The 143,507-nt window shown below is 49.0% G+C and overlaps 1 protein-coding gene across 5 annotated transcripts; it reads left to right on the top strand.

Moving 5' to 3' along the window:
• The first annotated feature begins 25,150 nt into the window (after window positions 1-25,150).
• Window positions 25,151-125,300, top strand: OGDH (oxoglutarate dehydrogenase). 5 transcript variants are annotated; one of them, XM_030551756.1, is made up of 24 exons: window positions 25,151-25,239; window positions 34,156-34,404; window positions 66,701-66,889; window positions 74,032-74,134; window positions 83,133-83,177; window positions 95,344-95,459; window positions 97,907-98,061; window positions 101,728-101,874; window positions 102,775-102,865; window positions 105,670-105,849; window positions 110,237-110,365; window positions 112,128-112,307; window positions 112,955-113,107; window positions 114,665-114,767; window positions 115,114-115,242; window positions 116,861-117,011; window positions 117,370-117,497; window positions 117,620-117,798; window positions 118,405-118,476; window positions 119,679-119,801; window positions 121,546-121,618; window positions 122,791-122,954; window positions 123,606-123,760; window positions 125,072-125,300. In XM_030551756.1, exons 2-24 carry the CDS (start codon window positions 34,183-34,185, stop codon window positions 125,190-125,192), a joined length of 3,108 nt encoding a protein of 1,035 aa, XP_030407616.1. In that variant the 5' UTR covers window positions 25,151-25,239; window positions 34,156-34,182; the 3' UTR covers window positions 125,193-125,300. The 5 variants fall into 5 exon arrangements, with proteins under 5 accessions (XP_030407616.1, XP_030407618.1, XP_030407619.1 ...); XM_030551758.1 differs by lacking the exon at window positions 74,032-74,134 and adding an exon at window positions 73,820-73,910; XM_030551757.1 differs by having other exon boundaries at window positions 25,167-25,259.
• Window positions 125,301-143,507: the final 18,207 nt, after the last annotated feature.

The following is a 143,507-nucleotide window of genomic DNA, read 5'->3' as shown; positions in this document are numbered from 1 at the left end:
GGGTTGCCAGATCAGATTCATCGCCAGCTGCAGGTGAGTGACACAAGCCTCATGGAGGCAAACGCAGAGCAAATGAGGGCTGATCTCAGATGAGGTTGTCAGTTCTTCAGGGCAGGGGCTGTGGTTTTGTCCTGGGTTTGTACGGAGCTGGCACAATGGGGTCCTGGTCCAGGACAGGGGCTGCTGGTCAGTCCAGCACTCCAGGTAATCAATAAGAGGTAGAGTTATGCCTGTGCAAATTAAGAAGCATTTAGTGTTACTGACACCAATTCAGCATCGTCCCTCACCGGGGGTGCTGGAACAATGTGCATAGTGGGGGTGCTGAGAGCCATTGAACCAAACTGCAAACTCTGGATATAGTGGAAACCACTTCAGGCCAGGGGGTGGTGCTGCACCCCTAGTTCCAGCACCTCTGCCCCGCACTAAGCCATCTCCCAGCTGGCCGGCAGGAGCTGCTGAGTGTGCAGACCAATAGCTCTGTGCCGGAGGTGCATGCTCAATCTACTTCCCCTTCAAAGTGTTGCCTCATTGGCTTTCCCTTTTTTATTTACTGAATCCCCTCACTAGTCAGTTTCAAGTGTGCTGGTATAAATCACAGAAATACTAGGCTGGAAGGGCCCTCAACAGAACATCTAGTCCAGTCCCCTGCACTCAGGCAGGAGCAAGTAAACCAAGACTAGCCCTGACAGGGGTTTGTCCAACCTGTTCTTAAAAACCTCCAATGACGGGGATTCCACAACCTCCTCTGGGAGTCTAGTCCAGAGCTTAACTACCCTTAGAGACAGAAAGTTTTTCCTGCTATCTAACCTAAATCTCCCTTACTGCAGATTAAGCTCATTGCTTCTTGTTCTGCCTTCAGTGGACGTGGAGAACAGTTGATCACAGTCCTCTTTCTAACAGCCCTTAACATGATTGAAGACTGTTATCAGGTCTCCCCTCAGTCTGCTTTTCTCAAGACTAAATGTGCCCAGTTTTTTAACCCTTCCTTACAGGTCAGGTTTTCTAAACTTTGACCATTTCTGTTGCTCTCATCGCTACGCTCTCCAGTTTGTCCCCATCTTTGCTAAAGTGCGGTGCCCAGAACTGGACACAGAATCCAGCTGAGACCTCACCAGCGCCAAGTAGAGTAGGACAGTTACCTCCAGTGTCTTACATACAATGCTCCTGTTCATACACCCCAGAATGGTATTAGTCTTTTTTACAACTGCATCACAGTGTTGGCTCATATTCAATTTATGATCCGCTACGACCCCCAGATCCTTTGCAGCAGTACTACTGTCTAGCCAGTTATTCCCCATTTTGTAGTTGTGCATTTGATTTTTTTCCTTCCTACATGCAGTCTTTATTCAATTTCATATAATTGATTTCAGACCAATTCTCCAATTTGTCAAGGTCATTTTGAATTCTAATCCTGTCTTCCAAAGTGCTTGCAATCCGTCCCAGCTTGGTGCCATCTGCAAATTTTATAAGCCTACTTCCCACTCCATTAATGAAAATGTTGACTAGTATCAGACTGGGATTGACCCCTGTGGGGCCCCACTAGATGCATCCCCCCAATTTAATAGTAAACCATTGATAACTACTCTTTAAGTAGGATCTTTCAACCAACTTTGCATCCCCCTTGTAGTAATTTCATCTAGACCACATGTCCCTAGTTTGCTTATGAGAATCAAATGGAACTGTGTCAAAAGCCTTACAAAAATCAAGCTGTTAATCACATCTGTAGCTCACCCTCCCCATCCACTAGGCCAGTAACCCTGTCAAAGACGGAGATTAAGTTGGTTTGGCATGATTTGTTCTTGACTAATTGATGTTGGCTATTCCTTATAAGCCTGTTATCCTCTAGGTGCTTACGAACTGATTACTTAATAATTTTTTTCCTGTACCTTTCCAGGTATTGAAGTTAGATTGACTGGTCTATAATTCCTTGAGTCCTCATTTGCCCACATTTTTAAAGATAGGTGCTATGTTTGCCCTTCTCCAGTACTCTGGGACCTCGCTCATCCTCCATGAGTTCTCAAAGGTAACTGCTAATGGTTCAGACATTGTTGCAGCTAGTTCTTTAAACAGTTACAGAGCTTTTCATCAGGCCCTCCTGAACTGAATATATCTAACTTATCTAAATAGACTTGAACCTTCTCTTTCCCTGTTTGGACTTGTGTTTCTTCCCCTTTGTTAACATTAATTGTGTTAAATATCTGGTCACAATCAACCTTTCTAGTGAAGACTGGAGCAAAGAAGGCATTAAACATCTCTGCCTTTTTGATGTCATCTGTTATTAGCTCACCTTTTCTGCTAAGTAGTGAACCTACACTTCCCGTGTCTTTCTTTTGCTCCTAATGTATTTAAAGAACCTCTTCTTATTGCCTTTCATGTCCCTGGCCAGGTGCCTTAGCCTTTCTGATTTCATCCCTACATGCTTGTACTGGTCTTTTGCACTCCTCCTTAGCAATTTGTCCCGATTTTCACTTTCACTTTTCTGTAGGGATACTTTTTGATTTTCAGGTCATCAAAGAGCTCCTGATGGAGCCAAATCGACCTCTTGCTATTCATCCTAGCTTTCCTTCACAGCAAGCCCCACTGATCTAACACGGGCCGTTTCTGAGACATGACTCAGCCAACACCTGTTAACCTAGCAGGGCCAGTCCTGCTCCCCCTGTACCTCAATGGGAATTTTGCTATTGACCTCAACAGGAGCAGGACTGAGCTCACCTTCTCCAAGTCCCAAGATCTCAGACCGATGCACCTCACTCTTTCCCTCCAGCTGCAGAACACAGGTGCATTGTGGCAAGAGCCAGGGAACATTCTGAAGGAACTTGGGGCTGGTCTGTGTTGAGGAACCCCTGATATAGTGTGACGTACTTCCCCAGGGTACAGTCTGGAACTAGGGTATCACTGAGTCCTCTGTCTCACCAGCCTGAGTTCCCTCTCACACTGTGATAACGTGACAAGCTGCAAACCTCTCCAGGAACTGTACTTAACGCAGACATTCATAGGCAAGGACACACCTAGCTGCGTTACATGAATGCTTTTGCCAGCCACTCATGCACCAACACTAGGGAGGCTCCAGCCAATTCCCCACAGCTCCCCAGTCTAGGACCCCAGAATTGTACCATCCTGCCATGGTCAAAAGCCTGATCAGTTTATAAGTTTATAACTCATTCTGCCCCTCCCTCTAAGTGGAGAGGACATGCACAGGTTTTTGTTAACTGAGCTAAGATTTTTTTCATGCACTTCACTCAAACCACACTGCTTTTAGGTAAAATATACAGCAGATTTATTAAATACAGAAAGATTTTAATTGATTATAAGTAATAAGTATAAAACAGATCAAAGTTGATTACCTAAAAAATAAAGCAAATTCACAATCTGAGTTCTATTAACTAGACAGGATTTAAATTAAGCAGTGTCTCACCCTGATGGTATGAACAGTTCACCAATCTTACACACACAGGCTGGGGTTCCTCCTTTCCATCCTGGGACCCCCCTCCCCAATCAAAGTCTTTGTCCTCTAGCCATGTTTCCAAGGGGGAGGGGAGTGAGCCCAATGACAATGTCACTTCCCCCTTTTAGAGTTTCTTTCATGGGGAGGGAACATCATTATTCCAAGGAGAGTTCCCAGCCCAGCTGTGGAAAAGTACAGGCAGAAGATGGAGTCCACTATCACATGATCTAGTCACATGTCCTTGCATGCTTTGATGAGTCATGGCAGTCATGATCCATATACTAGCTCAAGCATTCACAGGAAGGCCCGGGGGTGGGGATGAGCTCCCACTAAGGCCCATTGTGTTACCTGATGGGCCATCAACTTTGAATAGACCATTCACAATGTGCTGCCTAGACTGGATGTAAACTAGCTTGTGGGTGTCACCCCAGGAGCAAACACATTTGAAATACTGACAGTCAATATTCATAATTTCAGATACAATGACAGCTCATACAATCCAACAGGATAGTAATGTGCAACAGATCAAGAATTTTAGGCTAATACCTCACAAGGCCTGCATTGTACTAAACATATCATAATCCTATCTCAATAGTAAATATGGGGGTGCCAGGATGAACCAGTGTAAAATGAGGCTTGTGCTGGTGCATCTGACTGGGCCAGCACATCTGCACTGGTGGATTGCATCAGTGGTGCTGCACTGGGGTAAAAAAAAAAACCCAGTTTAGAAGGGGCCTTAGGGGGGAGGGTGGAAGCACATGGGAACCTTACTGTGTCGAGACCTCCATCCTTCTCAACAAAGGGGTGAGAGCACCTTTATCTCAGCAGAGGAAAAGGAGCTATTTGATTTTCTCTCTGCCTATACAAAGTGGCGATCCGGGCAGTATCCGGGCATAGATTCCTTCCCAGGGTTCTGATGGGGAGTTTTGCAGGGGAAAAGAGGGGAAGTTGTAGCTGTGGTCACACTGTGATTTCAGTTGCAGAAGAACAGGAAAGTGCTCGCAGGCTATAATGGGTTGCTGGTTTGCAGCTCGCATGCAGGTCAGGAAGTAGGAGGCTGGGGTATTTTTTTATTTGCAGAAAGTGTCTGTTCTGGAACCCCAAGCTGGGCCTAAAGCCGTGACGCATGGGAACCCAGCGGCCCCGGTCACTCTGAGTTCAGGAGACGTATCCAACATTCTCTGTGACTCACAAGAGGAAACCGATGGTGTAAGTGTCCTGTCCTAGTTAGCAATAGCAAAGGAGCCCAGCAGAGCCATGTCCGCACTGCAGGTCAAGCTATGTTGGACGGTTCCAAGTGACCCAGTTATATTGGCTGTTCTAACCCCTGAGTGTTGGGTCAGATCCTTTTCCAGTTGGGGACCTGCTCCCCATCACACTCTGCCAGGTCCTTGTTCTTCACATAGACCCTGCATCCAATGCTGCACTCCCTGACCGGCAAACCCTTCTCTCTGCCATGTTGTCTAAGAGTCTATGATACAGAGCTTGTGTAATTTCACAATGAAGCCTGGTCTCTATGCTGAAAAGTTTTGCTGCTAGATCTGTGTTGGCCTGGGGGCGGGGGGTTGGGGGAGTTTCCTCTGACATAGCTATGCCGGCAAAAGCCCTAATGGAGACACGGTTATAGCATCAGTAATGGGCTCTTCAACCTAGCAGAGAAAGGTCTAACTTGACACAACAGCTGGAAGTTGAAGCTAGAAATTCAGACTAGAAATAAGGCACTAATTTTTAGCAGGGAGGGTAATTAGCCATTGGGACAATGGACCATTGAATCCAAGGGCCATTGTGGATTCTCCATCATGGACCATTTTTAAATCAAGCTTGGATGGTTTTCTAAAAGATCTGCTCTAGGAATTATTTTGAGGAAGGTCTCTGGCCAGTGTGATACAAGAGCTCAGATCAGCCGATCACAATGGTTCCTTCTGGCCCTGGAATCTATGAATCTAGATCAGGGGTTGGCAACCTTTCAGAAGTGCTGTGCCAAGTCTTCATTTATTCACTCTGATTTAAGGTTCTGTGTGCCGGTAATACATTTTAATGTTTTTAGAAGGTCTCTTTCTCTAAGTCTATAATATAGAACTAAACTATTGTTGTATGTAAAGTAAATAAGGTTTTTAAAATGTTTAAGAAGCTTCATTTAAAATTAAATTAAAATGCAGAGCCCCCCCTAGACCGGTGGCCAGGACCCAGGAAGTGTGAGTGCCACTGAAAATCAGTTCGCATGCCGCCTTCGGCACCCGTGCCATAGGTTGCCTACCCCTGATCTAGATTAAAGCTAGCTCTGGTTTGTCTACTCAAGCAGCAATTACACCTCATGATTGCAGTATAGACATAATGTAAGATACTTATCTATCATCACCATAGTATCTGAGCGACTCATCACACCTCTGCAAGGCAGGGCAGTGCTATTATCCCAGATGTAAGCCAGGGTCTGAATGAGCACTCTCCTGCCAGCTATTAACGAACTGAGGGAAGAGACCACAGGAGCAGGTCTCATTTGCATAGACACACCTACTTTGCCAAGCTGATAAGCAGTCAGATTTGCTTTGCCAAAGTGATCAGTTCTGGCTGTTTTGGGTTAGAGTTCACTTAAGTCTTGGACGAATTGATGGTAATGAAATGTTTTTCTTATTGTCTGACTAATGGGCAGCAGATCTGTACTCAGAGCTGGTCAAACTCAGCTGAGGCCTCTTATAGCTGTTTGGTGATCACTAGAGCTGAAATCGCCAATAAGCTAGGACCTGGTGTGGGGATGAAATGCAGCAGTGAGGTTCTCCCCGCCCAGTGAAATCACTAAGAACTGGGATAGATGGGGGAACCTCAGAATACAGAGGCTGCATTACTCGCCTACTCCCACCTGGAGTCTGGGATTTCACTGGCTGAAAGATTTGCCAAAGGTCACACAGGGTAGAGCTGGTATTAGAACCCAGGTCTCCTAAGTCCTAGGTGTGCACCCTAACCATTAGGCTATCCTGCTTCGCTAGGCCCAGTAACTTCAATGGCACTGCACTGAGTTCCCCCGCGGATGCTATGGCTGACAGTTCTAAAGCGATGCTGGGCAGAAGGATGTGGTGTGTGGATGGGTAGTTCCCTGCCCGTTCTCCTGCCACAGTGTGAATTCCCCAGTGGCAGAGAAATGCCCACATTGCTCTTTGGCAAGATTGCGCAAGCGAAGGCACTTCCATCGCAGTCTCACTTCCCTCCCAGAGGGGATTTTCAGTCTCTTCCTCACCGGGTGTGTATCACTTTAGGGCAGTTCCGGGTTTTCCACAGCAGGAAAGATGGCAAATAAAGGATGCTCCTTGGGGTGGCTCCTGCTTCACCCATCCATCCACCCACCCTCAGCCTTCTCAGCAGCCAGAGAGGTGGTCATGCTGCTACAGGCATTGCTGGGTTTCCAGCCCCCTCTTATTTGCACCTGGATATTTCCTTTGGCCCATTATAAATCAAGGTCATTTGGATTTGGGATTTTGAATGCTCACAGCATTCAGGGGGAGGGAGGGCAGCTTGGATCAGGGTCCCTGTTTCTCAGCAGAGATTTCCACGGCAAAGAGAGGGCTGGAGTGATCTACGGTCACACGTGCATCAGTTTAATTACACTCGTTATTAGTAGATTACATTCTCTTCGCAAGGGACATGACAGGCGATTTACGACCAGGCTGTGGAGCAGGAAGAATCCAAACTGACCCGTTCTTGGGAACAAGCCTGCGACACAGAGGCTGTGGGAGCCAGGTTCCCCAAGAAGTTCATCAAATGTTGTTCCCTTGCTATTCTCAGCCACAGCTGTCAGCAATAGCCCGCAGCAAACCTCCCAGCCTCTAGTAGAGATCAGCAAGGATTTCTGGCAGCTGTGGCCCCAAAGGGCCAGTCTGTGCCTGGCTGTGTGAAGGTAGGAAGAGACCCCAGCCTGCCTCATGAACAGGGCCAGATTAGGGTTATGAGGGGCCTAAGGCTAATGGGAGGGAAGGGCCTAAGTATGAATTACATATTGCAAAAAAAATTATGAAGTCATCAAACTTGTGTCTACATACATATTTACATATTTCTTTATGTAAAATTAACAAGTTTATTCTACTCTCATGACACTCAGATCTTCAAACAAACCATTTTCCCCCACTAGCTTTAGCTGTGGCAAAGTCATGAATGATGTCATCATAATTCAAAGACCTGATGATTTCATTCCCAGTGCTCAAGAGAGGCAAAGCACCAAGATGCACTTGAGTCATGGTGGATCGAGGACACTTTTTACACTTGTTAGAAGAGAGCAGGAACGTTCTCCACCACAGCTAGTGATCATTAATGACAAATGCAGCCATAAGGCAGTTTCAACATTTGGGAAACATTCAATCACATGAATGTTCAGTGACTTGGTACATGCGAATACATTTGCTTTTGTCATCTTTTCTCTCGTTATCTGAGGGTGATGTGAATTCAACAAATTGAAGAAATTCTTTAGTAAAATCTACTGGGAGATCGTCTGGGTACTTCTGACACAGACATTTGATACCTTCACTGACTTCAGAACTTGAAATGTTAGGGAAAAAAAGTTTGTCAGTACACTAAAGGTTTTCTTAATATTTTCATAAGCCTCGATCTGATCTTCTAATGAACTCTTCAGTTGGTTGATGATTGTGATGAAGGTATTAACTCTGGAGGCCTCCTTGTCACTGAATGAGTGGTCAGTTGCATCATTGCATGTCTTTTGCCACGTTTGGCTGCCTTGTACTCATGGTTAGCAGTCCTTACAGCCCCCTGAATGTCATACTCATCAAAACTATCCTGCATTTGTTGAAGAACAGTTCCAAGACTCCTTGTTAGGTTTACAGCAGTGGAAAGGTCAATCTGAGCACTTTGCAAGCTTAGACTGCACCTGCTGAATGGCTGAAGTACATCATTCCAGACCTCACACAAAATACCAGTTTCCAAAGTGCGCATTGCGTCACTCAGGTTCTTTGCATCTTTTCTTGTTGCTGATTTTTTAGATTCATTATTCTTGATGCTCTCTAGCGCTTCAAGGATGTTGGGGTATCTCAGAACAACTGCATTCATAAGTTCAGCTAACTGACAATGTATGCTGCTCACTCATTGCATGATTGGTAATATATACAGTATTCTTCCAATCATTGAAGCCTTCACAGAACATGCCCCACTTTTTGGTATCAGAAAACAGGTGGCAATAAAAACAGTACACTTTCTTCTTAGAAGGCAAATAGATGAACAATTCTCGTGTGCCAATCTGTTTGTTAGGCTTTACATAGTCAAACATTGATTTGATCAGATAACGATTCTGATTGGTGTACTCTTGCTTTGTCAATGAAAAGTCAGAATCTAGATTCTGGCATTTCTGTGGGCCCTTCTCAGTCCAATATCCAGTGAAGTCTTGAGAAGTCATGTCCGATTCGCCTGGATCATTGGAGGAGGAGATTTTTGTATTACTATCACTGGGTAAGTCTTCAGAAGAGTGGGGTCAGACTGCAGCTAGAGAAGTCACAGGAGGCTGCTCCTTTTCATCAGGTGCAGGTGCAGCATATTCATTTGGGCAGGTATTTGCCTGGATTTCCTCACAACCAGATTTAGTAGGAGGGAAAAACGTTAGGGGAGAAGTTCCTTCCAGCACTGCATCTTGTCTTTGCCATCTTTCTTTGGCCTCCTTCAATTTCTACCATCCTCTTTTCTTTGAGATGGTTTCTATTGCCCAGTGTAGGCCTACTGTGTATGAAGTTCAGCATTGCTTGGGCCCACAAACACTTCCTGAGCCCACAAAGACAAAATCACAACCACCATCAACTGAATTCACCATCTTGATGGATTAATTTGTACAAAGCAATATCTAATGAGACAAAAAAAATTAAATGGCCATGCTACCGTCGCTCAGCTGTTACTTCAGTATGGAACAGAGGGCCTACAATGGGGCCTAAAAATAGGAGGGCCTAAGGCTATAGCTTTATCAGCCTATGGATTAATCCCCTGCTCATGAAGAAGCAGAAGAGGGCCCAGGCCCCTTTTCTCTTCCCCCCTGTGCAGGGCTCGGGGGACAATCACATGGCCTGCAGCCCCGTCTGCATTCCTCCTGCTCGGCTGGATTCTCATGCAAACGTCAGGGGAGGCTCCAGGCATTTGCCTGCACTTGCACCTTTTCACTGCTAGGGGATGCTCTTGTGCCTACGGAGCAGGGTGCCTGCTTGGCACCTCCCGTCCCTGCGTGAGCAGGACAGGAAGGAGCAACCGGGGGGCAGTGGTGGCTGGAGGAGAAGGCAGCTAAGGAGGCAGCCTGATGAGGGGCTAGATGCTGGCTCCAGACTGTCTCACCTGTGCCTCCCAGAGTCTCAGCACCCACCCAGAACCTCAAATCCTGCCAGGCATCCACCCGCACTCAGACTCTTGCACCTAGGCACCCATGAGCACCCATCTATCCATGCAGTGCCAGGTCCTGCACCCAGTTAGCCCCAGTGCTGTATTGCAGTTATATCATAGACCCTCCGTACATGCCCCACTGGGAAGTGGCTTCTTTTCCAAACAGTCAAACAAGGCACCTCCCGACCCCCTCCACTGCATCCAGTCACACGGTACATGCGACTCAAGCTATGGGACACATTTGAGCACCTAACTTTTACCCAGCTACCACTCTGTTGGCAACGCGACAGGGGCCTGAGCCACAGGTTTAATATTTAATATTTAATATGGTACGAACAGTTCACCACAGGTTTAATATTAATCCACTAGAACAGATTGCAACCGTCCTCAGGGGAATCCTGCAGAGATGGTGGGTGTCAGCCTGCCGTGGTCTGCCTGGCTCCATGTAGCCAGGTCTGAGGGCCAGGGCAGAGGTGAGACCCTGAGAGTCATGCAAGCTGTCTGTGGCAGAACAGCTAACTGATCCTGGGGTTCCTGAGTCCCAGGGTAGTATCCTAACCACTGGACCATCCTGCCTTTGTGCTCCCCTTGGATCTGCACACACCTGTGTGTGCTGCATGCACACAAGGCTGAGTTACAGCCACCACAGGACCCAGAAGCATGGCACCTGTGCACCGCTGCACGGCATCCCCTGACAATGGTGCCCTGGGCGGTTGCCCAGGTGGCCCAGCCCTAAGACCAGCCCTGGCACTCTCCGACTCCTGGGCAGTGAAAAACTCAGTCTTAGGGGGGCTCAGCAGGGAGATCTGGTTGGGGAAAAGGAAACTATGGAAAATTATATAATGTGATCCATTCAGGCACTGCCTGAGACTTTACTTTCCCAAGTATCTGCAATACTGAGAGGGAGGTGCAATACCAAGAGGGGCAAGGGGTGCTGCAATACTGACAGGAGGGGCTCTCTGGCAGGAAGAAAGAGCTTCAGATGGCACTGACAGGGCGGGTATAAAGTGAGATACCAAACTGCTGTCAGATCTCATCGAGCTGTAGGCTTCAAGGTCAGAAGGGCCCATTGTGACCATTGAGTTGACATCATGCAACACTCAGAGAACCCAGAGAACCTTAGCCGGCGATTCCTGCATCCAGCCCATATCAGGTGGTTGAGCTAGAAGGGATCTTATAGATAGAGACATCCAGTCTTGATGTAGACTCTCCAAGCAATGGAGAATCCACCATCTCCCTAGGCCAGCTGCTCCCTGGTTAACTAGCTGCCCTGGTTACACTGCCTTGTTTCCAGTGGGAGGGGCGATGGTGTCCTGGAGAGACTCTACCCCTCAGCCCAGCCTTTCTGGTGGAGGAGAGGGAAAGCAGGCCATGGAGCCACTGACACCAGCCCCCTACACACTCCTCTCCCCATCCCCTGCCCCTCCTCAGCAGAGGGGAGCCGAGGCCTAGCGCTGAGTGCTGCATCGCACCTTCAGCGCACTTACATACATGCCTGCAGAGTGACATGCAGCCTTTAGGGGGAAATGGGGGAATGGCTTTATTGCCACTGGAAGCTCACACAGCCCAGAGCTGAGGGAGGGGGAGAGGGTGTCTGGGTTACAGCTGTAGCTAACACTTAGGAGCTGGAGACAGTAGAGTCTAGTGGTTAGAGCCAGGTCCCGGCTTCTGCTCTCTGCTCTGCCATGGTGTGAAGCTATTGCCTCTTTCTGTGCCTCAGTTTCCCCATCTGCAGGGTGAATGCACGGGTGCTGGAACAATGTGCATAGTGGGGGTGCTGAGAGCCATTGAACCAAACTGTAAACCCTGTATATGATGGAAACCATTTCAAGCCAGGGAGTGAAACTGCACCCCCAGCAGCCCAAGCTCCAGCACCTATGGGCAGATGGCAGGAGCTGCGACCAGGCACAGCAAGGCTGGGATGAGGATGGCAGCGAAGCTGGGGAATGTTAGCTTCTAGCTCCCCCTAGTGGGGCAGCAGCAATGGCACTGCCTCCATGGGTTGATGAGCCCTGCACAGATACAAAATTTGTATTTGCCTCTGACCAGCGATCCACAAACACGGCCCGCGGATATCTGCAGATTTGTAGGGCTCTATGGATCAACCCCTTCTGCAGGGACTTAAGCAATGAGCTCCCGATTCGGCACATGCTTAACTTTAAGCCCAAGCTATGTGTGGCATGAATGGCACTGGGCCAGCTCCACCCCAGTGCAAACAAGGGCATCATCTGCTGTGGGGCAAGTGGGGCAGTTGGCCCCTCCCAGATCTTGATTCCCCCACACGCACGTACACACTTTTTCCATTACGTATCCCATGCTGCCCCTTCCCCAGGCTTTGCAGGATATAATAGAATTGCATGTAACGCTCTGTATGCTGCCACATCTCCGTCCTCTGAAATTTTTCTGAAAGCAGGCCCCTGACGGCAGGGACATTCAGGGGCTGCCCCCAGTGCAGGATAGGGCAGTTCTCACTTGTGTCCCTGCTACAATAGCCCCTGTAGACCATTGCAGGGGTGCAGGTCTGCCCCATCCACAACCTCTCCTGCCACAGCACAGGGACTTGGTTGTGACAGCTTCTTCTCCAGCAGCTTGGCGAGTCTGAGCAGCGCCTGCTGGCCCACCTGATACAGCAACTGCCTGGCAGACACAATGGTCTCTGCTCCATCAACAGCCATATTGAATGTGGTGCCACTGAGAAAGCTGTGGGGAGAGTAGTGGTATATTCCTGGGTATTTCTAACACCCACTCAAGCCCTACCTTAGCAGGACCAGGACAGGGCAAGAGGAAAGCTCAGCAGCTCAGATCTGCGCACAAACTCACCCTCCGCGGGCAGGAATCCTGCAGCTGAGCAAAATGCTCTGGCTAAATGTGCTTTCCCTGCTGCTTGAATGCTGCAAGCTCAAGAAGTATAAACCATGCAGGGACGGGATTGTATCATATCTCATATCATGGCTTGCCATGCCCTACAGCAGCACAAGACCCTCCTCCGTCTCCCTTCTAGGAGGAACACACCTGTCTTTTGAGGCTTTCAATCTGAATTTAACAAGCTCCTGGCAGGCAGGCAGTGCCCCCCTGTGCCACCTCTCCCCTCCCTGGCATCGCTCCTCTTCTTCCATCATTCATCTCCTTAGTCCTTCTCAACCCTCATAGCAACCTTGGGGCTGGCAGAATAGATCAGCCCAGGGGCCTGTGTCACCCAGGGTCCCACCTCTGACAGGGCTCGGTCCCAGCTGCATCAGAGGATGGTGCAAGGAGCCCCCAGCCTTGACAGAGTGACCTCCCCCTTAGGAAAGGCCCCTCATGAATTCAAGACTGGCTTGTGCCCTAAAGAAAGAGTGACAGTTCCCATTCTTCACATCAACCTCTGATCCCTTGGCCTCACAGAGTTCTTGTGGCAGTCAGTTCCACAGGTCCTTTTGCCTTATGTGACATCTATCATCCTCACATTCACTCACTCCTCCCTGTTCCTTGATGGTTCTCCTTTCCTGCAGGGTACTAACTGGGCAGAAGCTGGTCTCCTGTTTGGGACTCTTCCACACACTCGTTACCCATAGGGCCCATCGATAGCCCCTTTCTTCCTGTGAGACCGTCCTCCACACATACCCTGTATGGCCCATCTGCAGCCCCCATTATCCACTGTAGGGCTCATATACACCCTCCTGGGGCCCATCCACAGCTCCCCTGCTTTCCATAGGCCCATCCACACACACGCACACACACACCAATAAGACCAATCCACATCCCTCCTTAGGGCCCCTGGGTTTATTTGTCTAGCATGGCTAGACATCCATGTTCTAACCCAGGGATTGGCAACCCTTTCAGCAGTGGTGTGCTGAGTCTTCACGTATACACTCTAATTTAAGGCTTTGCGTGTCGGTAATACATTTTACCGTTTTTTAGAAGGTCTCTCTACAAGTCTATAATATATAACCAAGCTACTGTTATATGTAAAGTAAAAAAGGTTTTCAAAATGTTTCAGAAGCTTTATTTAAAATTAAATTAAAATGCAGATCTTATTAGTTTAGTGTGATCTTTGCCCTGGCTTTTCCTTGCTGAGTTTTCCAATGTCTGGTGGCACATATTTGGATACTTTAAGCTGCATGCAGGCTTTTGAGTTATTAGTTGATAACTGGCTGGCAGGAGGTCAGCGGCTGGAACCCCAGATCGGCTAGCAGGGCTGAGCAGGGCTGGAAGCCTGGACCGTGTCTGGCAGGGGGCCTGCGCTGAGAGCAAGGTGAGTGGGGCTGCGGGGACTCTGGCTTGCAAGGGGCCAGCAGCCAGAACCCCAGAGCAGGGGTGGGCTAAGCAGGTCAGCCTGTCCAGCTCTGAGGTTTCAGGGGTGGGCTGAGCGTCTCCACCAGCCCCCCTCTGGGGTTTCAGCCACCAGCTTCTGCCAGCCTGGGGTCCCAGCCCACTACCAGCCTGGGGTCCCTTCACCCAGGCCAGCAGCGGGCGCTGAGTGGGGCCAGCAGCAGGACCCTGGCTGGCAAGGGGCCAGCAGTGGGAACCCCAGAGCAGTGGCGGGCTGAGTGGCTCAGTGTGATGCAGTAGGGACTGTCTGTGCGGGGGATGGGAGAGCCGGGGATGACTTTAGGTGAGGCACAGGACCTAAGCCTGAAACCTGAGCCAGGTAGGTGGGGAGGGGGTCAGCACCTTTGCCCAGGAAGCCGGACAAAGGAAGGGGCCGGCTGGAGGGAGTTAGTTCAGTTTCGGTTTTGGGCTGGGTGGTTGGAATTCAGGGAATCCCAAGCTGGGGACTAAGCTTCCTGAACCTCAGAAGGACTCGATTGAGGGGTCCTGGTTGTGCCTAAAAGCTCTGCTGTATCCTTCATTCCTGTTGTCCAATAAACCTTCTGTTTTACTGGCTGGCTAAGAGTCACTGTGAGTCCCAGGAAGAGGGGTGTGGGCCGGACTCCCTCACACTCCGTTACAACTTCCCCCCCCTTCGAGACTGAACTGAGTGAGGTCACTCTGCCCAGTGACCTGGGGAAGTTCAGGTCCCCCTCTCCAGGACAACACGTCCGCTATCAGGTTGGCGCTTCCCTTCACATGGACCACGTCCATGTCATAATCCTGCAGGAGCAGGCTCCACCTCAGGAGCTTGGCGTTGGCTCCTTTCATCTGGTGCAGCCAGGTCAGGGGAGAGTGGTCAGTGTACACGGTGAAGTGTCACCCAAAGAGATATGGCTCTAATTTCTTAAGGGCCCACACCATGGCCAGGCATTCCTTCTCGATGGCCGCGTAGTTCTGCTCCCGGGGTAGCAACTTCTTGCTCAGGTACATGATGGGGTGTCTCTCCCCCTTTTCACCCTCCTGCATTAACACCACCCCCAGTTTCATGTCTGAGGTGTCGGTGAACACCATAAAGGACTTGTCAAAGTCTGGGTTTGCCAGAACTGGGTCACTAACCAGAGCCTCCTTCAGTGCTCGGAGAGCCTGCTGGCACTGCTCGGTCCAGACCACCTTATCTGGCTTCCCCTTCTTGCACAGCTCAGTGATGGGGGCAGCTATGGTGCTAAAGTGGGGCACACACCTTCAATAGTACCCCACCAGCCCAAGGTCTGGGGAGTGGGCCAGTATCTGATCACCTCCACCTTGGCTGGTTCTGGCTTTAGGCTCCCCACCCAATGGCCCAGATAAGATACTTCAGCCATCCCCACCTTGCACTTCTCAGCCTTTACGGTCAGCCCAGCCTCCCGGAGTCAGTCCAGCAATTGTTTAACCTGGGACACGTGGTCATCCCAGATCTGGCTAAAGACACAGATGTTGTCAATATACGCCACAACAAAACTCTCCATCCCCCGCAGTAGCTGATCCACCAGGCGCTGGAAGGTGGCCGGCGCTCCCTTGAGGCCGAAGGGCAGGGTCAGAAACTCATAGAGCCCCAGAGGGGTGATAAAGGCTGATTTCAGCCTGGCATCTGCGTCCAGTGGCACTTGCCAGTAGCCCTTTGTAAGATCCATGGTGGTGAGATACCGAGTGCCTCCCAGCTTGTCTAGGAGCTCCTCGGGCCTGGGCATGGGGTAGGCATCAGATACGGTGATGGCATTGAGCTTTCGATAGTCCACACAGAATTGGATCAACCCATCCCTTTTGGGGACCAGCATCACTGGTGAGGCCCAAGGACTGGAAGATGGCTGGATCATCCCCAAAGCCAGCATGTCCCTGACCTCTCTTTCTAGGTTCTGGGCAGTTTTCCCGGTGACCCGAAAAGGGGAGCATCTTATAGGAGGATGTGACCCGGTCTCCACCCAGTGGACAGTCAAATTAGTGCATCCAGGCTGGTTGGAAAACAGCTGTTGGTATAGATGCAGCAACCCTCTGATCTGTGTGCTGGGCCAGGGTCAGCTGATCAGAGAGGGGAATTGCCTCCAGGGGGGGAACCAGCTTTTGTCCCAGGGAATAGATCCACTAAATGGTCATCTCCCTGCTCCTCCCAATGTCCAACAACGGCCAACACCACATTCCCCCTGTCATAGTATGGCTTCATCATATTCACATGGTACACCCGGCGGTGGTGTGCCCAGTTCGATAGCTCCACCACATAGTTTACCTCATTTCGTTGCTTGACAACCTTGAAGGGCCCTTCCCAGGTGGCCTGGAGTTTGTTCTTTCTCAAGGGGATGAGAACCATCACCTGATTCCCGGTGGCAAAGGTGTGAGCCTGCACCGTGCGGTCATACCAGACCTTCTGCTTCCTCTGGGCTCGGGCCAGATTCTCCCTGGCCAGGCCCATGAGCTCGGCAAGTCTTTCCCGGAAGGTCAGGACATACTCCACCACTGACTCTCCATCATGAGTGGCCTTCCCCTCCCATTCGTCTCTCATCAGGTCCGGGGGCCCCCTTACCCGCCTCCCATATAACAGTTCGAAAGGCGAAAACCCGGTAGATTCCTGGGGTACCTCCCTGTATGCAAACAGTAGGTGAAGTAAGTAATTGTCCCAGTCCTGCGGGTGCTGGTTCATACATGTTTTTAGCATCATCTTTAGCATCCCGTTAAACCTTTCCGCCAGCCCGTTGGACAGGGGGTGATACGCTGAGGCCCAGTTGTGCCGGACCCTACATTTCTCCCACAAGCACAGGAGCAGGGCCAACATGAAGTTGGACCCCTGGTCCATTAAGACTTCCTTGGGGAACCCCACCCAGCTGAAAATGGTCAGCAGCGCATCTGCCATGGTGTCTGCTTCAATAGAGGACAAGGCCACCGCCTCGGGGTAGTGAGTGGCGAAATCTACCACCACCACAATGTATTTCTTGCCCGACTGGGTCGTCTTGCTGAGAGGTCCCACTATGTCCATGGCCACATTCTGGAAAGGTTCTTCTATGATGGGTAAAGGCCTCAAAGCCGCTTTCCCCTTGTCCCGGGTCTTTCCCACCCTCTGGCAGGGGTCACAGGATTGGCAGTACTGTCAGACATGGGTAAAGACCCCAGGCCAGTAAAAGTTCTGTAGCAGCCTCTGCCTGGTGCGCCGGATTCCCTGGTGCCCTGCGAGAGGGATGTCATGGGCCAAGTACAGTAGCTTGTGGCGAAACTTCTGGGGAACCTCCATCTGACTCCTGATCCCCCATGACTCTACTTCCCCTGGGGGAGCCCATTCTCGGTACAGGAACCTCTTCTCCCACAGGAACCTCTCCTTGCAACCTCTCCTCATGGTCTGTACTGCACTGAGGTTAGCCCGGTCCCTGGGCTTCTGCAAGGAGGGATCTTTCTGCAACTCGGCTTGGAACTCAGCAGCTGGGAAAGGGATGGGGACCTGCTTTCTCTCACTGGCTGGGTCTGAGGTCGCAGCCTCTCTGAGCCATGTCCCTGGGTGTTCTCTCCCCACCAGGTTAGGGTCCTGCACCTCGGGCAGAGTACCTTCCCCATTGTCGGGACGCAGTGCCGACTCTGACTACGGGTCACAACCAGGGCACCCCGGGCATTGCTTGTCCAGACCTCTAGGTCCCTCCCCATTAACACCTCCATGGGCAAATGTGGGTATACCCCCATGTCCTTGGGGCCCTCCTTGGCCCCCTATTTCAGGTGTACCCTCGTCACGGGTACCTTGAATGGGGTCCCACCCACGCCCATCAGGGTCAGGTAGGTGTCGGGCACCATCCGACCTGAGGCCACCACCTCGGGCCGGGCCAGCGTCACCTCTGCACTCGTGTCCCAGTACCCAGTGACTTTCCTCCCATCTACCTCCAGGGGATCAAGGCACTCTCTCCGGAGGGGCAGCCCCACGCCCACGCTCTAAACCAAAAACCCGGAGCCTGGAACATCCAACCCCCTAGAGGAGCTGCCCTGGGCCCCTCCTCCCTCCTTCGCAGGTGGTACGCTGCCAGCCCCACTTTCCTGGGAATGCTGCCCCTTGTCCAGCTGGGTCTCTACCAAGCTAACCTGGTGTGGGGTTGGTCTGCTCAGTCTGTCCTTGAGCCTGGGGCACTGGGACCGTATGTGGCCCCTCTGGCCAGAGTGATAGCAGCTCATGTCCCGTTGGTCCCCTTGAACCGGTCGGTTGTCCCTGACACTGGGCGTTCCCCTTGGGAGGGGGTTCTCCCTATTCCCCCTTTGGGAGGTCCCAGGATGAGACTCTCTCTGCATCGTGGCGGGCCTGTTCCTTTGGGACTCCTCCCTGCCACCCACCGACTGGCTCTTCACAAACTCATCAGCCAGCCGCCCTGCATGTCGCGAGTTCTCTGGCTTTTGGTCCCTCAATCACAGCCTGAGGTCGGATGGGCACCGCTCATACAGTTGCTCTAGTACCAGCAGTTTAACCAGGTCCCCCTTCGTCTGGGCCCCATCTGCCCACTTGCTGGCATATCCCTCCATGCGGATGGCTAGTTGCAGATATGAGACCTCAGGGGTTTTATACTGACTCCGGAACCTCTCCCGGTACATCCCAGGAGTCAGCCCAAACTCGTGTAGCAGGGCCTGCTTGAATAGTTAATAGTTCCCTTTCTCCTCCTCTCCCAGTTGGCAGTACAGTGCCACGGCTTTGGGGTACAGTAAGGGGATGAGAATCCAGAGCCTGTCCGCTGGATCTATCTGCTGCAGCTCACAGGCCGTCTCAAAGGCATCCAGGAAGTCATCCATGTCCTCCCGCTCGTTACGCTGGGCCAGGATGCACTTGTCAAAGCTCCATGCAGTCCTGGGCCCCGCCTCACTCATGGCAGCCAGGGGCCCGCTGCCCCTCAGCCTCGCCAGTTCCAGCTCATGATGACGCTGTCTCTCTTTCTCCTCCAGTTCCCGCTGTCTTTGTCTCTCCTCAAGTTCCCTCTGTCTCTCACAATCCTCCAGCTCTCTCAGTTTTAGCTCTCTCTCCTATTCCAGCCACTTCCGCTCCACGGATGCCGAGCATCGCCGGGACGATCCCCTGCTGGCGGGTGAGCTTTGCCGGGAGGATCCTCTGCTGGCCGGGGGGTCACGGTGCCCTCGGTAGTCGCTGGGCTCCTCCCCGCCCTTCCCCTAGGCATAGGAAGGGGGGTTCTCGGGAAGCCCTCAGCCGCCAGCTGACCACTCCCAGCAGGGACAGACACGGGTGTCTGTGCTGCATCTGCCAAGCTGCTTCCCTCAGAGTCAAGGATCAATTCATTCAAGCGATCTCCCTCCTCCAGCTGGGCAATCAGCTGGTCTTTGGTGAGCCTCCCTCTGCGCAGCCCCCTCTGCTTGCACAGCTCCATCAGGTCGCACTTAAGCCGTTTGGCATACATCTTTCTGCTGGCCACTCACAGGCTGAGGTGCTCGCCGCTCCCCATAGTTTCCAGAGAGACCCCTAGTGCACTAGCCCTTCTTGAGGTCACCACCTCTCTGCCAGGGTCGAGCTGCAGACTCCTCCGCCCCTGGGACCGCTCGCTACAATCCCCTGGGGGACCCTGTTACTGCAAAGTCCTTCTCTCTGATCACACACTCCCAGGGGTTAATCACCCCTAAAATCGTCCCTTCGTTTTACTTCTCCCCAGTCTCTTACTGCAGGAAGTGCCATCCATGGGGTGCAGTAGATCCCACCTCTGCCACCAGTTGTCATGGAGTGTGGGGCAGTCTGGCCCGGCACCCCTCTTCCTGGGACTCACAGTGACTCTCACTCAGCCAGCAAAACAGAAGGTTTATTGGACAACAGGAACGAAGGATACAGCAGAGCTTTTAGGCACAACCAGGACCCCTCAATCAAGTCCTTCTGAGGTTCAGGAAGCTTAGTCCCCAGCTTGGGATTCCCTAAATTCCAAACACCCAGCCCAAAACTGAAATTGAACTGAACTCCCTCCAGCCGGCCCCTTCCTTTGTCCGGCTTCCTGGGCAAAGGTGCTGACACACCTCCCCCCTCCCTGGCTCAGGTTACAGGCTTAGGTCCTGTCCCTCACCTAAAGACATCCCCGGCTCTCCCATCCCCCACACAGACAGTCCCTACTGCATCACACTCAGCCCGCCCCGCTCTGAGGTTTCGGCCACTGGCTCCTGCCAGCTGGGATCTCAGCCCGCTGCCAGCCTGGGGTTCCTTCCCCCAGGCCTGTAGCGGGTGCTGAGTGGGACCGGCGGAGGGACCCCAGCTGGAAGGGGCCAGCAGCAGGAACCCCCAGCCTGGTGGCGGGCTGAGTGGCTCAGTCTGCTCCACGTGCCATCAAAAATCAGCTTATGTGTCACCTTTGGCATGTGTGCCGTACATTGTCGACCCCTATTCTAACCCTTTCGTTCTGTGTAAGGGTATGGCTATACTTGAAATTTCGGAGCGCTGCCGTGGCAGCGCTTTGAAGTGTGAGTGTGGTCAGCGCGCCGGCGCTGGTAGAGAGCTCTCCCAGCGCTGCACATAAACCACATCCTCTACGGGTGTAGCTTGCAGCGCTGGGAGCCGTGCTCCCAACGCTGCAGCACTGTTTACACTGAGGCTTTACAGCGCTGTATCTTGCAGCGCTCAGGGGGGTGTTTTTTCACACCCGAGCGCAAAAGTTGTAGCGCTGTAAAGTGCCAGAGTAGCCAAGGCCTGACCGGCGGGCTGGAACAATTTGTACAGTGGGGGTTCTGAAAGCCACTGAACCAAACTGTAAACCCTGTATATGATGGAAACCACTTTGAGTCAGGGGGTGAGGCAGCACCCCTAGTTCCATCATCTATGTTTCTGACCTAGCTCCACCACCCATACCATGTCCCAAACTGGCATCAGACGCCCCAGCCTGGCTGGCAGCGTGATATGGGGATGCCATATTTGAGGAAGGGGCCTGGGAGTTGGGAACCTGAGTGTTGGAGACAAGAACACTTCTTAAGCTGTTTTCAGTTAAGCCTGAAGCTTTTGGGGAACGTGGTTCAGAGCTGCGTCTGTTTGTAGCAGGCTAGCATGTCTGGCTCAAACCAGGCAGGGCACTGAAGTCTCAAGCTGCCAGGGAAAACGGGTTCAGAGGCAGTCTCTGCACATCAGCTGGCGGTTCCCAAAGGGGTTTCTATGACCTAACCTGTCACAGCAGGTACATTTGGAATCAATTGGTTAAAAAAAAGCCAGCTGTGTTAGTAAATGTCTCGCTCTCCTGGGAACGGCACATTGAACGTATGGCGTTTTAGGCAGTCGTTTAAGATATCCTGCAAACTGGGCCTCTTGTATCTATCTCCCCCATTAGCGCAATTCTGCCTGCCCCAGGCAGATACTTTGGAGAGCACTTCCCTGGTACCTTTCCAGGGCCACAGGGTAATTGAAACTGACTTGAATGAAGAGTTCGAAAAAGGGTGTGCGCGTGAGGCCAAGGTTTGTCTCAGGGGTAGGTTTTGCAGCTGGGTGACTGGGTCCTCTTCCTTGTTTCTCTTCTTCTCACCCTTTCAGCTGATCAGCAGCAATCTGGTTAACATGCATAGGAGGAGACAATACCAAGCTCCTTGGGGAGTCACACTCTTCATTGGCATTATCTGTCTTTGGACACTGCTAAGCTTTATGTTCTCACGATGGCTTCTGGGTCTACATGTGTCCCAATCAACTCTGAGCCCTGCTCTCTACCAGGTGACATCCAGATGGCAAACTGCAGCTGCAAGGTGTACTCGGCCCATCAGTTCCACTCCCCTGGGACTTACTCTACCTCGGAGGTGGTCATTTCCGCACCTAGTTACATACATGAAGTGACAACTAATATGAGAGGGAGCTTGTTTGGGCTCCCTTTGTGCACCCATGCCCCCTGATTTCTCCTGGCCAGAGAAGACACTTATCGGAGGGTTTAATGGCAGAGGGATGGATTAGCCCATCTACTCAACAGGATCTCTAAAGAGAAAGACCAACAGCTGCTCTGGAGCCAGCAAGGGCCCTGCACCTCCTGGAGGCTTTCTTGTGATTTTAGCTGCTGATATTGCTGACTGGGGCAATGCCCTAGCATAGACATGCTGGATTAGTGCATACATGACTTGCTCTAGCACATTAGGGTAGCTACTTCAGTGCCCAGCACTGGGTGTGTAGGCAGGGGCAGGAGAGCCCATGCAGAAAAGGTTCATTGTGTTGGAAGTAAGGCAGGGCCGGTTTTAGGAAGTGCGGGGCCCAATTCGAACATTTTAGGCGAGGCCCTGGCAGGGATGACTTTAAACAAAAAAGTGGAAAAAAAGCCTTTCATTTCTTTCATGTATTATTTACTTTCCATAACTATATGAATAATAAAATTATATATTATATACATTGCATCATATATGCTGTTGATTGGCTATTAATGACCGCCATTTCACATGTGTGGGTCCCCGCCACACCCTGGGGGTGTGCACGTGTCGGTTCCAGCTGCTCCGTGCTCCCCTCATTGAAGCAGGTGTGCAGGGTTACTGCCCTGGAAACTGCAGGGCAGCAGTGGACATGGGGCTGGCTGGAGGCAGGGCAGGGGCTGACTGGAGGTAGGGTCTGGCTGCAGGCAGGGCAAGGGGTGTGGGGCTGGTTGGAGACAGGGGGTGTGGGGCGGGCTGGCTTCAGGCAGGGCCGCAGGGGGGTGCAGCAGGGGTTTGCAGGTCTGGAGACAGCGGAGTGTGGAACTGGCTGGCTTCGGGCAGTGGGGTGCAGCAGGGGTTGACTGGAGACAGGGCGGAGGGAGCGGGACCATGGAAGACCCCGGAGCAGACCGCAGCCGGGGACCGGGGTAAGTTTAAAAAAAAAATTAAAAAGCTGCCTAAGGCGCGGGGCCCTCTTAGGCGCGGGGCCCGATTCCCTGGAATCGGTCGAATCGGCCTAAAGCCGGCCCTGAAGTAAGGAGACCTTTTTCCCATAATGCCCTGCACACAACAAATTGAATAAATGAAAGACCTTTCCCTCGTCTCTGGCCTGCACTGTTTGCAGGCACAGTAGCTGCTTTAACCCCAGTTTATCTTCACAGGTCAGCACAGCTTAAAATGCGTTCAATCTTCCCCTGAAGAGAGCTTATGGTTCTGTACGAGTCTGCACACAGCATCCCTGGCACAATTTTAAATAGGACCTGGCTCGAAGCCTCTTTCTCAGCTCATAAACTTGTTAATGAGCCCTTAGTTCCATACTGATAAACAATAACATGCCAAACAGTAATGAAGCCTGGGCAGGCTGGTGGCATGGATAATTATTACCCTCTCCATTTTACAGCTGCACAGAGAGAAGAGACTTGTCTGAGCTACACAGCCAAACACAGAGCCCTGGTTCAGTGCTCTAAACACTAGGCAACATGCCCCCTCACTCAAGAACAAAACTCAGGAGCTCTGGTTCCCAGTTCCACGTCAGCTAATGCTGACAAGGTGCTGGCAACTGCAGGTGCTTTTATCACAGGTTGTAAAGCCCTGCAATCAACATGAGCAAACTTCAAGGTGATCTCCGCATTTGTTCAGGGCAGCACTGGCATCATCCTTGAGGGTTGGCAGGTGCTTTGGATCTCCCCAGCTAGGCTGTGAAGGTGCCCCACAGCCACCCTGCGGAACCTGGTGTGACAAAGTGGGGGGTTTTCTTGGTTGTTCTGTGTTTTCCAGTGAGTTGCATGCAGAGGAGGGGGACTAAGTGTCCCCAGCTGTTACTGGTTTAATGAGGTGAGGGGAGAGGGAATTTGTTGTTACAGAGGACAAGAGAGGGAACGTGGGACCCCGGCCACGGGTCTGGAAGATGGAGACCCCAGCGATCAGTGACCTGGTGACCTAGAGACCCACCTCAGGAGTCACAGCCGGTTCTGGCCAGTGGGAGGACAATGGGCTGCGAAGAGTGGACCAGCCGCTTCCAGCCAGAGGGGGCCAGAGGAGAGCTGAGAGGAGAGCAGACCCAGGCAATCCTGTTTACGACCCTGTTTACCTGGGGAGAAGACAATGGACAGAGGCGGGGCTTGGGGCCAAGGATATCGGAGGCCCAGCTGGGAAGCAGGGAACGCGCGGGGGGGGGGGGGGGCAGGCTCTGGACTGGAGAGGGGGAGCAGGCAGGGCCCACCTGGATGCAGGGGGACTGGGATGTGCTGTGCTGAGGGAAGCCAAGCCTGAGGCCCTGAGAGTTTCCTGTGCTGTGTCCAACTCTCAATAAACCCTCCTGTTTTATGCTAGCTGACAGTCACTCTGATCTAGAGAACAGGGTTGCATCAACCCCTTCGGGGGTGAGGAGGCCCAGGGGGGTCCAGAGAACATGGACTCCCTGAGGGGGACCCACGGTGAGAGACAGACGTGCTAAGGCTCAGAAATGTGCGGCTTCAGAAGGTGGAGGGGCCTGACTCCAAGATAGAGTGGACCCCCGAGAAGGGCTGTCGCACTGAAAGGGGCACCCCCCTCCATGGGGCCAAGAGTGGGCACGATCTGTGAGTCTATGACACCCGATTCAGACATACAGGCAGCAGTGCATGGAGCTGGCCCGGCCAGCCAAAGAGCCTTCCTGATGTGGGTGAATGGACACCGGCAAAACTGTCCCAATCCTCTATGCCTAGAATCATCACTCAGGCTTGACTGATGCCTCCACCACATGCCCTCCAGTGACTGGCACCCATGTCCCACCAACTACACCCCCAGCAGTGCCTGGCACTCCCTCCCACTTATGTCTCTCCCCTTGTCCTGCACCCACCCCATCACCACCTACCCTGCCCCCCAACACCAAGCACCTCCAGTGCCCCACGCCATCTCCTCCACCGCCCATTATCCCCAACGTCCTGCACCCAGCCCCCATCTACCTCACCCTTCAGTGCCCTGCACCCAGCCCACACCCTAGTCCTGCATCTATCTCCCAACACCTCCCTCCCCCAATGCCCATTCGCCATCCTCCACCAACCACACGCCCACCACTGCCTTGCTCCCGCCCCCCCCCCCGCTATTGGTCACGTGGTGGTGAGACGGGGCCGCACACACGGGGGGATCCCAGCGCACCGCCACCGAGCGGGTCAAGGGCGAATCCCCGACACGTGACCCGGGAGTGGGTGGGGAAGCGCGGTGACGCAGCACGTAGGGGGCGGGGCGGTGGTACTTGGCGCGCAGAGCGGCGGCCTCTGTCAGAGCAGAGCCGCGCGCGGGCGGGACGGACGCGCCAGCAGGTACCGCGTGGCCTGCGGAGGTGGGAGCGCTGGCCCAGCCTAGGGATCCGGTCCGCGGGGAGCAGGGCGCTGCCTCGTGCCCCTGCGCCCGGAGTGTCCTTGGTGCCACCGCCCGGGCGCCTCAGCCGAGGGGCGGGTGAGGTCACGGGGAGTGATGGCGGCAGCGGCCAGTAAGGAGGCGGCGCCCTGCCATCGCCGCTGTGATAGGTCGGGCTATCGAGGGGCGGGTGTGCGCTGAGGCGGGGCCGCTCGCTGATTGGATGGTGGGGGGCGGGGCCGCAAGCGTGAGTGGGCCAGACCCCCACCCCGCTGACTGCGGGAGCGCGCGGCCCCACGTGGAGGGAGCTGGGGTCGGGGAGTTCCCCCCTCCCCGGCGGGGCGGGAGCCAGCAGTGTCACCCCTCTCGCGCAGGCGGGGAAACTGAGGCACAGAGGGAGTCAGGGGCCCATCCAGGGCTACTTTGCCCAGCCATATCGGAGCTTGGCACTGAGCACAGCGCTGTCCTCTCCCCCCCCCCCGTGGCGCTGTGACTTGGCTACCTCAGAGGCAGGCACGGGGCTGGTTCCTGGAGTGACAGTGTTTTCGCCCCCCCGCCCCCCCAATAATGCTGCGGCCTAGTAGTGGAGAGTCCGTATCTCTCCCCTCCCCGGGAGTCTTTGTGCCTGGAGGCGGGAGTGGCCCTTTCCCTTAGCGGTCAGATGGTGGCAAGAACAGCTTCCATGACATGAACTACCTCCTAGCCAGAGGTCAATTTAAAAGTTCATCTGCAGTCAGAATCATGCTGAGAAGCCCAGAGTCCTTTTGCTTCTCACCCCTTGGGGATGGGTGCCAACCTGCTCCCTCGAGCCTTTCCCAAGGAGCATACTTGTGGGTACTCTACTCACCTTCATGTTGACCTATGTTTGGTGGATTTTGCCTTGTTAGAAGGTATCTAGCACACTTGCCTAGGCTATGACCTCCATTCCCCCTTTTGCATGACTTCTTTCATGTAAACAAATGTCAACCTCTGGGAATGTGTCATGCTTTTCTGCTTGGCACCTCCCAGCAGGAATTGGAAACATTGTTAGCGCAAAAAGGAAGCTGTTGGTCCAGGCACAACCCTTCTGGCAGTGCTTGTCTTCACGTGCAGCTGCTTTGTTGTCTTGCTGCATGTGAAGATGCTACTGCATGGTGGAGAAGCGGTGTAATTAATCCATCTCCGTGAGAGGTAGCTGTGTTGGGAGGAGAAACTCTTCCGTTTACGTAGCGCTGGGTACACTGGGCCTTAGGTCAGTATAATTGCGTTGCTCAGTGATGTGGTTTTTTCACATCCCTAAGTGACGTAGTTATACCAATATATATGTCTGTAGTATAGACTTAGCCTCAATCATAGTCACAGTCCTCAGTGAATGCTGTTAAATGTCCCTTCATGCCCACTTGGCCTGTTTGAAAAAGGGAATTCTAATAGTGAAATTCAGCAGGTTTAATTGGCTCAAGTCAGGGAAATGTAGGGTTGGTATGAAAAGTATTCTTACTGCTTGAATTACTGCTCGATGCCATGATTGTTTCGATTTAAAAATCGGATAGGGAGTTGAGTGTAAGAAACTCGTTATACACAGAAGGTATGTCCTCACTGCAGTTAATGCAGATCTGGGAACCCAGATTGGCCAAAGTTGAGTGTGGTTTCTCAGGGTGGATACTCACACCCAGGTCATACTGGTGAGCTGCATCTTCTCTGATGCTTCGGTAACCTGGATTAAGTGGTAGGATTTATGGTATCCCATGGTTCTTAGCACTGTAGTGCTCTATGATGTGAACCTCTAGCCAGTTAACAGCATGCTGGAATGAGGGTGACATCACTTTATTCAAGTGCTTGTAGCTGTGTGGTGGGCTGTGTGGAGTGGGTTTAAGTGTCAAACTGGTGTATATAAGTGCTGAGTGCTGGTGCAGAAGGAGGGAGTGGGTAGAAGGATAGGAAAATACACCACTGAGGGAATTGTCGGATGGTATTGGAGGACTGTCAGAACTTAGTTAACTAACTTGGATTACAGCTAGATCCATACTACCAAATGAACAGGTTACAGTCTGAATTAAAGCAGAACCAGGGTTCTGACCTGTACCCTTAGCCAGGTAAGGTAATGCAGGCCCAAAGAACCTCCAGACCTGGGTCAAAAGTTTTTGCGTGTGGGTAGTAGGGGGGCTTGGACTAAAACCCATGTGAGAGCCTGTGTTAACTTTGTAGGGAAGACATATCCAAAGACAAACGATCAGAAATATCTTGCAAAAAGAGATTGAAATATGCTGACAGGGGAGGAATGCAAGTGCCAGTTCTATACACAGAATAGAATATGCTTGCTTTGCCTTTTAATAACGTTGGAAAGCTTTTTTTATTTTCATACTGATAAATTCATTATTGGTTTATATCCTGTTGACTTCAAGGGAGTTATACCTCAGATGAATGTGCACCATTCACTTTATAATAATAGTAAACAGCTCAGCGATCATAGCTTTTTGCCCTCAAGATATAACCTGCATAGATTCCTGTAGGATAAATGTGATCAGGAATCTCATTTAGACAGAATGTCCTGCAGAAAACTCTTCAATATTTTGAAGGGAAGTGGTCAAGATTTTGGGGCCATTTTTACTTTGTAATTTACCTTGTTATTAGTCCTAGTTGTGAGAGCTAATTGTCCGGAATCTTTCTTTTCTCAGTAGGCACTACTGAATAGTTTAAGATTAAACAAACTGATAGCATGTGTTCTGTAGTTTGTTTAGAAACTACTGTCCCATCACGTCTGGATCAGTTTGTTTAATGGGGTTGCACTAAATATGTGTGTCAGGGTTTTAGTTATTGGGAACATGACTGGACTGACTTTCTTAGTGCATCTTTTTTTTTAAACTCCAAATGAATTTTCAGCCCTAGCTGAGTGGAGGAAAAACTCACTTCATTTCCTCTGTTTTGATAGTACTATACTTAATTGTCATAGCTCCTGACTGAACAGTTATAAGGACTTATCTTGTTCGAGGTGACCTTGGATAAGTACATACCATCTTTAAAAATAAAATGACACTCTACAGCAGTAGTTAATGCTAAACATACTCAGACATGCTAGGCCCCATTCAACAAAAAAGTGCAAACTAATAATTTTTACCAATTTAAAAAAAACAACCATCATTTGGTCACCTAGTAAGGAACCTGTGTTTTAAAACTAATAACTACACTTAGCAGTCTCAAAACATTTAACAAATGTTAGCAAAACTCAGACACTTCAAGATTTTTGTTTTCCTGTTACTCTGATGCTTATATACATTTTGTTCATTGCACTTACTTAGCAACCTGATTTTCCTTTAATCAAACATTAATTCTATCTTAATCCTCTGTTTGTTTGGCTTGGTTCTGGTTTAAGCAAAAACAGTTCCTAAGTATCTGTCTTCAGTGGCATCTTTCATTGACTCTTCTGGGTGCTTTGAGGCCAAATTTAATAGCTTAATCTACCTTGTTTAATAGTATACCCTTTCATAGTTTGAATACTAGGTTTATTCTGAATATTCTCATTCATTGATCTTTCAGTGAAAACACTAAAAACAGAATTGGGGAATTTTTGAGTTCAAATCCAGCTTTAACGCTAAAAGCCTTGTCCTCACAGAACGTTGTACGTGTGATACGTTGTAAGTTTTAATACTGTTTTAGTTAAACTGTTGCAGCTTTGTGTCTAAACTCTTATCAGTTTATCTTGTATCAGTAAATGTACAGGCACAAGCTAAACTATCGTATCTCATTTTAAACTGATATGAATCCCCACAGACAGAAGTTCTTATGATGTAACTAAAATGATTCAAGTTAAACCTGTGCAGCTTCTGTGTATAGACACACTCAAGCGCTCTGTTTGGAGTTGGGCCAATGGATACTTCAGTTATTAGGAGCCTAATAAGGGCTTAGGAACACAGAGCTGTTCCTAAATAACTCCATGTGTAGACACTCTTATTTTGGACAAAAGTGTCCTGTCCCTATTTTAAAGTGGGTTAAGCTAAACAGGAGACAGACACTTTTGTTCAAAAATAAGTGTGTCTACACTTAGAGTTAATAAGAATAGCTATTGCTTGTTTCTGCTTTCTTCAGGGAGAGTCTCAGAATCCCCATCAATCGAAGATATGAAATCAACAAACTTGTGTCTCAAAAGGCTGCATTTTTGTTTTGGCAAAACTATTGGGAATCTGGCAAGAGAGTTGGCAAGCTGTTGGCATATGAATAAGCAAAAGGCTAACAGAAATAAGATTGCTACATCACAAATAGCAGCAATAAATTATATACAACTGTCAAATATTAAACAATTTCAACAGTTTTATTCAAAACTATAGCCAAAGGGGGAATCAGTAAAGATGCCCTAGTGGACTTTTTTTTTTTTTTTTTTTTTTTTTTTTTTTTTTTTTTTTTTTTTTTTAGTGGATTGTCTGTCACACTTCTGACTCTCAGAAAGAACTTTCTGATGCTCCTCTGGAAACTGCAGTAATTACTCAGGCTATGAAGGAAATGAAAGTTGGAAAGACTCCTGGAGCAGATGGATTCACAATTGAATTTTACAAAAAGTTTTCTGAAACTTTAACTCCTAGATTGTTGAATATGTTCGGTGAGGCCAAGAATGAACAAACTCTCTCACCTACTCTAACAGAAGCTGTTGTTTCAGTTATTCCTAAACCTGGGAAAGAACTTGCACTATGTAGTAATTACAGGCCAGTTTCTTTAATCAGTTGTGATGCTACGATTTTAACCAAAGCTTTTGCTATGCAATTGTACAAAGATCTCTCACACAAGACAAGCTTGTCACATTAGACAAGTTCTAACTGGAATGCTTAGACCTGGCTTTCAGAGATGTTGAGCTCTCACAGCAGTGATTGAAAACTGTCAGTGCTCAACATCTTTTGAAAGTCAGATCCAAAATGTCTTAGGTTGGGCTCCTAAATTAAATGAAAACTTGGTCCATAAGCCTCTCAGCATGAGGTAACTACCATGAGGTAAAATCCAAGTGAAGACAAGGCAGTTTATAGTTTTTCATACAAGTTAGCAAGCCAACTTAAAGGCTATGTTTTCACTGCCAAAAGGGGTGTGGGGAAGTGGGTTAGAGTGAATTATCTTGCTGTAAAATGCCACTCCTTTCTGGCAGAGAGTGAGAAGGAGCTTAGGGTTTATACTGATGTGCTAAGTCGTGAAAAACTGCAGCCTACCGTATTTTCATGAGGATTTTACCACCCGTTAGCTAAATAACTCAGATTAAGAACATAAATTTTTTCCTAGTGAAGATACACCATAGGGTTGTGGCCTTTCAAGTTCTTGGTCCCTGTTCTGAGCCCTCTAATAAAAGAACCTGTTGCAAGGAGTCTTTGATGTGAACACCTGCCTCCTAGGAGCAGAACTGAGGCCCTAACTCATTTCACAGGTGTCATTTCCTAATGTGACCAACTGTTCTGTTTCCTGAGGCATTCAGTTCTATGATCTGTGTTCTTTGTCTTCATGAGCTCCCTTTTTAATAGTGCTGTGATGGGTGCATGGGAAGAAAGGTACTATACTTTTCAACTAGAACTCGATTGAATTTGGGCCGAAAGCACAATGATTGCTGAGTGAGCAATGCAGCAAAATTGTACTTGGGGGGGAGGGGAGTGCTGTTCCAGTTAACCAGTTTAACTCTCAGCCAGTGCCTGCCAAATAGAAATGGGGATAATGGAAAATGTTTCTAAGCTGCGTTCATGTAACTGAAGCTGTTTTCTTGTGGCTTTGGCTGTGATGGAGAGCTGTGCACTGTTTGAGTACATCATCTTCACATTAGATTGGAAATGAGAACGTGACATTAAGCACTAAAATCCAGCTGCCAGACAAACCCTGCCAATGCTCAGCTAGGGATAGATTTGTTTTGATGTCCATTTAATGGTCATTCAGTGAACACACTTGTTAGGTTTTTTTATGTGAATGATTTGTAAACCAAAAGCTTAACTATAATCTCCTCCCAATCTTCCTCCAAACATTTTCTCAAACTTGCAAGCCAGTATACTAATTCTCTGGAAGGAAGTTCCAGCTCCTGTGTCACTGTCCTAGGAAGGTCACTTAGGGCAGGCCTACACTATGGCAGGTATCAACGCTCTGAGATCAATTCACTGGCAGTCAATTTAGCGTGTCTAGTAAAGACCCACCAAATTGACTGCAGATCACTCTCCAGTCGATCTCTGTACTCTACCCCTGATGAGAAGAGTAAGGTAAGTCAATGGGAGATTTTTCTCCCGTCGACCTCATAACTGGAGTTGCATAGCGTAGGTCGACTTCCTGTGGTAGTGTAGACATAGCCTGAGTGGTCACTGCCTTTCCTCTCCTTTTTAAAAAAAAAAAAAAAGGCTGCTTGGTATTCTATGGCCTAATGATGGCTGCTCTGCTGACAGAACGATCCTGAAATATTCAGTTGTTTTATCTGTGCAACTAGATGCCGTCATAACTTTTGCACGGCCTTTCTTTTTTAAAGGGAGTGAGTGTTTATCTCAAGCACTTGATTTGAAATGTTAACAGGAATAGCTGGCGAGGTGAACAAAGGCGTAAGGGCCAGATTTTTCAAATGTGTTCCACTCCCATTAAAAAAAATTCAATTTTTTAAATAGGAAAAGGCAACTGTAAAAGGAATTGTCAAAAGGACCAGAAATTATTTGAAGCTTTTTTGAAATTGACTTGATAATTTACAGTACCTTCTCGCTGAATTAATATGCTTTAGGCATAAAATAACTTAGGAGTCTGGCTAACTAAGGCTGTCTTCGCTGCAAAAAAAAACAACTGCATTTTTTTTAAATATAGAAATTGCTGTCTTGATGTAAAATCCTAGTGGAGAAAAAGCACAAGTAGTTTTTACATCAAGGTGGCTACTTGTGGTCAACCCTATAATCTCTCCTCTCCACCTGGAGTTTATCTCCATGTAGCTACACAGAGGCAAGAAATATTTTTATCTTGTCTCTGCTAAGGGTACATCCAGACTACCCACCATATCGGCTGGTAGCGATCGATTTATCGGGGATCAATATATCGCGTCTCATCCAGATGTGATATATCGATCCCCGAATGCTCTCCTCGTCGACTCCAGAACTCCACCGGAGCGAGCGGCGGTAGTGGAGTCGACGGGGGAGCTGCAGATGCCGATCTCGCGCCGTGAGAACGGGAGGTAAGTCGGAATAAGATACTTTGACTTCAGCTATGGTATTCCCGTAGCTGAAGTTGCGTATCTTACATCGACACCCGTCCCATTGTAGACCAGACCTAAGATTTTGCTTTGAGATGTTAAAATGGAACCTTTTATTTTTTTTTCAGAGAAGACATAACCTCTGAATTCCAGTCCTCCACTCTTAAAAAGTGGAAATATGGGTTTCCAGCTCTCAGCATTCTTAGTTGGACAGCAAATCCATTAAGACTTTGTCCTTTTATACTTCTCACATGTAACTTCTTTAATTTTGCATAATAGCTGATAATTTTTACTCTGAAGGATCTCTTCCTAGTGCAAGTAGGGAACAATGGAGCACATGCTGTGAAATGCCATGCAGGCACTGTGCTGCAAGGAAGGGCTGCTTTTTCCCTGTTTCAGAAGTGTGGGAATGTGCAATATGGACACTAAGGGCAAAGAGGTGAAGAGAACTGCAGAGAGATGGGAATGGGAATACAGTTCAGCAGAAGTGTGGCTGTCTGAGTGGCAGTCTTATCAGCATGAAATAACCACTTTCCTGCCATTGCTTCCCATTAGTTATAATTACATTCTCTGTTGGGGTGCCTGCTCCTGTCAATAAATTCCTTTTTTTCCCACTATCCCCTTTGTTTATAGTCATCCTTATCTATTCTCTAACCTTACTTCTGACGGTCTTAGTCAGGAACCTAATGACCAGTTTTCTCTGATAAAATTTACAGCCACGCCTTCTCTCCTCCGTTCCTGTGCCCCGACAAGTATAAATGATGAGATCTTTCTCTTATCAGCTGTCATCAGAAAAAATAGAACATCTATTCACAATGTAATAGTACTGGATAAATGTGAAACTTCAAAGTTAAGATATTAAAATCAGTTGCACATAATATAAACTGAAAACAAAATAGGAGAGAAAAAACATTGATGCTAGGTTTGGTTGGCAAATGTAGATGTTTGGTTCAAAGCCATAAGTGATAACTTATTCTTCCCCCCCCCCCCCAAATCTGTTCCATTTCCTGCTTAAATTCCCTTCCCTTAATGACTGGCTGGAGTGGTAACCCAAAGGGATACTAGTTCATATCTTAAATTAATGGTTATGCAATGCTAATACCTGTATTAAACTATTGGTTTCAAGTAACCAAATTAGAAATCAGATTATATAGGGAAGGCAGTGTGGCCTCATGGATGGAGCATTGCACTAGGACAGGGGTTGGCAACCTTTCAGAAATGGTGTGCCGAGTCTTCATTTATTCATTCTGATTTAAGGTTTCACGTGCCAGTAATACTTTTTAATGTTTTTAGAAGGTCTTTCTATAAGTCTATAATATATAATGAAACTATTGTTGTATGTAAAGTAAATAAGGTTTTTAAAATGTTTAAGAAGCTTCATTTAAAATTAAATTAAAATGCAGAGCCCCTGGACTGGTGACCAGGACCCAGGCAGCATGAGTGCTGCTGAAAATCAGCTTGTGTGCTGCCTTCGGCACCTGTGCCATAGGTTGCCTACCCCTGTGCTAGGACATGGGAGACCTGTTAGTGGCTCTGCTACTGGTCTGCTGTGTGACCTCTCTGTGCCTTCACTTCCCCATCTGTAAAATGGAGCTTGAGACTGATCTTTGAGATCAATGGATGAAAAATGCTAAATAACAGCAACGTGGTTATTAGGTTGATTTCTTTTTGTATACTGTGCATTGTTCTGCTGTAATGTCTAAAATGCTTCTTATTCCTATACCAACAGGAGCTTGTGAGTGGCTACAGGACAAAAATGTTTCACTTAAGGACTTGTGCTGCTAAATTGAGGCCATTGACGGCCTCACAGACTGTTAAGACAATTTCCCAACACAAGCCGGCAGCACCACGGACGTTTCAACAAATCAGGAGCTACAGTGCACCTGTTGCTGCTGAGCCTTTTTTGAGTGGGACTAGTTCGAACTATGTGGAGGAAATGTACTATGCTTGGCTGGAAAATCCCAAAAGTGTCCATAAGGTAAGGAGGAGCAACTGCCCCAGGATATTGTTGCTTCATCTCCTCTGCGTGTGTGTGTGTGAGAGAGAGAGAGAGAGAGAGAGAGCGCCAAATGGCATGTTCAGGTAAGTGCAAATATCAAGAGGGAATTTGGCATGAAGAGCCTGTGAATCATGGATCATCAGTTCCACATCTGCTTTTGCGAAAAGAATCAACAGCATTTAGCTGAGCAGTAGTGAAACAATCTGATTCTTCTTTGTTCTGGATTGAATCCAACAAGCCCCGAGCATTCCGTCAATACTGGATATTCCTCTTCGGGACTCAAACATGGATACGAAGAGGAGGAGTTGGCTTTCTTGGGAATCCCCCCTTTTGCTGAGCTGCTGCTTTTCCTTTATGATGAAATGTTGGGAGAACAGAGAGAGGGAATTGAGTTCAAATTCTGATCTTTGTCCATTTCGCTATTAATGTATAATACAAGTTGTACTCGATGCTGCTGTATTTGCTCTATGTTTAAGTACACTGACTCTGCTTTAGAGTTGTTCTTATAACACCATTTGGATGGCAGAAAAGCGGCTATAAAATTCAGCCTGCCACTACAGCTTGGTGGTGGAACTGGTTCAAATCCCCCATTGTGGTGAGCAGTGATCTTTCTACCAGCCATTTCTTAACTTTCCCTCAAGCAACTCACTTAAGATAACTGTTATAAGGTTTAAAGATACAGAACTGTAGTGGGCATTAGTCTACCCAGAGTTAGTATCAGGAAGCATGCCACCTCAAAATCTGTCACTAACATACACATAGCTTTGGGATAATGGCCATCGGAGTACAATCAAACTTTGGCCACGCTCCTGTGGTAAATTACTATACACTGAAACTTGTAGCCCTATTAGAAGGCCATATTCAACCACATATAAATGTGTGCAACTCTATTTGACATAAATGTCACTTAAATCCCTCTTCAGCAGGGCTGAATTTGGACTGCAGAATGTTGTCAGTTGGATGGTAATTGCCAGGAGCCATTACCAAGAGAAGTATCTCTGGGAAGTCTGAGGAATAACTGTGAGAAGCTAATAATAGGCATGGGACTAAGGCTGCCGTTGCTGTACACTTTGTAGTCTTACAGTTGTGAAATAAAAAACACTGCCACTAGGAAGGAATGGTTGGTGGGGCTAGGAGGTAATCTTCAGCCTCATGTCTAAGGAGAGTCTGCTTTGTCTTCTCATCTCTGGCCAAAGCTTTGGAGAGGCTGTTAACTGAGACCTAGCAGTGGATGTAGGGACCTGGAGTTCTGAAAGCCTATTGCATGTCCCTCTTATTCTGGCATGTGCAAAGAGATTTCTCTTCTATGTAATTCAGATTTTCCAATACCATGGGGATTTATAAAGATTGCATTGTGAGATCTACATGTCCCTTGAGATACAAAGCAACAGAGCAGTATTTCAGTTCCTGTTCAGTGAACTGTAATGAACACCAGAACAAACATCCCACAAACCAGAACTCACTGACTTATTCTCCTTTATTCTGCCCTCAACAGACATACAGGTCAATATTAAATACCTGTGAAATTTCAGTAGTGGTCTCATACAGCTAGAGAATACACAGTCCTATATCTCTGGGATGATACTTGGCCGAAAGGTTTTCTAATGGGAGGAAAGCCAAATTTTGGTCTCCCTCTTAAATAAACATGTTTTTTGTTTTTGTTTTTAAACATTGGGTGTTTTTCCTAAAATTGTGGAGGTGGGGCACCAAAATACAGACCTGCTCCCAGTCAAGGCTTTGTGTTTAATTATTGACTCGGAGCACTGAACTCTGAAAGAACAAAACTACATAATTTTGGATTATGTGCCATTTGGCGCAGCAGTAATTTAAGAAGAAAATTGTGTATTTTCATGCAGATTTTCTGTTATGTGGAATAATTTTATTTTAAAAGGTGGTATATAGAACTTCTAAACTGATACACATGCATCTTAGGGTATGGCTACACTTGAAAGCTACACTTGTAGTCGGAGCGCCAGCGCTGGGAGAGAGCTCTCCCAGCGCTGCACGTAAACCACATCCCTTACGAGTGTAACTTGCAGCGCTGGGAGCCGCGCTCCCAGCACTGCGGCACTGATTACACTGAGGCTTTACAGCGCTGTATCTTGCAGCGCTCGGGTGTTTTTTCACACCCCTGAGCATGAAAGTTGCAGCGCTGTAAAGTGCCAGTGTAGCCATGGCCTCAGTCTTATGACACCTACTCACTTTACCGTAAATTAGATTATAACACTCATCCTCTTGATACATATAACTACACCTCTTACAGAGTTCCACAACAGACTTCTTTAAAAGGTGATTGTTTTGCCAGTCCACAGACCCTACTTAACACATCCTTCAAGGGATGTTCAAGGCAAAACACTGATCTGGTAATAAACTGAGAGCAATCTGTTAAAGGTGTCCTGTGAGTAACTTCAGGGCGTGTTAGGCTTTTCAAAAATCCCACCCCACCCCTGACTTTTTTTTTTTTTTTTTTTTTAACTAAGGCAGGTTGCATGCTGGCTGTGACCCTAAAATAAGAGGGTTGCATTTTTCTTTATATAGACAACATTGATAGATCTTAAGGCAGATGAGACCATTAGATCCTCTAGTCTCACCTCCTGCATGCTACATGGCATGGAATTTCATCGCAATTTCTTGTGAGTAGGCCTCAGTGTAAGTCAGAACACTATCCAAGGTGTATTGTTCTTGTTAGCCTAAGCAAAACCCCTTAACCCTGAGAAATGCAGGTGTCTGGCACTAGATACTTCTTGGAAAATGTTTCTGGACTGTATTTGTAAAGTGTAAGAATATTTAATACTCTCTGAATTTCCAACTCTCTTGTGCGTTGTTTGATGTTTCACATGCCGCAGGAGCAGAAGGCTTCTAAAATCAGTAGCTGACTTTTAAAAGCGCGCACACACGCGCGCGCACACGCGCACACACACACGCACACACCCAGCCCTCCTAGAGCTTTGTAATCTGCCAACAGCTGAAATGTACACAAGTTCTTGCTCTCTTGTCATCTTGTTCCAGGAGCAAGCCTTGTGTGCAAGGTTAGGGCTTTTGGGCAGTAATTAAAAACCTGGTGCCTCTTTTCTACAGATACAACAGTTGAGCCACAAATGGTAGAAGACTGGAAGTCAGCAGCTGAATTGTGCCTGCTGTTAGCCATAGAAATAGAAGTCAGGTCAGCTGAAAATAACTTTCATATCCTGCTTTTCTAAACAACTTCATATTTATGTAATTCCCTCCTGCCCCTGTTTCCATGGCTAGGCTGCTGGTACTGGCAAGCAGCCATACCTAAGAGAGAACTTGCTTGTACGGGGTCGGCAACCTTTCAGAAGTGGTGTGCCGAGTCTTCATTTATTCACTCTAATTTAAGGTTTTGCGTGCCAGTAATATATTTTAATGTTTTTTAGAAGGCCTCTTTCTATGTCTATAATATATAACTAAACTATTGTTGTACATAAAATAAATGTTTTTTAAAATGTTTAGGAAATTTCATTTAAAATTAAATTAAAATGCAGAGCCCCTGGACTGATGGCCAGGACCCGGACAGTGTGAGTGCCATTGAAAATCAGCTCGTATGCCGCAGGTTGCGTACCCCTGTGCTTGTAGATGTCCGCTGCCAACTCTTAATGTAATCTCCATATTGATACTCAAAAACCAACTATGGATTTTAGGAGCCTTTTGGTAACATAAATCTGTGGTCCTCAAATCAGAGAAATTGATCAAGATTTTATTTGGATGGGCAAACTGGTTACATAGCTGCACGGCTTCGTTAACTGTGCGATTAAATCTTTGCTAGCCAGCCAGGCAGCTGTTTTTTATAGTAATTGCCTTCTATCGGTCTTGAGGGATGAGTACAAGAGTTGGGAGTCTGCAGTCCTAGGTTCTAATCCAGTGCTACAACTGATTTGCAGTGTGGTGTTGGACAACTCACTTTTCCCTCTGTGACAGGTTTCAGTGGTAGCCATATTAGTCTGTTTCAGAAAAAAAGGAGTCCTTGTGGCACTTCAGACACTAACAAATTTATTTGGGCATAAGCTTTCGTGGGCTAGAACCCACTTCATCAGACGTATGAAGTAAAAAATACAGGAGCAGGTATAAATACATGAAAGGATAGGGGTGCTTTACCAAGTTTTAGGTCAGTCTAAGGAGATAAATCAATTAACAGCAGGATACCAAGGGAGGAAAAATCTCTTTTGAAGTGGTAAAAGAGAGGCCCATTACAGACAGTTGACAAGAAGGTGTGAATAACAGTAGGGATAAATTAGTATTGGGGAGATTAAGTTTAGGTTTTGTAATGACCTAACCACTCCCAGTCTTTATTCTGGCCTAATCTGATGGTATCTAGTTGGCAAATTAATTCCAGTTCTGCAGCTTCACCTTGGAGTCTGTTTTTGAAGTTTTTGTTAAAGAATTGCCACTTTGAGGTCAGTTACTGAGTGACCAGAGAGACCGAAATGTTCTCCTACTGGTTTTGAATGTTAGGATTTCTGATGTCAGATTTGTGTCCATTTATTCTTTTGCATAGAGACTGTCCCCGGTGCCTGCTCTGGGACACCATCATAGGACCTAACCACATCAGCCACACCATCCAGGGCTCGTTCACCTGCACATCTACCAATGTGATATATGCCAGCAATGCCCTTCTGCCATGTATATTGGCCAAACCAGACAGTCTCTTCCAGTTCTGACACTAACACTTATAATGCAACACCACCAATGTCATGTTGGTGGTTATTTAGTTGAGGGCCAGATGGCCATAAATCCAAGATGCCATTTATCAGTGGCTTAGAAATCCCTCCCCCACCAGCATCCCTAAATAGCCTCTTAAAATAAAAATATGCTAACAAGCACGAAGTACCCTTAGTCCAGTCCCAAGTGCTGGTGGGGGTAATGTATACTGTCAGCAGTATCTTAATTAGACCAAAAAAGAACAGGATGTGAAATTGTCTCTTATGGGCCTGTTAACCATCACATTCTTGCCTGCCCTCTGTGTGACCATAATATCACTTTCTGTTTCTGTACCTTTCCTGTGCAGCATTAGCTTAAGTAAACACTTGACAGGATGGATTTTTCACTAGCTTTCTTACACTCCCCTTCAAACATCTTGTTTTTCTGCTCTCTTCCTCTGATCTTGTTCTCACAAGTCTGACAGCAAGCTTCCTTTTGACTCTAGCAACAAGGAGTTAGCTTCCTTATCTGGCTTTCACTGCGTGCTGACACACCCAGTTATTGCAGTAATTAGTGTAGTGCATTTATTGTTCCACAGTAGTACAGATTGTTCTTCTAGCTTCTCTGTGAGCAAACAGGGCACTCATCCCTGTGTGCATTGAGTGCACTAGTGTTATGCCTGTCCGTGGTGAATTCATTCAGTAGGGTCACAACTTGATATCATAGAATCTTGGTGGGGAAGGGGAAACTATGATTGAGGGAGCTCCAGACCTGTCCCCACAGGAGCAATGGACAGCAGTGAAGCCTCTCCAGAATTAGCATTGCTCAGAGTGGGTGTTTTACCTTACTGAAAACAAGCCTGCGCTCTTTTTTCATAGTATTTTTGTTGTATATTACTTTAAGCAACCTAATGGATAAAGCAAGGCACTGGGACTCAGAAGGATATGGGGACTGGATTCAACTCCTTGCTCTGCCCCAGTTGCTTATATAACCTTGGGCAAGTTATGTCCCCTCTGCCTCAGTTTCTCTGCGTGTAAAATAATGACAGCACTCTGAGATCTCCTGATGAAAACAAGTAAGCTAGATCACCATTTAAGTAGAGGCTGCCATCTCAAGTAAACAGCACCAGACCGGAAACAGAGGTTTCAGACTAGTCAATGTACCACTCCCTCCTGCTCTCCAGATTATCTTTCTGCTTCTCAAGTGGCTGTGATAGTGGAACTAATGTCTGAGGCTTTATTGCACTCTGTACTTGGATAACTGTCTTCAATGCCTGCTGATTTTAGTGGGCACAGTTTTTTGACCCATCATGTCCAAGTTAGTGTCATTCTCTTGTCCTCTTCTCTAGCCTTGAGAAATCCCATCTTGCCTTGCTCATATTCATTCACAATGCTGCTGTAAACATATCTTTCTGGCCTGTCTCTCTAACCACGTCACCTGCCCCCCCTTTCTCCATCCCATCAAACATAGGCTACTTATCGTCACTTCCAAAGCCCTTTGCAGCATATCCCTTTCCTACCTGTCATCTCAGGTGCTAGCGAGGTGTTGGCAGAGCAGAGGCAGCTGTCAATCATGGCAACCTTCATCGTCCACTTGCTATCCTTTCAGATCAGCTCCTTTGTGCTTTGCCTCGTGCCTGAGATGAAACTCCCCACAAACATTGGCCGAGCCACCTCATTGTCCTCCTTTAGAGCTCTTAGCCATGGTGCCTGCAAAAAGCTTGGCAGTGGTTAGGCATGTGCTGTGCGAAGAGCATTGCCAATGGTCCAGGGTAATGCCATCCTGTGTGCATACGTTTGAATGGTCTTGGCATCAGATACAAGCTTGCTCTGTCAGGTGATGTCTTGGGAACACTGAATGTGCTCTGTGTGGTCTCTGTGACTGTAGCGCTTTATTTTCCCATTGTGATTGTTGCTGTTTAGGTGTACTTGTATAGTGCCATTCAGTTTGAAGGCTTCCAAAGTGATTTAGGGACTATGGGTTTATCCTTGGAATACTTTATTTAGTCTCTCCTGTGCTGGTTGTAGTATCTGAGCACTTACACCTCCTTACCAGCTGGATATGTGAACTCAGCTGGCTCTTATATATCTACTAGTTTATAATAAGCCTTTTCTTGGTCCTACATTTCTTATACACAGTGTGTAACATGATGGTCCAATGCTAATCACACGATCTCAGTTTTAGCACAAAGAAAAAACTTTCACAGAATTTCCCCCAGGAGTTATAACTTGTGAAAACTGGTCCACAAAATGTACTCTAGTCATTTTGTTGACTAAAGTTAATGCTGATTGGTTTTTTTTATTCCACCATACATACAATCGCTCAGACTCTAACCTCTGAGTCATCTTATAATTCATTTAACTCACAAACTTGAAACTAACCTTTGTGGGGAGGGTTTAAGCTAGTGTAGGTATTGATCTTCTGAGGCCTTTTCTAAATGGCTTTTGCACTGGGGTGTCCGAATTGTGTATCTCACATGCACAGGTACACTCTATCCCCAATACAGTTAAAGCAGTTCATCCCCAAACGTGGAACCAGTTATGCTCATATAGCTTATTTCCTTTTCTGTATGATGACAACTATACCAGTATAAGCGTCCTGATACCAGTAGAAGTGCATCCATGTTGTGCAGGTTATATACTGGTATAGTTAAAGCAATACAGTTTTCTAGTATAGAGAAGGCTTTCATACCAATGCATGATCTGAACCTCCTCTCCTTCTGTGTTTCTTTGAAAAGATGGTTTATCCAGCTGTTCAGAGCCTGCTAACATAGTCCTGGGGTATTGGTTTAATACTTATTCCCCAGAGGCATGCTCCTCTGCAACGTTGTGGGTTTCCTTAGTGAACTCCCATCAAAGTCCTGAGCTGGGCTGACCCTGAATAGCTTCACATTAAACAAAACCACAGCTGCAGTGTAACTAATTCTTCACATGTAAACTGTAGCAAACCTGTGACATGGTCACACATACCACTATAGAAAGAGTCCTGCAAATCTTGTATAAATCCTGTTGCATATGTGTGCAAAAGGTGCATCTCTAATGCAGTGTTCTGGTAATGCTCCAGTGCCTCCCTCATGCTCCCAGAGCAGACTTGTTTCACTTAACCTTGTTCTCAGTGACCAGGCAAAAAACATGTGTATCTATGTCTAACACATTGAATAGAATCTGCGACAGCCTTGCACTGTACAATTTAACTTCTTAAGCCTAAAAAGGTCAAACTAGTACAATTTAAGTGCAAATCTAACCTTGACACCACTCTGTGTAAGCCTTGTTATCTCCCCTCTCTGCTCTTATTCATATCCCGTACCCCTTGTCACTTTTCCCTGTTGCATCTAATGTAGGCCTAGTTTGTGGAGTTGCCATGAGCTCCAAGTGAGGGATGGCATAGAGACCAGGCCAGGAACTGTACTGTAACTGAAGTCCTTGCTCAAGGGAGAGGTAAGCTGTGCCAGTCCTATACCTAGTTCTGTTTACTCCCATCCCCCTTTTGAGCTGACTCAGCTGCGCTGGCTAGCGTGTTGCAGTGAGCAAAGCAGTGCTCCCAACCCACTCTACCTACAGCCCAGCCATGTGAGCAATCTGCATAGGGAAGGGAGGAGGTGTTTTTATGTATCTTACTCCTGAGCATGGGTGTGGAGAGAGCTAGGGTACGTAGAAGGTCTTCAGTCTTTTTAGCTGCCTATAGCTTCAGTCTTGACACGGTTAGTAACAAACACTTGTTTCTCCATCTAGGGCCCAGTTATGTAATCTTTATTGCTGTAAGGGTTGCAGGATTGGTCCCTTAATGTATAGTGTGATGTAAGAGGCCTGGTGGCGCCTTGCTTGATCCTTGTTAGCAAGGTTACACTAATACTTCTCAGGCAGGAGATGGAGGGATTGGCTAGTGCTAGCTGCAGCAAACTACAACTCTTCCTTTATATATTACTATTAGTTATAGCTGGGATACACCTGTTCTGAGCCTTGATTAATAAGTTTCACTTTAACAGTGCCACACTGAAATGAAGTATCTGCTTGATCCCATGTTTCCATCAATCCAGTACTGTTCATGAGTAGGGCAAGCTCCATGTGAGAGAACTGCACTGCTGTGAGATGACCAAATCTGTGGACTCATCATCCTTGGGTATAACTGAAGTTGCCTGGCATATTATCATGCAGTGTATCCCTAGGGCCACTTGAAACTATTGACTATGGCACAGCAAGATGATAATAACTGAGTCTTGTAAAACCATGTGGTATTAAATAAATATTTCCTTGCAATAGGATCTCTGAGTCTTCAGAAAGATGAAAGGAAAACAAAAGCTAGGTGGTTCTTTTCAGGTTAATGTACAATGGCATGCAAAGAAGTACGGCTCTGACTGCTTAGTTTGGAGCCAGCTGGTGCAGCATCATTGGGCAGAGAAGGCTGGCTGGCTCCTTGACTTTTGAAGAGAGGGCTGGAGAGTTCTGTATGAGTGGTCTGTATAATCTGTTACGACTCAGCAGAGATTGGTGTGGGGGGAGATGTTCTTGAAGGAAAACTTAAAAAAAACAAACTGGTGTTGTAATATGTATAATTTTAAAACATGAGACTAGCCTTGAACTTTGGCTTAGTATTAAGAGGAAGATGCCGTATCATGTTTGCTCCTCCTGTCCCATGCAGTGAGTGTGCTCAGCAAATGACAGACAAGATATACCTGTGGGATCCCTAAGGCCTGGTCTAAACTTTCAAGTTTCACCCTCAACTATGTATGGGGTCTGACTTTTTTTCCTCCTGATATAGTTATACCTTACAAGCCCTATTGTAGACAGCTATACAAGTACATCTCTACCTCGATATAAAGCTGTCCTTGGGAGCTAAAAAATCTTACCGGTTATATCGAACTTGTTTTGATCTACCAGAGTGCGCAGCGCCCCCTCCCCCGCCCTGCGGTCCCAGAGCATTGCTTTACTGTGTTTATATCGGGTCGTGTTATATCGGGGTGGAGGTGTATAAAGACAGTTATCCCAGTATAGCTTATTCCCCTTCCAATATAAGCTATACTGTTATAAGCACTTATGTCAGTACAATAGTATCCACACTATTAGAAGGGAGTTAGTACCATTTTAACTATAACTTTTATGTGCAGACATGCCAGACAAGACTTGTAGTTGAGTTTGCTGTAGCATGGGCACTTCATCTTAATCCTCTTGAGTTCCTATTACGAATTGGTGTAATTACACACTGATAGAATAATTGGGATGACTGTATACAATGAAGCTTTTAAAGTCAGTTTAATCTTAGCAAAGAGGGGAGAAGGTTGAATAATGCTTCTCTGTGCTCCCTGTCTTTTAAAAGATGTGCCCAAACTGTCTGGCTATCTTGCAAACCTTGTATTGTAAACATCTGGCAGTTGCTCAACACAGCCTGATATGTCTGGTCTCTTGTTTGCCTGCTGAACATAATGGGTCATATTTATGCCCCCAGTGTACACTACAGACTTCACTGCAGTTCTACTAGCGAGTGACCTTTTTACTGAGGTATATTAGCTGCCCTGTCTGTGTGAGCACTGGGGTTGCTTTACCCCCATGCATGAAGGTTGGAAAAAGCAATTAGGCTGCTGTGATACCTGCAGGGTGAGAGCTATGGAAAGAGCTACTATAACAGTAGTGCAGGAATTTCTGCATTCTTTGGGGGAGGGAGGAAATGGCGGCGGGGGTGTGTGTCAATTCCTTCCAGAAAAACACTTTTAGTTTGAAATAGGCCATCAAGCAGGAATTCATGCTTTCTCCTCCCCAGACAGGAAATTGCTCTGTCTTCCTGGGAACTGTTTGCAGCAGTACTGGCTCTCAGACAGCATCTCTGCCTTTCCTCTAGAGCGGAAAGGGACCCAGGAGTACAGCTGTCCCTCTGGGACCTCAGGAGGAGGGCTAGAGGAGGTGGAAGATCTGAAGACCCATGGAGCTAAAAATGAATGCCTCTAAAGCCAGGCCACTAAAAGTCATCACATGATCCAGCTTCTTAAACACAACTTGCTTCGATGTTAAAGCCTCAGCTCTTTACTTTGTGAGGGTGACTTTAAAACAAGTATGCGATCCAGTCACAATGTAATGACTCATCTTCTTTCAAACCATTTTCCAGTATTATAACAGTTAATTCTGGGACCAAGAGAAACAGAAAATTAGATTCCATTCTCTGCTTCCCCACAAAAAAAGCAGGAACAATTATTTAAACTATCTCTAGAGGCTAGTTTGTTTCCTTCAGTAATCTTCTCCTGGGCAGCAAGTCTGAAGTGTAGGTATTTGCAGTCCTGTCTGGGTTCATGGGCATCCATCCTTTTGTTCAGCAACACTATCAGGCAAGTATAAATGCAAAGATTATTACCTTAAGCTAAATACTGAACTAGACATAAGTTCAGTATAGACCCCAGCTGAGTGTTCCAGCTATGGGAGAGTGTTGTGAAAAATCAATGGATGTGTGTGCCTGGCTTCTCTGCTGGGAATGGGAACTTGGGTGTCAAGGCAAAAGAGCTGAGATTGTCAGTAGTAGATTATGTAGAGCTTCTGGGGTAGCATCCACACTTCAAACGTATCTAGTTGTTTATAGTCCAAAGTACAGCGCACACATTTGGATAAACTGAGGTGATAAATGATTCCCTTCAAGGTCATGTTGAAGACAGGTTTTGTTGCAATATGTTTTGCAGAATTCACAAGGTCTGTCTATACAAAGTCTCATCTCAGAAGTTTTTCTGGCATGACTCAAACAGGCTTGTTTGGCTGACATTGCCCTTTACAATCAAATGAAGTTGTGATGATGAAAGCTAAGGATCCCAGCTTTCCAATGTAGTGGACCGTTTAATGCCTGATCTCCTAAATGATCAGACCAAGACAGTAGATGGCCATCGAGGTCTCTAGGTGGTCATTGGTTCCTAAGTCTACCGGTGCATGTTTTGCTCCAATGAGAGACAGTTGGATCAGAGTAACTTTCAGATCTTACTTGTTTTTTGTCTGGCTCCTCTTGAACAAGACGTGACTGACTAGCAATCACTTAATTCCTGACAGTGGTGATAATACAAGGTCTATGTTTCTCTGTAGATCAGGTAAGAGAGCAGTCAGCCATGGACAGCTGGGAATCAAATTATTGAGGAGACCATCTGAAAGAAAACAGAGGTCAGTAAAGTGGCCTTGACTGACTGTAGTAAGGCAAGATGCATTTTCCTTTACATATTACACACATGCTGTTAGAGACAGATCCAACTCTGTGTGCTTCAGTGGTTCCTAATCACCAATCTAGATTTTAATACTGTGTCCATTTTGTGGTATCCAGGGAATGATACCTGGCCTAGTACTGATCATGCCCCAGTAACTGGCACTGACATTCTCCTATGTTTCAGTGAGCCTCTGTATAGGGCTTGTGCACTGCCAGCCTGCTGCGTTCCATAGGCACCGAAACCCACAGTGGAGTGTGAGATCTTTCCAACCAGAGCTCTCACTCATCGGGAGAGTGTGTGGAGTTGTCTGGATGCTATTTGGTGAGATGTTGCTGAGCAACTGGGCTAGTAAGGGATCTGCTTATGAAATTGTACTTGTGCTGTGAGTCTAGTTCAAACTATTGACAACCACAAAATGGCACATTATTCTCGTTATGAGAACATTCATAGAATCATAGACTTTAAGGTCAGAAGGGACCATTGTAAAATCATCTAGTCTGACCTCCTGCACAATGCAGGCCACAGAATCTCACCCACTCTCTCCTGTATCAAACCCCTAATCTATGTCTGAGCTATTGAAGTTCTCAAATTGTGGTGTAAAGACTTCACGGTGCAGAGAATCCTCCAGCAAGTGACCCATGCCCCACACTGCAGAGGAAGGCCAAAAAAAAAACTCCAGGGCCTCTGCCACTCTGCCCTGGAGGAAAATTTCTTCCCAACCCCAAATATTGCAATCAGCTAAACCCAGAGCATGTGGGCAAGACTCACCAGCCAGACACCCAGGAAAGAATTCTCTCTGTAACTCAGATCCCACCCCATCTAACATCCCATCACAGGCTGTTAGGCATATTTACCACTAATAGTTCAACTAATTGCCAATTACCATCTCCTTCATAGACTTAACAAGCTTAGTCCTGAAGCCAGACATATCTTTTGCCCCCACTATTCCCTTTTGGAAGGTTGTTCCAGAACTTCACTCCTTTGATGGTTAGAAATCTTTGTCTAATTTCAAGTTTAAACTTCCTGATGACCTGTTTATATCCATTTGTTCTTGTGTCCACATTGGTACTGAGCTTAAATAATTCCTCTCTTCCTGGTATTTATCCCTCTGATACATTTATAGAGAGCAATCATATCTCCCCTCAGCCTTCTTTTGATTAGGCTAAACAAGCCAGGCTCTTTGAATCTCCTTTCATAAGACAGGTTTTCCATTCCTCGGGTCATCCTAGTAGCCCTTCTCTGTACCTGTTCCAGTTTTAATTCATCCTTCTTAAACATGGGAGACCAGAACTGCACACTGTGCTCTAGATGAGGTCTCACCAGTGCCTTTGTAACTTTACTAACACCTCCTATCTCTACTGGAAATACCTCGCCTGATGCATCCCAAGATAGCATTAGCTTTTTTTCACGGTCATATCACATTGGCGGCTCAACCAATACTCTGAGGTCCTTCTCCTCTTCTGTCACTTCCAACTGATGCGTCCTCATTTTGTAACAAAAATTCTTGTTAATCCCTAAATGCATTCCTTGGGGACCTGCTCCATGATTTTTTCAGGGACTGAGGTGAGGCTGACTGGCCTGTAGTTCCCTGGATCCTCCTCCTTCCCCCTTTTTTTTTTTTTTTTTTTTTTAAGATGGGCACTACATTAGCCCTTTCCCAGTCAACCAGGATCTCCCCTGATCGCCATGAGTTTTCAAAGATAATGGCCAATGGCTCAGTAATCACATCCGCCAACTCCTTTAGCTCCTTTGGATGCAGTGCATCTGGCCCCATGGACTTGTGCTGGTCCAGTTTTTCTAAATAGTCCTGAACCACTTCTTTCTCCACAGAGGGCTGGTCACCTCCTCCCCGTACTGTGCTGCCCAGTGCAGTAGTCTGAGAGCTGACTTAGCCCAGGGCACTGTGGCCCCTAAAGCCCCTGCGTTCTGGGTGGACCTGCCTGCTGGTGGGGGGGGCGGCTCCCAAAATTGCAGCCATGAGGGTGGTGCCATGCTTTGCAGAGCCACCTGCACGCTTCTTGCACCAAACGGGAGCTGCCCCAGGTAAGTACTCTGCAGCTTCTGCCTGCCGCAGCCCTGAGCCTCCTTCTGCACCCTAACTCCCTCCCAGACCCTGCACCCCTAGCCCTAAGCCCCAGGGGTAAGCCAGGGGCACCTCCCCACCACAGTACTGTACTGTACAGTATATAATGCCTTTTGTCTGCCCCCAAAAAACTTTCTTGGAACCAACCCCCCCCCCCGCATTTACATTAAATCTTATGGGGAAAATTGGATTCATTTAATGTCATTTCACTTGAAGTTTCATTTTTCAGGAACATAACTGCGATGTTAAGTGAGGAGTTACTGTAAATTCAAATCTATATGCCCACTCTTGCAGAAAATCCTACTGATGGCTTTTTTGACTCTCTCTTGCTTACATCCTTGCCCCCACCCTATGGAAATGACTAGGCAGAACTTCCCAAGTTGTGTTAGATACAATTGGGCTGTGTCCCATTGTTGCTTTTGTGTCTAATGGACACTACTTATGCACTCAGCAGGATTAAACCCAAGGATAAAATCCTTGCCTCACTGAGATCTGTGATGGTGGGGGGGGGGGAGTGGGGGCAGCATTTCATGCACATGTTATAATGGAGGAAAGGTAAGCATGTATATATGAACTACTGTAGAAATATCAAACTGTTTCTGGCTCCATGGAGCTGGAGTGCCAGGCAAATTTGATTAGCCTTTTGGACAGAATCACAGAAGCGGTAGATGTCACTTTGAGTTTTAGCCCAAGCAATTTGATACAACATCTCAGTCTTAATTGCAATATTAATTCAAATTGGCTTAAATATAGAAGTGCCACGTGTCATCGAAACTGGCCAAAGGACCATAAACATAAGGGACTGAGCAGGAAAGCATTTAGAGATACTGAACTGGACGGTGTCACAAATTCCGGTGAAGACAAAGAGGAATACAGGCACCTAAGCAGAAAAATGTATTTGTATTTTTTCCCTAATATTTGCATCTGAACTACTGATTCCAGTGGAGGGAGAAATTTAATCAGTAATAGCTGAAAGAATCCTATGGGCGACAATATCTGTGCACTGCAGGAGCAATAAAAAGTGAATTCAGTTTTGGCTGGCATACATAGAGGTATTTTCCCACAGATGATAGTTCCTTTTTGTGCTGTTCTAGTGTGACAGCATGTGAAGGACTGAACTGAGATCTGCACAGACTTCTGTAGTGCAGATCAGCTCTTAGTTCCACACAGCACTGTTAAAGTCTGGATAGTCTGAGGATATTTGAGAAGCAGTCGGTAAACTGCTAACACAAATGTGTTCACTTATAATTTCAACTGGTTTCTGTACTGTGACACTGAATGATAGGTAGTATTGTACTTGCCACTTAAAAATGCGTGCCAAGAGTCACTCTGGGAATTAGATCTTCAGTATTGGGTAAATGAACTGAAACAATCTTAAAACCCACCTTAGGTGCACATATGATGGGGTCATGCCAGCATGACTTTTTTGTAAAGAATGACTCTTTTCTATTCCATTTGAATTTTGTGGAGCCAGCAAACTAATGGAGTAGAGGAGACCAAACTCTGAAAAAGCCTCTGATAAAGACCTGGTGGTGGTGGTAGTTTTTCACCCAATGACTAGCTACTAAGATCTCTAATGCCTTACAAACTGGATCAGAAAGGAGATAATTTTTCAACATGGGAAGAGGCTGATAGCAGAGTGCTGCATTGATGCATGGCAAGAACAGGGGTGTCAGTACATACATATTGATCTGTAAAAGCAAAACTTGCCGATGATGCAATTTATTACTTACCTAATTTCTTCAGGAGGACTTAACATGGGCACCATGGTAGCTGTTGAGATACTGTGCAGGCAAGTGCAAAGTCATTAAACGACTCATACCCAGATGATGGGTTCCAAACTAACTATAACCATTCAGAGTAGTAACGTGTTAGTCTGTATCCGCAAAAAGAACAGAAGTACTTGTGGCACCTTAGAGACTAACATTTATTTGAACATAAGCTTTCATGGGCTACAGCCCACTTCATCAGATGCATAGAATGGAACACACACTCGCACTCACACTCTTCCCCCCCCCCCCGAAACTCCACCCACCCACCCCATGAAAAGGTGGAAGTTAACATACCAACTCAAGAGGCTAATTATTTAAGATGAGCTATTATCAGTAGGAGAGGAAAAAAAACTTTTGTAGAGATAATCAAGATGCCCCATTTCAGACAGTTGACAAAAAGGTTTGAGTATACTTAACATGGGGATATAGATTGAATTTGTGTAATGACCCAGCCACTTCCAGTCTCTATTCAAGCCAAAGTTAATGGTATCTAGTTTACATATTAATTCAAGTTCAGCAGTTTCTCGTTGGAGTCTGTTTTTGAAGCTTTTCTGTTGTAAAATTGCCACCTTTAAGTCTGTTACTGAGTGATCAGAGAAGTTGAAGTGTTCTCCTACTGGTTTTTGAATGTTATGATTCCTAATGTCAGATTTGTATCCATTTATTCTTTTGCACAGAGACTGTCCGATTTGACCAATGTACATGGCAGAGGGCATTGCTGGCACATGATGGCGCATATCACGTTGGTAGATGTGCAGGTGAACACGCCCCTGATGGTTTGGCTGATGTGATTAGGTCCTGTGATGGTGTCACTTGAATAGATATGTGGACAGAGTTGGCAACTGGCTTTGTTGCAAGGGTAGGTTCCTGGGTTAGTGTTTTTGTTGTGTAGTATGTGGTTGCTGGTGAGTATTTGCTTCAGGCTGGGGGACTGTCTGAAAGCGAGGACTGGTCTGTCTCCCAAGATCTGTGAGAGTGAGGGATCGTCTTTCAAGGTAGGCTGTAGATCTTTGATAGTGTGCTGGAGAGGTTTTAGTTGGGGGCTGAAGGTGATGACTAGTGGTGTTCTGTTTTCTTGTTGGGCCAGTCCTGTAGTAGGTGACTTCTGGATACTCTTCTGGCTCTGTCAGTCTTTCCTCACTTTGTTTGTTTTGACATGTGATGTTGACCATTTGTGTTTTAATAATTATGAAGCTTTAATTTTTTGCATCTCGATTTCACTGTCATTAAGTAATGTATTTTCTGACTCTCCCCCTCCCAAACCACTTTTTGGCCCAACTGAAAATTTAATGGATAATAATTTAAAAATAATTATCCATTGAAATTATTTTAAAAAAATCAAATTATGCCAAGCAAATTTATAGATGTCTATTTTCATCCTATATGGTTTAGTTACCCCCCACCCCTACCATCAAGTAAGTGTGTGTGTGTTATGCCAGCATAGGTGCAGGGAGCAGAAGCTGGGTTGGAACAAGAGTTGCATCCTGGGAGGGTAGAATGACCAGTGGGAAACCGGAGGCTAGATTGACTGGGTGAGCCTCGTGGCCTGGGGGTGATAGTGCAATGTAGGGAATTGATAGGTATGTGGGGTACTGCTAGCAGTGAGGTAAGGGAAATATGTGATACAGGTCTGGTTACTGATAGAGTGAGTGAAAGAGAGAGAGAAATGCAGCTATAGGGTTTCTAGTAGGTAAATGTTCGTGAGGGATCTTTAAAGTGGAGGTCTTGGTTCTCTTCTGCAAAGCAGATCATGTGTATTTGTGGGTCCCATAGCTAATGAAAGGGGTGCATGCTGATGACTACTCTTATGGCTTGCTCCTATTAAAAGGTGCCCTTTTTTTCCTGCAGCTGACTGGTAAGCACTTGCCAACTAACTTGTTTGGCAGGAGGTTGCCAGTGATTAGTGATAGAATCCGCGTACTGGGCGTGTTCACAGCACTCCTGCTCTCTGTATGACCTTGGCAAGTCACTCACATCTCTTCTTTTTCCACTGGTAAAAGAGCTTCGTGATTCTGTGGATGAAAAAGCATTATACGAGTGCTGGTCTAAATGCACAGATTGTACCACTTTAATGATACCCTTCCATTGCTGCAGGAAGTGTCTTTACGGTGTTGTGATGCTATAGCTGCAGAGCCATTGTTGTACCACAGCAGCACCTGTACCCTAGGTATAGCCTCTGTAAAAACTCGTATACCCCAATAGAAATAATAACAATACAAAAGCCTCTTGTAGGCCGTGTTATACAATAGTGCCTTGAAGTCTCTATAAGGGTTGGGTCCCCATTGTGCAAGGTGCTGTGTAAGCCATGTTTGTGCCCTGAAGAGGTTGCATCCCAAATATTAGTATGGAATAATCAAATACAGCTGCTTTGTACACTTAGGATGGAGATTTAAAACTGGTGACAGTAGCATACCATGGCTGACATCCTAGCTACATTAAGGTTGATGGCAGAACTCCCATTCAGTGGAGCCAGGATACTGCCTTCCAACTCAGCAAGCCTTTCTTTACCTATCCAAAGCTAATACAGAAACAGAAGATATTTGTCCCTGTGTAGTTCTTCACAAGCATATATGAACCACAAAAGATCAGGGGCCTGCTGAAGTCAATTTTGCCACTGACTTGAATGGAGCAGGATTTCACTCCAGATTTCAAAATAGGATAAACTTTGAAGCTATATCTACTCTTGAAACAGTACAGTGGCACAGCTGCAACATTGCAGCTGCACTGCTATAGCACTGCAGTGTAGACACTACCTATACTGATGGGAGGGTATCTCCAGTTGGTGGAGGTAATTTACCTCCCCAAGAGGCGGTAGCTAGATAGATGGAAGAATTCTTATTTGACCTGCTACTGCCTAAATTGGGAGTTAAATCAGCTTAATTTACTCAGGATGTGGATTTTTGTGCACCCCTGAGTGATGTAGCTGGGTCAACCTAACTTTTTAATGTGGACCAGGGGTTCCCAAACTTAGTTCATGGCTTGTTCAGGGTAAGCCCCTGGCAGGCCACGAGATGCTGTGTTTACCTGAGCATCCACAGGTACTGCTGCTCGCAGCTCCCAGCAGCTGCGGTTCATTGTTCCTGGCCAATGGGAGCCACGGGAAGCAGTGGCCTGGCCCTTGCCACTTCCTGCAGCTCCTATTGGTCCAGAATGCGAACTGCAGCCATTGGGAGCTGTGAACGTTCATACCTGCGGACGCTCAGGTAAACAAAGCATCTCGTGGCCCGCCAGGGGCTTACCCTGAACAAGCCGCGAAGCAGGTATGGGAACCCCTGGTATAGACCAGGCCTTAATTGTACGTACTCGTATTACTCAGAACAAGCTTGTAGTGGAGAAAGCTTTCATAGCCATACTAATGAGAACTGACAGCTACTCCACAAGTCAAAGGTCATCTGTTGTAAATTGGATGCGCGCTACTGTAGTTGCTGTGGTTCACTAATGAACAATAGCAGTCCCAAAGCTCTGAACTTGCCATTGTTTCGTGTGCAGAGTACAAAGCTAGCTTTTATTAAGCAGTAAGCACTGCCTGGTTTGAAGTCTATAATGAGCGCTTCTTGAGGGTGCTTGCATTCTTTTAGGAGTCAATCCAATTATAAGCGTAATAGTTGCACAGGGAAGGGAACAGCCACAGCTAGTTAGTGCTGGGGGCCTTCAATTATCTTGGCAGAGACCCCGTCTCCCTTTGTACAGATCCTAGCACAGGAGGACCTCAGTCCTGATCAAGGTTTCTGGGCACTATTGTAATTATCACAAATCCCCCTTGTGATACACACAATCCAACCAGCAAGTGGCCATACGGATGTAAAAATGGGGTCCTGACTTCACTGATGGAAATAGAAGTCTCTAGGGACAGAATGGCATATCCTAATGGGCACCAGAGTAAGCTTCTCACTAAAACCAATCAAAATCTGATCCAGTAGTTACTGAAAGGGAAAGATGACATTCTGTGTGCACACGGTGGAAGTGTCTAATGACTCCTTAGTTAATGTTGTGCTGTGACTTGCTTTCCAAGCAGAACTGACATCCCTCTCTTGGACCAATAGTTTAAGTTAGTTCAGTGAGTGCCATCCACAGCCTCAGAAACCACCCTGACATTATCATCAAAGAGGCTGATAAAGGAGGTGCCGTTGTCATCATGAACAGGTCTGACTATCAAAAGGAAGCAGCCAGACAACTCTCCAATACCAAATTCTACAGGCCACTTCCCTCAGATCCCACTGAAGAATACAGTAAGAAACTACAGCATCTGCTCAGGACACTCCCTACACTAACACCAGAAGAAATCAACATACCCCTAGAGCCCCGACCAGGGTTATTCTATCTACTACCCAAGATCCACAAACCCGGAAATCCTGGACGCCCCATCATCTCGGGCATTGGCACTCTCACTGAAGGACTGTCTGGATATATGGACTCTCTACTCAGACCCTATGCCACCAGCACCCCCAGCTATCTCCGCGACACCACTGATTTCCTGAGGAAACTACAATGCATTGGTGACCTCCCAGAAAACACCATCCTAGCCACCATGGACGTAGAGGCTCTCTACACAAACATCCCACACACAGATGGAATACAAGCTGCCAGGAACACTATCCCTGATTATGCCACAGCACAACTGGCTGCTGAGCTCTGTGCCTTTATACTTACACACAACTATTTCAAATTTGATGACAATATATATCTCCAGATCAGTGGCACTGCTATGGGCACCCGCATGGCCCCACAATATGCCAATATCTTCATGGCCGACCTGGAACAACGCTTCCTCAGCTCTCGTCCACTCACACCCCTTCTCTATCTACGCTACATTGATGACATCTTCATCATCTGGACCCATGGGAAGGAGACTCTGGAAAAATTCCACCATGATTTCAACAGCTTCCACCCCACCATCAACCTCAGCCTGGACCAATCTACACGGGAGGTCCACTTTCTTGACACCACGGTGCAAATAAGTGATGGTCACATTAACACCACCCTATATCGAAAACCCACCGACCGCTATGCCTACCTTCATGCCTCCAGCTTCCATCCCGGGCACATCACACGATCCATTGTCTACAGCCAAGCACTGAGGTACAACCGCATCTGCTCTAACCCCTCAGACAGAGACCAACACCTACAAAATCTCCACCAAGCATTCTCAAAACTACAATACCCGCATGAGGAAATAAGGAAACAGATCAACAGAGCCAGACGTGTACCCAGAAGCCTCCTACTGCAAGACAAACCCAAGAGAGAAACCAACAGGACTCCACTGGCCATCACATACAGCCCCCAGCTAAAACCCCTCCAACGCATCATCAAGGATCTACAACCCATCCTGGACAGTGATCCCACACTTTCACAGGCCTTGGGTGGCAGGCCAATCCTTGCCCACAGACAACCTGCCAACCTGAAACACATTCTCACCAGTAACTGCACACCACACCATAATAACTCTAGCTCAGGAACCAATCCATGCAACAAACCTCGATGCCAACTCTGCCCACATATCTACACCAGCGACCCCATCACGGGACCTAACCAGATCAGCCATACCATCACTGGTTCATTCACCTGCACATCCACCAATGTAATATACGCCATCATATGCCAGCAATGCCCCTCTGCTATGTACATCGGCCAAACTGGACAGTCTCTACGGAAAAGGATAAATGGACACAAATCAGACATTAGGAATGGCAATATACAAAAACCTGTAGGAGAGCACTTCAACCTCCCTGGCCACACTATAGCAGACCTTAAGGTGACCATCCTGCAGCAAAAAAACTTCAGGACCAGACTTCAAAGAGAAACTGCTGAGCTTCAGTTCATCTGCAAATTTGACACCATCAGCTCAGGATTGAACAAAGACTGTGAATGGCTTGCCAATTACAGAACCAGTTTCTCCTCTCTTGGTTTTCACACCTCAACTGCTAGAACAGGGCCTCATCCTCCCTGATTGAACTGACCTCGTTATCTCTAGCTTGCTTGCTAGCACACATATATATACCTGCCTCTGGATATTTCCATTACATGCATCTGAGGAAGTGGGTATTCACCCATGAAAGCTCATGCTCCAAAACGTCTGTTAGTCTATAAGGTGCCACAGGATTCTTTGCTGCTTTTACAGATCCAGACTAACACGGCTACCCTCTGATAGTTTAAGTTAGTTTCCAAGCTTGACACTATAACCCTGTGAAGGGCAACTGAAACTTTCCATAATGGTTTGCCAAGATATTAGCATATAAAGCGTGTCCTAACAATGCTGTTCTTGTCCTCTGAGCACAGACTCAGAGGTGCCTAGTTCAGCAATTGGCAACCTTTCAGAAATGGTGTGTCAAGTCTTCATTTATTCATTTCGTGCGCCAGTAATACATTTTAACGTTTTTAGGTCTTTCTGTAATTCTATAACATATAAACTCATATTGCATGTAAATTAAATAAGGGTTTTAAAATGTTTAAGAAGCTTTAAATTAAAGTTAAATTAAAATGCAGAGCCCCCCGGACCAGTGGCCAGGACTCGGGCACTGTGAGCGCCACTGAAAATCAGCTCGCGTGCCGCCTTTGGCATGCGTACCATAGGTTGCCTACCCGGCCTAGCTACTCAAATGCCAGTGCCTGGGTGCAGGCACCTTAGTTCCCCTACACTGAAACTTTGACTCTGACATGTCAGGCAACAGCAGTGCCTGTGGAGTATCTCAGCATTGGCTGCCACTGCTCCCTGGCTCACAAAGCCAGTGAAGCCCTTAGGGCACAGTGTCAGGAGAGTCCTTTAAGCATGATGCAGAGAAACTGAGCTCTTCCATAGCCCCTGTCCATACCCAAAATCTCTTCTCCACCACCTCCTACCACACAGCTATTTCCCCTAACATTCCTGCTTACCACCACCCTGTTATGTTTCCGCTGGCACAGTATGCAGAAGCTTTCTCAAGAGCCAAGACGGGTGAGCAGCTGTATACATGGAGTAGTTTTTTGTGAGGGGAAATCTAGGGGAAGGGGGGGGCATTTGGCTATAGGGAATCAGTGGTGTGAGGAGAAGATGATCAAGGATATGCGGAAGAGGTATGGAGGAACAGGGCTATGTAGGGCGAGCACTGCGAAAAGATGGGCTTTCAGCTGCAAGGAAAGAAGTGAAAGGGAGAGGAGGTATGTTTTCATATGCTTAGTAAGGTATCCTCAAAGGGTTCCACTCTCTCTGGAGGGTCCTGGTTATTAGGAAGACTATTGGGGAGGTCTGTTTCTGACATTTTTGAGAGTAATTAACTCTGCTGTGCTTCTAAAGTATGAGAAGCAAAAACTGAAATAGACTAATTCAGGTAAAATAAAAATGTCCAGGCTTCCAAATGTTTAGATGTATAATGTTCTCTTGACATGTGGTAGCTACATTTAACTTACCCTTAATGCTCCATATTAAGGGGCCTGGTGGTGTTATGAATAAACAAGCTCTCAAACCTGGAAATGGACAAAGGAAGATGTATTTGGAGGGAATACAGTACCTACTAGTAGCTTTGTCTGTAATTCCAGTACAGCAAGTGTGTATCAGAATTGCTCCAGGCTCAGTTTGCCAAAACTCCTTGTTCTTTCCCTCCTGCTCTTACTTGTTTCAGCTATGATCTTCTGTTTGCCAAGGTGGGTGCTGCTCAAAAAGCTAGAGCACTCATGCAAACCAGTTCTTCCCACTAGTCTCTTGTAGTAGCAAGCTTTAGAATTGCATTTATCTTCACTCATTTGAGCAATGCTTAAAACACGTCATGAGTACAAAGGAAGGTCAGAGGAGGGAAACCTGATTAGACTAATTACATGCTGCAATTGACCTTCAGCATTTGCTGAAGTAAAAGTCAAATTACATTGTCCTATGATAAGCAAAGATAACACTTGGGAGGAGGATATTTAGTCATTTTCAAAAATATCTGTGCAGTATAAAGGTTTCCAAAGGACAGAACAAATGCAGCCCCCAGACTCCATTAATCCTCAGTGTTCCATGTTCTCAAATCTCCTGGTTTTGCTGGCTTTGCCAAAGTTGTCATCAACTTCTATAACTTTGCTTATAACCCCAACTTCAAATACATCAGATTAGCAGTCCTTAGTGAGGGCAAAGCCTGTAGTAGGTTTGAAATGTTTGGGAATTATCCAGTGCGATAAAGTACCTGGAAAAACATATCTGAGCCTGAGTGTGTGCCACAGTTTGGAAATGGCTGAATGAAATATTGTCTAATTTACTTTACTTTCAGCCTAATGGGTAACTTGAAGGCTCAGGCACCAGGGGCTAGTGATCATGGGCGCCAGCTTCTGCTCCCGCTGGTGGGTGCTCAACCCTCTTCTGCCCCAGCTCTGCTCCCATTCCACTCCCTTCCCCAAGTCCCTGCCCCTACCCTGCCTCTTTTCCACCTCTTCCTTGAGCATGCTGTGCCCCCGCTCCACACCCTCCCTCCCAGAGCGCTGCCAAACAGCTGTTTGGCGGCAAGCAGAAGTGCTGGGGGAGAGGGGGAGGAGCAGGAATGCAGCGTGCCCAAGGGAGGAGGCAGGGGGAGCTTGGTTGCTGGAGCACCCACGCAGTCAGTGCTTATGCTAGTGATAACCATAACTGTGGTGGTGTCATGTGAGCTAGGCTATATGTAGGGCTCTTTGTTTTCAGTTTCTATTTAATTTTTTCCAAGAAATTCATCAGTGTTTGTTACCGCAACAACAAAAACAGGTGAAAATCCATGCAAAAAGCTATCTTTTTCTGGGTAAATATCTGGGTTTATTTTGGTAGATGGAAAGACAAGGGAAAAATGTATTCAGCAGATTAATGCTTTGAATTCCATTCATCAATGTGGTTTGCTGCATAACTAAAATGGAACTCAAAGCACAGTGCTACATCTGAGTTTAAGAAAACAATACATCTCTAATCACCAAATAAAACTTTTCATTTGAATAAACAGTTGACTGTTGTAGACTCAGAACTATTAGTCTGTAAGTATGTGCATACACTCAACTTCATCCTTTTCTCCTGTTTTTGTGTTTTAAAACTTTCAAATATTTTCTTGTTCTGAAACACATTCTGATACAGATTTTCATTTTCTTCCTATTGTAATGTATCAAATCTTTAAACCGTTATCTGCTAATAGCTTGAAATGTGTATGTGGTGGGTGTGAGATTCATCAGTACTTCAGAGCTTGCATGTGTACCTGTTTGTTGTGTATATCTTCAGGACTAACAAATAGCCTTTCTTCAACAGGCAGCCCACAGACTAATGTATTTTCCTAATAAAACAAGTTATTTGAATGATACAAAAGTTGGGTGAATATCAGAAAAAAATGAGTAATTTTTTGTAAAACCTAGGAATCTTTCAATTAAAAATCAGTTTAAACTGAGAACGAAGAGCCTTAGCTATAAGTAAAGCTACAGTTTTGTCACAGAGATCACAGAAGTCACAGAATCAGTGACTTCCAAAGACCTCTGACTTCAGCCAGTGGTGGCTGGGAGCTGCGGGGTACCCTACCTGCCCACAGCAGAGCCCCCAAGCTCTGTGCTGCTGTGGGGGAACCCTGGACTTCAGCCCCACATATGATGGGGAGGCCCCTGGAGCTCCCCAGCTGGCTCTCTCAGCAGTTCTCCATTTTGTCATTAATATTTTTAGTAAAAGTCAGGGACAGGTCACTGGCTTCTGTGAATTTTTTTATTGTCCCTGGCCTTAGCTATAAGTGACCATTGATGAACTTGTCAAGTGAAGAAGTGTGATGGAGGAGAATCAATCAGCATGTTTCAGGATGCGTACTGACACCAACACAGGATAGCATAGCTTTTTTTCTTCCCCAACCCCAAAAGCCTGTAACACTGTGTGTGTTTAGGTGAGTTGCATTGATTTGACTGTCTTCTGACTCATCAGGTGCTAGAAACTGGATGAGAGAGACTGGGGGGAGGGATAGCTCAGTGGTTTGAGCATTGGCCTCCTAAACCCAGGGTTGAGAGTTCAGTCCTTGATGGGGCCATTTAGGGGTCTGGGAATTGGTTCTGCTCTGAGCAGGGGGTTGGACTAAATACCTCCTGAGGTCCCTTCCTACTCTCTTTCTAAGAAACAGGATGGCACTGTTGCTGAAATGGGTCCCTTGTTAGTACTTCTGATTGTCATTCAGCTTTAGCCCATCAAGAGGTATTTGTGGCTTATAAGTTTTGATGGTAAGTATAACTCCTTGTTGCAGGATTTATCTAAAAGACTGTTTTGGCGCTGAAAGACCTGTATGAGATGGAGAGAGTGTTATAGTTGAACAAAAAGATTCCTCATGCGGATAAGTGAAGAACTGAAATTCAGTGTGATCTCTGGAGGCTTATCATTTTTGTTTATCATACCTCTAGCATTTGTTTGAACACAGTAATTTGTGGTGGTCTGTCACTGAAGACCTGTTGCTCAGTTAGGCAAGGAAAAGAACAGGTGGACAGGCTGGAGCGCTGCTGGGCATTTGGTCCTGCATATGATACATGGGGAGCAAAAGTTACTTTCTACATTTCCTTGAGGAAGAAGCTTCTGCTTTTGTGTGTTTAAATGTTATAACCCTTGTTTTGCCTAGTGGATAAAGCGATGGACTGAGACATGGATTTCCTATTCGCTACTGGGTGATCTTAGGCGAGTCATATGAACTCTGTGCCTCAGTTCCCCCTTCTGTAAAATAGGGATAATGATGCTGACCTCCTTTTGAGGTGCTTTAAGATCTATGATGAAAAAGCAATATCTAAGAGCTAATAATGTTAGAATGCCAGATTGGGGGGTGGGGGTGTTTAAGTTGCTCGTGTCCACCTATGTGGTGGTTCTCCTAACCTCTGAGCCCCTGAATGGGAAGATCAATTTGACATCCCATGGCTGAGACCCAGCAGTTGGAAACTCCTCCTTAAACCTGACAAAAGCCAGAGCCACCAGAGTAGTCTTCCTGCTCAGAGTCCCACATTTAAATCTGTCTTGAGAAATCTGGCAGCAGCACAGGATACTGTCAACTGAGGAGGAAATCTCTCTGGTGCAGTCTCCCCATTTCTCAGTCCCCTTCCCAGACCTTTCTTTGGTCTCGAAATTCAGGCTTTTCTAATCTGTAGGAAACCAAAGCACAGAGACAAACTCCCTCCTATCACAAGCATCATTAGTTATCTCTTCAGATTCTTAAACCATACCCACAATTATAATGTCTGAGCCATTGTGGTGTCTAAGAGTCCTGCAGCTTTCCACAGCACTGCTAAACGTGCTTGCTTTGTTTCAGAATGTCAGACCAGAGTGATGCTTATCAGGATAGGTATGGAGAAAAGACATAAGTATTAGACTGCTAGAGATCATCAGATTTGTACAGCACCATGGTTTTTAAATGCAAAGAAAATAAATGGGTAGGGTATATGTTTCTGCTTAGTCAGCATTGCAGACTCAGGCTAGTGTGTGGCTAATTTGGTATTGTTCCAAATTAGTTACTAAAGAGTCAGAATGGGCTCCGTGACAAAGGGTCCCTTTTTTGTGCCCTGGCTAGTCTGATGCCTGATGAACATGATTAAAATAAAGAGAGAACTTTGGCACCAGGATCAATAAGTGAATTTTTAAAAACCACAGCTTATTTTCCTGCATTATGACCTCTTTCTAAATTTATCACCTTGTGGAGGCATGTGAATGGTAGTCTGTAAATCAGAACTGCTGGAAATAGCTTCCCATTACCATGTGATCAGAGCAGAGCTGCTGCAGTATTGGCAGAGCACCAGTCCCTGGAAAACACCTGCTAGCAGAGAAGAGCGTATTCTGCTTTCTGCAGAGCCTGTGTGTGTGTGTGTGTGTTCTGGCTTTCAATAGTACTCGCTATTTCCTGACACCTGTAAACTCAGTTTTTTTGACACTTGAGCAGAAAAGACACTGAAATGGATCTGAAGGCCGTCCTAGTCTTAGCCAAATTATGTTCAATACTTTAAGTGCTGCAGTGGATGTACCCTATAAAAGCTACTGCATGTTGTAGCAAGATCTGCGTGGTAGTATTTCACATCTCCTTTTCGAACCTGACCTTTCGCATTGCCCTCTTTTCTCTTGTTTCATTTTGAGGATTAATTCCAAAGCTCTTCACAAAGGCCCCCTGTTCAGGGAGATACTATGTATGTTTCAGAGATGAAGAGAGGAAATCACAGAGAAGGGAAGTGACTAGCCAGTGGTGACACTACACTGACGTGCTGTGTTAGCAAAGGGGCTCAGAACTCATGACTGCCACACTGTAACCATGAGACTGTGTTTTCTAAGAATAGCAAGAGCTGACATTACAGAACTATTTCTTAGTTATCAGAGGGGTAGCCGTGTTAGTCTGAGTCTGTAAAAAGCAACAGAGTCCTGTGGCACCTTATAGACTAACAGACGTATTGGAGCATAAGCTTTTGCGGGTGAATACCCACTTCGTCAGACACATGCATTTTTTAGTTCTTCCTTTTTGTCTTCAGGAGTTTCTCCTTCCCACTGTTGTTAATACTAGTTCATAGACTTCAAGGCCAGAAGGGACCATTATGCATATGTAATCTGTTCAGTTTTAGTGCTCCCAGTGTTGCTAACACCAGTTAACGTGGACAGGCCACCAGTTGCTGCACGTAGTTTAACAGTGTGTCGTGGCTAATCAATATGATGCTCAAAATGCTGGGAGCAGCCTGTCTACATTGCAGTGAAGTGGGCTGTGTTGGCACTGAATAGGGCCATGTACAATTTGGGACAGCTGAATGGTAGGAATTTGAGCTTATGTGTAAACCAACAAAGGGCCATCCCTTAAGACAAGCTTTTGGTCACTCCTCTGTAAAATACAGATGCTTGCAATAACATTGTGATACAGTCGCCCTCAGCCATTAGTTTGACTTTCTTTCTAGCATAGGGTGTGAGGGCTAGCATTTGAAAATGCTGTTCGTTTTTAAAAGTAACAAAACCATTTGAACAGAAACTTGACAGTCTGAGTGGGGCGGAAAGCTCCCAGTAGAGGATGGGACCTCCTCTGACTTCTAGGTCACTGGTTCAAAGCACAGTAGTGACCAAAGCCCTCATGAATGGATGGCTTTGTTGGCTGTTGTAAAACAAATTGACTTTCCTTCCATGCAACTGTCCCAAATTGTACATGGCCTTATAGCTAGATACCTATGTGGCTTACTTCCCAGCAGTATCTGAGTGCATCATTAGCAGCCTCCAAAGAGAGAACTAGGATTAGATGAGTCATGCAGGCCCATCTATCCCTTCACTCTTAGAGGTGCCCCACCAGGTCAAGATCGAGATACCTTCGCAAAGCAGCCTGTGTGAGGCAGCTTGGATGACTGCTGCTTGCAGTGCATCTGCATAGGGTTGGGAGCTGTGAACTCCAGAGTTCTTCTCCCATTCCTGCCTCTGAATTGCTGTTTGGCCGTGGCCAAGTGGTGTGGGGACCTGCTTTCTTGAGGTGCTCTGCGCTCAAAAAATCAGACAGTTACCCTCAGGACTCCGATTTCTCATCTGTAAAATGGGGGCAGTGCTTATCTGCCTTCTTCACTGGAGCAGGATTGAGGATCATTGAGTTGTCTGCAGTGGTGGTGTAGATGTGTCAATTCCAGGATACTAGAGAGACAAGGTGGGTGAAGTAAAATCTTTTCTTGGAGCAACTTCTGTTGGTGAAAAAGACAAGCTTTTGAGCTATAGAGTTCTTCAAAAACTTGTCTCTTTCACCAACAGAAGTTGCTCCAAGAAAAATTTTTACCTCACTAACTTTGTGGTTAGTACTGTCACTCCACCACACTCCTACATCCACAGCTTTTAGGGGGGTTGGGAAGCTGAAGTTGGGGACGACTTAAAATTCCTTCCTCCTGCCAGGTTTTGAACCTTAAATCCATAAAGAATGGGTTAAATATAGTAAACTTCATTCCAATCTCTACCCTGTGCATGGAAATATCCCCCGACTGCTTTGGCTCTACCATTCATTCCTCCTATATGCCTGCTACTTCCATGTTACTCAAAGTGAATCGTCCTATTGAAAATATTTATATGTGCAAATAGTTTATATGCTCATACCAGAGTATAGTAATTGTGTAACCTTATTACTGTAACCCTTCTCATTTCCCTTGCTAATTCTATCTGGTATGTTGTATGGTCTCTCATTTTGTTACAGATCTTAAGTACTCTTGGGGCAGGGGCCTTGTCAATGCCATCTCTTGCCCTCTCCACTTTCTCTGAATTGTACACATTATTACCTTATGTTGTGGAGGTGGGATTTGTCCCAGTTATGCAATGTGTGCCATTCATGTGGAGCTGTGTTGGAAAAAAATCTGTGAATTCATTAATTGCTAAATGTTAGCAAGTCTGTATTAATGTTTAAAATCTTAAATTGTGTGCCTGGCCTCTAGGGTGGGGCATGGTCATGAGGCAACTGTGTCTTTCCCCAATGCCTTAAAATTCATCACTGTTGGCTGCCACGAAGGTGGCAAGAGTGTAGGCTAGTCTCTAGAGTAAAGAGGTTCTGTTATCTCTGTGTTTGGCTCTGGTGTGACTGCCTCTGGAATACTGTGTCCAGTTCTGGTGTTAAAATTCAAGGATGTTGATCAATTGGAGAGGGTTTGGAGAAGAGCCATGAGAATGATTTAAAGGATTGGAAAATCTGCCTTAGACTGAAAGAATCAAAGAACTCAATCTCTTTAGTTTAACAGAGAAGGTTAAGAGGTGACTTGAGTGGTCTGTTAAGTACTTGCGTGGGGAACAGAAATTTGGTAATAGAGGTGTGATGGGTTGGACACCCCTGGGATGTCACCTGGTGTGCTGAGCTGACTATTTGGCCAGCCTGGGCCCCCTTTTTACCTGGTCTTGCTAGGCTAGGCTCCCCAGCCTTTTCCAGCCAAGCACAAAGGCAGGACCACACCCAGCTGCACAGAGAGGCCGAGATCTGCTCTGGGAAGGCTCAGCTTAAGGAGCTTGCCACAGAACCCAGATGTCCACCACCCCTTGGAGTACAAACTCTAAATAATATGAAATTCGCCTCTTCTCTCAAAGTGAAGGAGGGTATGCACAACTTCTCCTCCTCCCCTCCCTCCGTGCCCCAGTTAGAAATCACATAAATTGGGTTATATTGTAAACTAGACATACATTTATTAACTATAACAGGTATATTTTAAGTAGTTAAGGAGGCAGCAGACAGAACAAGGCAGATTATGAAGAAAATAAACCAGAGCATGCAAACTAAGCTTAATACACTAAAGAAACTGGTTACATGTAAGTTCTGATTCTAATAATCTTCACAGGCCAGATGCCCTTCCAGCCTGGGGTCCAGTTCTTTCCCCCCAGTTCAGTCTTAGTTGTTTCCTGCATTCATCTTGGGTAGGGTAGCAGGGTAGAACTCATAACCTGGATTACCTTGGTCCCCATGTCTTTTGTTTCCTAGTGTGACCTCTGCCCCCCAGCTTCTCGTGGAAAAGTACAGCATTCGAGATGGGTTCCAGAACGAGATGACATAGTCACATGCCTCTGTAGGGCCCCTGTAGCCATTCTTCACAGGCTGACCCACACAGTCACAGGAAGACTAAGCTCTTTTACAGTCCATTGTCTCTTGCTGATAGGCCATCACGGGCTTTTTCATTGTTGTACCTGAAGCGTTAGCAGGGGGCGTCACCCAAAGTAACACAGTTGAAATATAGATACATAGTCAATATTCCTAATTTCAGATACAGACGTGATACGTGCATACAATAGGATAATCATATTCAGTAAATCACCTAGCCAGTGATACCTTACAAGGCCCATCTTGCTTAAAGTACATCTTAGTTATGTTATGAAAATATGCTTGCAATAGGAATAAAGAATATGGAGTATAATATCATGAGGGCTCTTCAGTGTGGCAGGGATAAAGTATAACAGAATCCAATGGCTGAAAGTTGAAGCTAGACAAATTCTAACTGGAAATAAGGCACATATTTTTAACAATCAGGGTAACTGATGGTTGGAGCAACTTGCCAACAATTGTGGTGGATTCTGCGTCAATGGAAAACTTGTAAATCAAGTTTGGATGTCTTTCTAAAAGATATGCTATAGTTCGTGCACAGCAATTGGACTTTCAGCAGGAATTAATTCAGGGCAGTCATGTGGTCTTTCTTATGCAGGGGCTCAGACTATGCTACCACAATGGTGCCTTCTGGCTGTCGGATCTGACTCTCTCCAGCTGCTGTCAGTGTGTTTAGCTGTGTGAAATGGCAACTGTGAATAAGTGGGAGATTTTAGGCTACTGGGAGCCTGTCTACACTTGAAACACTACAGTGGCACAGCTGTAGCTGTGCTGCTATAGCTCTTCAGTGTAGACACTACCCATGGCAGCAGGAGGGGGTTCTCCTGTTGATGTAGTTAGGGCACCCCTTCCCTCTCCCCTGACCCCCCCAAGAGGGAGAAGCTAAGTTGATAGAAGAATTTTTCCAGAAACTTAGCCCTGTCTACACTAGAGGTTAAGTTGGCTTAACTAATCATTAAAGGGGATGTGGATTTTTCACACCCCTGAGCGATGTAGCTGGGTCGACCTAACTTTTGAATGTAGATCAGTCCTATTGCTAGTGCAGACAAGGTCTGGGATGGAGTTTTTAATGCTTTTGAATTTTTGTGCAATGGATCTATCACTCTGCTTTTTCCTTTTGTCTCCTTAGTCATGGGACATATTCTTTCGCAATGCCAATGCTGGAGCTGCTCCAGGTACTGCTTACCAAAGCCCCCCTCCACTGAGCACCAACCTGTCTGCACTGACGCAAGCACAGTCCCTGGTTCAAGCACAGCCGAATGTAGATAAACTAGTGGATGACCATCTTGCAGTGCAATCTCTTATCAGGGCATATCAGGTAAGAACACTTCTGTGTGGTGATGGTGAATGGAAGCCAGTCTTCAGTTCAAGATTTGCTCCTTTTTAAAGACACGGGGCCTGATTCTTGACTGCCTGCAGCTTGTATAGTCATTGCCACTTGCCTTGCACTGGTGTCAGTGCCTCCTAGACCAAGGGCAGCGTAATGAAGAATCAGCCCTGTTACTATTCAGGTTGTTGCCTGAAGTCACATGCAGAATTTTGGTGACTGGGTAAGCAAACTGCATGCTGTGTCGCTTTTCTGAACTACTGGTGGAACTAAACCTGTTACCCTTGGGTGCTGGAAAAGGCTTCCATGGTTCTGGCTGTTCTGTGTTGCATTTACATGGTAAGTATAGCTTAAGAATGTTTCCTTGCTGTTCTGTGTGTAAAATCCTACCTAATTTTAACTGCAAGCCACTGATCTTTTGGGAGGATGCATTAGCTGACACTTCCTAGATAATAGGAGAGCCAAAAGCATTGTTTTTACCCAAATAAAGTGATTATTACAGCTAAGCTAGTTATTAACCCCATCCCATCAGCTGCAAAACAAGAGACGTATCTTTGCCCACCCCGACTGGTTGATAATTAGTTTCTAGAATTAACTTATTAACAATAATTCCTCTCCCACTTCATTCCTAGCTTAAAACATGCTGCTATGCAACAACTGTCTCCAGTGTTCAACATACTTCTAGGATTAATCCCTGATATCCTAAAACAAAAATGCAGGATCCATTTCTCATCTGCAGTTAGGAAGAGGCCATGCTGTCGCTGGCTACTTAAATATGTTTAAATATGCTGGCCGAAACATTTGGATCAATACAAAGCTTGATGTCAAAAATCAACCTGTCAAGGGGAGCAGGCGTCCTCTCTTGGAGAGAACATCTATAAACCATGGAATCTTCGCTGCTTTTGATTTCCTTGCAGAGGCTGGTTTTTCTCAAGATGCTCTTAAATTTACCCTTTCTTGTGGTTTAATGGTTTCCTATGCTGCTGCTGAGGGTGGTTCATATATTTTTAATTGCTCTCCACTTTGTCAAGCCTGTGATCTTTATTGTGGACAAGTCTCTCACGATTTATACACTTCAAAAAGAAAGTAATCTCATCTGATCATCCTCTCAACTCCACACATGTTGTGCCATCCCCTTTATTAGCAGTCCCTGTAGCAGGTTTGCAAAACTGCTACTTACCATTCAGAACTCTTTATTTTTAACTCATGTCTCACCATCTCCCAGCTGCTGTCTGGCGCTACCGTTAGGGAAGAGCTCCCATGAGAATTTGGGATCACTCCAGGCATTGTAGGAGTGTTATCACATTTGGAACTGTTGCCTAGGAAACTGGGTCACGCCTATACTTTCATAAAGGCTAGGTTTGTTTTCCTAGCCCCTGAATGCAAACCTTGTTACCTGTACTGTCTCCCCACTGGGAGAGGTGAAATGAGCTCAGTTAATACAGCTGTTGTTCCAGCAGGATCACTGTTGAGCGACATTGTGGTGCCTCTGCTTCTACCCTTCCTGCTGCAGAGCTGTCTCTCCTCTGCAGAACTCTAAGCCTTGCATGCTCATGGAACAAGAGGTTAAGTTTGCAGTATTTGGCTCAGACCCTGCTTGGTAATGCATAGACACTGGTTCTAGGCCAAAAGTCAGGCCATTGCTCAAGGTCAGGTTGAAATCTGCTGTAGATGATCTTGGATCTCATCCCTGATTGTATGGCAGAATCTTCCACTTCACTCTACTTCCCTCAGTACCAATGCTAATTCATGTTAGCAGCTAAACCCAATGTCTGCCCATTCTTGGTTTGTAGAATAAGCAGGCAAACCAAAAAGAAAAATACTTGGATTTTAGTTGCATATACATAATCCAGCCTGAGGTTATTGTGGATTTTGTTTTTTAAATCCAATTACTGGTGAATATCAAATCCCCGATTGTTCCTTTTCTTTCCCTGCCACAGCCTTTGAAATGGCAGAATGAGTGTCCACACAGTGAGTTATACTGGTATAACTATTCTAGTAAAGTAGTGCCAGGATATCTTTCCCATGTAGAGAAGCCTTTAAAGAAAGGACTACAGAGCCTGGCAGATAAAGCGGATGTTTGTGACATATGGCCTCTTTAAAAGCATGAGGCAATTACCATCTTAAAAACTGGATTGAACTGGAATATCTCCAAATTAATTATAGAGGAAGAAGAAACTGCTGAGTTTCGTAATGGCAGGAATGGTGGTTTCTTCTTCGAGTGATTTGCTCATGTGTATTCCACAGTAGGTGGGCATACTCGGCACATGCACCAGTGCCAGAAGTTTTTCCCCTAGCAGTACCTGTGGGGGCGGGGAGTGCCCCCAGCAACCCCTGGAGTGGCGCCTCTCCCCACCCTCAGTTCCTTCTTGCCTCCAGTGAAGGTACGTTGGAACTGCTTAGCTCCAGCCTTGCTGCAGCTTGTCCCCAGAACTGTTCGTTCAGCAGTACCTGTAGTCAGTTTAGTTAGTTAGTGAGCCCAGGCCAGGGCATGCCCCGGGATTTAAGTCGTGCGGCTCTTGTAGGCATTCTATGCCAAGGAGTGACCCACACGCAGACTATCTGCGCTGCTTGGGGGAAACCCATATCAGCAAAAGGTGCAGGATCTGCAAGTCATTCAAGCCCCGGACCAAAAAAGAAAGGGACATTAGACTCTGGGCCATCCTAATGGAATCAGCGCTGGTCCCGACCCTGGCGTGCCGCTCTGATCTGGTACCGGCACCGCAGCATTGGTACGTGGAGACCCTCCCGTACCTTCGACTAGTCGGTGCCGCTCCCCTTCCACAGGGCATGCCAAGAGGACCAGAAAGACTCCCTCTTTGCAATGGCACCAAGGGAAGTCTGGGACAGAGGGTAGGCCCATGTTGAGTAGTCCTCGGTCCCCATCGGGCCCTAGGCCTCTGACTCGCACAGAGCAGAGTAGTCTGGCCCCTTCAGAGCAGGCCTCTCCGGATGCCGTCTACACCCAAAGCCCTCCAGGCGGCTAAGGAGATTGTGTCCATGCCGGTGCTGGGAGCACCATCGATGTCGGCCCCACGCTCCAGAGGCAGGCCACCACTGCGATCGCTGCAGTTACCGCCATCTTGGTCGAGGGAACGTTCCCAACACCACTCGCCGCCCAATGACGGTACAGGGCTCAGTCCATGTGCATCGCCTTAAACACAACCTAGACTGTCTGGATGGGTGCCGTTCAATCAGGACTCCTGGCACCACTTGTCTTAATGGAGTGAGCACAGATGGGACTGTGGCGGACACCGCCAACAGTCCTCGTCTTGAAGGCAGTATAGCAGTCAGTCACGGCATGACCATCGACGGCGCAGGCCTCGTCGGCTGCCTTCGTGGCCCATGTCCCTATTCAGGACATTTGTAGGGCCACCACGTGATCTTCAGTTCACACGTTTACCTCGCACTATGCGATAGTCTCCCAAACCAGGGATGACGCCAGGTTTGGCAGGGCGCGGTACTCCATCCCGAGAACTTGTGAACTCCTACCCACCTCTAGCAGATACAGCTTGGAATCGCCTACTGTAGAATACACATGAACAATCTTTCGAAGAAGAAAAGACAGTTATCTTTCCCGTAACTGGTGTTCTTAGAGATGTGTTGCTCATGTCTATTCCACATCCTGCCCACCCCACAGCTGGAGTTGTCTGGAAAGAAGGAACTGAGGGTGGAGGGAATGCGCAACTCCCCTTACACTGCACCAGGCAGGGGCCACTCCAGGGTTCGCGGGGGGCGCTCCCCCCACGGGTACTGCTAGGGGAAAAACTTCCAGCACCAGTGCACTTGACAAGCGTGCACACCTGCTGTGGAATAGACATGAGCAGCACATCTCGAAGAACACCAGTTACGGAAAAGGTAACTGCTTTTTACTTTCTCATCATACTGGTAGTTATGCATCTGATTTAATTTTTGTAATGGCTGGTAGAGGCTTGTTTCGAGGCAGGAAAACAATCTGCCTTTGTACGATTATAATGAAGGAAATAGTCATATGCCACACACTCAAGTGGAATTCCATACCTTGCTGCTCTCATGGCTGCCTACACAGTTCAGCATGTGTGCACTGCAGAGCTTTTTTGTGTTAAACCTAGGAGATAAAAGGAAACTAATTTCTTCCAGCTCCCACACACATTCAGGGATTTGGGACTTGGGTTAGAAACCAGACAACTATCAAATCCATCTCCTGATGCTCTGAGTTCTGAGCTATTTGACAGCCATAACTAGCCAAGCTGACCCTCCCCTGTTCATAGTTACCAAAGAACAGGATTTCCAGCATTGGAACCCCAGATCCCTTGACATGCATGATTTGAGAAGCTGAACTGGTTGATCTAATGGATCTCTCCATCTTTCAGTTACAGAAAATCCTCATGGATTATCACACGCCTGTTCAAAGGGTGGGGAGTGGGTCCCAGACTGGTGCAGGGGAACATTTTCTTAGTCTAATCCAAGACTGTGGGGCCTCATCAGCAATAACTCTGGAGAGGTCACGTGATGTAGGTGCTCAGCGCTTTCTCAATGAGTTTCCCTAATATCAGGCACTAAATTCTGGTTCCTCAACAGATTAAACCACAGAAATCACTTCCTAAACCTCACTGGGATCCTTTACAGTGCTAAGGCCTTGTCTATACATCCAAGTTGTACCACTAACTATGCCAATATCGCTAAAGCGGTACCACACCACAGTTATATTCAGGAAAGGAAATAAGCTATACCACTGTAAGGTGGTGTTATATCTGTAACTGGGTCCACACTTGAGTGGGAGCTGCAAATATGATATCTTAACTTGCAGGTCACAGTGGAATCTGATCAGGAAGGGAGTCAAAATGTTTGCAAAATCTAGAGGCCTGGTCACCAAGATCAGGCAACATACTGCCTTCAACTTGTAATAAGCTTTCAGAAATCAAACTCTGTCTCCTGGCCCCCTAACTGAAACATCAGGTCAGTTTCAAAATCAGCTGACACCAGTGGAATAAAGAACAGTGTTTTAAGGCCCAAACAGATATACCCATGTGCAGCTTCTGGACAGTAACCTCCTAGCTGGAGGATAAAACTATAGATATTGAAAACAGAAGCTATTGACTCAAAGTTTCAGCAGCTGAGCAAGCAGTTGGTGGGAATGATCCCAGTTGTTTCTGAGGGAAGAACTCCTAACTCATCAGCAGGAAACTGTTTGGCATGAGATTTATTCAAAAAACTAAATTCTGATCTGGCATAACATCTCTCATTGTGGGGTTGGGACTCTCTGCATGTGTGAGCAATATCCAGATCCGAACCTTCAGTAACGCTTTCCTGACTTTGAGTGATATCTTCCCAAGCTTTTCTGATATCAGAAGCAGAACTCCCGAAGCTGTCTCTGAATACCTAACAATTCACATAAGTAGAAAACTGCCCAAAGTCTGTAATAGACCAGAGATGGATTGAGAAACATCCTTTATCAAACCAATGTGTGCACAGCCTTTAGAATTCTGTATGGGTGTCTATACTGTGCTCCTTGCTGTGGTATCTGGGTGCCTATACTTATTCCTTAACAATCTAAAGCTCTTTAGAAAGATGATCTCCAAACCTGACTTGTAATATTGGCCTTTGATGGGTAACATCCTGCTTAGTTTGGAACTTGGTGTCAGTGGTAAGGTGGGGGCTGCGCTAGAATGAAGAAGACTAGACTATTTGAGACTCACCTTAGGACCATCCTCTGTGCTGGAAGCACTTTGCTATTTCTGTGCTTAAACTTGTTGAGTGGTTTAAGTCTTGTTCCTTGGTTCAGTCAACCATTTATGAAATTGAACTGATGTGTCTGCCTGACTTCAATCTTGGAGCATTACCAGCTGCTCTTGTGCTCCTAATCCAACCCGCAACTCCTTCTCTTTTGCATTGCAACAATAATTCAACAGGACTATATTCTTTGCACTAACTAGTCATTCACATTTAAGCCTACCAGCCAACTTGGCATTAGTCTGAGCCCTAGGATTATTAACCTGGGAGCTGACTCTTAACGTACTATGATGCTTACAAGAAATAGTCATGCTTGAGTTCCTAAATTCTGGAAACTTGTATGATAACAAGTGCCTCTCCTGTACAGATCCAAGGTGGTGGTAGGTCTACTCTTTGCTTTGGGATCACTTCTCTGATCTCCGAGAATCTTTCAGCAGAGAAAAAAATCTTTGCTTTGCCTATATTGAAGTTGCCCCCCCAGTGTTAAAATTTCTTCCCTGCAGAGAAGGTGTTCTGCGGAGTTCATAACCATGTAAGCCTTCTGGGCTGCTAACTGGTGTTGAGCTGAGAAACTTCACACAGTAAATGTTGTTTAAATATGAAACCAGGACATCCTAGTGATCCAAGCAGAAACAAAATAAGAACAGCTTACCAAACCACACAACATACAATAGATCTACTTTCTTGTGTTCTAGCTACTGTGGGTTGAAAGGGAGCCCTAGGATCTGATTGGGACCAGGAGGCTATTAATAATGTTTCTCTTAGGCATGGGTTCAGGTCATGCTTGTCAATCCCTTGACCTGTAATTTAGGAAATGCTTTCAGAAATTATCTGACAAGCTCAAAAGTCCCTTTGCAGAACATGAAGACATAATCCCTTCCCCAAAGCACTCACAGTCTAAGTAATATCCCCTCCACAGCTTACTTTGAACTGTAAAATGGAGTTAATAATTAACTCGGGGGGGGGGGGGGCAGGAGGGGGATGAAGCAGAGCGGTGGAGGGAAGTTCCAGGGCCATGCTGATAAACTTTGTATATGGTGTATACTCCGTGTTGCCCCTAAACCCAAGTTGTGATGTTTATGGGCAACTTTAATATATTACATGCAATGGATCCCTTTTGTACAGTGGCTTTGCAGAAAGGGTGGAATGTGAAAATGTATATGTCTTTTAATGACTTGTTTAATAACTGATCTGTGTTGTTGCTTCCAGGTCAGGGGTCACCACATTGCAAAGCTTGATCCTCTCGGCATTAGTTGTGTAAATTTTGATGATGCACCAGTAACTGTTTCTCCAAACGTCGGTGAGAATTACTCTGCAAATTAATTAGAATGTAATTTAACTTTTTTTATCCCTTCCCTTTCCTTTTCCCCCCCTCCCTTTTTGGTATCCACTTTCCTTTCCATTCCTGGCCCATTTCATAGATTCGAGGGCATCATGTAGCACAGCTCGACCCCCTGGGAATCTTGGATGCAGATCTGGACTCGTGCGTTCCAGCTGATATTATCACATCCTCAGACAAACTGGGTGAGGGCTTTGAGAGCAGTTAGTGCCGCATTGCTTGAGCTCCTCTCTCACTTTCACAGCTTTGTTGTAGATAGAGCGCTTCACCAGGAAGAGGGGTCTTAAGTTTCCTTAGTAATGATCACGTTCTAAATTTGTATCTGGTGAAACATTGGCTTCACCAGACTAGCAGCAGCGCAAAAGTTCTGCTACGACTACTCCTAGTTATCCTAGTGGACGTGTGTTGTGCCATGTGGTAGAGCTAGGAGCCATGGTCTCTCGTCTCCTATGAACATTTGTTAATTTCACATTGCAGTTAGTGGACTGACTAGTCCAGTGGTGCAACCAATTGCATTTCTGTGGAAATGCAAAGTGATGGGGGAGACAGATATCACTGAGATGGGTGTTCATGCTTCCTTTCCTTAGCATCCTTTGCTACTGGAACCCTCAAAGCTCATTGCTGCTTTCTCGCCAACAGGCTGCTGCTGCTTCTGGGGGGCATGGTGGTAGCCCTCCGCAGGTTGGAGAAGACAGGAGCTTTTTTGGTATTCTCCATACAAGAATAGTGCCATCGAAAAGAAATCTCTCTTGAATTATCCACAGTCATATGTCATGGTGCTAATTTTGTGACAATGCTGTTGCATTCCTTAGTTCCTTGGCTTGCTGTGGAACTTTAAAACAAGTTGAATGCGCAGTTTCAACTCAGACCAATAATTGTCTGCTAGTGATCATGACAAGGAAGCTTTGGAATTCTTCCCATATTAAGTAGAGAGTTTGAAAATGCACCTTCCAACCAAAAGCACTGTATGTATGTTGCACAGATGACTGTGTGTGTTGTTCAGTACTTGACACTCTGTCCGAAAGGTGCTGAAATTCCAGTACCTCACAACAGTGTCTAGTTTTGATCTCTGTAGTATGCTGCCATTCTTCTAGTCTAGATTATGGTGGCTGAGCTCTCTTAACTTGCTGGTGCTTTCCAAGGGTTTTTAAACCTGGTTCTGTAAGCTCTCCTAAGCAGCATGCTTCTAACTTAGACTAGAGCGAGAGTAATGACCACTAACCCTGACATGATTGAAACACCTGTTCAGAAAATATTGTGCATGTAAATGTATTTGATGATGTCTTGTCCAGCTACCAGTATAGGAACATGCTGCTGGAATCTACTCAGGAGTGTGCAAAGGGAAATGATTTTAAAAATCAACTTGTTTGAGTTGGCTGAAGCAAACAGGATTATTGAAGCAGTGGTTGCATTGTAGCTATGAAGGTCAGGTAATTCTGTCTACGATCATTCGTTGTTCCTAGAGCCCTTGACATTTGGGTCCGATTTTGTATTCAGGTTTATCATTAGCCATTCAGTCCTTTGTAGTCCAGTGCAACTTTAAAACAAACAGTCTTAGCTGGTGCTGACTCTGTCAGTGAGCAGTAATGAGGGGCTTGCTTTCGGACACCCAGATTCATCAAACAAGGGAAACCCTTTCGCAATCTCGGCCCAATGTCCAGAAAATGCGTATCTAAATAGAGTTGTCTGGGTCTGTACCCCAAAGACCAGTGAACTCTGGGTGGAGCTAGTTCTGTGGCTGGTATGTCTTCACGTTGATGGCTTAGCCTGTCAGTTCCCAAGAATCCAGATCCAGGAAAGAAAAGGAATGTTTAATCTGATGTCTGCTAACTGCATCACTGGAAACAGCTGATGAGCATTTAAAATCATTTGGTGGCTCTTATTCTAGTCCTCTGCCCATGTTTGTGGAAGCAAGGTGGGTAAAGGTGGTTTTGAGCTACATCTTGTGCTCCCTGGATTCTGAGATTGTGTGGCACCCTGCACAGCCCCTCATTTAGAACAGCCTTGTGCTACTTTTTAATTTTAAGCTCTACTTCCTGTAAGCCCTGGAAAGCAAAGAATAGTCATAGTGAGTGTGTTACAGCCATGACTCCAATGCACCCCCTACAGCTGGGGGGAAGTTTGAGAGATGGGCCAGTGTAGACCCTTACACCAGGCTGTACGCCAGCTGGGGAGGTCTCTGTGCTTGGTATTCTCATAAGGCGGTTTTCTGCCCTCCGAGAACTTTTATGCTGCCAAAGTGGCATTAGCGTAGGTGAGAATTGGGCCCCATATCACAGCACTAAAAGGAAGAAACTTCTTGAGAACTAAATTAAATTTAACACTGAGCTGAGTACTGTTATAATCTGGAAAATGCCTTGTGTTTAAGGGCATAGTAGGCTTCTGCCTCACAGGTTCAAGCACATCTGTTCATTTTAGATGCAAAACTGTGTTTTCTGTTGGGATTCTGCTCTTCTTCTCAGCTCGCCAGCTTTGCAGTACTGACAGAAAACACATGTTAACTTGTTTAGTAACATTCTGTTGATGTATGAGCTAGAATAGAGCTGGAGCCGAGCAGGCTGAAATCCATTAAGGAAGAAATTGAGGGCCAGCACAAAACCTACCTGTATGCACCAGTTTAAGACATAGCCTACACACCACTTAAAGTCTCAGGATATCTGCTAATTCTAGACCCTGACTAGACTTGGATGTATTAACATGTTTTCTAAACATAACACCCAAAGTCACTAGTTACTTTTGAAATCTTGTTCTTAACATCTTTTCCCCCAGTCTTTACTAAGATCAGTGTAAAAAGCTGCATAAGATTTTCAACGTTAGCAGGGTTACTATTTACAACATTTTTCTCATCCTGTCAAGGAAACAGTTGCTACATGAATTTGAAAGGGAACTTGTCATTAAATAAGAGGATGGCTGTAGAATTCAGCCACATGCGGAAAGATTCCGGATACGAGAAGTACAGCAGTACATCAGAGCATCCGGTTAAACACAGGTTGTTCTGCTCTGGCACTGTCCTCACTAGGATCAGAGTGTTTGCTTCATTAAAGAAAAAGAATTTAAAACTGGATGTCTTCCCCAAATGGGTATTGCAAGATCTAAAAGCAGGAGCAGTGCTGTGGACAGTGGAAGGGCTGTAGGAACACCAGATGGGTCAGCAAGCACAAGAGAAAAGTAAGCACTAACACAGATGTCTGCTGAAGAGTTTCTGCATTCTGTGAAAATCTGTGTCAAGAGTAAAATCCTAAGGTTGTTCAAGAACAAGATAAGAAGCCAATAAGGATGTTGTAGAACTTTTGTCTTTGAGTGTCTCAACTTTCCCTGCTGCAGTTAAAACTCATTGTGAAGGAATCTAATCTGTCAGGAAGCTCTAAATGAAGTTAGCTGGCTTAGCTGTGAGCAGATGTGCATCGGCTAAGACTCCAAAGGAAGAAATAGTCTTACTAACAGGTATAATCTAGTTATGCTTGAGGGAGCAGACTTTTTTAGAAGACAACTGTGCCCAGCAGCTAAACTGGCATGTGTTTGAAAAGCTGGTCCCTTCATTTAGGAGCCAAAGGCCTTATCTCAACACACAAGATGTACTGTGTTAACTATGCCGTTATAGTTAAGTAGTTAAAACACAGTACACAAATGTGCAACCATGCTAGGGATTTTACTTGTATAACTAGATCAGTTTAAAAAAAAAATGCATCCCAAGCCAACGTAGTTTATAGCAGTACAAAATCTGGGGGTAAGCCAGACCTAAATGAGCATCTGGCCCCAAGTGCTTAACCCGGCAAGAATTTCAGTTCAGCTCTCTTTAGAAGAGATTAAAACCAGAGTGGTGAAGAGCAACCCAGGGAGGCTTGTGGAGGATTTAGCAGTGCAGGGAAGGAAACTAAATCTACAAAGCAAATGTCTAGGATTCCTTTCTACAGAGAGACTGTGACACTAGCTCTAACCAGAGGGCTGTGGAGTGGGGAAATGTACTGTGCATTACTTGATGTGTGGGCCAAATGCTGTATTGGGATCAAATGTGGCTGCTCAGGCAATGCAAGGCAGCTGGGAATGGGCTGCAACTGACCTGCAGAAATTTCCTCTGGTATAGAGGGGCTCTCTGCTGGTTCAGATGTGCTTAATCTGAGCCCTGTCTGCACCTGGCCCACCATCAGTGTAGTGAGGAGGGAAGGAGCTTGCCAGAGCTCACTATGTTGGTTCCCTCACTGGTGCAGACTATGGGTTCTATTAAGGACCCTACATCTATGGTGCAACTTAGAGCTGCTTATCGGCAGTTCCAGGTGGTGTTGATGCTGGAGGGTCTGGGAGCTGTAGCTGGTTACCTAATGTTCCCTTCATTCTCTGGTGCTGACAGTGTAGGAGATAATCCGGCATAGCGTTTTTCTCTGTGCTGCCTTTTCCTTTGGCAGGGCAATGTGGATTGTGTCTGACCATGTCATGAAGTCATAATGCTGAATACATGGCACTATTCACACCAACATCAGTGTGAAGTTACAAATGGGAGCAAGAGAAGAGTCAGAATGAACATCGGAACGGCTTTGGTGGAGCAGTTCCATCTCATTTGTTGAGATGAATCCATAGAAATGTAGAGCTGGAAGGGACCTCAAGAAGTCACGTAGTCCATCCCCAGCACTGAGGCAGGATTAAGCATATCTAGACCATTCCATCTACACCATGAATTTTGTTTAATTATGACTATCTGAAAGCTGTCCCCAAAATGATAGTCTCAAGGAGCTGGGCTATGCACGGTTCTTGTACTGATTTAACTTTTGGCTAGGGGTGTGATCTGTTTTACCAAAATAGGTAAATCATTGCAGACTTCAGAGAAGCAGGCCTGAGGCCCAATGGAGGGCCTTCTGCAGCAGATGAGTTAATGGGAAAACAAAACTCAGCAATACTAGCTTGGAAACAAACTCGCTCTCATTCATAAATGAGAGAGCCCATAGGAGAATATTGGTGACAATGCCATAGGCAGGTACAGCAGAGGACACATCCAGTACATATATTTGTACTGCAAGTGCTGACCTGACTTTCTCTGGAGCACTTGGAATCCCATTAGATATGATGTTTATATGCGAGACTGAGTCAAGCCCAGCTCCAAAATCCTACATCGTTGGTAGGCAGTGTGTTTTCCTTTTTTAACTGATGACAATCTCCAGAGTCAGAAAATGGGTCTGGATTGATGAGGATTTTGTTCTGATGTGACACCATAGTCAAGCTAGTTCAGATCTTTGCCATCCTAAAAGCCATGTGTGACTGCTGAGTTCAATCTGAAACCAGTGGGTTTGGAGAGGTGCAAATTGACACACAGCCCTGGCCTATTGTATTAGATTTTGAAAAGGCAAGCTAAAAAGTTCTTGTGCAGTCAGTGTTTTAAAGCTTAAAAAAAGAAGTGGTGACTGACAAAGATACAGCTTTGTTTATTCACTGTTCCCTAATTAGCCCCACCCATTCAGGCTGCCACTGCCTGAGCAAGTAAACAAAGTTGCTTCATAAGAAATAGGACAAAACCAGATGTTTTTCAGATGCCAAAGAGCACAGTCAAAAGCAATAATTTCCCCTTCTTCAGACTTCTCTGCTATAAACAGAGGAGAGGTACTAAAAACAGAATAATCCACAAAATTATTGTTTTGAAAACTAAGATTCAGGTTGGATGGATGTTGGTGCATGATATAATCTAGGAACAAGTAAAGAGGTTGCCTTGCTCTATTCCAGGGCTTCCACAGCTGCCTAATCAAGAGCCAGGCTGGCATCTTGCCACAAGCCCCAGGAGTGTAGAGATGTAGAACTGTGGGGATTGCAAGACCCAGAGTGCATTATACCACTTTGATCAGAGCAGTCCAGTCTCATTACACAGCTGGACCTTTAACCTCTAGAATAAAATTGAGGGCAACCACAGAGCACCGTGGGCCATGTCTGGCCATGTAACCTGTCAGCTGCGTATTGGTCACCTCTGTTTTTACTGAGGTATCTCTCACTCCTCCTCCTCCTCCTCCTCCTCCTCCTCTCTTCCAGGAGTGAGAATCTGTGAGCCTCATTCTGATCTCACTTACAGTGGTATGAATCACTGAAGTGGGTGGGGGAGAGGAGAATAGGGGTCTGTGTGTCTCGGTTTAATGCCTTTCCCTATGTGTGCCTTACATGAGAAGATGATGTAGGACTGAGAAACTGAATCCTTCAGATTTAGTGTTATCATTCATCTAAATCCCAATTTCAGCACTGGTACCCCCCTGGCCTTAGGCAAAGACACCTGTGCCTCCATTTCCTCATCTAGAGGTAATACTTGCTTGTCATTCAGGACTGCTGCCACCTATATACTGTTGGTAAAATGCTTTGACTGTGGGGAAAATGCTATACTAGTATCAGGAGATCATGTACTGTTACTCTTGCCACTGGGGGGGCACTTAGCGGACCTCTCTGCCAATGCTGTTCGTTGGCTGGTAGCTCAGGGATCATTAGAGGGAGGAGGAACACCTAAGCCTTTTCTTACAACTTGATCTTTGCAAACTTTGAGTCACCAGCAAGACAAGTACAAATATTCTCGTCACTGGCCTGGGATCTGCAGTAGCCTGTTTATCACGTATGAAGCTAATTTCTAACCAAATCCTGCTCGGTGTTATGTTAAAATGGTTTCTTGACACTTGGGCTGCAGTTAACGAGCAGAATGGTTAATTACTCAGTGATTTTTATTTGTTCTGGTGACACAATCTGCTTTCAAAGTCCAGGCAGTGAAATACATGGAGATCAGCTTTAGTACAAGTTCTGCAGCTAATAGCTTGGGTACAAGATACTGTTGGGTGTATGCTGTAATTAAGAGGGGAGTAGCACAGAGCCAGTTTCTGAAACTGATCTCTTGCTTTTATTTAGCAATTTGCTGTTATTGCTGCTCTTTTAGAAACTCCTTTTGACTTAAAAACAACGTGACCCCATTTATGCCAAGAAATGTGTAAGGGTATTGAAGCCTGTGTGAGAAGAAGTTTGAGGCTGGAATCTCCAGAAAGACTTAAGCACCCAGTTTCTCTGGAATGTTAGTGTGGTGTTGGTGCTGAACTTCCTTATTTTCCTTTGAAAATTCCAGCCAAACTCCCTGCTGCCAGTAATGGATCTGATGGACAGTGATACAAAGAGAATCATGTTAGCTATTAAAATCCAAGGTGTGCCTTGAGTCTTCGCAGCAGATTCCACCCTATGCTAGATGCCAAGGGGGGGGAACGTATTGAAATCAAGGTACAGCAAGTTAGCCAGCCAGCCCATTTGTGCCCCTGGATGGGTTGTTGGGCGCATTCATCAGTGGTGATTGTGGCCCTGTTGCGCCTTCCTCTTCAAAATCCAGCTCCAAGAGGCTTAACAAGCAGGTGATTTCCCAAACCCAGACTGATCTTCTGTGTTGCTTATGTGATCACTGGGCAGCATACAGGATTATTTGTAACCAGAGACTCCCAAACCTTCCTCCCCTTTTCAAACTGCTGTCTTCCTTCTCCTGCTTTAACTTGGGTACTCAGACATTGAACCAGTTCTTCTCCCCACTCCCACAACCCCCTTTCCTCCCCACTGTAACTTCTTGATAACTTCCTGATAGTTGTTGTATCCAAGCCTGGCTTTACCTGCTTAATCTGGTTTAAGCATTTTATGCTGTCCTACACATCCCCTCTGGGTTGTCAAATTGTAGAGCAGCTCCTATTCCTGGTCGAAATGCCCTTTTGGAAAAGCATGTTAAAGCAACCCTGAAAAGAGTTGCATGGAATGGACCATCCTGAGCCTGCATCTATCTGTGTTCTTGTAATCATTCAGGCTCTGACCTCTCACAAGCCAACATATGCTGCTGTTCCTTGATCTTATGTAAGTAAAAGGTAGTGGCATCCACCCTCTAGCTCTGAAATTACCAGGCGATCATGTGGAGTAGTTCAGCAAGCTCACGAGTGATTAGAAGAGATGGGCTGAGGGAGGTATGGTCTCTCTGATCAGGAGTATGAATGGATGGGTAAATTTGGTGTACCTGAACGTTTTCTCTGCCTGAAAATCTCATTCCACAAGTCAGTAAGTTTCAGTAGCACGTTGGTCAGATCCAGTCCTGCCTAGATCTCCTATGTGGAAGTGCACTGCTTCCTTTCTCACCGAGACAGCTGTGAACTTAGCCTTCCCAGTTCACACTAGGGGTTTATGCTCCACATTTTCTGCTGCAGAGGTTCCCAGAGTGTGATCTACTGAGAGCTGGCTGCTCATCTGTTGCTGGCTCGCCTCCTTTCCGGCTGCTAAAATGTCATTAAGACCGCTAAAAACTACACTGCATATGTGTGTATGTTCTCCATGCAAGCAATTGTCTAGGGGCATTGTGGAACAGCCAAAGGGAGGAGAGGAGTCTCACATGTGGTCCATGCTATGAAAATGATTGAGCCCCCAGTCTTTCTAACCCACAAATGGAGATTTGGCACTGCTAACCAGCTGTAGCCCATCCTGGGCAGGAGTCCAGCGTGTTGACTGCCTGTGTCCCCAGCATGTCCGACTCCATCCAGCATGCTCACAGCCAGTGTCAGAAACAACAAGGCATTTTGCATGCATGGCTCTCCATTAAATGAGCAAGCCATTAATAACATTTATACATAGGGCAGACTCGAGTCAGTGCAAAGACTGTGATCAGAACATTATCCCCGTAAGGACAGGTGTGCATCCCTGCATCTGTCAGCGTGCGGAGAACCTGTTCTCCTCTGTCTGTGCCTTGCACTGATGTTGCAGAGGCAGCTGCACTGTGGCTCTACATCCAATTTCCTTGTAGCTGAATGCTGTCAGCAATCCATTGTTACTCTTTTTAGGGATGACCTTGAAAATCCTGTCTCCCGCCAGCAGCAAGGATGTTTCGTTTAGGGGAACAATAAGAGGAGATCTCAAACCATGCAGCTCAATTGCTCCCCAGTGTCAGTGACACCCCTCACTTTCACCTGCACCCTCTTTGCAGCTGGCATTCTGAAAGATTTCCTCATGGATCTCTTCCCCAGTATAATGCTTAGTCATCCCCCATTCTAAGCCTTCCCTCCTAAGGTGATTTTGATCATATTTGAATACTTTTTATTTATTTATTTATTTTTTAACTTGTGCTTTCCATGACTTCTCTTCACAGTTCTGGTTTTACTAACTTTGACTGCATCTCTCTGTCTTCTCCCTTCTGCATCCCACCTTTCCCTCCCCTCCCAGATCTTGGAGTGTTCAAGGAGCGGCTGAGATTGCTAACAGTAGGAGGTATGCAAATAATGAGCTTTTAACCCTTCTGGAGTTCAGGACTCTTTGAATAGGTTATTCTGGGCATGTGCAGAGCGGGTAAAGTTACAAAATCCTTCCATGTTTCATCAACAGTGTCAAGTGTTTTGTATTGTTTTTTAATGTCTCTCTGAATAACAGTGACTGAGCTAAATGCTTGGTTAGTGATGCTGCCAACGTGCATAGACTTATTTTAATCCTGAGTTTTTTTCAGGTGCTTTCCATACTGTCCACTTGCATGTCTGGCTTGCCAGAAATCATATTTCATTGTGCTCAATCATTCTCTGGTATCCTGATATCCTCTAGAGCCTACAACCTGTTTTGAATTGGCATAATAGTTGGGTAGCTTTCAATGCACCTACCTTTCTTTGACCAGATAACATTCATATTACTAGTCCACTTTGCTTTCATCTGAGTCGTTGTTGTGCATGGAGGCCAATTTTCCCTGTTGGGCACCTAAGGTCAGGCCCTTCTCAGTTTCCGCCTCTAAACACCTCTAAGTCTGTCAGAGGTGCTGAGCGTCTGTGTTGCCATTGACTTCCATATGCTTGGCAGACTTGAAAAATCAAGCACCTAAAGAAACTGCTTAACTTCCAGGCATCCAAACTGGAGAATTTTGGGCCAGTGTTTTAAAGAGGTGATCTCTGTGGTAGAATAAAATAACCCCGTATAGTGAATAAATAGAAGGGTTAGGGAGGGCCTGACCACACTGTACTGCTGTTGGACCATGTCTGTGTGCTTCTTCATAGTCCTGTTCTACAAGTTACATGCAGTGACATGGAGAAGTATGGGGGTGAGTAGCAAGGGAATTGGTCCCAGCTGTGTGGGTCGGGAATGGCCCACAATCAGATGTGCCTGCCTACAGACTGATTATATTCCTGCTGTCACTAGATCCTTGAACCTTGCCCTCCTGACTTGCATCTGACCTAGATCTAAATTGCCTGTGTGCGAGCTCTGCCCCTAATCCACACCCTCTCACACCCAGTTATATGAATTGATCTCTGGTTTCTATAAATACCAACGTTCATTTAAAAAAAAAAAACTGGAGCATAGCAAGGGAACAGAGAAACAAAGGTCTGAAAACAACCCTGAACGTTGATCCTAATGTTCACGTAGCCACCATAAAATTTAAAGCAAAAAGTCAAGGGAAGCTCAGAAACCTGAATCTGTAACTGCAGTCCTATTGTTCCCAGATGCAGGGGCAGCAGGTTTGTGTAATTTTTGGTGGTACCCAGATCAGGTCCAAGTCTCTCTCTCTCTCTCCTCTTTCACCCACACCTCCCCACCTGCCTAAGGCTCTGGGAGGGAGTTTGGGTGTTGGAGGGGGCTTGGCATGCGGGAGAGGGTGAGGGGTGCAGCACTTACCTTGGGCAGCTCCTGAAAGGGATCTGCACACCCCTCTGGCAGCAGCTCCTAGGCAGGGGGCTGAGGGCTCTCTGCATACTGCTGCCCACAGGCATTACCCCCGCAGCTCCCATTGGCTGCAGTTCCCTGCCAACGGGAGCTGCAGAGTCGGGGCTGGTGCAGCGCGTGGAGACACACGTCCCTCCTGGGGCCATAGGGACATGCTGGCTGCCTCTGGGAGTGGCGCGGAGCAAGGGTGGGCAGATGGCAGCACAGCAGGGGTAAGGCGGCTGGTGGTGATGGCAGCAGCCGGCACCCCCCAGGCCCTCTTAAATTGCCTAGGGGCAGCAGGCAGGGCCAGCAGATGCTCCAGGGGAGGCGAGTTGGGACGGCAGACAGGGCCAGGGGAGAGACCTGCCCCCGAACATTGGTGGAGCCATGCCCCAGGGCCCTGAATATTACTAGAGCACGGACACCAGGGGCCCAAACAATTCACCACCCCTGCCCAGGTGCCCCGAAGCCCCCATCCTCTAGAGTGGAGGATGAAGGAGTGGGTGAGCCACCACCTTGCAAAGAGCAAGAGGAGGCAAACAGCCTGCACACCTCTAGCAACTGTCGGGAAAGGTAAAGGAATGCTCCTCTATCTCCTGGGTCTGTGGTTCACCACCTTCTCTTTCTAGTGTCCTGTGTGGGTTCTGGGATGTGGCCGGGGGCAAGCCTGCCCATAGCTAAAGGCCTCTCTCCCAGCCTATGGGGAGCCTCCCTTGCCAGTGTGGCAGGTAGGCTCAGAGGGCCCCAGCCTAGTACCAAAGAGTTTCCAAATGGCCGGTGGCTTTTCACAAAACTCATTGGCATTAAGCACCCACTTCCTTCTTGAGGCCACAATTCTGCCGAAAGGCAGCATGTCCATGGCTGAGTTGTCAGCTCAGGCCAATGTAGCACTTCCCTGCTGCCTGTGCTTTTTTAGTACTGCTGCTGGAGTAGAGCTGAAATCCTATGTCCATTGTCCTGGCCTAATCCCTGCTGCCTTTTACGGCTTGACTACATGGGGAAATTGCTCCAGAATAAGGTAAGGTGTGAATTTAAAGCACTATTGGTATTTCAGAATAGGTGTCCACTATGGGACTTATTCTGATAAATTTCCTCATGTAGATTTCCCATTACACATCCTTACTCCTATTGGGGAATAACTTCCTTGTGACTGCAGTGGAAACTGATGTTAATCTAGTCACTAACATAACGTTCTTCGAGTGATTGCTCACATCCATTCCAGTTAGGTGTGCGCGCTGCGCGTGCACGTTCGTCAGAAACTTTTTACCCTAGCAACTCCAGTGGGCCAGCAGGTCGCCCCCTGGAGTGGCGCCGCCATGGCGCTCCATATATACCCCTGCCGGCCCACCCGCTCCTCAGTTCCTTCTTACCGCCGTGTCGGTCGTTGGAACTGTGGAGCGCGGCATAGCTGTCCTCCACGTCCCTAGCTCTCCTTGTTAACTCTCGTTATTGTTATAGTTGTTAGTTAGATTGTTAAGTGTAGTTAGTAAGTAATTAGGTGTAAATAGTGTTGTAGATAGTTATTCGCCGGGGGCTGTAGCCCTTTCCGGCACCCGGCACCGGGCTCATGCCTGGTTCGCCGGGCTTCAAGCAGTGTGCGGCCTGTAGGAAGCCTATGCCTACCAGCGACCCCCACGACGCGTGCCTGAAGTGCCTGGGGGAATCGCACAGATCGGACAAGTGCCGCATCTGCAAGGCTTTCAAGCCCAGGACAAAAAAGGAGAGAGATCAAAGACTCAGGACTCTCCTTTATGGAGGCGGCACTTGACCCGGCGGCTTCACAGGCCGTGATCTCGGCGCCGGCACCGGATCGCACCGGCACCGGGAAGATTCCCCGGCACCGACCTTCTCCGGCACCGGGTACAGAGCCGAGACAGTCAGTCTGCTACTCCAGCCAGGCAGACCTGACTGGAGCGCCCGGCCTCGGCATCGGCCGCGGCACCGTCGACTCCGGGCCCGGCGGGTCCGTCGAGTCCGGTGCCACCGAGCTCCCCCATAAGATCTGGGGTGGAGCTTTTGGTCCCATCTACGCCGGAGACCTTCGCCTCGGCACGGGACCTTATTGCCCTAACGGAGCCTACTCAGCCGCCACCTCCGGTGCGGGTCGCATCTAGAGGCAAGCCCATGATGTCGGCACCGTCTCGGGACTCGCGTTCGCAATCCCGGTCCCGACGCCACGGCAGATCAAGATCTCGCCGCCGCTCGCAGTCCCGGCACCGCTCCCCTCGGCGGTACCGGTCGCACTCGCGGCACCGATCGACCTCCAGACGGTCGCGGTCGGACTCCCGCCGATACCGGCACCGTGACTCCAGGAGCCAGTCCCGCCGTCACTCACCGCACCGGTCGACCTCCCGGCACCGAGCTGGTAGCAGGTCCCGGTCTTGGTCGACCTCCCAGCACCGCGTCGGTGGCAGGTCCCGGTCCCGGCACCGAAGCGGCGGCCGGTACCGGTCCAGATCCCGGCACCGAGACAGAACCCGGTCCCGATCCTGGCACCGCTATGACTCCCGGTACCGATCCCCGGCACCGAGAAGATCTTCGCTGCCGACTCGCGCAGACCCTTACCAACCAGGGTCGGCCCCGCCATGGCCTTCTAGGCAGCCGTCGGTGTCTTCGCAGGCAGACAGCGGGTATGCGTTGGGCACCGACCGGCAGGTGGCGCTTTTCCAGGACCCACCGCAACAGGACCAAGGCCCGCAGCAGTGGGGGTTTTGGACCCCATGGGCATACCATCAAGCCCAGGGCCCCCAACAGCTTCCTGTTAGACCTGCGACAGCGGAGCACAGGGTGCCGGAAGCCTCGTTGTCTCGCCCCCCTCCCTCCCCGGATGGAGAGGACGGGTCCAAGCAGCAAGACTCCGCTCTGGCTCCTGAGACAGAGGCGAGGGCCGAGGGGGACCCCCCATTGGACACTTTCTTGCCGGGGGTCTCCTCATCCTCCTCCCCTGATGAAGCGGTGGCTGGCACCTCCTCCAGTAGCCCCCCTCCCCCCCCCGCTGGATCTCAGGGCGCACCAAGACCTCCTTAGGCGAGTAGCTCAGAATTTGAGCCTACAAGCCGAGGAGGTCTCTGAGGTCGAGGATCCGATTGTCACCATCCTCTCGTCGGATGCTCCCACCAGGGTCGCCCTACCCTTCATTAGGACGATCCAGGCCAACGCCAACACAATCTGGCAGTCACCGGCCTCCATCCCCCCTACGGCGAGAGGTGTCGAGAGGAAGTACATGGCCCCCTCTAAAGGCTACGAGTACCTCCATGTCCACCCGACACCGGGTTCCCTAGTGGTGCAATTGGTGAATGACAGGGAGCGTCATGGACAGGAAGCTCCAGCCCCCAAATCCAGGGAGGCCAGACGTATGGACCTCCTTGGACGCAAAGTCTACTCGGCTGGGGCCCTGCAGCTCAGGGTTTCGAACCAACAAGCCCTGCTCAGCAGGTACGCGTTCAACTCGTGGGTGGCAGCGGACAAATTTAAAGAGCTGCTGCCACAAGACGCCCGCCAGGAATTTGCAGCCATCCTAGACGAGGGCAAGAAGGTTGCACGAACATCGTTGCAAGCTTCTTTGGACGCTGCAGACTCGGCTGCCCGCACCCTCACCTCGGGGGTAACGATGCGCCGTATCTCCTGGCTGCAGGTCTCTGGCCTTCCACCGGAGCTCCAACATACCATCCAGGACCTCCCGTTTGAAGGCCAGGGCCTGTTTTCAGAAAAGACAGACCCGAGACTTAAGAGTCTCAAGGACAATCGGGTCATTATGCGCTCCCTAGGAATGCACACGCTGGGAACACAGCGCAGACCCTTCCGGCCACAGCAGCAACAGCAGCGCAGGCCATACCCCCAGTTCCGCCAACGGCAGGACCTCAATAGGCGCCGTGGCAGGAATGGAAGGCGTAGGCATTCGGGGAACCAAGGGGGGCAGAATCAAAGCTCCTCTAAGCCCCTGCCTGGACCCAAGCCTTCATTTTGAAGGTGCGCCCGAGGGCGCAGTAACAGTTTCCCCCACGGATCCTCCCCCCCCCCCCCGTTTTCCAACCGCCTTTCGTTTTTCCTTCCGGCGTGGACCCAAATGACATCGGACCGCTGGGTCTTGCGTACGGTGCAGATGGGATACCGCCTGCAGTTTACATCGTTTCCTCCTTCCCGCCCCCCTTCCTCGTCCCTCTTCAGGGACCCCTCTCATGAGCAATTCCTTCGACAGGAGGTACGGACACTCCTCGACAAAGGAGCTATAGAGGTGGTTCCGGAAAACGAGAAAGGCAAGGGGTTTTATTCCCGCTACTTTCTGATCCCCAAGGCCAAGGGAGGCCTCAGGCCTATCCTCGACCTGCGAGAGCTCAACAAATACCTGGTGAAGTTGAAGTTCTGCATGGTATCCCTGGGGACCATTATCCCATCCCTGGATCCGGGAGACTGGTACGCCGCCCTCGACATGCAGGACGCTTATTTTCACATTGCCATTTGGCCATACCACAGATGGTTCCTTCGTTTCGTGGTGGGCCCCCTTCACTACCAATTTGCAGTCCTCCCATTTGGCCTTTCCACGACCCCGAGGGTCTTTACAAAATGCATGGCAGTCGTTGTGGCACATCTTCGGCGCAGTCGTATCCACGTGTTCCCGTACCTAGACAATTGGTTAATTCGGGGCACGTCGGAACTGCAGGTTTGCAGCCACGTCCGCGTGATCACCGGCCTGTTTGCTACCTTGGGCCTCATGATCAACATGGACAAGTCCACTCTGATCTCCACGCAGAGGGTGGAGTTCATCGGGGCCGTCCTGGACGCCACCGTCGCCAGGGCTCTTCTACCGTTGCCGAGGTACCAGGCATTGGCGGCGATCGTTCATCGATTTGCGGGCAGCCCCCTTAACATCCATATGGACATGTCTAACCCTGTTAGGCCATATGGCAGCATGCACGTTTGTGACCGGTTATGCTCGGCTCCGCATGAGGCCCCTCCAGTTGTGGCTCATCGAACATTACCGGCCAGCAAGGCAGCCGCTGGACATGCTGATCACAATCCCCCAGGGGGTGTTAGATTCTCTCGACTGGTGGCTGAACCAGTCGGTAGTATGTGCGGGGCTCCCCTTCCACCCGCCTCAGCCCTCGGTGTCCCTGACAACGGATGCCTCAGATCTTGGCTGGGGGGGCCCACCTGGGAACCCTGAGAACACAGGGCCTGTGGTCCCAGCAGGAGGTGAGGTTGCATATCAACATGCGGGAGTTGAGAGCGGTCCGCCTTGCTTGTCAAATGTTCTGTTACCAGCTTCAAGGTCGTTGTGTCGCGGTGTTTACCGACAACATGACGACCATGTACTATATCAACAAGCAGGGCGGCACCAGATCCTCTCCCCTATGTCACGAGGCGATGCGACTCTGGGACTTTTGTGTAGCCCACTCCATTCACCTCACGGCTTCCTTCCTCCCCGGAGTACGGAACACGCTGGCGGATCGCCTGAGCAGATCCTTCCTATCACACGAGTGGTCCCTTCGCCCGGACGTCGCCCTCTCCGTCTTCCAGAGGTGGGGTTATCCCCGTGTGGACCTCTTCGCGTCCGGGGGGAACAAGAAGTGCCAGGCGTTCTGCTCCTTTCAGGGCAGGGAGCCCGGGTCTATAGCGGATGCCTTCCTTATTCCATGGATGACCCACTTGTACTACGCGTTTCCCCCTTTCCCTCTGGTCCACAGGGTCCTTCTGAAGGTGCGCAGGGACAGGGCTCGTGTGATCATGGTAGCCCCGGCATGGCCCAGGCAACATTGGTACCCCATGCTGCTGGACCTGGCCATAGCAGACCCAATTCCCCTGCCCCTTCACCCGGACCTGATTACCCAGGAGAACGGGTCTCTCTGTCACCCGGACCTGCAGTCGCTGCATCTAGCGGCGTGGTTCCTGCATGGCTGACCGGTTCTGAACTGCGCTGCTCCACACCGGTATGGGAGGTGCTTTTGGGCAGCAGGAAGCCTTCCACGAGAGCGACATACTCGGCCAAGTGGAAGCGTTTCTCCTGTTGGTGCGTGGAGAAAGGTCTCCGCCCAATGGAAGTTTCGGTGGCCAATATCTTAGACTATCTTTGGTCCCTCAAACAGGGTCTAGAGATATCGTCCTTGCGGGTCCACCTGGCAGCTATCTCCACCTTTCACCCGGGTGGGGATGGCCGCTCCGTTTTTTCTCACCCGACGGTGTCTAGATTCCTTAAGGGGCTGGAACATTTATACCCTAACGTCCGACTTCCTGCTCCAACATGGGATCTTAACCTGGTGTTGTCTCGGCTCATGGGGCCCCCCTTCGAGCCGTTAGCTATTTGCTCCCTACTTTATCTCTCTTGGAAGACTGCCTTTTTAGTTGCTATCACCTCAGCTAGGCGGGTGTCAGAGCTCCGGGCTCTTGTGGTAGACCCCCCGTATACAATCTTCCACAAAGATAAGGTACAGCTGAGACCACACCCTGCCTTTCTCCCCAAGGTAGTCTCTACCTTACACATCAACCAAGAGATATTCCTCCCAGTTTTTTTCCCAAAACCTCACTCTTCAGGCAGGGAGCAGCAGCTCCACTCGCTTGATGTCCGTAGGGCTCTCGCGTTCTATGTGGAGAGGACCAAACCGTTCCGCAAATCCCCCCAACTTTTTGTGGCAGTAGCAGACCGCATGAAGGGGCTTCCTATCTCCTCACAGAGGTTATCCTCATGGGTTACTTCCTGTATCAGGACCTGCTATGAGCTGGCCCATGTTCCTACGGGCCGTGTGACTGCGCACTCTACCAGGGCGCAGGCGTCGTCGCTGGCTTTCCTCGCCCGTGTGCCCATCCAGGAAATCTGTCGGGCAGCGACCTGGTCATCGGTTCACACCTTTGCTTCCCACTATGCCCTGGTCCAGCAGTCAAGAGAGGACGCGGCCTTCGGATCTGCAGTGCTCCATGCCGCGACTTCTCACTCCGACCCCACCGCCTAGGTATGGCTTGGGATTCACCTAACTGGAATGGATGTGAGCAATCACTCGAAGAAGAAAAGACGGTTACTCACCTTTGTAACTGTTGTTCTTCGAGATGTGTTGCTCACATCCATTCCACACCCGCCCTCCTTCCCCACTGTCGGAGTAGCCGGCAAGAAGGAACTGAGGAGCGGGTGGGCCGGCAGGGGTATATATGGAGCGCCATGGCGGCACCACTCCAGGGGGCGACCTGCCGGCCCACTGGAGTTGCTAGGGTAAAAAGTTTCCGACGAACGTGCACGCGCGTCGCGCACACCTAACTGGAATGGATGTGAGCAACACATCTCGAAGAACAACAGTTACAAAGGTGAGTAACCGTCTTTTCTTGAGGCTCTCAGCATTTTCTTTGGCATTAGAAAACCCCCAGCCTAGGACTGTTCAGGTGACTGCCTGCTAGTCATGGAGAAGGAGCAAGGCACTCTGTGCAGTGTAGTCCCTCTCCTACCTGGTGACCTTGCTGCATCTCTCACACAAGCTGTTTTGGCTTCACCCTGGTGTGTGTAATTTATATATAAACAGCTTCACTTACATTGTGTTTAATTGCTCAACACAGCCAAAAGCAAAGGCTGAGCTGAGCAGTTGCTGGGCAAGCAATAAGTGATAGAGGAGGTAAAGAGACCAATTCTTATGTGTATGGAGCTAGATTCTGCCTTTTACTCCCTGGGCTCCATTTTACCCCAGAGCAGGGGTGGGCAAACTCTTTGGCCCAAGGGCCACATCTAGGTGGGAACATTTTGTGCAGGGCCATGAATGTAGGGCTGGGGCAGGGGGTTGAGGTGTGGGAGAGAGCATGGGGAGGGGAGTATGGTATGCAAGGCTCAGAGTAAGGGATTGGGGTGCACAGTGCGGCAGAGGGATCAGGTCAGGGGATTGGGGTGCAGCAGGGGGGCTCAAGACGGGATTGGGGGACTCAGGGCAGGGAGTTAGGGTGCAGGCTCCAGCCTGGCATTGCTTACCTCAAGCAGCTCCAGGGTGGCAGCGGCATGCAGCGGGGTTAAAGCAGGCTGCCTGCCTGCCCTGGCCCTGCACCGCTCCCAGAAGTGGCCGACATGTCTGGCAGTGGCTCCTGGGGTGAGCAGGGGAGACAGGAGGCACTGCTGCACACTGTCCTCACCTGCAGGTACCACCCCCAGAGCTCCCATTGGCTGTGGTTCCCTGTTCCTGTCCAATGGGAGCTGCTGGGGGCGGTGCCTTCAGGTGAGGGCAGTGCATGGAGTCCTCTGCCCTCTTTCCTCTCACCAGTGGAGGTGTGTGTGCAGGGACGTGGTGCCGGCCGCTTCTGGGAGTGGTAATCCCGCGGGCCTGATTGGAAAGCCCTGATGGGCTGGATCTGGCCCACGGGCCGTAGTTTGCCGTCCCCTGCCCCAGAGGTGTAAAATCCTGTTGTGGAGAGGAGGCATTCAGCAGCACAAACCACCTGCCACTGCAGTTCAGCTGGAGGCCCCAGATCTAACCAGCTGGACAGGGCACGAGCATCTTGGAGACACGAATGTAGTGCATGTGCCAGCAGCAGGATTCTGTGGAACTCCAGTGAGACCAGCTGTTCCTTCACCCCCACAGGCAGTGGCTGCCACGTTGCTTATTACTTGCCCATCCTCAGGATAACTCGCCTGTAGTGCAGTAGCACAGAGAGATGCCCATTGGAGTAACTAGAAAAGCCAAGAAGATAGACCAGGAACTTGCCACGGGTGGGTCCCTGCCCTATGGAAACTCCACTCTAACCGATTGAGGCTTTAACTGCAGGCTTGAATTTGTGCGTTATTAAAGTTGCACCCTCCCACCAAGGCAGGAAATTCTAAACAGCATCCATATTTGTAACGTCGTGCATTGTGGCCTCATGTAGCACAGCACGTACAGTGTGGGCAATGTAGGGACTGTGTAATGCAGAGTTGAGACTTTAGAGGGCCTGACTGTAGACCTAGAGAAGGTCACATGCATTCAAAGACTGGAAAGTTGATATGAGCTGCGATGACTCTTCTGTGTCATTCAGGCTTCGGCCATTTCATGGAAAGTGTATACTGCCATGTGGTCCCTAACCCTTCCTGTGGAAGGCACTAGTCACTCTGTAAATGTGTATTTAGCCACCCAGTAACAATCTTACTCCATGATCTTACCCATCCCTTTGGTGTCATCCTGCCAACGTGTGTGTGGCAGGATTCCAGAGTTGGCACTGTTATGACACATGGCTATTCATCCCCTTACGAGTGCAGAGGAGCTGCAGTGACTGCACAGATGCAAGTGGGATGGCCTGAGCCCTGGGCCAGATTAAACCCTATATCAAAGCTAAGCAGATTTTTCAGCACCAAGAGAGAACAAATGCTGTTTGTTTGCTTTTACTAGTTCACTACAGGTTCAGAAAAGGTCAACAAAAATGATTAGAGATATGGAATGGCTGCCATATGAGGAGAGATTAATAAGACTGGGGCTTTTCAGCTTGGAAAAAAGATGACTTAAGGGGGGATATGACAGAGGTCTATAAAATCATGACCTGGGGGGCACCAAATGAAATTAGTAGGTAGCAGGTTTAAAAAAACAAGAGTATGTAAATAAGGGTGTATGTACTAGCCAAACACTCCCACCTAGCTGCCTGCTTCTAAAAAATGATCATCTGCTCAGAGACAGTTGTGATGATGTTTAAATTGTAATCATGTGGGCCAGCGTACAGCTTTGGTAACGTCTGGGGGAGCTTGGTGGGGAAGAAACCTTTATAGCACAATTGGCCTGTTGGTAGAGGAGGAATGGCACATATAGGGCCATATCAGTAACATCTCTGGTTATCACTGACGTACAGGTCAGTCATTAAGGGATTGCCTCTGGTAATGGGATGTTGCATAGGCCTTGCTGCCCTGTTCTGAGCGCCTCGCCTCCCCCTTGCCAGTTCTTTGCTTTGAGCCTGTATTTGAGTCCCATGTAGATTTCCTTACAGACCATTAATTTATTTTAAGCTGAAACTTCCCATTTACTATGCCGAAAGCTTCAGCATCGCCGCCTCAGGTACCAAGGTGTGGTGGGCTTGGTGTAAGAACCTGTCAACCACAGGGGAAAACAAAGCTCCAAGGGTGGCCAAGTTTAAACTCATAGGCCTGAGCAGGCTAATGGGGCCATCTCTTGGGCAGAGTAGCAAAACCCTCCTGCCTGCCTGCCTGCCTACAAAGAGGGCTTTGCTCAAAGCACATGGGTCCCATTTATTGTAAAATACTTCTCTCCCCCACATGAGCTATTCAGAAGAGTCCACTGCAGAATCCTGAAACTGACACAGCTTTCTTATCTTGCTTTCCTTCCTTATTTTTTATTGTTTTGGGTCGGTCCGTTTAACCTTTTTGTTTTCTGCTTCAACTTTGTTTTGTTAATTCCAAACGTGGTGAAATCTGTTTGCTCAATGACTCTGGCCAATCCTCTTTGTTTTTCCTTCTCTCCCCTATATTATATTCTTAAAATGTATTTTGTGTATGTGGGATTCAATCCATCTCAATTCAACACTCAATTTAATTACCAATTTATATGCATATATTGCTTTGTTGTGTTTGTATCCTGGCGTTGCCTGCGTGCCTTTTGTAATAACCTTTTTGTTCTGTGCTTGTGTGTTTTGTTTAATTACTGCTTGGTTATTTATCCACACAAACCTCCTTCATGCTTATTTTTGGTTTTTGTGCTGCTTTTTTGTCATCCTCTCCACAACCCTGGTTCCTGTGTGACTGTCCGTGTCCGAAACGCACCCTTCTCTCTCTCTCTCTCCTGCTTTGGCTTGTCCTACCCATGAAATCCTGCAGGGTTTTATGGACTTGATGAATCGGATCTCGACAAGATCTTCCACTTGCCCACGACCACTTTCATTGGAGGCAATGAGTCAGCTCTTCCGCTCCGCGAGATCATCCGCCGCCTGGAGGTAAGACAAGTGCAGGGGAATTGCACAGCCTTCAGAAAACTAGGCTATTCCATTTGGTTCCCAATTTGGGATCTGTATCGGGAGATTTAATAATTAAACTCTGAATGCTACTTCCCCTTTCCTCACCAGAGATCAGAATTCTCTGTTCCCCTTTCCTTTATTACTCATATTCAGCCCTTAACGTGGCACTCTTCATCCATGGATCTCCCCAAGCTCTCCTCAGCAATAGGAGGCGCTGTTATCCCCATTTGACAGCGGGAGAAAGAGAGGCTATGAGAGATTGTGATATGCCCAAGATCACATAGTGAGTTAGGTCACTGTGACCTAACCAAGTTCTGCTTACTACCAGTCCAGGGACTGATATTGCCAGCCCCAAATGTATAGATTTCATAAGTGCGGTCCCTCCCCAAGAATCATGAGATCTTAATAAAAGTACTCCCAAATTTATTATTTGCCTTCTGGATTTTGAGCCTTTAGGATCACATTTTCCAGCCACACTCTGCGATCATGAGGGAATAGAAACTTTTCACTTATGAAAGGTGAGATTCTCCCATCATCACAAGACTCCAGGAGCTGGAAATTCAAGAAAAAAAATAGATATCATAAGACTCAAAAATATTATGAGAATTAGTAACACTGAGGGCCTGACCCATTGCAGACATCCCCAAAACAGTATTGAAGGCAGGAGAATGTCACTCCCAGCTCTGCACTCAAGATAACAGTGGATGGAGGAAGCAGCTGGGACCTGTAACTCAAGGCTTGGCAGGGAGAAAGCTTTCTGGCCCATGATGGATATTTGTAGTACTCCTCTCTTCCAGCAGCCATGTTATGTATCTGGAAGGTTCAGAGCCTCAGTCTGGGATTGAAGCAAATCTTTCCAACTCATAGTTGTGCTCTTATTCCAGGAGTTCAATCTCGGGGACTGGTGCTACAGGGCAGTGGGGTGCTGTCATAAGTAACTTGTGCCTCCTTCTGCCTCATCCAAGGAGCCACTGTAGGGAGAAGGAGAGCCAGATGCTTGCTAGGATGGTGGGTGCTAAACCCACTGGTTGTCTGTGGATGGAGGAGTGAGGTGATGGCCAAAGTCAGCCTGCTGTTATGGGGTTGGCAGGCACAAGGAGGGAGAGCTGGGCACCATCCCTCTGACAGATTCACTAAGGAGTTGAGATGAGGGAAGAGCAGCCCTGGCGCAAGCAGACACCTTGCTCTGTCAGTGGTTGGAGCATGTACCCTTGGCCTGCCGCTCTTGCAGGAGCAGGGAGGGAGCAGGTGCTGCTGATCATGCTTCCAATGAAGGAAGTAGGGCAAGGAGCCAGTTACTTGGGCACTGTCACTACTTTGTGCACCTAGTCACACCAGGTGCAACCATCCAACTGCCCAGCCCTCAGCAGCTCCTGCCCAGCTCAGCTTTGTTCATTCACACTATGAAGCTCCCTTCTCCCTAGGAGCCACTGAGTTTCATGCTTCACCCCAGTCTCTGTAGAAGGACTGTGATCACCTCCTTTTATGCATCGATGGTGGCAGCTGTGCTGTAACACATCATATATTGCAAGGGGTTGTGCAAATCCCAGATGATAGAATATTGCACATATTACCTTGATTATGAAAGGAGGAGCTGTGCATGGTAACTGTTCTGTCCTGAGGGCCGTGTCCTGGAGCTGTTGCTCTCTGAACCAGTCAGTGTTCAGAAAACGGTGTGTAATCTGTGGTTCACAATCTCAAATACAACACATTTTCTCAGTAAGATGCATCTAGTCTGAAACCATCAGCACAGCTTAAACAGGACAGCACCTGCCAAGCCATAGTCTCTTCATACCTTCAACATCAAGTCCTGACTGCTAGTCCTATGTGCTAACATTAAGGACCAGATTTCTAAGAAAGCTGAATGCGTTGGGCCTTGAGCTGTTGCAACAATCTGGCTCCATATATCTTTTGCCTCAGCAGGCCCTTCTCTGGTTATCAGGCAGGTTCTTGTTCCAGGTAACTCCCTAGCATGCACTGTGCTGTTGACAGTGCATCTCCCACACAACTTCATTGGGACTATGCCTGTGCCTTCTGCAGAATACCTCTATTCTGTAAGTATGGACTAACCAGCTCTCTGGAGCGACCCTATGGCTGATACAACCTCAGCAGCTTAGTGCAGTGCTGGGGAATAGCTCAGGAGAGGAGTGAGCAGTCTGTTGCAGGGCTGGATTTCACAAAACACTGGCAGGTCTCTTCGCTTTCTGATATGCCAGAGGCCCAGCATGCCCTGGTGTTAGGGGGATGCAGGAGGCCGTTCTAGTACTGCTTGGGCCTTCTGTGCCATTTGCAGGGCTCCTTGAATTCTGAACGAGGAGCCCATTCCACATGCGGTGACAGGCATTTATTACATTTTATACTTTGCAGGGCAAAAGTGACTTAAATTTCCTGCTTTACCTTGTGTTCCTCTTTGCTGTGTTAAACAGATGGCTTACTGCCAGCACATTGGCGTGGAGTTCATGTTTATTAATGACCTGGAGCAATGTCAGTGGATACGGCGGAAATTTGAGACTCCAGGAATCATGCAGTTTACCACTGACGAGAAACGCACCCTACTGGCAAGGCTGGTGCGCTCAACCAGGTATTCTGTCTACCTTTGGTGTCCCTCTGGTGCCATATGGATGGGGTGGGTCGGTGATGTCCCACGGAGCTCTTAGTGCCACTGATTTGCCTATGGTACTTGTCCAGCCCCATCACCTATGTATCTGAAACTCTCTCACTCTTTAATGTATTTATCCCACATTACCCTGTTATACAAATGGGGCAGTTGAGGCACAGAAAAGCTACAGGACTTGCCCAAGTCTGTAGCAGAGCAGGGACTTGAATTCAGGGTGGTTCTTCGAGTGCTTGCTCATATCAATTCCAATTAGGTGTGCGTGCGCTGTGTGCACGATCGTCGGAAGATTTTTACCCTAGCAACATTTGGTTGGTCAGCTGAGGCGCCTCCTGAAGCGGTGCCTTTATGGCACTGTATATATGCCCCGACCAACCCAATGCCTCCTCAGTTCCTTCTTACTACCTATGACGGTTTTTGGAACTGTGGAGCGTGGCTTAGCTGATCTCCACTATCCCTAGCATTCTCTTTAGTACCTGTTAATAGTTTCTGATTGTTGCTAATAGTTATAGTTGTGAATTACTTAGTATAGTTAGAGTTAGTTTAATTAGTGGGGGGGAGACGGGGTCTTCTCCCTTATCCCCTATCCTGGTACCCAGGCCCAGGCCTGGGTCTCCAGGCGTCAAACCCTGCTTGGCTTACCAGAGGTCGATGCCAATGGGAGACCCCCACGACTCATGCCTAAGGCTCCTGCACCGTCGACTCTAGCGCCACGAGGGCTGTCGAGCCCGGTGCACATAAGCTCCCCAGTGCCCACCGCGGTCGAGCTGAGACTACCCTCCACTCCAGAGATCTTTTCAATGGCGTGGGACTTGATCGCGCTCACAGAGCCGACCCTTCTGCAGATGGCAGCACAGACGGTGCTGTCCAAGGGAAAGCCGTCCCTCGTGCGACCACTGTTGCTGAGTGAAGGACGACGACACTGGTCTCGGTCCCGATCTTCTTCCTGGCACCCATCACGACGTCGCTTGCAGTCCCGGCACCGTTCTCGTTCTCAGTGCCGGTTGTACTTGCAATGCCACTACGGCTCGTGGAGATCCGGATCGTGTTACCACCTGTACCGAGCGGCACTCGACCTGGAGCCGATTCTGATGCCGATCTCGCCAGAGGTCGCCATCGAGATCCAGATCAGGCTCCTGGTACTGATACAACCGCAGGCACCGATCAATATCATCTCAGTACAGTTCTGTCTCACGGCACCGGTCCTCGGCACCGTACAGCACTGCGGTACTCGGCACCAGCACGTACAGCACCATCTTGGCCATCTCGCTCCACCTCTGTCATCTTGCTCACAAGGTGGCTATCACGCCCAGGACCAGGGAGGTACAGGCCAGTGGCTAGAAGGCCAGGACAAATATCAGCTTGTATTTTAAAGAATCCTTATTGAGGTTGCAGGAAGAAACATCCCGATGTGTAGAAAGAATAGTAAATATGGCAAGTGACCAGCTTGGCTTAACAGAGAAATCCTTGCTGATCTTACAATGCAAAAAAGAAGCCTACAAGAAGTGGAAGGTTGGACAAATGACCAGGGAGGAGTATAAAATATTGCTCAGGCATGCAGGAGTGAAATCAGGAAGGCCAAATAACATTTGGAGTTGCAGCTAGCAAGAGATGTTAAGAGTAACAGGAAGGATTTCTACAGGTATGTTAGCAACAAGAAGAAAGTCAAGGAAAGTTGGGCCCCTTACTGAATGAGGGAGGCAACCTAGTCACAGAGGATGTGGAAAAAGCTAATGTACTCAATGCTTTTTTTGCCTTTGTCTTCACGAACAAGGTCAGTTCCCAGACTGCTGCACTGAGCAAAACAGTATGGGGAGAAGGTGACCAGCCCTCTGTGGAGAAAGAAGTGGTTCGGGACTATTTAGAAAAACTTAATGAGCACAAGTCAATGGGGCTGGATGCGCTGCATCCAAGGGTGCTAAAGGAGTTGGCGGATGTGATTGTAGATGAGGCTTGGAAGTCACCTAACTGGAATTGATATAAGAAAGCACTCGAAGAAGAAACGGTTACTCACCTTTTGTAACTGTTCTTCGAGATGTGTTGCTCGTATCTATTCCATTCCCCCCAACCTTCCCCTCTGTCGGAGTAGCCAGCAAGAAGGAACTGAAGAAGGGTCGGTCCGGCAGGGTCGTATATAGAGCGCCACTCCAGGGGTCTCCACAGCCAGCCCAACGAGTAGCTGCTAGGGGAAAGTTTCCGACAGCCGAGCATGCGGCACACGCACACCTAACTGGAATAGCTATGAGCAACACATCTCGAAGAACAACAGTTACAAAAGGTGAGTAATGGGTTTTGTTGTTTTTTTTTTTTTTTCCTATATTGAGTCTGATCTCTAGCAACCTCAGCTGAAGTCTCGGAGAATATCTCACTGACGTCCTGACCCCTCGGCCTCCCATTTCTTTTCCACTGCCTCCTTGTTGACCTTAACCCTATATTAATTCCCACACTCCTTGCAATGGCTCCTCTCTCAACTTTGTCTGAGCACTGCTTTCACCAATCTCCCATCACCAAGTTCCTTCTCTCAGGCAATCATCTCATCTCTTTCAACATCACCTCTTGTCCCCTACCCCAAAGCTTCCTGTGGTCTCCAGACTGTCAACGCCTTTGATGGCCTTGCTGTTCTCAGATGTTTCCTCTGTCGATTTTTTTTACTGTGGAACTTCACTCAGCTATCCCCCATCTCCCCTAGTGCCTGAATCCTCTGTTCCTGAATGTTTCCAGGGAGAGTTTCACTTTCTCCATTATGAGCGTGTTTCTCTTCCTTCAGTCCTTCCCTCCTCTTTTCCATACAGTGCTATTCATCACTGCCCACTGGTTCCAGCTCACAGACACTCATCCTTTGCCTTCCTTCTGAAATGCCCCCCATCTTGCATCTTTTCCCCTCCCTGCTCAAGGTCTTCTCAGCTCCTTCAAGGAGATCAACAAGATTGAGTCTTCCACCAGCCCCCACTTCCCTTCTTCTCTTCTGTCACAGGCAGAGGTTTTTGATTGCTCCCTACCTTTGCCTTCTCCCCCTTTCCATCCCATCTCCATTCACTACCACTGCCCCCTGCGCCTCTCCTCTAACTCCTGGAACCTCCCCACTTGGACTTTCCATTCCATTCACTGCATCTGCTCTTCCCAAGTTCCCGCTTTGCAGCTGCTTCTTGGGGCCCTCTTTTTCCACCCCTCTGCAGCTTTTGGTGCTCTTGATTATAACGTTCCATTCTGAAATCTTGACACCCCCCCTACCCTTTTGGTTTCCACCACTTCAGACTACCACTGCCTGTTAGCCAGCTGGCTGTTGGCTGCTCATGGGAATTCTTGGCATTTACTTAAAGCTATATTTAGATTGTATATTTTATCCTTCTCTCTTGCCCTTCATGTGTTCCTTTCACTCTTAGATTAGGACCAGTGTTGGGCAGGGACTGTGCTGGACGTGGCTAGCACTTTGTACATAGTGCGTGCTGTGCTGGTAATAATAATTATAAGGGCATGACACAGCCAATGGTGCATAGAAGAATCACTTGCACAAGTGACCTGTCGGTCTATATCATCCATCTGTGACTCTCCCGCTAACATCCCTGTGGGTTCTCTGGCCCATGCAATAGGCTGGAGCCTGACCATTGACTTCTGTCTGACTCTGCCTTTCAGGTTTGAGGAGTTCCTCCATCGGAAATGGTCTTCGGAGAAGCGATTTGGCTTGGAAGGCTGTGAGGTGCTTATCCCAGCGCTAAAGACCATCATTGACAAGTCAAGTGAGAATGGAGTGGATTATGTTATCATGGGAATGCCACACAGGTAACAGGATCCTTCACTCTGCCCCATATTTTGGTGGCAGGGGCAGCTGGCACGTCAGAAAGATGTAGGCAAGTGGCAGTTGGTGGGGCTGAGGTGTAAAGGGAAGCTGGCTTCCCCTAGAACTCTTGCTCTTAGCATGAGATGACTGTTTGTTTGTTTTTTCCAAAGATTATTAAGTTTAATTTGATTGAAAATGGTATCAACAAACTGAGATTCAAATGCATCTTGGGCATTAGCATCACTCGTTCATAGCTAACATCACCCATTCTACAAGGCTGCAGGAAATGTATCTTAACATACAGGGAACACCCTGTGCCTTTCTAAACAAAATGCCCAGTAAGCCTTTAATCTAAGTTATGTGTTGTACCTCCTGCAGAGGAGCCAGGGGTTCCCTGTGGATATTGAGGCCCTGTTGCTCAGGTGCACAATACTAGGCAATTTGGACCTGTGTTTTAAGAGGTCTGGCCTTGCAACACAGATTTAACTAGCATCTGGGTCCAAATTAATTGGGAAGTGTAAAGAATGGTCTTCCTGAGGTGGCTGCCAGCATAGGGGAATCTCCTGTGGCTGTTTCTGCCGGAGTCCGGCATGAGTAAATCATAGCATTGCAAAAAGAACCCCTCATGGGACAGGGTGCTGCCAGGTGACCCACCTTGCTTTCCTCTTCAGAAGGAGCGCAGGGTACTGGAGTCTCTTGCCACAGACTGTACCACCAGTTTGGGGGGCGTGGGAGAAAGTAAAACTGCTTGTTCTTGGTGTAAAATAGAAAGAGGAGTGGGTCCTTTGCCTTGGTTTGAAGCATAGATGGTGGGGTGAGAAGCACTTTTTCCAGACAGGCAGCATAGAGTGCAAGGCGAGCTGTCCACCTGTAGCTGACTGACTGTGGCATTGATTTCACAGAGGGCGTCTGAATGTTCTCGCCAACGTGATCAGGAAGGAGCTGGAGCAGATCTTCTGTCAGTTTGATTCGAAGCTGGAGGCTGCCGATGAGGTGAGTGAGGTTTGAGTAGAGTCTAAGTAAGCAGCTGCATGAGTATAGGTACAGTATGCAGTGGGGTTCTTTCTCCAGGCAGCAGACGACACTTGGCAGTCCCTGTTCCTAGAAGCCCCAGCAGAATTCAGGAGAAGACCACATGAGTTGTCAGGCCTAGGGTCCCATCTAGCCTGGTATCCCATCTTTGACAGTGGCCAGCGCCAGCTGTATCAGAGGGAGGTGCAAGACAAGTGCCCTTAGGGAATAACCTGTCCATACGGGAAACCTCTGCCTGTTCCTGACCCTCGTCAGTTAGTGGTTGGCTTACCCTGAACCAGGAAGGTTCATAACCCTTCTGTTTTTCTTATCCTGTGACTTACCGTTGGGTGTTCTCCTTATCCAGGTGGATAACTAGTTATTTATTGATCCTGCTCAGTTCATGGCCTCGATTACCCTGTGGAAGTGAATTCTGCAGGGTAAATGTTGTTGTCAGTTGATCCAGTTTCCAAGCCAAGACAATACTTTATCCCATGACTGTTTTGTTTACCTTAATAGCTTCTTGTGAGACTTGGTAGCCTCTTCAAAATAGTCTTGAGAGTCCAGAAATTATGAATCTTGGTTCTCCTGTAGCCTCTACCTTGCTGTCAGAGATGCTAGCGGATTAGAGAGACGTGGTTGTTGGTTGACAAAAGCTGGGCTGATCTGTCCCTATCCTATGATGAGCTTCTAGATCAGGCTTCCCCCTTTCTTCCATGTGTTGTGGCCCATGTGTTGGTAGAGAGATCATCTTATGGAGCACCTCCCCTCTATAGCATGTTCTGATTTTTGGCCACATGCCATGCCACTAGCAGCTATAGTAATTCCTTGTTCCTCTTCGAGTGATTGTTCATGTGCATTCCACAATAGGTGTGCATGCTTGCCATGTGCACCGGTGCCAGAGGTTTTTCCCTTAGCAGTACCCGTAGGGAGGAGCGCCCCTAGTGACCCATGGTATGGCGCTGCCCTGATGCAGTATAAGGGGCGCTGCGCGCTCCCCCCACCCTCAGTTTCTTCTTGCTGCCAGTGAACATGCCTCAGAACTGCTCAGCTCCAGCTTTGCTGTAACTTTCCCTCTTGGACTCTGTTAGTTTGTAGTTAGTTGTGCCTGTAGTTTAAACAAAAACAAAAGTAGCTTTAGTTAGAATTAGTTAAGTGCACCTGGGTCGGGGCATGCCCTGTGCTCCAGGCTTTAAGTCATGTGACACTTGCAAATGGCCTGTGCCCATGAGTGAGCTGCACGTAGACTGTTTACGCTGTCTGGGGGACCCCATCTCAGTGACCGCAGCAAGATTTGCAGATCTTTCAAACCTCAGACCAAGAAGGAGCAGGACGTTTTGGCTCCAAGCCATCTTGACACCACTGCACCACTCCTAGTCAGCACTGAACACCATGGCATCGGTGCGCGGTGACCCAACAGTGCCCACCACCAGTCGGCACCACTCCCCGTCCATGGGACACACTGAAAAGGCGAAGAAGAGGTCTTGTCTTGTTCGCCAAGGCACCGGAGCAAGACTGGAGGACGGACTAGACCCACATTGGGCAGCTCTCGGTCCCCGTCGGCCTCGTGGCCTCCGACTCAAGGTGAGCGGAGTAGCCCAGCCCACTCCGAGCTGACCTCCCTGGATGCCAGTGGCCACATTTGGGTGCCCTCCATGCTGGATGCCCTGCAAGCGGCTTGAGACGTTATGTCTCTGCACCTACCATATGGACCAAGACATTTTCCTGATGATGCTCTGTCCCAAACCCCATATGTCCAGTGAAGAGCGCTGCCTCCACATGCTGGATGTGAGATAGGCCCTGGCCTTTTACCTGCAATGTACGAAACCATTCAGAAAGTGCTCTCAATAGTTCATCGCCTCTGTCAGAGTTGTCTGGCAAGAAGGAACTGAGGGTGGGGGAGCGCGCAGCACCCCTTATACTGCGCTAGGGTGGCACCGTGCTCACTAGGGTCGCTCTCCTATGGGTACTGCTAAGGGAATACTTCTGGCACCGCTGCACACACACCTATTGTGGAATGGACATGAGCAACACATCTCAAGGAACACCAGTTATGGAAATGTAACTGCTTTTTGGGGGGGAAGGGGAAGCTTGTGTATATTTGTGCCCCTTCTTACACGTACACGATTTTACTTCACCTGTCCCAATCTTTCTCCCACCCTAATGAGTTTATTCCCACTTCTTCCTGATCATTCGTTTCCAGACCCCGTTTCCTTCTCTTCTCTCCTCTCCCCCCTGCCCCATCCACCTCCCTTGCTCTCTCCAGACCCCATGCACTTTCCTCCTTTCCTCAGTGCTTCTACCTCCTGGCTGCTGTCCCACCTTCAATACCTTTTTGGTTCTTCCATCTCTAGGGTATAAATGAGGTCAGATGCTTACTGGAGGTGCGCAGAATACAGCTGGTGACCAGGACCTATGTTGTTGAACTTTAGGTACCCAAACAAGAGCCCTGCCTTGTCTTCAGTGGGAGCAGGACTCAGTTCTTAAACAATATAAATGATTTTCACCTTTGTGGCCAATATTTGGGGCACCTCTATGCTGCTGTTACTCTGTGATATCAGCAAATGCACGTGCTCTGTGGGTTCAGTGTTTCTGGTAATTGCAGCTCTAGCTGAAGAACTCCAAATTCATGACACTTGTATACTCCACCTGGCACTAGCAGATGCTGCGTACCCGTGCTGTGAGCCTATGGACCGCGGGAGGCATCGGGGCCTCCTGCTCTCATCCGAAATCTCCCCGAGCTCTGCCTCCCACGCTCCTCTCTTGACTCTGCTCTTTCTCTCCAGGGCTCGGGAGACGTGAAGTACCACTTGGGAATGTACCACCGGAGGATTAACCGTGTCACTGAGAGGAACATCACCCTCTCCTTGGTGGCAAACCCCTCTCACTTGGAGGCTGCAGATCCAGTGGTTATGGGCAAAACGAAGGCAGAGCAGTTTTATTGTGGGGACACTAAAGGAAAGAAGGTAAAGGGCACTGAATATCTCTGATCCAGTGTCTGTTACAAGTTTATTCAAACTCAGCTTGTAGCTGACTGAAGGGAGGCAAACTGCTGCTCCATCAGGGAGCCAGATTAGCCGAAGAAATCCACGTGGTTTGTTTTCCATTCTAAATTTCCCCAGAGGTCTAGAATGCTGTCTGTCACAGGAAGAGTTCTGGTCCTACATAAAGCACTGTCTCCTTTTTTATTTCTCCATCAATAGTCAGAGCAGTGCCGCTTCTGGCCTGCTCCAACTTAACTGAGCCATGGCGAGCAGCGGAAGTAGCGGCTCAGCCAAAACGTCCTCTCTGATTTTGGGTGTCTTGGAGTGGGAGGCCAGATTTGCTAGGAACAGTGAATGCACGAATCTCCAGTTCAAGTCAGGGGAAGGGGCGGGTGTTGCAACTGAGGTATCTGAGAACTGAGGCATCCCAAATTGGTGGCCATTTTAAAAACAAAAAAAATCAGCTTGGTGCTCGTGCTGTGCTGCTACTCGGCAGCAGCTAGAGGCCTTGGTAGTGTTCTCAGAGGGGCTGGGGATGGAAATGGGAGGAGATATTGAAGTCGATGAGATGGCAGAAGGCTGAAAGATGCCACAATTAAGCTTTGTATAACTTGCTGGAAAGGGATATGCCAATATTTGGTGGCTATAGTGGTGGATTGCAGATCTAGACGTCACCATGACTAGATGATGCAAAGGGGATTCACTCAGACTGAGAACCACTGGCAGTTACTCTGGAAGTCTCTGAGAACAGTAGGGACTGGAGAGAAACAGAGAACAGCAGAAAGGGTTGGAGAAAAATATCTGTGGTGCAGATCCTCAAAGAAAAATAGAATGATGCTGGCAATTTACCAGCCATTAATCCATTCCCTTGTAAAAAGACACCATGTGAGTGACTGGCCCATGTTCAGTAAGAGAAATGGGCTTATGTGGAATCATCGCAGACTCTTCTTCCCTTTGGTCTACTCACAAAATGTAGTGGAGGAAGAGGACACAGAGGATGGAGGATCTGTTTGTTTCAGTGAGTTTGATCAAGTGCCTCATTTAGTTCAGATGCCCTTGTATAGGAACACTCTTTTAGGGTCTGGACAAAGTCTTAAGACATATTGTAAAGTGCGGTAATGGAAAGCCTCAGCAAATGACACATGAGAGTCGTCCGTGGGATTGGAGTTAGATCTATTCTGAAAGAGTGGTTAACAAGCAGACACACCCTAGAATTGCAAACCCCACCGACAGAGAAATAACACTAAGGAACCTCAAGAGGGAGTAGTGTGAGAGTCAGGCTGCAGTGATGCAGCCTAAGGCATCGGGGATGGGGAGGGAGGTCCCTTTTGCGGCAGGAGATCTCTGCGACAAGTACCCAGGTGTGAGAGTGTCTGGGTGAAGTCCTGGTTCCATTGCAGTTGGTGGGAGTTTTGCCACTGACTTCAGTGTAGCCAGGAGTTGCATGTCTAGAGGCATGTTGTGCAGCAGGGAGTCACTTTCTCATATAGAAAATGACTATAAACAAACTCTTCCTTCCCAGATAAACCTGACCATACTGAAGGAACTGAATGTAAATTGAGGATCACTGTGATCCTGAGATGTGTCCTTGACTTGAAATAGGTAGTGGGGAACAGAAGATCCATTCCTTGAAAGAGAACAGCTGTGTCTTTCAACATGTATCCTGATGTGAAAGAACAAACCATAAAAAATGGGCTGTTATAAGCCAGACACTGAAGTTGCTTACAACAAACATGTATCCAATACCCTGGGCAAGGTATAAGGGTGAGATTCAACGAGATCAAAAATAGCCCTGGCCCTTTGTGGGAGGATGGAGACTATACCAAGACTTACACTGTCTTCTGGTATGGCAGCGTCTGTAGACAGCACTCCACATCTAGCGTGATTAGGCAGCAGCCTCACACAGATACTAGTGGAATTCCCATTTTAATTGCTGCACCTGAAGTGTCCTTACTAATGTTTGAGGTGGCTTGTGAAATGCACATCCTTTCTCTATGCGCATGAATTTTTTCAACCCACACTTGAGAGGGAAGTTTGTCATCAGTAAAATCAAAAGCAACCACTAATTTTCATTTAGGATTTTTCCCTTTTTCCAAAAGCTGGAGAAGTGAGATGAGCATTGGCTGGTGCTCAGTAAATTTTATCCGCCACTGGGACTGGTTCCAATGTAACACCCAGCAGTAGATGAGTTAATTGGCATAATCCACTGATTGCCTTTAATTCCAAGAATCATATTTTAACTAGGGCTGTAAATTAATCACCATTAACTCATGCGATTAACTCAAAAAAAAAAAATAAAAAGATTAAAAAAAAATCACGATTAATCGCACTGTTAAACAGAATGCCAATTGAAATATTTGTGGACGTTTTCTACATTTTCAAATATATTGATTTCAATTACAACACAATACAAAGTGTATAGTGTTCATTTTATATTTTTATTACAAATATTTGTACTGTAAGAAACCAAAGAAATAGTATTTTTCAATTCACCTAGTACAAGTACTGTAGTGCAATCTCTTCATCATGTAAGTTGAGCTTACAAATTGTAGAATTATGTACAAAAAAAAACTGAATTCAAAAATAAAACAATGTAAAACGTTAGAGCCGACAAGTCCACTCAGTCCTACTTCAGCCAATCGCTCAGACAAACAAGTTTGGTTACAATTTGCAGGAGATAATGCTGCCAGCTTCTTATTTACAATGTCACCCGACGGTGAGACCAGGCATTCTCATGGCACTCTTGTAGCCAGCGCCGCAAGGTATTTACATGTCAGATATGCTAAACATTTGTATGCCTCTTCATTCTTCAGCTACCATTCCAGAGGACATACTTCCATGCTGATGATGCTCGTTAAAAAAATAATGCATTAATTACATTTGTGACTGAACTCCGTTGTGGAGAATTGTATGTCTCTTGTTCTGTTTTACCGGCATTCTGCCATATGTTTCATGTCATAGCGGTCTGGGATGATGACCCAGCACATGTTCGTTTTAAGAACACTTTCACAGCAGATTTGACAAAATGCAAAGAAGGTACCAATGTGAGATTTCTAAAAATAGCTACAGCTCTCTGCCCAAGGTTTAAGAATCTGAAGTGCCTTCCAAAATCTGAGAGGGACGAGGTGTGGAGCATGCTTTCAGAAGACTTAAAAGAGCAACACTCAGATGCAAAAACTACAGAACCCGAACAACCACAAAAGAAAATCAACCTTCTGCTGGTGGCATCTGTCTCAGATGACGAAAATGAACATGCATCAGTCCGCACTGCTTTGAATCGTTATCAAGCAGAATCCATCATCAGCATGGACACGTCCTCTGGAATGGTGGTTGAAACATGAAGGGAGATATGAACCTTTAGCGCATATGGCACGTAAATACCTTGCAGTGCCGGCTACAAAAGTGCCATGAGAATGCCTGTTCTCACTTTCAGGTGACATTGTAAACAAGAAGCAGGCAGCATTATCTCCTGCAAATTGTAACCAAACTTGTTTGTCTGAGCGATTTAGCTCAAGTAGGACTGAGTGGACATGCAGGCTCTAAAATTTTACATGGTTTTATTTTTGAATGCTTGTCTTTTTTGTACATAATTCTACATTTGTAAGTTCAACTTCCATGATAAAGAGATTGCACTGCAGTACTTGTATTTAGATTAATTGAAAAATACTGTTTTTTGTTTGTTTTTTTACAGTGCAAATACTTGTAATCAAAAATAAATATAGCGAGCACTGTACACTTTGTATTCTGTGTTGTAATTGAAATCAGTATATTTGAAAATGTAGAAAACATCCAAAAATATTTAAATAAATGGTATTCTATTATTTAACAGTACGATTAATCGCGATTAATATTTTTAATCATGCAATTAGTTGCGATTAATTTTTTTGATCGATTAACAGCCCTAGTTTTAACGTAGTCATCTAGAATTTCAGGAGGGGAGAGCTCTGAATCCACTCAGTATCTTCCTGAGTCATAGCACCAGAGACATTAGCCATAGTCTGTTCAGATCCAGCCTCACATGGAGGAGCTTTGTCGAAACATCATACTGGAACCTCACTCCCTAGTGCAGTCACCTGGGGGCTAAAGCATCAGATCTTCCTTGCCATGAAGGTTACGGACAGACAATGGAAAGGATGAGGCAAAGGAGCTGCCACCAGAGAGATGTGGAGATGTATGTACAGTGGGGAGATGGAGAAGAGTTTTCCATGCCCAGTCAGAGCCTGCTTGTAGCTGCTCCTCCACCCTAGCCAATAGCCCCTCCTTCCCCAGTACTGCTGAGCCCCCTCTGTGTGCACTTCTGGGCACCTTTTAATGCTGAAAATAAGCCAACAAGCTCCCAGCCTTCAGTTTAGTCCCCTTGTCTCCACAGGTGATGTCCATTCTCTTGCACGGAGATGCAGCTTTTGCCGGGCAGGGCATAGTGTATGAGACGTTCCACTTGAGCGACTTGCCATCCTACACCACGCATGGGACAGTTCACGTGGTTGTGAACAACCAGGTAAAAACTGGGCCTCCTGGCTGCAGGACTGGGACCTTCAGCTCCACCGATACCAGAATCTTTGAGATCATGCACTTTAAATGCCCAGGGCTGGGAGAGCAGTTTGTCAGTCTCTGACGTATCATGCTGGTGCGCTAGCAATGGTAAGCGTGTGTCAAGGATGTGTTTTTATCCTAGGGATGGGGCCCTGCATCAGGGTCTTCTGCCACTAAAATGCTGCTGTGTTCTACCTGTGAAACTCCAGTTATGGTTCACTGCTGGAATTAGGGCTTCTGGGGATGTGTGTAGGCAGATCCATAAGCAGGAAAGCTCCTATGAGACAAGGCTAAGGAACAAGAAGAAGTGATGATAACTTGCTCTGGGCTATAATGGTGAAGTCCCTAGTGTCTATGGCCTGGTCTACACTACAACCTAGGCTGACATAAGACAGGTTACTTCAGCCTAATTATGTCAGTGTACACACTACAGCCTTGCTCCCACTGATGTAAGTGCCGATGTACCTCCATCTCCACAAGAGGCGTAGGGCTTATGTTGGTGTAGTTAGGGCAACGCAGTGTCACTGTGGGTTACTTACATTGGCTGTTGGCTGTCATTCTTATCAATTTCATGGCTCCATGCTGGCATCCTGAAATTGACAAGAAAGCCAGGCTGTTGACCCCAGGATGTGGAGGGGGCTCCAGCTAAAGCCTGACTGTTCCCTGGGTCCTGTCTCCCCACTCCCAGCCTGCCAGCTACATGGGCTTCCCTCTCCCAGCCCGGCTGCTCCCCTGGTTCTGGCTCCTAGCCCAGCTGCCTCCCACTGCCCTGAGCAGGGAGCTGCATGCAGACCTGACAGCTCATGCTCTCAGCCCCCTCACACTGTCCCTCTTAAGTTGGTGGAAGCGTTCCTGATGATGACACTTATCACCAACAGGAGGAGGGCAGTGTGGACATGAATCACCGCAGTGGTGGCTGTAAGTCAACCTAACGTAGGTCGACTTAAGTTTGTATTGTAGACCTGCCCTGAATTATTGTCTCTTTGATCCCCAGTTCTGTTTTGAGCTCAGGTGACAGTGGCTTGATTGACATCCCGTTCCCTGATGCTGGGCAGACTGGTTCTGAGCAGAGCCTGGTGGGAGAAGGAGGGGGACTCTTTGAGCTTTATGTGGTCTCTCTGAAAGAGTCTCTACCCCATCTTACCTCTCACAAGCACCACCCTTTATGTGGACTCCATTAATGCTCTGCCCCAGTGACTGCCCTCCCTCTGCTGAACAGAGCATAACAAAGTCAGGACAGAGCTAACTTAAAACTGACCTGGATAGCTTCTCTAGCTAGACCAACGTAATAACTGCGGCTCCCTTTACTGGCCTGAGAAGCTTTCTCCAGGAAAGGTAATAGTTGTTCTGTAATACTTACCTCTGGTTGGAGCTCTATTATCTAGCAGGTGGGGTAAAGTGTTGTAAAAATCTCTTGTCGTCATCAATCCATGACAGCTCCTTGGTCTAACCTGACATGGAGGCAGTGTGGTCTTGTGGCTAGAGCAGGGACTGGTAGGTAGTTGGAAGCTTGCAAATTTACTCCCAGCTCTGCCAACAACTTGCTTAAAATCTGTCTGTTTTCCCTCTGCAAAGTGAAGGGAACTCTCCCTCCTCCCACTCTGTGTGAAGCACTTTGAGATGCTCAGATGAGCGCTGTTTGATTGCCAAGCCTAACTATTTTCTAGACCTTTTTGTGTCCGCCTTCTGCTATTTTCCATGACGGTCCCAAATTGCTGTGTTTCCAGATTGGATTCACTACAGACCCTCGTATGGCCCGTTCCTCTCCATACCCAACCGACGTTGCCCGGGTGGTGAATGCACCCATTTTCCATGTCAATGCGGATGACCCAGAGGCAGTGGTGTATGTGTGCAATGTAGCAGCAGAATGGAGAAGCACTTTCCACAAAGATGTGGTGGTTGACTTGGTAGGTGATTGAGAACCGGTTGGGGCTTTGCTAAAATCCTGGCTTTGTTTAGTGAACTTCTGGGGAAATGACAAAATGCTCTTCAGATGAACCATTGGAGGCATCTTGGACTGTGTTTGTACAGCTCCTAGCACAATGGGTCTCTGGGCCATGACTGGGGCTCAGAGGTGCTACTGTAATCCAAATAATAAATAATGACCCTCTTGTGTTTCTTTGCACTTTAACCCTTTGTTCTTTGGGTTTGGTAGTTGCTGGGGGAGGCATCTAAAGAAATATGTAAGTGAAAACAAGGCACTGAATATGTAGCTGTGTTGTGCTTGAAGAAAAGGAGATGCTAATTTTCCTGTAACTGCTCAAATAGCTGCAGTTTTTCTTTTAAAGTGGGATGAAACCATTCCATTAAGTCATTAGTTACTCTAGTTTTACACCAGTGTCGCTCCATTGACTTAAGTGGAACCTACTCCTGATTTACACTAGTCTAAATGAGATCAAAATCAGGCCCTCTGCCTTCAGGCTGTACATGATTTCCTTCATCATGGGTGCATCCCACATACAGATCAATGTAAATGCGACTGCTTTTTTGGCTTCTGAAATAGGGATTGAAGACTGGCTATTTTTTTATGGCTTTCTTTCCTTGAATGCATTAGGTGTGTTACAGGCGGAATGGTCATAACGAGATGGACGAACCCATGTTCACCCAGCCGTTGATGTATAATCAGATCCGGAAGCAGAAACCTGTGCTGCAAAAATACGCCGAGATGTTAATTTCAGAGGGGGTGGTAAATCAGCCAGAGTACGAGGTACTGTTGCCCGGTGCTCTAAAAGAAACATGCAGTCAGTGATCAGTCACAACCCCTTAAATCTAGTTGGCAAATAAGAATGTTGAGTGGAGGAAAATGGAAATTAATATAATGCAAGAAATACATGAAGGTTACCAGTGTTGCCATAGTTGCATAGCATGACTGCGCCCCTCCCTGCAGACTCAGCAGTGTGGTGTAGCGTTGCCTTGCCTTAAGGGGTCTGGGCAGGGGAGGACTAAAGAGGTAGCTAAAGATCTGCTGATGTGTTTGGAAGGTAGGAGCTCAGAGTTAGACATCCAAGGGGCCTCAGCACTTGTTGCTAGCATTCCTAGCAAGGTTCTCCTGACTAAAGAAGCTAAAGCTGTTTCTAAGAGCAGCACAAGCCCATTCATGCTTCTGGTTAGAACCTGGCTCTTGGGCAGAAAATCCCTCTCTTCACTGGTCCTGGAAACACGGGGACTCCATTTAAAGCCAGTTCTAGCTGGTACAGTTATAGTCCCATTGTGAATAAGGTCTGTGGTCCAATTTACGCTTTACATGCTACCATTTTGGTTACCCACTTACAATATAGTAATTGTGCCAATATCATTCCCCCTTCTGTGTATTTGGAGCACAGCAGTAATTAACTGTGTTTGAGCCATGCTGCAGTCTTGGGGTGAAACCCTGGCCTCACCGAAGTCCATAGCAAAGCTCCCTTTGATTTTAATGGAGCCAGGGCTTCATCCTTGGATTTCAGCAGGGCTGTAGACATAGTTCAGGAACACAGGTGACTCCTGGCTTAGCCTTGCCTGCACTATAAGATCAGACAGCATTGTACCTGTGCTGCTTACATACTTGCTGGCACTGTGTCAATGAGACCTAACTGAAAAGTGCTTTATTCTGCCTCTTGAGCATTCAGACCCATTCACTGGCTGTGGCATTTCCTAATGTCAGGGGTATTTGGGATGTCTTACTGGAACTGGGCTTTGTATTTTATGCAACTCTGGCATCAGTGAAAGACATAAGCTCTTAACTGGCGCACAGCCAGCAGTAGGCAGTTCCCTGGCAGTGCTGACCTCTTGTTCCTAGTGTTGTATGGTCAGGCACAAGCATGGCAGCGTGCAGCAGCGGTGAATGTGGTGCAAGACATGTTTGTGATCCAGGTTCTAACCCATGAGTGGGGATACATAACATAAGAACAGCCATACTGGGTCAGACCAAAGGTCCATCTAGCCCTGTATCCCATCTACCGACAGTGGCCAATGCTAGGTGCCCCAGAGGAATAATAATCAAGTGATCTCTCTCCTGCCATCCATCTCCACCCTTTCACAAACAGAGGCCAGGGACACCATTCCTTACCCATCCTGGCTAATAGGCATTAATGGACTTAACCTCCATGAATTTAAAGTAGAGTTTAAAGTGTCCGAAGAGGAGTTGGATGTGAAAATGCCCCCTCTGGGATCCACGTAGACTTGGGTTGAAATGGAGAGAGAGCAGCAACAAGAGGCATGGCCTTTAACCCCAGGGCTCTTACTTTGGCTTCTTCTCAGTAACAATATTCTGCCCTATTGCTCTCAGGAGGAAATTTCCAAGTATGATAGGATCTGTGAAGAGGCCCATGCCAGATCCAAGGATGAAAAAATCCTGCACATCAAGCACTGGCTGGATTCCCCTTGGCCTGGTAAGTAACTAGCAGCTTCCCTGACAAATGGCCAGAATTCAGGAACCACTTCTGCCTCCAGTGGATTAGACCTTCGACTTCCGGCGCAGATAGGAGCAGTTTGTCTCCAAGGACGTGTAATGAAGAGAGTGGAAAATACACCACACCAGCCTGGTGAAGAAAATGCACCCATCGGGAAAGCATGGCGGACTGACAGAGGTGGAGCAGCTCAGGGTTTGCTCTGCATCCCAAATCCTTTTCCACATCAGAGAGTACAGAAGGGCCTGTAACATAGTCATCAAATGCTCTTACTACAGAGCCAGTCTGGCCTTCACCAGGTCACAGATGATCTCTCCTCCTTCCTCAGGTTTCTTCACTCTCGAGGGCCAGCCTCGGAGCATGACCTGTCCCTCTACTGGTCTGAATGAAGAAGACTTGGCCCATATAGGCAAGGTGGCCAGCTCAGTGCCTGTTGAGGATTTCACAATTCATGGAGGTACAAATGTGCTGGAGTAGATGCCCCTGGCACCCCAGTCTCTAGGGGTTTATTCTTTGTAGAGCTGGATGGTTTACAGAGTAGAAAATATGGTTAATGCTGTGAGTGGGAGTTGTTCCACCACGATCTACAGGGAGTCATGGTCTCTGGTGCTGTAGACTGAAGCCATAGGCCAACCTGGGAGTGGGAGGGAGAAGGTCTGCTAGAATGGTTAACTCTTGGAACAAGCTACTAAGGGAAATGGTGGGTTTTCCCTCTCTTGGTGTCTTCAGAAAAACTGGCTGCCTTTCTGGAGATGCTTTAGTCATACACAGGTTGTTGGGCCAGCGAAAGGATAACTGGATGAAATTCCATGGCCTGTGTGCTGTACAGCACTGGCTCTCAAACTAGAGCTGTCACTTGTTCAGGGAAAGCCCCTGGCAGGTTGGGCCGGTTTGTTTACCTGCCGCATCCGCAGGTTTGGCCAATCGCAGCTCCCACTGGCCGCGGTTCGCCACTCCAGGCCAATGGGGGCTGCAGGAAGGGTGGCTGGCACGTCCCTTGGCTCACGCCACTTCCAGCAACCCCCATTGGCCTGGAGTGGCGAACCGTGGCCAGTGGGAGCCGCGATTGGCCAAACCTGCGGATGCGACAGGTAAACAAACCGGCCCAGCCCACCAGGGGCTTTCCCGGAACAAGCAGCAGCCCTGGTTTGAGAACCACTGCTGTACAGGACTAGATTTTCAAATCTGAGTGAATGGGGACTTCCATGTGGTGGTTCAGACCCAAAGTATGATGGTTGGGATGGGGATGAGTGCTAATGAGACTTCTGAGGGTGCTTATCTGTCCCCCCTCAAGTATCTGAGATGCTTCTCATCTTCAATGTGTTTATCCTGTCATACCTCTGTGGGGCAAGTAGGGCTGGTATCGCCATTGTTCAGAGGGGAAACTGAGGCCCAGAGAGGCTAAGGGACTAGCTCAGGTAACGCAGGCAGCCTGTAGCAGAGCAGGGACTTGACCCCAGTGTCCCATCCTTCCTCTCCCAAAAAAGAAACCAAACAAACTCCTTATGGCAGTGCCCAAAGTCTCCAGCTGGTACTAAGTTCTTGATCTTTAGAGCTTCTTGTGAGTTCCACAGTCTGGTGACATGAATCTAGATGCCTCATCCCCAGTACCTTCTGGTTGCGGACCTGGCAATGCCCATGTTTTTGACCCAGCACTCAAACTGTTCTCTCCACTACCGCTTGGACTCCTCTGAGGTTAGAGTTCAGGTCTCCTCTCCTGTGCAGTGATGTCTGGCAGTGAGTGCTCCTAATGCAGGTGCAGTTGGCTCAGCAAAAAGCATGTTAGTTAAAGAAAACAGACTGGCCAGCAATTCCAGTTGTTTCTCAGAGCTGGCCTCCTCTGCTCCTTACCTGTATGTACTTTACCCTGTGCTAGGCTGGAACAGTCCACCTCCCTTTTGTCCCTTTATGTCCAGAGCGTCTGCGTGTCAGGGAATCCAGCCTGCCGCTTAGATGGGTTGATAGCAGAGCCGTCTTGTCCCAGCCTAAGGCTGCTTGCATAGTGCATCACTGCAGTTCCTCCCCAACGGGCTGCAAACTGTGTGGGTTTTTTTGTTTTTTTTTTTTCTCTGCAGGTTTGAGCCGGATTCTGAAAACCCGTGGGATGTTGGTTAAGAACAGGACAGTAGACTGGGCCTTGGCAGAGTATATGGCATTTGGCTCCCTCCTCAAAGAGGGAATCCACATCCGACTGAGCGGCCAGGATGTCGAGAGGGGGACATTCAGGTAAAGCCAGCAGTTTCCCCCAGTGAAAAGGGATTCCAGCCTTCCTCAAGAGGCTGCTGAGTGGGGAGTAGAAGAGGCCAGCCTTAGGTTGCCTGCTGTGCTGGAGCTCTGCTGAAAAGCCAGGGGGGAGCCCAAATTGGGGGTGTAGGGGTCTCTTTCACAGCACTTAATGGTGTTAGTATGGGCAGCTCCTAGATACGATCGTAACCTGGCTTCATTGCATTCTGCAGTTGCAAGCCAAGCCTCTCAACAGAGCAGCGTGAGCCAGGCGGCCACTTGCACGCAGGCACTTGCTCTGACCCACTGACTAGGGTCACACTTCAGTAACATTACTGCTGGCTGTTGTTTCCTCCCACAGCCATCGTCACCATGTACTGCATGACCAGAACGTAGACAAGAGGACTTGTATTCCCATGAATCACCTCTGGCCAAACCAGGCTCCGTATACTGTCTGCAACAGCTCCCTGTCTGAGTACGGAGTCCTAGGTTAGTGTCACTGGGGAATCTCCCCCTGGCTCACGACGGCCACAGGGCTAGTTCGTGCTGGGTTGTCTGTGCCAGGTGCTGGTGGATATGGCATCTTCACTCTTCCTCTCTCTTCTCTGCAGGTTTCGAGCTGGGCTTTGCTATGGCTAGTCCCAATGCCTTAGTGCTGTGGGAGGCCCAGTTCGGTGACTTCCACAACACTGCTCAGTGCATCATTGACCAGTTCATCTGCCCTGGCCAGGCCAAGTGGGTGAGACAGAATGGCATCGTGCTGCTGCTGCCCCATGGCATGGAGGGCATGGTAAGGATGCACTCGCTTCCCATCTTTCTGGGCAGCACTGACAGCTCAATGTCATGGTTCCCGTAGTGCCCCAGGACACTTCCCCAGGCCAAACACTGCACAGACCAGGTCTCTGTGTGACCAGTCACCTGGGAACATGCGGGTAGTCCTGCAATTTGGAGATTGCCCACCTCTTTGCCTGTGTCACCTGGCCTCACCAGCCCATCTCACTGCTTCCCAAACAGCTGTGTGTTAACAGCCAGCAGAGGGGCCTGGACTCCATGTGGTTGGGAGCAATGCCAGCCCCTCTACAGGTTAGAGTGTACCGCTGAATGGAAGAGGATTGGGAGCAACAGATCTCAGCACAGGGGCTTGTTGGGGCCAGGGGAGTGGAGTCTAAAGTTCAGTACTAAGGGGCGGCTGCAACTGTTGGACCTACTTAGTAAAAATCAAAACTTTAAAACCAGAGTGAAATCCTGCTGGGCAGCACGTACCAAGTTCCTCCTCAGACAGTGACTGGCATCAGCTGGCTCTACACCCAGCCACTCTACGAGGCATGGAGAGGTCTCCTAAAGAAGGAAACTCGCATGTGTGGTTCGCTTCACCTCTTGTTGGTTTTGCCCGCAGGGTCCTGAGCACTCGTCAGCCAGACCAGAGCGATTCTTGCAGATGTGCAATGACGATCCAGATGTCTACCCTGTAAGTGTCTGGTTGTGCTAAACTCACACTCTTCCCCTTTGGGGCCTTTCCCATCTCTCCCCTCCTGCATCTTGGAGCACTTGCTGTGTCCCTGACTCTGATCACTGCACAGCAAAGGCTTCCAGAAACAGCTTTGGGGGATTTTGCAGATGGGATATTAACACATGGAACAATTTTACAGGGCACCCAGATTCTGGGCAGCAGGCCAGGGGGAGCAGGATATAGGAAGCAGTGCTGTGCTGGTGACTCACATTTAATGACTCCTGGGCTTTCTCTGCCCCTAGAGTCAGGAAGACTTAGGGTGGGTTATCGAGGGAGACTCGAAAATGTCTGTAGCTGTGTTAGCACAGAATGAGCAGAGCTCTAGTTAGTGCATGGATGTGGGGCAGTAAAGGCTGGCTGTAACCCAAGCAAGGCCAGTGCATGGAACTCTGCTTCCATGGCTTCTGCTCTTCCCTCCTTGGCTTTCCCCAAAAGCTGTCATCAGAGTCGCACCCATTACTCTCAGGCCTATTTGCTCATTTTTTATTAGGGAGCAATTTCCCAGTTTCATAGTCAAGGGGTTTATCGGAGTATTTCCAAGTGCACTCCAAAACCCTGTGCAAACATGGCAGCTCTCCTGCTCTCAGCCTGTGCTGTCTGCATAGCTGGCTCATGCACTTAGGGAGGCAGTCCCTTTTTGGGTTAGGGACACAGAGGCACTAAGAGGCCACGGCGGGATAGGCTGAAAACCACCTGAGAGGATAGTGTAAAAGGGAAAGCAGAAAGTTACACTGGCCCAGAAGTTGCTGTGTTCATTCCTGAGCAGTGTCCTAAAAGCTCTGCTAGGCAGGGAAAGCAAGGGACAGTATAGAGCTGGGACTCCAGATACCTGCTGCTAAAATCCTACCTCAGTTGAAATGGAAAAACTAAAGTGAAGCACTTAACTGAACTTGACTTTTAAGAGCCAAGTTCTCCCAATTTACCTGGACTTGAAACATTCTAGGTTGAGCTTGCAGGTTAGGGCCGCTGCATTCAGCTAACCACTGGTCCTGGGCTAGTGATGAGCAAGAGAAACTCCTGGCCCCCATGTTAGGGTACTCGAGTTGAGTCACATGGCCTCTCTGTTCATACTGGAGTTGCCGGCAGATGTAAATGCAGGATGTTAATGTGGGGACAGTCACGATTTTGTCTAAACAGTTTCTACTTCTCATGTGCTGTAGAAACTCGATGACTTTGACGTACGCCAGCTGTATGACTGCAACTGGATTGTTGTAAACTGCTCCACTCCAGCAAACTTCTTCCATGTCCTGCGGAGGCAGATACACCTCCCATTCCGGAAACCGGTCAGTGAGCTCTAGACACTGCCCTGGTGCAGACCCGGCCACGCACCATTGTCTTATAGCACAAGTGCTAGGTTAAAGCCAACGCTTAGCGGGTGGGGCATGGGTGCTGGTGCCGGGAGGGCTTAGGACTTGGATTTGAAGCCAGCTTCTCAAGTGCTCCAGTAGGGCTAGTCAAATTTTCCACCAAAACCGTTTTTCAGCAGAAAATTGAGATGTTGACTGAACAAAACTTTTTGCAAAATGTGTTTGCTTTCCATGCAAAAAAAACACAATTTTTGTCCAAAGATAAAACAAAAAAACTGAGCACCCTAAAACTAAATTACTTCAATTCTGGAATGCTGCTGCGGTGCCTCGTGGGACTTGTTATTCAGGTGCTTCATGTTCTATGAGCTGGGTTCCCCAGCCAGACTACATTTCCCATGGTGCACTACAGCCTTGTGATTGCTATAGAGCATAGCTTCCTCTCGCCTAGTGGTGACTGTGATGCATCATGGGAGATGTAGTCCAACCTGGGAGCCTAGCTCGGGTAGGCAACCTATGGCACGCGTGCCGAAGGCGGTATGCAAACTGATTTTCAGTGGCACTCACACTGCCCAGGTCCTGGCCACTGGTCTGGGGGGATCTGCATTTTAATTTCATTTTAAATGAAGCTTCTTAAACATTTTTAAAAAAGGATTTACTTTACATACAACAATAATTTAGTTATATATTATAGACTTATAGAAAGAGACCTTCTAAAAACATTAAAATATATTACTGGCATGCGAAACCTTAAATCAGAGTGAATAAATGAAGACTCAGCACAGCACTTCTGAAAGGTTGCCAATGCCTGGCCTAGCCTATAGAGAACTACTACTCCCATGGGGCACCATGGTGGCATTTCAGGATTGAAATATTTTGCCAAACTCCCACTTGTCTGACCAGCTCTGTGCTCTACCCTTTACCTGGTTAATGGATAGGTACTAACAACCCCTGGTAAAGGTCTATTGCCTGATAAGAGGCACCAGTATTAAGTATCAGAGGGGTGGCCATGTTAGTCTGGAGCTATAAAAAGTGACTGAGTCCTGTGGCACTTTGTAGACTATTGGATCTGGTAAGAGTATCTCAGACATGTATGCAGAGCATCTAATAGCCAGTGGGCTCATGACTGAGCATGAGGTATTGGAGATAAGTTTCATATTACTCCAGTCTGTGCCTGCTGATCTGTGCTGTGATCACTGTTATAGGTGAGCTGTGCGTTCCCGAGCACACTGGGGCTCTGTGTCTGCCAAGGTTCAGTTGAGCTCTGCCCAGACTGGAAATGCCTGCCCTATCTGGGCAGTGGCATTTGTGAGCCGCCTGCACGTTATTCCATAACAAAAGGGCTAGAGGAGACAGTAATACTGAGTGCTGTGCAAAGAAAGCAACCCACAGCCAGACCTGCTGACAGCACCCGAGTTCTGCACACCACTTCACATTGCCCTGCCCCAGAACAGTGTTTGGCTTCAGTCTTTCTCTCTGGCCTGCATGGGAGAATCAAGACGTTCCTGTGATTCCTGCCTGGGTTAAATGTACAGTTCATCAATGGCACTTAAATTAGGAGGCTGGGCAGGGGCCAGGCTGGAACTAGCTGACCAAAGACTGGGGTGTAGCGGGAGGGTCTGTACTCTGGCTCTCGTAGTGATGATCCAGTCCACAATGTGCAGCTTGTGTGCCAGAAAGGCTATTTCCAGCCCATTCTGATTGCCTTCCCTTGATCTTCCAGCTGATCATCTTCACTCCAAAGTCGCTGCTGCGCCACCCCGAAGCCCGCTCTAACTTTGATGATATGTTGCCAGGTATGAAGGGTGTTGCCAGTGTCCAGGGGTGCAAGTGAACCAGAGAGATGCAGAGCAGGGTTCATACCACAAGAGGGCAGTGTCTGTCTTCTCTTTCATAGAATCCTAGCATATCAGGGTTGGAAGGGACCTCAGGAGGTATCTAGTCCAACCCCCTGCTCAAAGCAGGACCAACCCCAACTAAATCATCCCAGCCAGGGCTTTGTCAAGCCTGACCTTAAAAATCTCTAAGGAAGGAGATTCCACCACCTGCCTAGGTAACCCATGCCAGTGCTTCACCACCCTCCTAGTGAAATAGTGTTTCCTAATATCCAACCTAGACCTCCCCCACTGCAACTTGAGACCATAACTGCGTGTTCTGTCATCTGGTACCACTGAGAACAGTCTAGATCCATCCTCTTTGGAACCCCCTTTCAGGTAGTTGAAAGCAGCTATCAAATCCCTCCTCATTCTTCTCTTCTGTAGACTAAATAATCCCAGTTCCCTCAGCCTCTCCTTGTAAGTCATGTACTCCAGCCCCCTGATCATTTTTGTTGCCCTCTGCTGGACTCTCTCCAGTTTTTCCACATCCTTCTTGTAGTGTAGGGCCCAAAACTGGGACACAGTACTCCAGATGAAGCCTCACCAATGCCGAATAGAGGGGAATGATCACATCCCTTGATCTGCCGGCAATGCTCCTACTTATACAGCCCAACATACTGTTAGCCTTCTTGGCAACAAGAGCACACTGACTCATATCCAGCTTTTCATCCACTGTAACCCCTAGGTCTCTTCTGCAGAACTGCTGCCTAGCCATTTGTCTGTAGCCATGTATGGGAGTCTTCCATCCTAAGTGCAGGACTCTGCACTTGTTCTGGTCTTTACAGGACCCCGCCCTGTTCCCAGGTGTCTCTGGATTCTGGCTCCTGTCCACATGTATGACAGTCCAGAACTGCACCAGGATGGTGTGTGCTTCAGACTGTTTCCCCCCGTCTGTCTTTCTGTACAGCCCTGATCTCAGTGGGGTCTCTAGGCCTTAATCATCTCTGAGCTAGCCCAGTCCTTCTGTAGGCATAGCCAATCCCACAGGGTCCAGGCCTGTAGCTGGCCCCCATTAGCATTCCCCCTCCCACCATGTGTGGTCCCTGGGCTGTTGAGGCATGTCCGCCACGGTTGTCTGTGCTCTGTTACAGGAACTAACTTCCTGCGCGTAATCCCTGAGAGCGGCCCTGCGGCCCAGAACCCCGACAAAGTCAAGAGGGTGCTCTTCTGCACCGGCAAAGTGTATTACGAGCTCACCCGGGAGCGCAAGGCCCGGGACATGGAGCCAGACGTGGCCATCACCAGGGTGGAGCAGGTGAGCATATCTATACCACAGGGGGCTCCACGTAGGCCAGGGGCCAATAGTCAGTCTTGTTGCTGGCTTGCTCCACGTCCTCAGGAGCCATGAGGAGTTTAATCCACAACATGTCTGCTGTGGCTCAGACACAAAGCGCTCTGTCCCTTGTCCCACTCCCACTGCTGAACGTCCCAGCCCAGCCTCAGGGCGGAGAGCAGGCAGAAGTACACCATCACCACACCTGAGAAGAGATGGACGGAGGGGCCAGCTTGATCCTGTGTCTTCAGTCTGAGTCTAGGAGATGCTGCGCAGCACCCCTTGGTGGGCAGTGAGGGCAGAGCTGGGGTATCTGTGCAGGTTTGCAGGGAAGAGCCTGTTGGTGATGGGAGTGGTGTTGGCCAGCCCAGCATGCACCCCACCATATAATCTCCTGGGCCTGGAAGGGTCATTCAGGCTTGTGCTAGGTGATCCCAGACCCTCTAAGTGTGTACTGTCAGAACTGTGTGGGATCGGGAGATGCTGCTGAGGCAGCACAGGCTGAACAGTGAGCATGGAGACTGCATGGCCCACTGCACAGCCCACCTGCAGCTGCCTGCATCCTGCCTCTACTGCTGGCTGTCCCAGGCTTGCGTGCCCCAGTGGAACTGAGCCCTCCCTGTTCCCCTGCAGCTGTCTCCATTCCCCTTCGACCTCCTCCAGAGGGAAGCGTTGAAGTACCCCAACGCTGAGCTGGTCTGGTGCCAGGAGGAGCACAAGAACCAAGGCTACTACGACTATGTGAAACCCCGGCTCCGCACGACCATCGACCGCGCCAAGCCCGTGTGGTAAGGGCCACCCCTCCGTACCATGATGGACTAGTGCCACGAGAGGCAGCCACACCTGGTCCTGCTCTCGGGACCTCCCCACAGATGGGCAGTGTGGTGCCATGGGTGGTACATCTGAGGCCACTGGCTCCCCAATGGATTTCAGTATCATGTGGGAGTGGGGATGGAGGAGATCTCTCAGTGGCACTGGGGGTAGGTAGTGTGGGCTGAGGAGGGAGGTCTCTTGGGTGAGTGTGACAGAATCACAGGCTTGAAGCTCTGGAACTGCTCTGTATGAGGCCAGCCAGGACTCTGGGGTGGCGTGACTCTCCTCAGGACATGCTGTCCAGGGCAAAGAGCCTCCTCGGATATAGCCTCCCTGGGACTGACCTCAGAGCTTTCGGCATTTCTGTTCATACCACACACTTCCCCCTTGGCAGGTCCGCCTGGATGGGTCCTCTGGGGAAGCCAGAGGGCCCTACACCCCCGCTCTGCAGTCAGCTGCGACTCTCAGCCAGCGTGTAACACAGGTTTATTAGTCAGCAGGAGCACAGCGTAGAACAGAGCTTGTTAGCACAGAAATCAGTGACTTTCAGCCAAGTCCATCTTGTGGGGGGGACCCCAGGCCAGATGCCCTGGACTCCCCCCTCAGAGTCTCAAACAGGAGATAGCCCAGCTTCCAGTGACCTGACCTCTGCCATGCCCGTTCCCCCTCCTCCTGGTCTTTGTCCCCCTTCCGGAGCAAAGTGTCACCTAGTCTCATCCCTCTCCTGCGTCTCAGGTTATGAAAGGCATTGGCCATCACTTGTGTGCAGGCAGCTGGAGCCTCCTCGCCTGCCCCTGAGGGTCCCAGGAAAAGTCACACACCCTTATTCCCATCATCTAGGCATTGGTGCAATACACAGGGAAACTGAGGCATACACAGCATTCATGCAAAACAGTAAGACTCACATAGGCTCACGTACAACATAATAGTCACAGTGGGCATGTTGGTCCCATTGCACTCTCTGCAAGATGGTAACTGGGAGAGGGACAATAGCTTGATAAGGGGGCCGGGCTGTGGCTAACAGCCAGGGGGGGATGCTGCAGGTAGCAGGGGCTGGTGTCTGGTTGGTGAGCGTTGGCCTTTGGGCAGTGGGGTCTGCACATGATACAGTGTTTCTTTCTAGGCTGGGTGGCTAGATCTTGGCAGTCTCTGGCCCTCTCTTCCATCCAGCTTTCCTGTTGCTAGACCAGGCCTGTATGTAGCCTTCCCAGACCTGAGTACAGTGTGATGTCCCGTCCCTGTGTTGGCCCTCATCTGAGCTGCTGCTTCTCCCTCCCTTGCCATAGGTACGCCGGCCGCGACCCAGCTGCTGCACCAGCCACTGGCAACAAGAAGACCCACCTGACTGAGCTCCAGCGCTTCCTGGACACCGCCTTCAACCTGGACGCTTATAAGGCCTTCTCCTAGACCCCACGCAGCTGCTGCAGCATGCTGTCCGTCTCTTGCTTACCTCCTGTCTCCGTACTTAACTACAGACCTTGTAAACTAAATGCCCACGCCTGGAGTCCTTGTTCATCGCTCTGGCTTGTTGCCTTTTACTGAAATACCTCTGCAGGACGCTTGGGTTTTAACTCCCCCCTTGCCCTGTCCTTGAGGGGCTTCAGTCTCTGTGCCCTCCTGAGTGGCCAACTCCATCCCAACACTACCCCAAAAGCCTGCAGCACCAGTCAGTTTAGGAGGTTTGGCACTCAGCCTCTGATAGCTTCTGTCCTTAACCCGGCCCCCCTCCCTGTGGGGTTGCCCTGCTGCCTTGTATCTGGCTTGGGGCAGCAGCTGGGGTTGGCAGAGCCAGGAGGAGGGACATTGCAAGTACACCTCTCCCCCGCAGAGGAAAGCTGCCAGCAGCAGGGGATGCAGTTAGGAACAGTCTCCTTCTTATGGAGAACTTTTTTCCTTCTGCCTGTGGTGGTTCTTTCCCAAAGGTTAGAGCCTCTGTGGCTAACCTCCTCAATCGCTCCTGGCTGGCTGTGCTTGGGTCATAGCCTTGGGCCGCTGGCACTGTAGCCTGCTCAGGCGGATTAAGATTTAGTGGAATCCTAGGCACAAAGAACATTTGGATCCCTCATGCTTTTCCCCTAGCCTGGCCCAGCCCAGAGCCAGATCTGGGCCATGGTAAAAGCTGTCCAGGGTGGCTTGGCTGCTGTGGGGAGCTCTAAACCCTCCCCCTGCCCTGGGGGCTAGGGACACAGGCCAGGAGTTGCTTTTGGGGCTGCCAGGTGGGGTGGAGGGGCCGGGGCTCCCCAGGAGCTGTTCAGGGAGCCTGGGCTGCTATACCACAGCCTATGGTGAGCATGTGTCCCGTTTTGGCCAGGACAGTCCCCTTTTTAAGCCTTGAACCAGACATCCTGACAAATGCCCAGTTTTGCCAAAAAGGGCCTCGGGCAGGTGAGTGGCAAGGTTTTGATGGGGACCCTGGGCATGATCTTGTGGGCCTGTGTGTTTAATCGGCCATGGAGCCCACTCCCAGCTGTATAACCCCAGATCCCTGCCACCTTGCTAACAAACCCCAGGGCATGGCGCACACATCCCTCATGTCCACCCCACAGCTGCTGTCAAAGGAACCCAGTGTTGGATTTTCAAAGTGGCCGTTGGCTGAATCACGGGCACTTGCTGCTTGGCTGAGCCCGGCAGGACTGACTCTAGTGCGGGGACAGGGAAACATGAGACAGGGATGTTGGTGTGTGCTCCACTGAGAGGGGGAGCCCGGGGCTAGTGGCACAGCACCTCTGAAAAGGGCTGGCAGATTCCTCATAGCACTCCCTGCTATGGCCCATCTCTCCCCAGAAGAAAGAGCCACTTGACTTTAATGGTTAGTGGTAGGGAAGGCATTTAATCTCCAGGGTTGCATGGAGTCTGGGGCTGTTTCTAAACACTGCAGCAAGGGACCTGCAAGTGCTGGAAGAGCCAGTGTTGGGCCAGCGTGGACCTCTGCAGAGCTCTGCTTACATCACAGGAAAGTCCCTCGAATCTCTCCCTTCTGCCCTTGCACTCTTCTCTCCACACCCCTAATGGGCAGTCCCAACTGCATGCCTGCTGCCCTCTAGGCCTTGCTGCTGGAGCCCCTTAGCCTGACAGCCTCAGCCCCAGCTGGGGCAGCACAAGCCCATGGCCCAGTGCAGCGCTGTGCATCTCTTTTGAACAGCCAGCATCTGCCAAACCTGCTTGGGTGGGGAACACCCTGAGCCAAGGGCCCTTCCTCTACTGCTCAGCCCCAAGGGGCTCTGGATCATTTCCATGAGATGCACCCTGCTCCCAGCTGCTGTGGGTGAGACACCATATCCTCTGTCCTCCATGTGAGCAGAGATGCTAGCCTGGTGCCTTCCCGAGCTCCCAGCACCTGCCCTCTCCAAGCCCCTCTGCGGAACCCATTCACTCCCCTCCCAGCACCGCGTGAGGCTTTCACGCAGCTCTCTGAGCGCTGCCTGAGGATGCATCTGGCATTTAGCAGGACAGTGCTCTTGAGACTCATTCCCCCGGAAGCCCAGCCCTGGGGAACCATTCCTTCCTGGGCCATCCAGCACCCATGGCTGCCCCCTTGTCAGTCAGGTCTCTCCCCTGAGCTCTTCAGACTGCTCTGTGCAAGCTGCTCACTTGTCCCTGTGTTGGAGAATTCCCCCCGACCCCCCTGGGATTGATGGAGCTTTTCCCTCATTTCCACAGGAGCCCCACTGTTTTGCCTTTTGCCTCAGTCCCCCTCCCCCAGAGCACCACATCACATTGTGTGTGTGTGCTGGCTGCTGGGATCCTGGCTGCAGCATGGGAATAAAAACTTCTAGCCAAGGGGCTGGGCCCAGCCTCTTCCCCCCACCGTGTGACCAGGGCCTGGGCTGCAGGCCCCATCCTGGCTTCTTGCTCCTGGCATTGAAACATCCAACATCTCTTAAGGGTGAAGGCTGCTCCCAGAGCTCTGATCTCGCTGGGCCAAAGCCAAGTGGAGTAGAGTGATGCAAGCCATGTTGCCCCTGGGCATTGTTTTGCTACCCCTCACACTCTGACTGACTGCCTTATTGAAGAAAAAAGAACTAAGTCCTGAGCTTGTCTCTGGCTTCCCCAATAAAAGCTGAGGCTCCTCTCATTCCGTTTGGTGCCCACTGCTGGGCCCTTCACCCATCTGGGCCCCATCAAATGGGCCTGCCGGCACCCAGCAACCAGGCCTGTGTACTTCTGGCTCCAGGCCTGTACAGTGCCCTGTGGCTCACCACTCCTGCCTCTGCCTTCTCCGTGGGGTTAAGTTCAGGTCCTGCACTGCCTGCTCCCAGCTTATGCAATCTAGCCTCCCTGGAAGAGGGCTGGAGTTCCAGCTTGGCTAATACCTACCTCTGGCCAGGATGGGGGTCCCTTGGCCTGAGCCTAGCACCCATTAGAGCAGCCATGTGCTCCCCAGGCCCAGGAATTGCCCTGTGCTAAGGGTAGCGATTGGCCTTTGGCCTCTCTTCCCTGGGGAGACCTGGCTTCAGAGGTCGAGCAGCAGTGATGCAGCTCCATGACTGGTTCTAGCAAAGCTCCCCCTACTGCCCCACCCCACCCCTCCTGATCCCTCGGGGCCCTGGGGCTGCATGGGGAAAGCTGGGCCTGGGTTACAGCCAGGGGGCACTGGTCATGCAAGCTGCATCCACTAGGTGTCCCTCGTGTGCTACAGAGGCAGGTGAGTGGGGCAACCTTGCCCCATGTCTGGGTGGGGTAAGTCAGACAATGGGGATTCAGGGTGTGGCTCCTTCCCTGGGCCCAGAAATCCCAAGAGCCAAGGGCCTTTCCCCTTCCCAGCGCCTGGCCAGGAGCAGGGCAGCTCATCTGCTATTCAAGCACCGCGTCACCCAGCACCGCAGCCCACTGCTATGGTCAGTCCTGGGGCTTAGAGGGAGCGTGCCCCCTGCTGAGCCCTGCCCTGCAAATGGCACAGCACCCCACCACTGCATTGGGGTCAGCAGGGACTATGGGGGGCGCACCCCCTGCTGGGCTCCCCACTCTGCTCCCTGCAGCACAGTGCCCCCTACTACAGTGCTGGGGTCAGTAGCCCTTTCCCCTTTCTTGGCCTCCCACCCAAGCACTGACACGGTTGGTGCCTGTCAGGGCTGGGAGTAGATGGTAACCTTGTGTGAACCCAACCCTCCACCCCTGTGCATTCCTGACGGGGGGTGGGGGGAGCAATGCACATGCAGTCTTTGCCCCTGGGCACAGAGGGCTCTGCTCACAGCTGCATGCTTCTCCCAGCCAGCACCTTAGCTCAGCTCGGGGTCTGGCTGGATGGATCACAGCTAGGATTTCATCCTAGGTGGGTGCCTCGGGAGGCCTGAGCCTGCAAACTGCTGTCCTGCCCCCCACCCCACCCCCGTGTCAGCCTCTTGTCTCCTTGCTGTGCAGCAGGGGGTCTCCTGGCCCCAAGCATGCCTGTGCTCCAGCCTGGAAGCACTTCCCCAAGGGTGCCAGCACCAGTGTATGTGAGGGGTCCCCTCGGAGCCCCATTCACAGCGGCTCTGAGCGTGTTGCAGCCCCGGTCTCTTGCTCAGACTGGAACTGCCCCTGGCTCATGCCCTAGTGTCGGTGAAGATGGCGGGGCTCTCACGCTTGTGAGAAGCAGAGTTCCCCTTGGCTTCACATGCCCCCTCAGCCTCCTCCAGGGAAATGCGACCAGACCCCTGATGGGATACCTGGGCACCCCCTGGTTTAGGGCCGTGTCTGCCTCATCAGAACTAGGGTTCATCCCCAGGCCTTGCTGGCTAGGCAGCCCCCTCTGCTCTCAAATGCTGGATCTAGGGTTCCAGGCTGGGAACGGAGTTTGGCATCCTGTTCCCCAGCAGCAGGGACGTCACTTTTGACAAAGGCAACGTGTTAGATGAATGGGACAAGGAGCGGCCCAGCAGCTAGCTGCACAGCTCCAGCATCAATTATTCCATCCTCAGGGCCACTACATGGTGGCAGAGCATCAGCAAAGGAGCCATGGGCCCAGGGCGGCAGAGCCCAGGAACCATCTTACACCCAGAGACAGTAGAAGGGTGCACCTGGCTGGCAAGAGGCAGGGCTGTGGGCGTGTGAGTAGTGCCTGGGGGAGCATGGTGCAGGAGGGCTGAGCACTGGCCTTGCTCAGAGGAAATGCCTGTTCTCTGGCTTTTCCCCACCCACAGGGACGTTTCTGTACTTCCCACAAATGCCAGGGGCTTGGTGTAATTGGCCATTTCTGTTCAGCCAAGGCCTAGGGCTAGAACGGCTGCACATTGGGATGTGGTGGAGTTGGCAGAACTGTGGGGAGATGGATGCAGGGCTGTGTTAGCAGGGGCCTGTGGGTCAGGATTGAGGGGCACTGGCAGAGCAAGGGGTAGGGTGACCAGCTGTCCTGATTTTATAGGGACAGTCCCAATATTTGGGAATTTTTCTCATATAGGCACCTATGACCCCACCCAACCTGTCCCAATTTGTCACACTTTATATCTGGTCACCTTAAGCTGGGGTAGGGAAGCCCAGCAGTGGGATAGCAGGGGGAGTGCAGGTCAGGACAGAGGTGCACCAGGAGAGCAGTGGGGGAAGGGAGCCCAGGGCTGGGATAGCAGAGCACAGTGGGTCAGGACTGAGATGTACCAGAAAAGCTGGGACAGGGAGGGAAGCCCAGGGTTGGGTTTGTGGTTTTTGGTGCAGCAATAAGATCATCAATTTTCATGGCATTTTGCCTGCTTCTGCAGAGGCCGGCCACGCTCATGGTGCTGGTGCTGGTGCCAGTGCTTGGCTACCCCTCCTTTCCCAGCCTGGGAGCTGACCCCCCACTGCTCATTCCCCTTTATATTTCAATCCTTGACTCTTAATCCAAAGTAGCACCCCCGCCCTCTCACACTGCACTCTTTGGTGCCAGCCTGACCCAGAGGAAAGCGCTGTGAATGAAAGAGCCATTGGGCACTCACGAAGCATCTGAATTGGGCTGACTCGAGGCCCCGAAGCAGTCGGACAAGGAAGCTAGTGAGGGAGGTGTAGCAGGAAGGAATATTAACATCTGCCAGTGGGAGAACACAAGATATGGCACAATAATTCCAGAGAGAGAGAAGCACACAAAAAAGAATCAGGCAGGGGCTGCTTGGAGCTAACAGAAGAACCCAGCCTGAAGTGCAGAGGCTTCTAATTACACGTATTCCCTTGGCGAAGGTTTGTAAGGAAAACATACCAGGCCTGCTTCTCCCAGCACTGAGCGGCAACTAGACTGGTGTATGGTGGGGCAGATTCTGATTTGGGCATGGGTGTGAATGTCCCCATGGTGCCAGGCAGGGCAAAGTGAAGACCACAGCCAAAAGGCTAACTAGAGCAGGGGTTCTCAAATGGGAGGTCAGGACTCTTCAGGGGATCGTGAGGTTATTACATGGGGGGTTGTGAGCTGTCAGGCTCCACCCCAAACCCTGCTTTGCCTCCAGCATTTATAATGGTGTTAAATATATAAACAAATGTTTTTAATTCATAAAAGGATGTCTCACTCAGAGACTTGTTATGTCAAAGGGGTCACCAGTACAAAAGTTTGAGCCACTGAACTAGAGCGAATTTTGAAACTCCATCAGCACAGAGAGAAAGCAAATCCATTAATAATCAAGGTCAGGAGGTGAACTTAACAATGAAACCCTGAACTCTTAAGTCTGATGTCAGTGAATGAAAGTAGATGGGCAGGAAGAATTTACAAAATAGAGGCAGGAACCCTTGGGCCATTTAAATCGATTAATCTTTGAGCAATTGCCAGAGCAAAACAAGCCTGAGTGTCTGATTATTTTGGAAAAGGTAGGTAGCGGGAGCTTGGGATAAAAGCAAATGTGGTACCACTAAGCAAAAGGATCCTGGCGATGACTTAGTGCTAATTATTAATGTTATTTATTAATTAACTTCTGACCCTTGTGAAATAATAGAAGAAATCAGACACCCGAAGCTTCCGGAGGAGTGATGAGGAATATGCCACGGAAGTGCTTAAAAATAACTGAACAGTCAAACATCTCCTGGCTGGGGCGGATTTCACAATGGACTGACACCGAGAGTTTGGTCATGTGTTGCCTGCATTCTTACGCACGGATTCTGTTAAATTGGGATTGAAAACTCAGCTGGGGGCCCATGATGAAAGGGTCGACCCACACAGTGCTGAGTTAGAGTGGCGGTGTTTAGTTACATGCTGCGGGAAACTGCCTCCTACCTGGTTTTATTTCTTCTCTTCTTTAACGAGCTGGAAGAGAGAGAGGAGAGAACGTTCCTTAATTGCATTGGCTAGATGGGGCAGTGCTGTGGATACCAGTGAGGATGGAGAAATAACCAAGGGAGGCATGGAGGTCATAAAACTAGAGGGAGAACATAAGACCATGGCACTTAGTTTGAGAGGAAGGATAGCCCAATGGTTAGGGAGCTAGCTTTCTGGTTTCTACTCTGCCATGGACCCACCGTGTGACTTCAGGTAGGTCAGTTAGGCCTACTTGAAGGCCTTTGAGATATTGGGTGCCCCAGGCCCACTGAGTTCATAGTGCTGAGTATCTGTGCCTCAGTTTCCCATCTGTATAATGAGGACAATAGCTCTGCCCTGCCACGCAGAGGTGTCATGAGGCTAAAAGCTGCTGTGGGTTGGGTGACGCGTCATTAAGCCTGGGGGGGGGTGTCTAGTTGCCATTCTTCAGTTACGATAGCTGTACAAAACAGTGTGACTCCATTATGAGATAATAGCAGTCTTCACCCCAAATGTGGCCCACATGGGTCTGCTCAGGACTCAGAACTAGGTGGGTGAAGGAGGTTTTGCTTGATGATGTTTGGTGGGAACGTGTGCCTCTGAGAGAAGAGGCAGAAGCAGCCAAAAAGCCAGGCCAACTGGAACAGAAGGGCTGGTATTGCAGCCCTGAGAGAAAGGGAGGAGAGTTAGCTCAGTGGTTTGAGCATTGGCCTACTAAACCAAGGGTTGTGAGTTCAGTCCTGGAGGGGGCCACTTAGGGATTTAGGGCAAAAATCAGTACTAGGTCCTGCTATTGAAGGCAGGGGGCTGGCCTCAGGGTCCCTTCCAGCTCTATGAGATAGGTGTATAAAGCCTATCAAAACCCAGTAGTGTTGTGCACTTCTGCCCCTATTTCTCTTCTCTAGGATTTCTTGCACCCCGTAGGATCTCAGAGGCACATCCAGCCAATTTACATGCTCTGGAGGTCATCAAAACAGATTATGCCCTTGGGTTCAGTGGGAGGGTTAAGCATCTGCTGGTCCCTTAGGCAGGAGCCCTCCACTGATACACACCCACACCCAGGGCCGGTGCAGCCATTTAGGCAGACTAGGCGGTTGCCTGGGCGCCAAAAAGCACCTCAAATTTTTTTAAGTGGTTGAGCGGCCGCTGCTGCTGGGATCGAGAGGGACTCGAAGCTGCCGGCAGCATCCGCAGGCGGCAGCCCAGGGTGTCCCCTGGGTCAGGGCGCCGCCGCGGCAGCCAGCAGCTCAGGGTTTATAGGGGGCAGGTTCTATGTTTGCGGTGCTCGAGCACCAGCAATATTCAGGGCTGGGGGCCCTGCTCCAGCAATATTTGGAGCTTGGTCTCTCCCCGGGCCCTGCCTGGATCGGGCCCCAGCCCCGACCCCCGCGGGTCTCCCCCCCACACGCCCCGCCGTGTCCGTGCCTCACAGAAAGCAGCGCAGCACCTCTGCCTGCTTCTGCTGCCGGAGTAGAGCGGCTACGGGCAGAACTGCTGTCTGCTGTCCCAGGACCCTAGTGCCCCCCATCTTCTACCGGCAGGGCAGGCTGCCCTTACCCTGTGCTTCCGCCCTCGCCCTGAGTCTCTCCAACACCCCAAACCCCTCAGCCCCCCACACCCTAATCCTCTGCCTCAGCTCTGAGCCCCCCCACATAATGAATCCCTCATCCTCAACCCCAATCCTCATCTCCCTGCACCCTAATCCTCTTCCCCAGCCCTCAGCCCCCCCGCATCATGAACCCCTCATCCTCAGCCCCAACCCTCATCCTCCTGCACCCTAATGCTCTTCCCCAACCCTGAGCCCCCCCTGCAGCATGAACCCCTCATCCTCAGCCCCAACCCTCATCCCCCTGCGCTCCCTCCTATCCCCAAACTCCCTCCCAGAGCATGCACTCCCTCCCAGAGCATGCACCACCTGCCCTTTCCCATAAACTCCTTCCCACCCCCAAACTCCCTCCCAGAGCCTGCACCCCTCACCCTTTCCTACATCCCCACCCCCAGCCTGCACCCAAACTCCATCCCAAAGCCTGCACCCCTCACCCCCTCCTGCACACCCACCTCCTGCCCCAGCTCGGAGCCTGCACCCAGCACCCAAACTCCATCCCAAAGCCTGCACCCCTCCTGCAACCTAATCCCCAGCTCAGGGCCTGTACCCCAGAGCTCTCCCCCCAAGCCCCTCCCAGAGACTTAGGCAAGTGGGGACGGAGTTTGGGGGGCAGGTTCTGGGCACCACCAAAATTTCTACAAACTTGCCACCCATGCCTGGGTCAGCGTGCCACCGGCAGCCCAGGGGTTCCACTGCGCAGTTGCTACTTCACTTCTCCCGCCTCCCAGGCTTGCGGCGCCAATCAACTGTTTGAGAAGAAGAGTTAGAGCAGGACAGCGTGCTCGGGGAGGACGCAGAGCAGAGGTGAGCTGGGGTGGGGAGGTACCGCAGGGCTCCTCGGGCCAGGGGGAGGGGAGCTGCCGAGGGGGCGGCGGGCACACTTCAGGGCGAGGAGCTGCTGCAGGGCTGGGGGGGCGCAAGATGGAAGTTTCACCTAGGGCGCGAAACTTCCTTGCACCAGCCCTGCCCACACCCCCATGGCTGCCCTGGAGCTGCATTACCCCAGAAAAATGCTGCAGTGGGGGAGGGTGGTGGGTGGAGAGGCCAGCTCTGCTGGAGGCAGATCCTGACCTGGGAGGTCAAGACCAAAAGCCTTGAGCTGGCTTCAGGTGCAGGGGCAGCTCAGGAGGGACAGATGTCACACCCTGTTGGGGACAGTTCTGTGGTTACCCTGGGCAGAGGTGTCACTAACCAAGACGTGAGCTGTTACTTTTGGTTCCTTCTAGCACATCTCAGCAGCGTGAGGCCAAGCAGGATTCGGCCTCTGGCCAACAATGCTCTGGGAGCCCTATGCCACCCTGCCCACATGGCCGGGCTGGTCCAAGGTCCCTGACCCCTTCCTCACTCCTTGGTCTCTCTGTGCACTGAGTCCCATCCTGTGGGAGCCACAGAGCCCGGTGGGATTGCAGCAGCTCTGAGCCTGGGTTGGCTTTGGACACATGACCTTGGAGCCAAAAGACAGGGGGGGCTCATCTCACGCCCAGTCTGGCCCTGCTGCTTCCTGCACAAGCCTGGCTTCTCTTGAGCGCCGGGCTGTAAGTGCTGGAGCCCATGAGGAACATTATGGCAGGGACCTGGGCAGCAACTGGCCAAACTGGACCTTTGCTCCAGCCCCTCAGAAAGGGAAAAGGAGCTGGTCCCTGGATGAGTCATTTCCTGGCCTCCTGCTTCCCGCCTGCTTCCTTTCTCTCCCATGGCCATGGAGCAGGACCTCCTCCAGCCTCAGACAGGAGATGGGGTCTGTCATACGGGAGGAACCCAATTAAAACCGGGGGTGGGGACTGGAGAAAGTGACGCATCGGTGTTTGAGAGAGACTGAACCGGGGAGGGAGGGGTAGTTTTAATCCCAGTGCTCCAGAGAATATGTCCCCGAGGGCAGGGGGAGGCTCAGCCACCCCATGCCTTCAGCTTGCTGCCCATCTCTCCTCTGGCTGTCCCTCCCAGTTCACAGCATTCCCCCCATCCTCCCCAGCTGATGGCTATCTTGAGGTGGGCAAGGAGGCAGCTGGATCCACCTGTGGGGCAAGAGGCAGAGACTCAGCAGCTGCCCTTAAGGCCACCTGGCTAACTACTGGGGTAGGGCTAACGAAGCAGAGGGGGAGCATAGCTGCTGTCGCCACAGCAACAGCCGTTCACCTTGCCTGGCAGCAAGAGATGCGGGACAGGTGAAGCAATACAGCCCCCCCCCCCCCCGTCCTGCTTCCCATTGCCCCTCTTTCAGCCAGGCCGGGGGGGGGGCGGCTGAGAGAGGAGCCAGAGGTGCCAGTAGTGTGGCCCACAGGCTACCGGAAGCGGCCTGCGTGTCCTGCTCGCACACCCTCTGAGACGGGCTCCATGGTGGTGAAAGGCCCTGGGCACCAGCGTGAGCAGCCCCCACCCAGCTCATGCTCCCAAGGACTGCTGAGCAATTTGGCAGCGTGCTGGGGGGCTGAGGGGTTGCCATCCGGCCCCAGGGGGTCAGAATGGACCCTATGCAGCAAGCTGGGAAAGGGGCTGCTAGCAAGGGAGGCGCAGACGGGCCTTGAGGGAGCAGACCCATGGCCAGGAGAGAACAAGGGCCCAGGCAGCCTCAGCACCTCACAAATCAGGGCCCCAAGTCAGCTGGGAACGATGCAGCTGACCCCCTCTGATGCTTCTCAGGGCACCCAGAGCTGCCTGCCCCCAGCATGAGGGGCTCTGCTGCCTGTGCCAGCTGGGGGGTGAGCTCCCTGCCACTCACACACTCTCCTCCAGGCTACACCAGCCCTACCTTTTTCGTGTGGGTTGCACCCCAGCCCCAGAGTCCCTTCAACGTGCCCCTCAGAGTGTCCAGCCCCTGCTCACGGGATCCCCACAGAAACCCCAACATCACCATCCCCAAAGGTGCAGTATCCCACAGCATAGCAGCTTTCCTGTCACCCAGCTCACCCGGGCCACACACAGCCCTGCTGGCCAAGGAGAGTGAAGCAAAAGGAAATGTTTACGAGGGAAAACAGAGACTTAAACAGAAGCGAGTGTGAGTGATAGCCACAGCTGGTTACAGCACAACAGATACGATGGAACGCAAGTTAGGCCTCCGTGCATGAATAGTCTCATCCAAGCTCAGCAAGCAGTCTCACACCCCCACGGCAGGCCTGCGGCACTTGCCAATCAGCAGGGAGGCTCAGCATTTCATAAAGCCCCAAGTCATCGAGGTATGGCCTCAGGGAATGGGTACAATGGGTCCTACCACTCTGGGCTGTACTGCATCAGGCTTCTGGCACGCACACACACACACAGACACATGCATGCACACACACAGATGCACGCGCACACACACACACACACTCATACATACACACACCCCTAGTGCTCTTGCTCGCTCTCTCTCTCACACATGCTATTCTCTCTCTCTCTCACACACACACACACACACACACACGCTGTCCTAGCTCTTTCTCACACACACACACACACAGAGTTCTATCTCACACACAAGCTGTCCTATCTCTCTCTCTCTCACACACACACACACACACACACACACACACACACACACACACACACACACACACACACACACACACAGAGTGTTTATAATCTGCCTTTGCTGGATTCTCATTGTCTTTTCTGGATTGGTGCAAAGGTGGCCATGTGCAATATCTTACGTCACCAGTCACGTCAGTGGTGGCTGGTCTGTGTCACGCTCGGAGCTCGACAGCTGCTGTTTGCCAAGAGGCGGTGTCTGGCGCCAGCTTTTACAGCTGGGTGCCCTGTGCCAAACTCTCCCTCCAGGACAGTGTGGGGGCATCCGGCACCCGCCTTGTGGCAGCCTTGTGGCAGTGCTGTGACCCTCTACACCCCTGGCCAAAGAACCTACGTTTACCTCCCCACGTGTGTGGGCCAGGAGCAAGGGAGATGTGAGCAGCCAGGTGCTTTGATTGGGAGAATCAAACTCCCCTCCAATCCTCCCTCTTCACCACAGTCCCTCTGCCTTGCACCTGTCCCCCTGGAGGAGGGGATCTCAGCTCCTCTGTCCTGGCCCACTGGAGACTTACTGCTCTCACTGAGTGAAAATCTCCCTCTCAGTCTTGTGCTTCCAACATAGTCCAGCAGGGGCCACTGCTTATTTGAATGATTTGGGGGTTCTGCTGGAGAGCCCATATTGGACACCTCAGCCTCTAGGACCCTATCTTTTTAGGAGTGGTGAACTAACTGATGAGCTTGCACTGCCCAAGGGACTCGAGCAGTGTAAGACGGTGTAGTTCTGGGGTGCAGGGCGGGGTGATTGGCTGGCACCTCTCTGTATAATTCATGACTGTCTTGGAGAGTCTGCATGCAATTTAGCTGGATGTGGGTCTCCACATGCTGACGGCTGAGAGAGCGCAGTGCCTGGAGGGGGTTGCTGTTTGTCACTGGCATAGCTTTATGACAGACATCCCAGGCTAGAGAGGTAACGGGGCCCAGCAGTCCCACAGTTTCAGGTTGTACCCCAGGGATCCCATCACAGTGGCACAGTGAGCAGGATGAAATACACAGCTTGTAGCTCTGAGTGAGATTTGCTCTTCATACACCACTGTAGAGATTTTAAGTGAGACTTTAAGTGTAGAGGCTGGAAACAGTCAAGGAAAGGTTACGCTTTTTCTGACATGCTGTCCATCAGGGGAGCACCCTGCACCCCCATGTCCATCGTTGTAAAATGATTGTGTGGTATCCAGTGCAAAGTTTGTCATGCCGGGTGTCTTCGGAAGGCTCATGATACACTGAGCAGTGTTGTCACAGTGATGTTGTAGGTTGTAATTTCATGTATCTAGTTATGAGGCTGAAAATGTGGCTCATGGCTAAAACAACCCCAGGCAAAAACTCTCCAGAAGCAGAGGGTCAGTTCACACCTCATCAGGGTGTGTATGGGACAAACCCAGCCCAGCCACACAGGAACAAAGGACACTGGCTAGGCAGCAACAAAAGGATCTGTTGGACCCCAGAGAGAGTCACCCCCTTCCCTTGGTCAGTTTGGGACTGCGATGAGGTAATGCTCACCTGACTCTGAAGGGGGGAGGAGCAAAGCCAAGAGGGAAGAAAGAACATGATAAAATGGAGAGACATTTGCCATGTTCTCTCTCTTCCACCTACATCTACACACACCACTACCAAGTGACTGAAGCGCTGATCAAAGGGGAGAGCCTGGCTGAAGGGCAACCAGCCAGTCTGTGGTGAGAAGCAGCTACGTTTGTGAGGACATTTAAAGCGTTAAGATCAGCTTAGAATGAGTTTTGCTTTTATTTCATTTGACCAAATCTGACTTTTTATGCTCTGACTAATAATCACTTAAAATCTATCTTTTATAGTTAATAAATGTTTGTTTGTTCTACCTGAAGCAGTGTGTTTGTCTTGCAGTGTGTCAGAGACTCCCCTTGGGATAACAAGCCTGGTACAGATCAATTTCTTCGTTAAATTGATGAACTTATATAAGCTTGCAACATTGAGTGAGCATAACTGGGCACTGCAAGACAGAGGTTCCTAGGGTTGTGTCTGGGACCGGAGATATTGGCTAGTGTCATTCGGTTGCACAATCCAAGCAGCAGCTGGCCAAAAGTCACTCACATAACTGAAAGCAGCTTACATGCCAGAGGCTGTGCATGGACAGCCCAGGAGTGCGAGGTCTCACAGCAGAGCAGGGAAGGCTGGCTCCCAGAGTCGAGAATTGGAGTGACCTAGCAGATCAGCAGTCCAGATAACATCAGGGGAACGTCACACTTTTTTTCTTCTTCGAGTGATTGCTCATGTGTATTCCACATGCACTGGTGCTGGAAGTTTTCCCCCTAGCAGTACCCGTGGGGGGAGGAGCGCCCCCCCGCGATCCCTGGAGTGCCTCCCCCATCCTCAGTTCATTCTTGCCACCAGTGAAGGTGCGTCAGAACTGCTCAGTTCCAGCCTTGCTGCAGCTTGTCCCCAGAACTGTTCCTTCGTTCATTAGTACCTGTTGTCAGTGAGCTATTTCAGTTAGCTTAGTTAGTTAGTGAGTCGTGCGTTGTAGGTGTTCTGTGCCAAGGAGTGACCCGCATGCGGACTGTCTGCGCTGCTTGGGAGAAACCCATATCAGGAAAGGTGCAAGATCTGCAAGTCGTTCAAGCCCTGGATCAAAAAAGAAAGGGACATTAGATTCTGGGCCATCCAGATGGAATTGGCACTGGCCCCGACCCCGGCACGCTGCTCTGATCCGGTACCCAGCACCGCGGCGTTGGTATGTGGAGACCCTCTGGTACCATCAACCAGTCCGCACCGCTCCCCTTGCACAGGGCATGCCAAGAGGACCAGAAAGACTCCCTCTTCGCAACAGCACAGAGGGAAGTCTGGGACAGAGGCTAGACCCATGTCGGGCAACCCTCGATCCCCACTGGGCCCTAGGCCTCGGACTCACATTGAGCGGAGTAGCCTGGCCCCTTCGGAGCAGGCCTTTCCAGATGTCTGGATGCCATCTATGCCCTAAGCCCTCCAAGCGGCCAGGGATGTCATGTCCATGCCAGTGCCCTGAGCTCCGCCAATGTCATCCCCACGCTCCACAGGCAAACCGCTGCTGGTATCACCACAGTCTCTGCCGGCCTGGTACCGATCTTGGTCGAGGGAACATTCCCAACACCTCTCACCACCCAGCGACCATTCAGGGCTCAATCCATGTGGATCGCCCTCGACGCCAGCTAGACTGTCTGGATGGGTGCCGTCCGACCGGGACTCCCTGCACTGTTCATCTTCATGGAGTGAGCACAGATGGGACGCCACCAACAGTCCTCGTCTCGAAGGCGGGATCGTAGTCAGTCGCGGCACAACCATCGACGCTATTCCCACTCGGAATCCTGCTCCAAGTCTCCACCAAGGCACCATAGCCCCGGGCGTCAATTGCCAGCATCTTGCCGTCGCGGGTCCATTCGTTGATGCCGTTCGCGGAGCAGCTACTACCGTCGGAGCCATTCGTCCACCTCGAGATTGCAGTCCTGTGGCCGACAGAGATCCTGGCACTGCCACTACTCCAGGTCCAGAGGCAGCAGTGGGTCATACGCCAGCCCAGCCTCTGCTCACAGCTACCCGTCTACAGGCCAGGCTAGCCAGCCCGAACAGCTAGCCCCGCTGGTGCCTCAGCAAGTGCAGTGGCACCGAGCATCGTGGCCAGCCCAGTCATACCAGTGGGCACCGTGGCCTCCGACGCAGCCCCCAGTGGGGACTTGCTTGGTGGCTGGGGCAGCGGAAGCACCATTGGCCTCCATCCCTAGACCACCAAGAAAGGAGTTGGTGGGACCCGTGTCCTCAGCACCGTGCCCAGAGTTTGACCAGGTGGTGGATCCTCCGGTGCCAGCCAACACCCAAAGCACTGCACCGGCCTCCCCGCCCTGTCCGGAGGAGCTGATTGCAGCCCTGCCCCCCCTCCATCCCACAGGAGGAATACTGGGCCCACCAAGACCTCTTAAAAAGGGTGGCAGCGAGCCTCCACCTCCAGGCAGAGGAGATGGAGGAGCCCTCAGAGGGGTACGAGTATTTGTATATGCACCCAGCGCCCAACTCCTTGGTGGTCGAGTTGGTCAACCACAGAGAACGGCAGGGGCAGCCAGCCCCAACCCCAAAGAACAAAAACTCTTGGAGGCTGGATGCTTTCGGGAGAAAAGTTTATTCGTCGTCAAGCTTCCAGCTGAGAATAGCAAACCACCAGGCTCTCCTGGATTGCTAGTAGTTTAATCTCTGGGGATCCCCAAGTTTGAGGACTCTCTCCGGGAGGGCGATAGAAAGGAGTTTAAGGCACTCGTGGACGAAGGGGCAGCGGCCGCGAGGGCATCCCTGCAGGCCACTTCAGAGGCAGTGGACACAGCCGCGTGGTCCATGGCCTCGGTGGTGTCCATGAGATGGGTGTCCTGGCTCCTGCTTTCTGGGCTATCCAGCGAAGCGCAGTCGTCAATGCAGGATCTCCCTTTTGACGGTAAGGCGCTGTTTGCTGAGGAAAGACACAAGGCTGCACGGCATGAAAGACTCCCTCACGACCCTCCAGACCTTGGGCCTCTATGTCCCTGCTCTGGCAAAGCCCAAGTTCAAGCCGCAGCAGGCTCCCACCCAGGCCACCCTCCTGAAGTATAAGGCCCCCATAAAAAGCAACAAGACTATAAGAAACACCCGCAAAGACAATACCAGCCTGCCCCCCAGCCTGGGTCCTCTAAGGTCAAGCAGGTGGATAAAAGGCGGTTTTGACGGGATGCTCGGGGATATCCTGCCAGTTCTTAGCAGGGATCCACCCCCCAAAAAACTCCCTTTTTCAGATCGATTGTATGCGTTCCTCCTGGAATGGTCGCAGCTCACCTCAGACAAATTAGCCCTCAACACCATCTCCCGAGGTTATGCCCTATAGTTTACCTCCTCCCTGCCCAACCACCCCCTGCCCCAATCCCTCTTGGGGGACCCATCACATGAGGCTCTGCTCGAGCAGGAGGTCAGGTGGCTTCTGAAACTAGGAGAGATAGAGGCGGTGCCCAAGGAGTTCCTGGGCAAAGGTAATTTCCTTATCCCAAAGGCCAAAGTGGAGTTCAGGCCAGTCACGGACCTGCGAGGCCTGAACAAGTACATGGCGAAACTCAAGTTCCGCATGGTTTCCCTGCCTCCATCATCGCATCCCTGGATCCCAGGGATTGGTACGTGGCCCTCGATCTACAGGACGCGTACTTCCACATCCACATATTCGAGGGGCACAGGCGCTTCCTCTATTTTGTAGTGGGACAGAATCACTACCCAATTCACGATCCTCCCGTTTGGTCTGTCCACTGCCCCCAGGGTCTTTACAAAGTGCATGTCGGTAGTATCGACCTATCTCAGGCCCCGGGGGGTCCAGATATTCCCCTATCTGGACCACTAGCTGGTGAAGTGCACCTCCCAGTCGCAGGTGAGGGATCATGTGTCACTCTTCCGGTTCACATGCACCATCCTGGGCCTGTTGGCAAACAACACCAAGTCCACGTTAGTCCCAGTCCAGTGCATAGAGTTTATTGGAGCGCTCCTGGACACAACGTTGGCCAGGACCTCTCTCCCTCCGGACAGGTTCGAGACCCTGAAAGGCTCATCAACTCGATCGTAAGGTTCCCAATGACGACAGCCAGGTCCTGCCTTCCCCCTATTCCCGCTGATGAGCAGGGTCCTAGAGAAAATAAAGACGGACAAAGCCAGGGTCTTCCTCGTTGCTCCGGCATGGCCCAGGAAGCACTGGTGTGGGACCCTCCTGGGCCTGGCGGTGGTTCCGCCGTGGCTGTTGCCGCTTCACCCCGACCTGCTCTCTCAGGATCAGGGCCACCTCCTCCACCCCAACCTGGCAGCTCTTCACCTCACGGCATGGCTGCCCAGTGACTAGGTGGTGAGGAAAGGACACGCTCAGAACAGGTTCAGCGCATCCTCCTAGAAAGAAGATGGCCTTCCACTTGCCGCTCCTACATGGCGAAATGGTCTTGGTTTTCTAGATGGGAGGCGGACCAAGGTGTGTCCCCAACGGCCGCCCCGATCCAGCTTATCCTTGATTATCTCCTTCGTCTGAGGGCCCAGGTCCTGACGCCCTCATCAGTCAGGGTGCATCTGGCAGCCATATCGGCTTTCCATCCCCCAGTGCAAGGACACACTGCATTCTCTCATGCTATGACAGGCTGGTTCCTGAAGGGTTTGGACTGGCTTTACTCATATTATAAGCCCCTGGTCCCACAATGGGACCTGAATCTGGTGCTGGCTCGTCTTATGGGGGCCCCATTTGAACCGTTAGCCATGTGTTCCTGGTCTCACCTCTCATGGAAGGTGGCCTTCCTGGTTGCTGTGACGTCGTCCAGCTGATTTCCACTCAGCGGCTTTCCAACTGAATCACTTCATGCATCCGCTTCCGTTATGAGCTGATGGGTGTCCCCCTGTTGCCCATTGTTAGGGCACACTTGACTCAGGCGCAGGCCTCGTCGGCTGCCTTCGTGGCCCACGTCCC

The sequence above is a fragment of the Gopherus evgoodei genome, chromosome 2 (genome assembly GCF_007399415.2).
Source record: "Gopherus evgoodei ecotype Sinaloan lineage chromosome 2, rGopEvg1_v1.p, whole genome shotgun sequence".
NCBI classification, from domain to species: Eukaryota; Metazoa; Chordata; order Testudines; family Testudinidae; genus Gopherus; species Gopherus evgoodei.
The sequence above is the reverse complement of the archived record's forward strand: the minus strand, read 5'-3'. Positions and strand labels throughout refer to the sequence as shown.

Coding starts and splice junctions, on each gene's coding strand:
- OGDH (XM_030551756.1), top strand. CDS start 34,183: ATGTTTCACTTAAGGACTTGTGCTGCTAAATTGAGGCCATTGACGGCC. Junction 114,768..115,113: donor GCTGGATTCCCCTTGGCCTG/GTAAGTAACTAG, acceptor CTCCTTCCTCAG/GTTTCTTCACTCTCGAGGGC. Junction 117,799..118,404: donor CCCATGGCATGGAGGGCATG/GTAAGGATGCAC, acceptor TTTTGCCCGCAG/GGTCCTGAGCACTCGTCAGC.